The following is a 144,179-nucleotide window of genomic DNA, read 5'->3' as shown; positions in this document are numbered from 1 at the left end:
TGCAGGATACAAAATCCTTGTACAAAAATCAGTTATACATATCACTCATATTATGCTTTCTAATGTAATTCTCCAATAAAAGGACCCAGGGATTCCTGGAGAAATGGTTGATTCTAAGATTAGACAAGAAAGAGACTAGAGAATCATTGAGCACACTATAGTGCCAGAACGTAAGAAAGTGCTAACAAGAACAAACCCACATTGATGAGAGGATGTCAATGAGACGTGGGAGCCAACTGAAAGTATACCTAATGGCCAAAGTTAAGCATAAAATATATATCCATGAATGCACACAATATAAATAAATGGTTGCATAAACAAATACACTGGTAAGATGAGACAATCCCCATGCAGAAGAATTCCAAAAAATTTATGTAGACACTCTGCCCTCAAGCAAGGATAGCATAACTCCCCAGTCCTTAAGTGTGGTCTGCACATAGTGACTTCCTTCTAAAAAGTTCATTATGGGAAGGGGAGGAATAAAGAGTAACTTTACAATGAAGAAACCTGACAAACTCTGTCCTAGTCAGGTGATCAAGGTGAATAATAACAGTGTCATATCATGTTGATAGGATGGATCTTTGATATGGTGTGATGAGGATGGCACTTTCCTTCTGTGATCATCTATCCTCCATCCCCCCCGCAAAAAAAACAAAAAAACAAAACTATAAACCCAGTCTAATCAGGAGAAAAACATCAGAGACATTTCACTTGAAAGACATTCTACAAAGCAACCAGTACTACTCAGAGCCAGGAAGAGACCAAGAAGACATGCTGCTAAAATGTGATGTGGTTTTCTGGATGGGATCCTGGAAGAGGAATAAGATAAGGGGGGGGGGACTAAGGGCATGTGAATAAACTATGGACTATAGTCATTAATAATGGATCTTTGTAGGTCCGTTAATTGTGACAAATGTACCATACTGATATAAGATATTTACAGTGAGGGAAATTGGGTGCTGATATATGGGAACTCTCTGTACTCTCTTCTCAACCTTTTTTGTAAATCTAAAACTGTTCTAAAAAATAAAATCCACTTAAAAATATATATCCTTGACAACAGATGAATTATATTTTGTAATACTAATAAAGGATATTTTGGAGCTTAAGAATTTAAAAATACTATTTAGTAGAATAAGACAAAAATATGAAATATTTAACAATAAATCAGGCATCTTTTGTAAACTACAAGGCTTTGACAAGAGAAAAAGTCCTATATGAGGGGGGAAATATACCTGTATAGGGGTCATGACTTAATATTATTACCAATTCTCCTCAAATTTATCTACAGATTAAGTGCAATTCCAAAGTCCCAGGAGTATTGTTTTAGAAATTGACAAAATAATTTAAAAAATTTGTAAGGACATGCAAAGACCAAACTTGAAGGCCTAATACTACCTGATTCAAGACTGAATATTCTCTGTGAAAATGTCATCCACAATCAGAGGAGGTGGTTCATGTACTTGCACATGAACAGTTGCCAAGGGATTTAACTCAGGGTGAATCCATCATTAGCAGGGAGCAGGGTGCACAGCTGCAGAATCTTTGATGTGTTTATGCTTCAGCCTTTTCCTTCCTAAGCAATAATGATTTTTAATTTCTCATTTAAACAAGTCCAATGTCAGTTCCTCTGGTGCCTGCTAAGCCTCAAAGTATAAAATGTAGCTTCTCCCATCTCTCAGAGTCCTGCAGATCTTCAGGAAGATGGCAAGGAGACCTAGATCCATATAAACACTCATGTCCTTTCCATTGTTCCTTCTCATTAATGTCAGCTCATGATGCATACACCCTGTTGTGTGTGTATATGTGCATGTGAGCATGTGCACATGCTGGTGGAAGAGAAAAAAGGGATACAACAACACTCCTCTCCTTTGAATATTCCAGTCCAAATAGCTACAGGAAAACAAATACCTGGCAGCTCCAGAAGAGATCAGGTGATAATTTGCTTGTGCTCTGTGGAGCAGACACGCCTCTCCTTTCTCTATACCTACTTGCCCTCTGAGCTTTTTCTTCTGCATGTTTTGCATCTTCTTGGTTCTCAGAGATGACTTTCTGATTCATCTACCAGCCTACAAACTGTGACCATCTCCAAATGTGAACCTAGCATATATTTCCCTGAATAATTTTATTTATCTAAATTATGCTTTAAACTTGAAACTTTAGCTTCTATCAAAACAGTTTATAATCTCAATGTTGTAAATGGTATGTTTTAACCATAATATGTTAAAATTTGAAGAGACTTCATAATCATGGTACAGCTACTATCCCAAACGCTTCATGCCAAACAAAAGAAAACTGAGGCTTGAGTCAATGAGTTTTTTCAAGACCACACAGATGATTGAGCAAAAGTATAATGAGAATTCAGGTCTCCTGGGTTCTAATTAAAGGTATTACCACTATATCCATCCTACAGTCTCAGGTTCTGTGACAGATCAAGCACCACCTCTGTTAAGTTGCCAAAACTTGGAAGCAGTAAGAAGGGTAAGAAACATATTGTACCCTTCCTTTCACACAGGTGCATATACATTGGTGCATACAGGTGCATACACACACACACACACACACACACACATTCATAGAGCCAGGTGATAAAATAAAAGCCATCTGTATGAATGAATACATCTATGTTTTATATTGAAAATACGCTTTTAAAGAGTATTTTAGCTTCAGAGAATTGGTGGTTCATAAGGTCGCTTATACCAAGAGTAATGCTATGGGATACTGTGATTCTCATCTTAGATATGTCCTTTAATACATCTTACTCTCAGCTGCCCTCTCTGAGTCAGTCAGTCAGTCAGCCAAGGGTCCAAGCACTTAGAACACACGTTTGCTGGACTCTGAAACTCACACTCACCCTCTGCTTAAATCTCAAATCCATTGTTTTACAGCATAGGTCTTATTTTCCCCAAGTGCAGAGACTTTCCCTCCATTTCCTTTTCTTTAGCGCACTCCACACTGCACCTAGCCAAGTCATACACAACGAATGCCAGCCAGCTGGCTGGATATCAGGTTTGCCCATGGACTCTCTCTCCAGTCCCTTCCTGATCTTCATCTTCCCCACACACTTTCATTTGCGTCAGCCCATCGGCACATATCTTGTCTCTTCAGGGTTAACTGTTCATGGTGATACTGGCCAGTGGCTCTCATAGGAGTTCTGCCTCTGTGTCCACATAAACTGCCAGTATTGGCCTTTGGAGCTTTGGAGACATAATCCTGTGGTATTCATCCTTCAGGATGAGGCAGAAGGTAAAGGTCAATCCAGAAATAATGGGGTCAGATTCCTTCTGATGCAGATCAATCCCATCCCTCAGAGCTTTCTCTCTGTCTCTCAGCCTTCCCAGAATCTGAAAACCTGGCATCAGAGGGACAAGGCTGCTCTCCTCCATCCTCAATTATTCCCTAGGGTTCATTTCCCAAAGTCAGCTCTGAGCCATGAGTTTCAAATCCAGTCTTTACACAGAAGCACCAAACTATATCACATACATCAACATTCCTCATTACATTTCCATCCATAAATATTGGAACAAATCATGCAACACATTTATTACATACATATAACACATTCTCCTCCCTCAGACTGTAATTAAATAATGATACTACAGAAGCTAGAGAAGTTAGCATTTCCCATCTGCTCTGGCACCAGCTCTGGGTCTCAGCAAATCTAACCTGGAAGAGAATTCCAGGGCCCTCATCAATGACTGGTCTGAGCACAACACCCCTTCCAAAGCAGCACGGTCATAGGGACACCTGGAAGGCTGTAGTAGAGAGGCAGTGTCCAGATTCATTTTCCAGGAATTTCCATGAATAAAGTATAATTGTGGGATTATTTTAGGAAATCTCTCTGAGTTTCTAGGTCTATTCAGTACAGAGCTGCCTGGAGCTCACAGAGTGAGTGCAAAGCAAGAGTGGGAAGCTGGGTGCTTGAATCCATGGTCTGCAAGGAGCATCAAAGAAATTCATCCTCAGTTCAGGTGCCAGGAATGACAATGGCCCCAGTAATAATTGAGATTCATACAAATGCACCAAGAGCTTTCAGGCTTGTTCACACTGATTTTTCACCAGCATGCTCTGTAACATAAGAATGACTAATAAAGATAGAATAACCTAATATAGACCTTAACACACGCTAGGTAGCTCAAGATACCCCATCTCGTTTAATCTTCACAACAGTCCTAAGCCTATAGAAACTATTATTTTATATAAAAATGGAGGGTCAAAGGGGGTTCAGTAATAGGCCCATGGGCATACCATGTCAGCATATAAATTCAGATTTCTCTAAATTGGACAATCAGGCATTTCCCTTTCACAATTCTGCTTTGCATAATTAGTAGTTAAAGAAAAATTATAATTTATATAAATATCAATTACTTTGTGTTTGCTCTCTTGATATTTTCTCTTACTCAATCTTCATTTCAGGCAAGTAATTAAATCATTTTATGCTTTCAATTCCTCAGTTCAGGGGCAACATCCAAAACTCAAAAAAAAAAAAGGCTTTCCTGCCTGTCATAAAATTTTGGATTCATAAATTAATGATAACAGGTACCTGTCCAGATTGGCAAATGATTAAAAGTTTTAGAGTAAAAAGGAGGATAGAGGGAACCCCACAGGGGGGTAACCCTCCCAAGAGAGAAAGCTGGAGGTGAGTATCCAGTCATCAGAACTAAATGATATGTTCCTGTCAAATCAAATGTTTGCCTTTCTAGAAAGATTTAAAAAAATATACAAAGGAAAATTAGGATACATATATGCAGGGAAAGTAACATTATTTTCTGTGTGCTTGGGTGAGAATAAGAGAAAGGGTTAACAGTAACTGTTATACTCATGTCAGCCCTAGGGATCTCTAGGGATGACAATCCCGCACTTCCCTCAATGGTCCTTTCTGATGTGTACAAACCTGGCATTTTGATTCTTTTTTTTTTTTTTAAGTCTGTTTATTTATTAGGGCACGTAGGTGGCTCAGTCAGCTAAGCATCCGACTTCGACTCAGGTCATGATCTCGCAGTTTGTGGGTTCCAGCCCTGCGTCGGGCTCTTTGCTGACAGTTCAGAGCCTGGAGCCTGCTTTGCATTCTGTCTCCTTCTCTCTCTCTGCCCCTTCCCCATTCACACTCTGTTTCTCTCTGTCTCTGTCTTTGTCTCAAAAGTAAATAAATGTTTTTAAAAAGTTTATTTATTTTGAGAGAGAGAGAGAGAAAGAGAGAGCATGTACACAAGTGGGGGAGGGGCAGAGAGAGAAAGAGAGAGAATCAAGCAAGCTCCACACTGTTAGTGCAGTGTTGTACTCGGGGCTCAAACTCATGAACTGTGAAATCACGACCTGAATCCAAACCAAAAGTTGAGTGTTTAATCGACTGAGCCACCCAGGCATCCCTGGATTCAATAACTCCAAAATTCAATATATTTTTTTCGAATGTCTGAAAGGACATGTGTGGGGATGCAAGAGAAATGTTGATCCTGATGGTGGTAGGAGCCAGCAGCAATCTTGGAGCCCACCAGTGGAACAATGAATACAAAAGATACAGTTGAAGTACATTAAGGAATGTTATATAGAAAGAAAACTAATGTGCACACATAGCAACATAGATGGTCTTGAATAAAGGAAACAAGTGAGAGAGAAAACATAATCCAAAGCAGAATGACATTTTATTTAGTTCCATCCATATCCAAAGAATTGTTATATTCAAACCCATATATCGAACCCATTGGGTATATGTTCCTATGAGAAGATGGTTGGAATGGGAGGGAACAATAAAGCATAATGTGACATGAGGTGGATTGCACACACCATGGATGTGCTGAGTATGATTAACCTGAGTCTGATCCCGAGTGCCGTGCAGTGGGTGAAACGCAAACTCCTATCCCCCAAAATAGTAGAATCAATGGTATTGGACCTGCCCCCTCATGATAGATGAATATAAAACTGGATATAATGTATGAAGCAAGTGCTTCAGGCATTGGGAAACAGGCTGGGCAGAACTCCATACCCTGGGAAAAAGAAAACATATGAAAGCATAGCAGGTGGCCTCATGTTCACCTGGATCCTTGATTGATGGCACTTTCTCAGTGTGATACAGGGAGGGCCTGTCTCAGCCAGAGCCATTCCTCTTTTCTGAGTTGAGGAGGCAGAAATCAGACACCAGGGCTGCTGAACTGATGAGAATATACCAGGCAAGTTACAAAAGAGAACAGAGACCCAAGACCTCTGTATAAGGACTGGGCTGAGGGCTGCAGATGTGAGGTCAAGATACCTATGAGGTCAAGCAGTGTAGACCCCTCCCCACATTATGGCCCTGACACCAGGGTGGCACCAGGTTGACTCTGGTCAGTCACCAGGGTGACTTGCATTCTGAGCCCTTGAAAATTGGAGGAGGTGAAAACAAAGCTATGGACATCAAATTTCTGGGGGCCAAGAGCCTATCAGCCAAGCTGTGGGTTATTCTCTTTCCTTCTCTGCTACTGTCTATGTCCAGAACAGCCATCCCAGCAGCCAAGGTATCCCACCTCTATGTAGACGTGATTGTTATTGCAGTTTGTGAATAACATCAATGTAACAAAGAACATGGAATTATTTTGTGATGATAATTACCATTGGAAACAGAAAGGGCTCAGTTCAGGGGTACTTTTACAGAACTGAAAGGGGCAGCGTTCTCATTCGACCTCAGCCTAACCTCATCCACTTCTCTCTGTTCCTCACAGAGAAAACTGCTCTCTGCCCACAGTAGTATACATAGCCATAGTCTCTGCCCCACCACCTGCCTGCCAGGCCTTCACTTTATAGCTGAGTGCCCCAATGGATTCTGGTAAATAAGGGAAACCCCACACTGACTATCCCAAGGAGGGGTTGGGGAAATAGTGGGCATTTCTGTCTCTGGGGAAACGTCTTGCAGGGGGTAGCCTGTTTGGGTCACTTCCATGATGACAGAGTGATATGAAATTCCAGGGATAAGAGTACTACCTTGAGTTTGGTTACAAGACCCTGTGAGTTTTGTGGCCTGAGTCTCTAGGGTCTGCCAAGGATGATGTCTGAGACTTATGATGTCAATCACATCGCGGGTAGAGCAGTGAGTGTCACTAGGCAGGGGCTTTGCCTGTCAAATGTCTTGTGTCCTGGGCTCTTACCTGTGAAACATGGCTAGTGGTCAGATGACTGATCTTGAGGGATGTATTCTCCACACTCAGCTTTTTTTTCCCACTTCTGTGGTCCCTGCCCAAACTGGGTGGAGGATTGCATGTTTCATCCTATGGCTCTATAGCTCCCACCCATTTCCCTAGGTCCCAAACTCTTTCTTCCTCACTCCCAGGTCAAAAGTTGAGTGTCAGACTTGCCTTGGGAGCCTGCACTGACACTCAAGGCCAGGCCCCTGTGGGCCTTTTGTGAGAGCAGCAGCTCTAACTTGTCCCAGTTTGAATTATCTACTTTTTCACCCAGGATCTTCGAAGTTGGTCAAGACAGGGAGAATATTAGTCTGGGCTCAGAGTGGTAAAATCTCCAGAAGTTTGCACACCAGACCTACTGTGCATGGCTTTGGTTCCATTCCTGCTGAGGAGGTTGCTTCTCTTGGCTGAGAGGCCTCCATCAACCTGTGGTGTCTCTCCTTAACAACTCTGTCATTTGGTTTTCCCAGCTTCTTGAGTGACAGGATAATTCCTGTCTGCCCACAAGGACATTCTGAAGATTTCCAGGACTCACAGACAGAAAGGGCAGTCAGGTAACACCCTCCACATTGATGACTTAAACCCTCATGTGTCAGGAAGAGATGGAGCATGGAGATCACTGGGTCATCCCTGGGCAGGCTGAGACTTTGGAGACATGGTAGGGGGATCATTCTTGCTGACCAATGTGTGTAGACTATGAGTAGACAGCCAGTAGTCCCGCTGCCCACTTCAACCTGGGTTCCATGGACTCCCTTGGATAAGTCAAGGCCCAGCTCACCTCAACCAGCCCTTCTTTGATTAAGGTGAGAGAGAGATTCCTTTCTCTTGGGTTGGCTCTGTCTGAACCTGCCACAAAGCATCTATACAGACCAAATGATCTCTTAAAGGTAAACCTTTCTTCTGCACCCTTTTATCCTACCTTCTAGTGACCCTGGCTCATTGTTCAGGGTCACTGATTCTAGGCATATGTCACTTTCTCTTGCAAACTCCCCACCAAAACCTGAGGGACCTAATCTTGTGGGCAGAGCAGAAGTAGAAATTTTTCCAGGTGCAGCAGGAGCTGGGAAGCATATGCCATTCAAGGACAGCAAATTCTAGACTGAAGTGAAGGGCAACCTGAAAGTTTCACCTCCCTGGGTATGGTGGTGGTGATGGCAAGGCTAGTGCTCCCTGAGTCTTGCCATGTGCTTGGTGCTGCACAAAGCCTTGTCACCCTGGGAACTATAGTATTTAGTCCTCACAGTGTGTCTGTGGGAGGTATTGTTATGATATCTGATTTACAGAAAGGAAAATGGGGAGTGAGAAGTTGGGAGCCTCCCTCTCATACCCACCCCTGGGCTATGCTCCCAGAAGACTGCATCACTGAGGAGAGCAAGGAGGTGAGCAGCAAACATGGCCTAGGAGGTAGTGCCCTGCTCAGGAATCAGTACAGTTGCTAACTCACCATGTGGTAGTGGACAGTTCCCACTCTGTGTCTCAACACCACTTGCCAGCAAGTGGGATGGTTGCCTCCATCCTCTGCACTCCCAGGCCCCTGTGAAGTTCTAGTGATCCAGGGCCTGGGAGACTTCACTGCTTTTCTTTTGAAGCCATCAGCCCAAGCCCTTTCAGAGGGAGAAGGGGAGAGACACAGGCTACTCTCTCCACAATTCTCAGCTTATGCCCGGGCTGAACTTACTTCAAGTGCATGCCTGGGTAAGTGCCTCTGATTTCTCAATGAGAGTAGTAATCGATGGGGGCCCAGACTGTTCCCCCTACACCTGTCAGAGTCAGGTCTTAGGGTTAAGGCAAGGCTTCACCAAGCATCCCCCCACTCTGTGTCCTGGGAGCACCTCTGCCTCCAGGTCAGGGCTTAGTGTCACAGCAGCCTGGGGCAACAGGACCTCCCCACAGGAACACTGAACACGACTACTCAGGAGGCAGTTGAGGATAGATTATCACCTGACTTTTCCATGCATAAAAGGGAGCTAAGAGGGGTCAGGTTACTCTGCCAAAGCCACACAGCAAGCTGGTGGGCACAATGGGATTTTTCCATGACTTTCCAGGATGTTGTGTTCTACCTAGTGGGTGCCAGGCTCTGACTCCTTGATTGCTAGGTACAAATGCTCAGAGGGCTCAGAGGGACCTTCAGTTCCCATACTCTTGCCTACCCATGGTCTTCAGCAAGTGCAATGACATATCTGACCCATTGCAGGATGAAATCTTCCCATGGGACTGGCTTCTTCTGGGGGTGAGTTAGTAGAGGGAAAAGCAGCCTCACCATCTGCCAGCTCCAGGTGAATATTAAACTCCACCAAAGTGCAGGACCTATATCATCAAGTGAATAGCCCTGGCCTAACACCCCAATTCACCATCTGCCCCTGCCCAGAACCTTTGGTGCCCCAGCCCCTAAAGTTTCTGTGAGGCCACATAGAGATCGTATCTGCTGTGATGCCAAGCCCTGGGACTTTGGTGGGCTTTTCTGCCTTAGAATCAATTCATGTCTACTTTTAGGATCTGAAGGACTGGACTCCCTTCCCATCCAGGTGTCACTATTGGCCACTCAACTCAGTTCCAGGTTTCCTGGCCACCTGGAATAACTGAGCAGATCTGATCTCTGCAAAGTTTCTGTTCTTGCCTCCAGTACTGTTCTATCTCAGAGGTGTCCCTGCACCCTGAGAGAGGTACAAGGTTAGATAACATTTTTCTCAGGATGAGTGAGTGGGTGAGGGTCTGCCAGCACACCAGTAGAAGCATGCTCCAGGATAAAAAAAAATCTGTAACTAGGAAGTCCTTCCTAAAAGGGAGGGTTGGGAAAGCTAGGAACCTCGAGGACTACACTGCAGCACCTCAGTCTCCTGGATTAAAAATACCTTTGTGTTTGGAGGTTTAGTCAGGATGGGTTGCATCCAGAGGGGTGCTTGGATTGGTCAGACACTGAGAATTCTGAGCAGAGATTCACCAGAGCATCCAGGTCCTACAGTGAGTGACACCTCTTGATGCTTAACTGGCCTCCTGAAGGACAAGGAGAATGACAGGGTGTCTGTGATCAGACTTTCTTCTTCACTCTGGAACAGATACAAATCAGTCCACCAAACTCCCCTGCCCAGCAGTATCTATAGAATCCAAGGTAACACTGACCCTCACAGAGGCTGTCTGCACTGTATCTGGGACCTCCTGGCCCAGCAGGACTCATTCTTGAACATTTGCTATACCCCAGAAAAAAGAGGCCTGGGGTTAAGATATCCATCAGGTTAGACCAACAAGCATGTATTAGCCAGCTGTGGTCCAGGCACTGGGGAACAAAGCAATCAGGATCCAGATTTTGCCCTCTTAAGCTGACAGTCTTGCTGTGGGGGAAGGGGATAGACATGATAAGCGGAGGGCAATAATATGGGATGTTGGAGGGTGATATGCTGATTTGTATACTCCCAGTACCCCAGATATTGGAAGGAGAATTCACCCTGGGCAGGAGTGAATAAGGACAGCATGAGGGCAGAGGGCAGTTGATTGGCCACTGACCATGGATAGGATTGCCTTTCAGCAAATAGAAACATGAGGCATTTCAACATAGGTGAAACATAGTTCCTTAATTGTGGGCTGGGCATACTGACTTTCTTTAAAAAGTATGCAATATGGAAAAGGAAGTAAAAGAATAACTTTAAAGTGGATACACCATTCAGCCAGATAAGCAAGGCCAGCATCAGAAGAGGTAAGTCATGTTGATAATATGTATACTTGAGATGGTGTGATAAGCATGGCACTTCATCTCTGTGATCTTGTTCCAAAAAATCCCATAACTTCTGTCTAAATATGAGGAACATATCAGACAAATCCTGACTGAGGGACAGTTTACTAAACACCTGACTTCAAAACAACAACAACAACAACAACAACAAACTATTTAGGTTATCAAAAAGAAGAAAAGCCTGAGAATGTATCATGTCCAAGAGGAGCCTGAGTAGACATGATGACCAAATGTCATGTGGGATTCTGGAAAAGGAACAGGACAGGGAAAAACTAAGGAAATCTGAATAAAGTAAGCATTTAGTTAATAATACTGTCATTGTTGGGGCACAGATGTATTTATGCATCTGACACTTGGTTTTAGGCTAGGGTCATGATATCGCAGTTCCTGAGCTTGAGCTCCAAATCAGGCTCCACACCAACAATGAGGAGCTTGCTTGGAATATTCATTCTCTCTCTCTCTCTCCCTCTCTCTTTCTCTGCCCCTCACCCCCTTGTTCTCTCTCTCTCTCTCTCTCTCTAAGGTAAATAAACTTAAAAATAACACTGCTACTGTTAATCACAATATGTTAAAGTGTTCATTAACTGTGACAAATGTACTATACTAATTTAAGAATCTAATAGTATAGGAAACCAGGTGTGGAGAATATGGGAACTCTCTGTACTATATTTGCAATTTGTCTTTAAATGTAGAACACTTATAAAGTAAAAATATTATTAAAAAATACAAGGCTCCTGGTTAAATTTGAATTCCAAATAAACAACAGATCATCTTTTAGCATAAGTATATCTCATGAAATATTTGAGACTGACTAAAAAATGTTTGTGTACTTAAGATTCATATTTAACTAGACATCTTGCCTTTTACCTGACATAAAATACCCACAGAGTGGGTAGACTTCAGAGAAGCGGGGGGAAAGACACCCCATCAGCAGATGGCAACCTCCCCTCTCTACTCCTGCATTAAAAGTCGTTTTACCAAAATCCACCCTGAAGGCTCAGCTCCTTAGAAGTTACTTTCAACTAGGTCTTAAAAGAAATCATGTACCCTGAGCCTGAGGTTTTTAGTTTGTTTGCCAGATTTAAAAAAATGTTCCTTTCATTACTTTGAGTAAAAATAACACAATTTTCTTATTATAAATGTTATATATATATATATCATATAAAAATTAGAAGTACTATTTACTAAAGTCAATGTTAGATTTAATAAACATTTTGAAAATATTAGTGAATAATTAAAATGTTTACAAATGGAAGGAAAGATTTTATTTATGTGTGACATTAGAATAATTAGAAAAAAAGGAAAACAACTGATTAAGGGACTATTTGAAACCTATATGAGGTGTTAAGCACTGATATCACTCCTAGCCTACTGTGTAAAGAGAACTTACAAATCATAGAGGGATGGGGACCCAAGAAGAAGGATGGGGAGGGGTAAGGAGAAAGAAACACAATCTTCTGCCAAGCTGCACCTGGATTTAAAATTTCTCACCCTGTATTACCCCCACCTAGGCCACATTTGGGGCCAAACCAGCCACATCCTCAGCCTCACCCCAAAAGCCTACTGCCTGGGACTGAGGCAGGCCAGGACTTTGCTCTTGAACCCTGCAGGTGAGGCTGAAGGCAGTGCAGGGCTCCCCAGCTTTAGAGCAATGATGACCCCATGCATAATGGGCTTCTATCCTTAAAGGCTGGGGATTCCCACATACTTACCAACTGATCCTTTTCTAGGGTGACCTTCTGTCAGGGTGTGGGTGCCAGGCTGTACCCCCTCCCCACAGGTCACTGCTGCCATGAGCTGGGAACTGATTCTATACAATCTTCTTCCCAGAGGGTGGAGGATATGGGGATAGAGGACAGAATGCAGAAACCCAGAGCAAAGCCTGTGTCTCAGATATATCCACTGTCAACCAGTCCACTAAGGAGGCCCCCAGCCACTTCCTCAAGAGCTCCCTGCAAAAGATGAGAATACATAGGAAGACAGATGAATAAAGATTCTATGCTCTGGAAAAGCCTGAAGTTCCATCTCCCAGCTGTGTGCCCCTGCACAGATGTGGGTGAATGAAATACTTCTCAGGGCATAAGGAGACATAGGAGGATCTCAAGGGTGCATCAGTATATAAAAGAGAAATCCCTTGTCTTTTGTTCTCTGGGATCTAGGGCAGGGCAGGGTTCAGGGGAACCGTCATAGTAAGGCAAGGAGGCAACACTGTCACTGGGCCCTTGGAACTGCAGGACTCACTGACACTAATCTTAATGCCTGTAGATAGAACTCCCACCCTCATTTCTGCAGATGTGGCTCTAGAGGCACAGCAGGAGGTGCTGTGCCTGGGTGGGTCCCCAAAACTTTCTGAGGAGATTTGAATAGCTGCCTGTGCTGACTTCAGCCTCCCAAGCAGTTATTGTCATGAGTTCATTTGGGGCCAGGCATAGCCATTTAATTCCCTCTGCAAGGAGCTGCAGGTGGTAAGGCCATCAAACCTTCACTTGACCTCCACAGGTAAGCAATGAGCAGGAGACTTAGGGGACTAACACTGCTTGCATTATTGCCTCTCCTGACCCAGACAAGCAATCAATGCCCTCCTCCCCCACACTTACCCCACTCATCTGCACTCAAGTGTCATGCATAATTTGAATGATAGCTACTGCATTTCCGTTTTGAAGGGAAAGCAGCGTTGCATAAATTCCCAACTGCTCTCCCATTGCCATCTCTTCCAAGCTATTTTCAGTGGGAGAGTTTGATGATTATTCAAGATGATTAAGATGATGAAAGCTGTATGTGGCACTAAGGACTTATGGAGAACATGCCAAATCCTCATAGTTACATTTCCCTTACTCCCATCACTTAGGGCTTGTGGGGTCTGAGAAGAATATGTATTTTATTTGGTATCATAGAGAGTTTCCACACAGGTAAGTTGAGCTAAGTTGGCTGCTGCCCAGGGAGCTCAAATTATATTTGCAGAGACACAATCTTACCAAGATCCCTTATGGCCCTTTACAATTATCTAGAGCTTTATGATTTATAGAATGCCCTCACATGTTATCTCATGGACCCCTCCCCTGAGCCCAGCTTTACTTCTCACACATAAGGAGGGTCTCAGAGGACCAGGTGGCCTGCCCAAGGTCACATAGCCAGCAGATGGCAGAGATGGAAGGCAAACTCAGCAGGGCTTCCAGAGCCCAATGGTCACCTCACACACAGGCCCCAGACTTTCCCAGGGGCCCAGAGTCTCTGACTACAACCTTGTGAGTCCTGGGCAGGCCCAGAAGGGGTTGTGAAATTGGGTATGCTCTGCAGGCATCACCAGGCTGAGGAGGCATGGGAGAAGCATCACAGTCAGCTCTGCTTGGTAAGCTGCAATTTCATGGAGATAACAGGCCCAGGGAAGACAATTTTTCCTAATCTGGACCCACAGAAATAACTTTCTAATTCAATCAAAAGTGCTACAGTGTAGAGATACGGGTCCTCTAGGAATTTACACAGGTCAAAGCCAAATTGTAGCAGGATTCTCACACAGAGAGTTGTGACACTGAAGGTTTTCTTTCCAGGAAGCAACTTTATTCATGCCAGCAAGTCTCAGTTGTGTTCGTACCCCAAGAACTGAGACCCGAATGCCACATGGCATAGTTTTTTTTTTTAATACATTTTCTATTTCTTTGTCTCCCATATATGGTAACATGCAAACACGCAGTCTGATTAAGTGGTCTCATGTTACAAGGTCGTGAGGGGCTTCATGTGTGCTTATAGCCAGGTTTCCTTGAACATTTATTTTTCTCACATTCCTTAGGAAGGGGACCCTACCACAAAATAGTCAGAGAGCCCGTCATTTCTCTGTATTTGTTCAGACTCTGCAATACAACTGAATTCAGTGTTAGTGAGGTGGAGCAGGCAATGTGGTATAGACATACAATCATTAAATTGTGGTTATAGGCATACAATGGAAAACTATTTAGCAATAGATTCAAAAACTAATACATAAAATTATATGGATGATGCACAGAGATGGCATGCTGAGTGAAAAGACTCAATTAAAAAATGCACACTGTGTGCTCCTGTGTATATGAAGATGCAGATCACTCAGAGTTAATACATGGAATTAAATAGTTAGAAAAGTGGCTCTCTGGGAAGGGGCACTAGGTAACTTTCTGTGAAGAAGCAGGTGTTTTATGTCTTAATACAAATGTGGGTTTCATGGTGTATGCATTTGTCTACAATCATTCATACAGTTAATATTTGTGTATTTCACTGCATGTACATTTTTCCCTGAAAAAAGTACACAATGTATGGTTTCACATATATTAAGTCTGAAAACCACCAGTGTCTATCCATGCTGTTAGAAATCAGAAGTGAATTATCTTTGGTGGGTCTTAGGATTAGAGCATGAGGAGACCCTCTAGGGCAGTGGTGATACTCTTCTTTTTGAATTGAGCTCTGAAAATTCTGTGCACTTATGATTTGTGTGGTGCTCTCTATGTTTGTGACACTTCAATAAAAAGTTTATATCAAAATATTGAAGTCATCTACATTATCTTATTTTATTCCTCCCCAGTCTTATATAACTCTGGAGAGTAGTCCCTATTCCAAATGTATTTGTGAGCCATTCTGAAATGCTGAGGCCATTTTGGGTTCTCTCCACAAGGAACAGGAGTTTGAGTGGTTAGCATGGCAAAAGCTAGGGATCCTTGTCTCTCATTGGAGATGACTTTGTGTCTGAGAAGGGCCTGGGCCTGCTCTGTTCTCAGCCTGGCCAAGAGTTCTCAGGGGATTGTGGCCCAGCATGGGCATGCTGCTATGCTATGAGCTTCAACTCAAACCTCTACTGAGCACAGAGCCAAGAGTAACACACACAAATTTTCTTACATTGGATAATGTGAAATCATAGCCTGCCACAGAGCTCCTAAATCCATTGGAGTTTACTGGCTGACGGCAGTAGCTTTTGTGCTAGTGAGGCGACTCTGAATATGTTCCTGGATGGGGGCTGGATGGGATCTGGTCACTAGAAAGACAAAGCTTAGAAGCTTGGAATTTTCATGACTAGAAGTTTGGAGTTTTCAGCCCTGCTCCCTACCCTCCAAAGAGGAGAGAGGGTCTGGAAATTGAGTTGATAATTGATCATGCCTATGTGATGAAGCCCCCACAAAATCCCAATAGTACAAAGTTTGGGGAGCTTCCAGGTTGGTGAGCACATCTGCACACCAGAAGGGACATGCATCACAGCTCCATGGGGATAAAGGTTCCTATGCTTGGGACCCTCCCAGACCTTGCCCTCTGTATCTTTTCATATGGCTCTCATCAATATCCTTTACCATATTCTTTTACAAGAAACTGGTAAACAGTAAGTAAACATTTTCCTAAGTTCTGTGAGCCATTCCAGCAAATAATACAACCCAAAGAGGAGTTGTGGGAACCTCCAATTTATACCTAATTGGTCAGAGGCACAGGTGACAATCTGCATTTGCAATTGGCATCTGCAGTGGAGACAAGTGGTGGGCAGCCTTGCGGGACTGAGCCCTTAACCTGTGGGATCTGATGCTCTCTCTGGGAACATAGTGTTAGAATGAAGTTAAATTGGAAGACACCCAGCTGTTGTCACAAAATTGCTTGGTGTTGGACCACCAAACACACACATCTGGTGTCAGAGTGTTGTGAATGTGGCAGTCATGTGAGTACAGGAGCCACACAGGAGGAAGAGAGAGGCTGCCCACTCAGGTAACATGTGGGCTCAGGATTGAAATACATCCTCATTGTTATTCTCTTCAACCTGGGGCTTCCATGACAGAGCAGAGAGCTTTTGTGGGTGAGAGATACCTAATCCCCAGGATCCTGAATCCCCCTTTCCTGGTGAGTAACCATGTGAGAAGACAGGGTCCTCCCATCACTGAGAACTGGAGAATGCCTGGACCCAGAATCCTCTGCACTAAACAGTGACAGGTCTCCTTTTCAAAGAGAATGTCCCCCACCCCCATTAGGCAACACTGACATCATAAGTTTATACTCCACAGACATGAGCTATTTGACCTTCACAGCAACTTAGGCAGTCTTAGATTACCTTGCAGACCAGGAAGCCAGAGCCAGGAAGGTCACCTGACTGGGGCCACAGTCTCTGACCTAAACTTGAGATTGGGCTTTTTCTACTACCTCTGACCCCTCTGCAGACCCTAGACCCTTGTTGTGTGCCTGAAGAGATGGGGAACATTGGACACTCCCATCCCACCTCCCTCTGCTACTCTCCTGGGCCCAAGCTATTCTTCTGCATGGGCTGCTGCACAGAGAACCCATCCCTTATTCTGTCATTATCTTCCCACCAGCCACTGATCCAAACCCATCCTCCTAACTAGACAGACAGCTGGTCGAGATGCAATTCCTCCTGCTTTCAGGGTGACGGGAGAAATTTTTCACATTGGCTGGTAAATGAGGAATGCAGCAGTATGCTACGCTGGTATTAGAAACTTCTGGAAGCCCTGAGCTCTGTCCCACTTTCCCACACCCCATGACCTCCCATCTTACTGGAAGTACCAGATTTTCCTTTTTATTCCCCAAAGGCAATGAGGAAAACAAGAGTAAACAATAACACCAAACCAAATAAAACTAAATAACTCCTACCCAACTTTATTTTCTTTGGTCTAAAGGGCAATATACCAATAAAAATAAATAAAAGACTAACCTTTTGGCCAATCACAATTTAGTTTCTCTGCAACAAACAAACCCACAATCCTGCAATGCATATTTACATCTCATTAACCAAAGTCAAAAGCATCAAAAGTTATTAGGTCCAATTATCCTGTCAACTGCAGTTGGAAGAAATTGTCAAGGGTTTATTTATTCATTACCTTAGAGAGAATTTGAGTGGAGCCCTCATTATTCACTGCCATATATATATATATATATGTACATTTTTTTTTAACTTCCTCTCCTCTTGTTTATTAAAAAAAATTGTTTTGGGTTTTCATTTCTCTGCAGTGCAGCAGCCTGTGAGTGTTGACAGGGCCAAGCCCAGGGCAGGCCTGGGAAGGGCTCATGTCCTCTGTGTCATCAGGGCCCAGTCGTGGTCCAGCTATAAGTGACTAACAGCTTAGAAAGGCTAATGTACATGCTCAGCTGCTGCATCCCCACAGATGCCCTTCTCTATCTCTTGGGAGGTTTTAGACTGGCTAGCACACTTCTTCCAGGATCACTGTCTTCACTGCCAGCCTTGTGGGGCTAGGGTCCACTGGGCCCATTGTGTCCAGAATCACAACATTCTCCTTCCCTTGGGTTGGCATCTGTCACTGGCCTCAACCCCCAGGGCAGTCTTTGCTTGGCCAGAGGGGGCACCTCATGAATTCTTGTTGGGTGAATGGATGGAAATCTTGACAAAGCTCTTTACTGCTAGTGAGATTAGTGGGTCCAAGGCTGTGCCCAGATGTGTGGTCTTGGGCTTTTCTCTTCAGAGAGAGGCTTCACCTGGAGCACCCTCCTTCCTGAAAGCTTCTGCCCTGCTTTCTCACTAGACCCTGTTGTCCAGCTTCCTTGGGACTCTGTTTTCTTCCTTCTTCCCCTCTGAGTCTCTGTGCTGTCCCAGGTCACCTTTCCCTTCTCCCCTCTAACAGGGCAACCATATTAACCTATAATCCTTTAATCCAAATACAACCTTTGGCTCAAGGTCAGGCTTGATCCAGGCTCAGATTATTTACCACCCTCCAAATACACAACAATTCTGCTGGTCTCCCATAGTTCTTAGGGTATCAGGGGTGATAGTAGGGGTCCAGGACTCCTAAAACTACCCTCATACTTATTCATCAGATTTCTCCTCTGTAAAATGGAGCTAATAACACATGCACCCTATTCTGTGCTCCCTAGTGAGCAATCTTTTCTCACATTTTTATGGGTATGTTTTGGAGAGATCACTACATCAGGAGACTCCCCCTTCTTGTTCTTCTCAGTCCTGTATTCCTTCATCCGTATCCATTATTATGAAGCCAAGAAAAAATATTCACAATTTAAGATAAATAAACTGAGGTTCAGATTAATTAAATTGGTCAGAATGTATGGGACTCTATAGCCTATGTTACTAGCCACTATGAAACCACCTTCTGATTCTCTATTGATATGATTTTACATGACTGCTTCTATCACTCCCCCATGAGTTTCTTAAAGTTGGAATGATATAAAAGACCTACATAAAAGAGAAAAAGCTATAAAACTCTTAGAAAACAAAGCACAACAAAAGAAAAAAAGAAAACAAACTGCACTTCATCAAGACTTAGAACTTTTATATATCACAAGACATTATCAAAAGAGGGAAGAGGCAAAATGGGAGAAAATATTCGCACAGCATATATATGATAAGAGATATGACCCAAAATATGTAAAGAACTCTTACACATCAACAACAAAAGTCAGTAACCCAATTCAAGAAATGGACACAGGACTTGAATAGACATATCTCCAAAGAAAGTATACATATATATGGTCAGGAAGCATGTGAAAGTTATTCAATATCACAAATCATTAGGGAAATGCAAATCAAAACTTCTATGAGATACTATTTCAGGCTCACTAGAATGGCTATTATTAAAAAAAATTGGGTCACCTGGGTGGCTCATCAGTTGAGCATCTGATTCTTGACTTTGGCTGAGGTCATGGTCTCATGGTTTGTGGGCTCAAGCTCTGCATTGGGCTCTGCGCTAATGGTGCAGAGCATGCGTAGGATTCTTTTTCACCTTCTCTCTCTGCCCCTCCCCTTTGCTCTCTCTCTCTCTCTCTCTCTCTCTCTCTCTGCTATAGCACTGACCCCACAGCATTGCAGAAGTTGTCAATCTCTGCACAATTGGAAATATCAGGCAATTGTCTCTGGTGGGGGCTATCCAGTGCATTGCAGGATGCTTAGCAGCATCTGCCCACTAGATGCCAGCAGCACCCCCCTGAATTACAAAAACCAAAAAAGTTTATATATACTGCCTATGTCCCTGAGATGAAAAATAAACCCCAGTTGGATACCATTGCTGTATCATAATTGTTTTAGCTGCCAAGTGTCTGTGGTAGTTTTGAGTTGACAGATTATTTTCTCCCTAGCAGTGCCAGGGACATTGAGGTGATTGATTACCACTAGAAGAACTGGTTAAAGAATGAATGTTCAGAGTGAGTTTGAAAAGATGGTGATTGGAACCACAACAGAGACAAAATGCTAGTGGGTATATGTCCTTATCTTCAACTCCAAGTGGGCATGAGTTTTCTAAATGAAGGTCATGTCTGCTTCCAGAAGGGAGAAACCCACCTTCCAGTTTCTGTAAGAGTCATTGAGTTAATGCCTAATTTGTTGTTCTTGTTAAGTAACCTTACAAATATATTTCAGTTCCATTTGTGTTCAAAAGACACATGTATGGGTAAGTAAGGTAGTTTAGCACAAATAATACAAATACGGAACATTTATAACAATGTTAATATGAAAGCTTTGGGCTGGCAATGAGAAGATATGCTACAAAAACTGATAGTTCAATAGTTTTGCAGGCTTTGAATTTTCTCTCAATTCCGAAGGGAAGGAAAACTTATAGGACACTGGTATTTTCCAATCATGACTGGTCTCCATGTCTTGAAGAAAGAAAGATTCTTTTCACTAGGTGTGCATGAACAATAATTCCAGAAGCCCATAAGTATCTGGAGAATTTCATAGTTAATATAGTACTTTCATGGCATGGGCTCAAGAAGCTCTGTGAACACTCTGGGTGGTATATAGCTGAGTGGGGGTGAATACTCTGGGATGGGGAGGAGAGTACTACAGCTGAGCACGTGTCAGTCCAAGAAATACAGTCCTCCCAGGTGCTTCAGCTCTGATTCTTATGCTCACTTTTTAAACAAATTTAAAAAAATATTTTATTTATTTTTGAGAAAGAGAGAGAGAGAGAGAGAGAGAGAGAGAATGAACAGGGTAGGGGCGGAGAACTTGAAGTAGGCTCTAGCCTCCACACTGTCAGCACAGACTCTGACATGGGGCTCAAACCCATGAACCGTGAGATCATGACCTGAGCCGAAGTCTGATGCTTAACCAACTGAGCACCAGGCACCCCCTTACACTCACTTTTTAGCCTCCAGAAACCTCTGTTTTCTGGGCCTTTTTACAGCCCTGAAAAGGAAAGATTAATTACTGGTTAGGGTGCCAGAATCTGGTAGACATGGAATTTTAAGTGAAAAATCTTAGACTTGAGTCTGAATTCTTCTATTTTCTACCTTATAACAAGTTGTTAGCCTCCATGAGCCTTAGTTTCTTCAACTGAGAAATTAAGAAAATAGGATTGTGTACTTCTCAGAGTGGTTATCAGGAATAAATAAACTAGTGTTGAGTAATGTGATTTGAAAACATGAGAGCACATGTAAAGTTGGAAGTTGCATTCATCTTTAGAGCATAACAGTTGTTAGCATTGCTTAGCAATTACATAGCCACAGCAACCAAACAAAACTGTTTCCTCCTTGCATTTAGATTAAAACCAGAAATAAAGCAAGAATGCTTTTGGATCAAGATAGCATTACTAAGCCACATCTTCAGGTTTGGACACTTCAACAAAGCACAAAGGAGAACTCCTTGTGGCCTATAAGAAAACAAGGTTTCTGAAATCTGGACCCCTCCTCTGAGCAGTGAGGTTGTTCTTGATTGACTAGCCCCCAGTCTGTCCCCTGTGGTCATGAACAACACAGGAGGTGCTGGGATCCAGCCCCAGGTCATGCTTTTAGGAGATGATTTTCAGAGAGTCTTGTGTTAAGCCTATTTGAAGATATGGAGCAGCTGGGGCTCTTTACCCTTTGGCCAATGCTCATCCATCCTGTCTCACACTGAGGTGTGCCCAGGTAAGCCAGGAGAGAGTGATGCGATGGAAGGATGAACACATCTTAACCAGCCAGAAAATGGACTTTCCAGAATTCTTTGCCCCTAAGTTCAGAATCCAGATCTGAGAGGGTGAGGCTGAAGTCAGGATGCAGACACAGCCAGTCATGTCTGTTCTAGAGCTATAGAGCCCCTCCCCTTGCAAGCACTCAGCCCCAGAAACTGCTGACAGGATTGGGACAAAATCATCACCATTTCCCACTCTAGTTATTTGAGGGGGACACAGGAAGAGCCTTGGAGCAGCATCCGGATCATTCCCTCCTCTGCCCCCTTCAGGTGCAAGGTGGTTACTCAGAAAACACACACCTAGAGTGGCTATATTGTTCATTAAAATATTGTGCTACAATAAGTGCTACATTTGTAAAATAGCTGCTATACTGAGCATGTGCATGCACACACACACACACCTGTGTTACCAATCAACCCAACCCTCTGGACTCCACAGAACTCACCATTCCTGGGAAGTAGCTGCAGGCAGAGGAAGGGCTAAAGGACCCTTCTATGGCTACTTCCTGCTTTTGCTTTGATGGGTCAGTGCGCTGCTTTGCCTGTTGTCAGATACAGTGCATAGCACTCTAATGGCTAGCCATGTCCTTGCTCCAAGGTTCATACCAGAAAGAGAAAGGCAAAGGTGGGCCAGAAACAACTTGCAACAGAAGATTGGAGCTCCCTTAGCCTATCCCTCAGCCCTCATTAGTGCCCTCTAGATGCACTATCTCTGAGATATAGAAGTCCACTCTACAATTAGAAAAACTGAGTCTCAAGCCTTGTCCCAGCTGGTCAAGGTATCATGGACCAAGCAGTTTGAACCCCAAGGCAGAACACCCCCAGTGGATGAGGAACCTGAACTCCTGTATTTCATTTTGTTACCTGACCCCAGTGATGTAGCCCTTTGCTTTAATAGAAGATTCTGGGGGTTTCCAATGCCCACTATCTCAGGACTAATTAGCCCACAAGACAGAGGAGCCCTTGACATGGAGAGAACCTCAGCCTCTCCTTTTCCCTGTTATTCATCTCCTCTCCCAAGGACATAGTTAGTTTGGCTTCTATAAAGTGTGTCTGTTTGTTTTCTTGAAGGGAGGTTAATGCAATATAATACCCATTAGTGATTCAGGCATGGTCAAGGGCCTAACTGGGAAGGCCAAACAGACTTCAAGCTCAAGAAGCTGATAGTTTAGTAACAGAGCCATTAATGTGGACAAGTGATGGAAATGCTCTGAGTTCATAAATTATAGTAATCATGAAGGCTGAGAGTGCAGAGGTGGTTTGGTGAATTCTTCCAGTGGGAATTTTCAGAGGCAGTGAGCCTCCCTCTGAATGACCTGCACAGACAGAAGGGAACTGAGCAGAATGACCCAGGGTAGGGTCTGAGCCCCTCTCCCACTGAGCCTTGAGCCACCCTGACTTCTGCTCCATAAGAGCAGAATGAGGCACCTGAAGTTGGATCAATGGTCAGTGAGGGCTCCCATAAAGACACACACCTGTGTTGTCCCCACTGCAACAGGGAGCCTCATCAGATGGGGCATTTCCACTTTTGACTGCTTCCACACACATTGTTCTCTGGAGCATGTTCCTGGCCTGGCTACATCACTTACCAGAAGTGTGATTTCAGACAAACTACTCAAGTTTTCTGAACCTTCATTTCTTCATCTGTAATAACACCTCTTGGTAGGATTGTTGAGAGATAAAAAAGATGATTCATGTAGAGCCCTGGGCACAGTGCCTGCCATGTGGAATTTCTCTATAAGAAGCCGCTGTGGTTATTTTATCAGGTCTGACAACTGTTCTATGAGGTAGGCAGAGAGGGATAACCATCTTCATTTCACAGATGAAGAAACTGAAACTCATGATTAAAATGTCTTACCCAAGCAAACTAAAACTAATCTTATGATTAAAACATTGACTAAAGCAATGTGATTTATAATTATTTAAAGTTGCCCTTTCTGTAAATGGAAGCTGCCTAGACAAATGGGGTTGTAATAGGAGAAAAAGCAGGCAGACAAGCCCAGCTGGGAGACTGCCCATGGCTCCAGCCTTTGTGCATGATGACTGCCTTACACAGATTTTAAAAAAATCACTTGAGGGAGTGGGTCAGAATTCTGTGATCTCATCTCCATAACCCCATGCTGTGAATGGTGAGCTCCTCCTTCTATGCTCAGTCTTTCCTCTCTTGAAGTAAAAAAGACCCTCTGCATTTGCCCAGCATTTTAACATCCACTAAACTCTTTTTTAAATACATTTTTTGATCCACAAATAATGTAGCAGCTAAAAAATCTGTACTATCAGGTATTTCCAACAGATTAGTATCTGTACATATTTTAGACTTAAAATAAAATTGTAGATGGGGTGGCTTTTCAGTCCTCTGAATTTGGTGAAAAAAATAAACTTGGTAAAAAAATAAAAAGACTTTTTGTACTATAAAATATAATTTGTATATTTTACAATTTATATATTAAACACTTTTTTAATTTTTTTTTCAACGTTTATTTATTTTTGGGACAGAGAGAGACAGGGCATGAACGGGGGAGGGGCAGAGAGAGAGGGAGACACAGGATCGGAAACAGGCTCCAGGCTCTGAGCCATCAGCCCAGAGCCTGACGAGGGGCTCGAACTCCCGGACCGGGAGATCGTGACCTGGCTGAAGTCGGACGCTTAACCGACTGCGCCACCCAGGCGCCCCTTAAACACTTTTTTAAATGTTTATTTTTGAGAAATAAAGACAGAGCATGAGCGGGGGAGGGGCAGAGAGAGAGGCGCCAGGCTCTGAGCCATCAGCACAGAGCCCAACGAGGGCCTCAAATACACAAATCACAAATTGTGACATGAGCCAAAGTCGGATGCTTAACAGGCTGAGCCACCCAAGTGCCCTGTATATATTTTATTCTTTCAAAAATACCATCATATTCTATCCTCACAATATCTTCATGAAGTCAGCAAGGAAAGTATTCCTATTCTTGTTGGATAGTTGAGAGCAGAAGGACAGATGGTTTTAAGTGCCTTCCCCATGTCACAGAACTAGTTTGCCTTGTGGAGTTGAGACTAATCAGGTTTTTGCACACCTGGGCAGTGCATCCTGACCTGCCTCACTCAGATCTAGGTAGTAAGATGCCCTCATTCCTATCCTATTTCTCTCCTTCAGTGTGTGTGTGTGTGTGTGTGTGTGTGTGTGTGTGTATTTTAGGACAAGCTCTTTCTTTTCCAAATTAATGTACTATAATAGAAAATCATAAGATTGGTAACAGTAGACCTGCTGTTCATTTCCTTAGTTTTAAAACTTGAGTGTTGAAATTGTTCACATTTTATATCTACCAAATTGGGAGTTAAACATACGTGATCACAACATGAGGAATTAGGCACTATTATGTCCCTTCTTTGAGGACACTGAAATTTTCTCAAAGCCACAAGCTGGCAGTGTCAGAGCTGGTGGAAATGATGTTTCTCTTGGGTCCTGGTTTCCTTATCTCTAACTTGTCAGGATAGGCTTACAACTGGGTAAAGTTGTCTTGGGCTCTATAATTCTGGGATTCTGGATCTCTTCTGCTCTACCTGTTGTTCCCTGAGATGACACTGAGGGACATAACCACAAAGACCCAGCAAACGACCACTTCAGTGGTGATGAAGGGATATCAGTGGGGAAAGAAGGCATGAGGTTAGACATGCTTGGAGATGGGCTGGCTCTTTAGTCCTCTGAATTTGGTGAGCCAGGGCCATTGAGAAAGGAAGTATGGAAATCTCCCTTTCCCCCTCACTGCTGGATTTAAAAGGCTCTATCCATGCAGCAGGCAGTGACATCCTAAGCTCCTTAAATTCTATGGAGCCATTCGCACTTGGTGCTTCAAATTGGAACCCCAGGCTTTAGAATCATTTGTGACCTTCAGGTCGTGTTTTCCAGTGTAATCACTTACATATGAGCAAACTGAGACTCAGAAGGGTAATTAACTTGCCCAAAGTCTTTCAGTGAGTTACTAGCAGCCTGGAAGAACCAGATATAGACCCCATGTATACTGACATTGGCACATAGATGTATAGTATCCACTCTGCAGACACACCCTGGCCTTCCTTTCCTTTGGTTGTTGAACTTCTATTGTTAGAATAATAAAATGATAAAATTTAAATGACAAAAGTCTTATGAAAATGCCAATATGACAGAAGTGTTTAGTATGGCCCGTATGATGGAGACTGTGGATAATGCTCTCATCACCTTCTCTAAGGTAAACTTCAGGAAAATAACAGGAGATTTGGCTGGTCTCTTCTAGGTTCCAAAGCATCCAAAAATTCCCTTTACAGAAGCAAGAAGGGTTTACAAACTTAGAACTATGGAATGAAGAGGAGCTGCTTCCATTCTGGGACAAAGTGTAGTCCACTGCAGAGGATACTTCAAGCTCTGAGCAGGAAGAGAAGAGAATAGATTAATCAGGGATGGAGAAGCATTATATTTTCCATACAGTAAAGGAAGGAGGAAAGGCCCATGATGAGTTTTGGGAATCTATTAACTTAATTGTTTTCCTTTGTCTTCATGATTATTATTCACCTTCATATATGATGGTGATTAATCTGTATGTAATGACACCCCTCTGACGTTCACTACAGTGGTCATGCCTTTTACTCACCACTCTCCCAGATACAGAGATCAGTTTTGTGCTGAGATATTTCAAAGGACATTTCATGATAAGCTTCACATTTGCCAGCTCTGCTTTCTTCTTCCAGCTTCTTGCAAGCTAGGCTTTAGAAGTCTATAAGACCAAAAGTAAAGGAAATCTCTCCCAGGAGGCCTCTTGACATCTTTCTAGGGATGGAGAGCCAATCCAGAAGTCAGAATGAATCTTAGAGTTCATCTTTATACTCTTGTGGTCTGGGGGCTGGAGAACCTGTGCAGTGGATAATGGGGTATTGAAGAGTAGGAAACAAAAAGCTTGGCAAGTGTGCAGTGGAAATAATCAGAAAATGCAGTGGTTAGGCCTTATCTCATTGACAAGGGCTTAGAAAAGTGGATTCTATGTTCTTCTAATCCAAAATTGATGCCCATGATCTGATAAATTCTGGAATACTAAAGACACTGGCATTTCCGGAAAATCTAGGACTTGTGGTTGATATTTTAAGATCCTAGAGATCAAAGAGGGGAAACTAGAGGAAAGAAAGTGGGGAAACTGGAGGAAAGACAACAGCAAAGGACTGAAAATTACACACCTTAGTTCTATGTTTGGTCTGCCTTCTTTTATAGCCTCATTGAGGGGCGACTGACACACAATAAACAGCACAATATGTATGTAATTTGATGGATTTTGACATACCTATACACTCATGAAATTGTCTCCACAATCAAGATAGTGAACCCAAAAATTTCCTCAAACACCTTTGTAATCCATCCTTCCATCTCCTAGTCCTCTGCAACCACTGATCTACTTTCCATCACCATAGATTAATTTGCATTTTCTAGAATTTCCTCTTAGCAAAATTATGCATGCCATCACACAGAATGCATTTTTTGATGTAACTTTTTACTTAGTACAACTATTTTGAGATTCATCCATGTTTTCCCATTGATTAGTAATTTATTCCTTTTTATTGTCAAATGGGATGCATTCTGCTGCATGAATATATCAAAATTTATTTTTTTCATTCTACCTGTTTATACACATTTAGGTTACTTCCAGCTTTAATTTTATACAAATAAAACTGTGAAAAACATATGCCTATAGTTTGTGTGTGTGTGTGTGTGTGTGTGTGACTGTGTGTGTGTGTGTGTGTACATACCCTTTCATTTCTCTTGTGTAAATACCTAAAATTAGAATGGTTGGGTTGAGTGGTAGGTATATGTTCAACTTTTTAAGAAACTGCCAAATTGTTTTCCAAGGTGGTTATGCATACCACTTTAAATTCTCACAAACAGCATAGGAATAGGCCAGTCGCACCTCACCAACACTTTTAATTTCAGCCATTCTAGAGCATACATAGTGATATTTTATTTTGGTTCTATTCGCACTTACATAATCATGAGTGATGTGGAACATCTTTTCAGAAGATCATTTGTCAACCATATGGTACCTTTTTTTTTCTGAAGTGCCTATTCAAATCTTTTACCCATGTTTCATTGAGCACTAGCTCAATTGTATTATTACAGAATTGTAAGGGTTGTTTTTTTAATATTGTTTCATACACAAACTCTTTATCAAATATAGATTTGGCAAGTATTTTCTCTTTGCATCCTGTCAATTTCTTAAGTGTCTTTTTGAAGAATGAAAGTTTAATTTTGATGAAACCTGATTTATTGTTTTTTTTCCTCTTATAGTTCTTAATTTTTGATTTCTATATATCCAAGAAAACTTTGCCAAACCCAAGGTCACTAAGATTTTCTTTTTCTCCTTCCTCCTCTCCCTCTTTCTTCTTTTTCATCATAGAAATGTTACAGCTTTAGTTCCTATATTTATATCCATGATTCATTTTTAGTTAATTTTTGTGTATGGTGTCAGTAAGGGTCACTTACTATTATCTAGTTCTTACATTTCTATTGGTTGTTTCCCTGACACCTCCTTCTCTTCTCCCTCTCTTTCTTTTTTCCTCTCTCTCCCTTCCTCCCTCTTTCTCTAGCCCTCTGAAGCTCTCTCTTCTTACTCCTTGTGGATTTCACTTGGCCTCCATGAATTCCCAGTTCTATCTCCTTAGTACAGAAAGATCTCCAGGCTGTTTTTGGATTTTGCTCCCTGTGCTGACCCTGGAAATTTCTCCAAACTACCATACTCATAAGACTCCCTCATTTGTTTCCTCCTTTTCAGGGACCACTGTCCTGTGTTATCTATTACCCAATGTCTGAAAATCATCTTTTTTCCCAATTGTTTACGTGATACTGCATGTACTTTTCATACCTTGGATATTTTGCTCAGTATCTTGTTTTTTAGATTTATTCATGTTTTCACACTTACCTATGATTCTATTCCTTTTATTTCTGAGTAGGAATTCTTTCATAAATATATATTTTTTAATTCTTCACATGTTTATGGAAACTTAGGTAATTTTCTGAGGGATATTATTAAATAAAGCTGCCATGACAATACTTGAGTAAGTGTTTTTGTGGAAATAGGATTTTGTTTCTTTTTTTTTTTTAATTTTTTTTTCAACGTTTATTTATTTTTGGGACAGAGAGAGACAGAGCATGAACGGGGGAGGGGCAGAGAGAGAGGGAGACACAGGATCGGAAACAGGCTCCAGGCTCTGAGCCATCAGCCCAGAGCCTGACGCAGGGCTCGAACTCACGGACCGCGAGATCGTGACCTGGCTGAAGTCGGACGCTTAACCGACTGCGCCACACAGGCGCCCCAGGATTTTGTTTCTTTTGGGTAAGTATGTGGGAGAGAAATTAGCGGACCATAGGATAATGTGTAACTGTTTAAGAAAATGCCAGTTAAGAACAAAAGGGATTGTGACAATTGTAACTAACAAAGTATGAGAGTTCCAGTTACCCTGTATTCTCATCACACTGGTTATTTTCATTCCTCATTTATTTAAAAGTTTGCCATTATAGTATGTTTGAAGTGGTATCTCATTTTGGCTTCAATTTGAATTTCCCTAAACCACTGATAGTAAGTACACTTTTATGTGCTTACTGGACATTAATATCTTGTATTTTAAAGGTTGTAAGTGATATATAAATCTTTGGACAATTTAACTTAAAATGTTGTGTGTGTTTATTATTGAGTTGGTAGAAGGATTTTATATTCAAGCTCTTTGTTAGATATTAGAAATAGTTCTCTAATGTGTGGCTTTCCCTTTTACCTTCTTAACACTGTCTTTTGAAGACAGAAGTGTTAATTTTTGGTGAAATCCAGATTATCATTTATTTTTCTTTTATTATTAATTCATTATTGTTGTTATTGTTATTCTTGGATAAAAAATATTTGCCTATCCAAAGGCCTCAGAAATATTTCGCTAGAGTTTATTCTACAAGTTTTATGGAATTTTTCTTCATATTTAGGTATATGACCCATCTTAAATTACTTGTCTGTGCTGCTGTGAGATAAGGAGAGACATTCACGTTTTCCTATGTGGATCTTCATTTAATCCAGTACCATTTCTTGAAAGAATGTTTGTTTCCTATTAAATTACCTTGGCACCCACATGTAGGTCTGTTTCTGGGTGCATTATTCTATTCCAGTGGCCCATTTATCTATTCTAATTCCATGTACTAATTATTGTAGTCTCTTAAAATCAAGTAAATTTTTAAAATCAAGTAGCATAATTCAGCCAACTGAATTTTTGCTTTGGCTCTCCTAGATCTAAATATGCTACATCTGCACTCCTCTATAAATTTAAAAATAAGCTTCTATATTTCTCTAACAAAAAATGCCATTTCCATTTTGATTGAGATGGCATCCAAATTCACGTTGATTTGAGGAGACTTAACATCTTAATAATATTGTTTCTTCCAACTCATAGGCATGTTATTATCTCTACATCTTATCTGTATTTAATTTAAGTAAAATTTTGCAGATTTTAGTGTAAAGATCTTTCGTATTTGAATGAAATTTATAAGTATTTTATATTTTTATGATACTAAACAACATTTAAAATATCATTTTCAACTTTTACAGTACAATACAATAGATTTTTGTGTTCTGAAACTTTGCTCAACTCACTTATTAGTTCTAGCAGTTTTTATGAATATAAGAATTTCCTGCATTAACAAATATGATGCCTATGAATAAAGGTTGTTTTACTCCTCATTTTCAATCTTTAAATGTGTATTCTTTTTCTTGTTTATTGTATTCCATAAAACTGGCAGAAAGAGAAAAAGAGCATGGAGGTTCATTCATGGGGGGGGGGTGTTGTATGGCTCAGGCCAGGCAATGGTGCATATCACTCACACTCACATTTGAGCTGTCCTATGAACACACCTGAACTGTGCAGGAGGCTAGGGCATGTCATCCAAGTCTGGGTCCAGAATGAAGAAACCACTGACTTGGTGAGTAGCTAGCCAGTCTATGGAGTAGGGAGACCAAGACTATTTTAAAAAACAATCAATTTACAAAATAATTTGAGTTTAATGATGAGTTCTGTAAAGAAAATTAACAGTGTCTGTCTGTGCCTATTTGATTGTGTGTCTATATATGTGGTTTTGGGTGCTTGTATAGTTTTTAGTCCATAATCACGTCTTTGGGTTTTCCACGTGACTGTTGGTTAGAATTTTTCATACTCCTGGTCAGAGATATTTCCAGAGTTCTATGTCTGCAGGGATCCATAAAATCCTGGAAGTAATGCTGTGCCCATAGACATGCATTCAGCCTTAGTGGATTCGGAATGAGAAGTTTCTATGAGAACTGATTTCTACTGAGAGTGGTGAAATACAACCAGAAATTCATTCTTTATTATTCTTTTCTCAAACACATTCTAGGATGCAAATTGCCTAATTTCTTATTTCCTCTCATTCTTTCTCCTAGACTATTCCCATTAGAGTCCATGAATCCACCAACCTAGAGTGAGGAGCAAGTTCTAGGGTGACGAGGTTTTTGAGGTGAGGAAGAGGTCCAGAGCCAATGGCCAAGAAAGAATTCTTGAGACACCTTTGGTGCAAAAATGGTGATTTTATTAAAGAATGGGGACAGGATCCATGGGCAGGAAAAACTGTTCCAAGTCTTATAGAGAGACTGGTAATATATTTGGGAGTTGGGGAGGTAAAGTCTAGGGGAAGTTTTCAATGAGAATTTCATATGCTAAAGAAGATTTACAGGATACTGGAGGCCTAGGTATTGTCAAGCTAAGGTTGTTTTTTCCTCTGGCAAACAATAACATTAAAACAGTAGGGAGTTCTTGGAGAAACATTTTACTCTGCCAGACTCAAATATTTTTGCCAATGGACTGCAGGTTATAAGGAAACTTTATTCTATCTGCCATTTCCTTCTTGCCTGTGTTCCTCATATCAGTATGGAGGGGTGATGTTGGGGCTCCAGAAAACTGAGTCTGTAGGTTTTTGGAGATTAGGTTATTTATAAGAGTGCCTTTTTCTGGTAATTTACTAAGATATTTGTAAACTGATGAAGACCCATGTCCTGCAGGACTGTGATCTCTATTAGCTAACCATTTGCTTTTCTTTTCTTTCCTTTGTCTTTGGGCAGCAAGGAGTGCCTGAGGAATATCACACATATCACACCTGGGGGTGGGTTTGTGACCTGTCAACTTGTCTTAGGCTCCCTCATCATAGGGGACACAAATATTCAGTCCATAGCACTAGGTCTGAGGGCTTAAATGTTCTTTGTTTCCTTTTTTTTCTTGTCAGTTTATTGCTCTTTAAGTTTTCAAAAAGAATTTGTATTTTTTCCTCAATTGTCTTCTTTCTTAAATATATTTAATGTATACAATTTGATGGTTTGATCTATGTACATATTATGAAATCATCACTCTCAGTTGTAATCATGTAGTCATCAGTTGATATATGTGCATATTATAAAAGCATAAGCATCAGTTGATTAAAATCATCACTAACAGTTAACATATTTATTATGGACCTAAAATTCATATGTTAAAAACCCTAATCCCCAGGGATGGTATTTGGAGGTGGGGCCTTTAGGAGGTAATTAGGCTATGAGAGTGCAGTCTTCATGATGGAAATAGTGTCTTTATGAGAAGAGACCGAAGAGAGTTCCCTCCTTTCTCTCTGCCTGTTTGTTATTTTTTAAATTTTTTTAAATGTTTTATTCATTTTTTGAGAGATAGAGACAGACTGTGAGTGGGGGAGGGGCAGAGAGAGAGAGGGAAACACGGAATCTGAAGCAGGCTCCAAACTCTGAGTGGTCAGCACGGACTCTGACATAGAGCTCAAACTCAGAAACCATTAGATTATGACCTGAGCAAAAGTCACACTCTTAACTGACTGAGACGCAGGTAACCCTCTCTTTGCCTCTTTGTGTGAGGACACAGCAAGGAGGCATCCATCTGCAAACCAGGAAGTGTCCCCATCAGAAACCTAATCAGCCAGCACCTGGATCTTGAATTTCCCAGCCTCCAGAACTGTGAGAAATAAATGTTTATAATTTACATAAAAAAGCAAATTCTAAAAGGAAGAAGTGATAATAAGGTTGGCTGTTTCCTTTTCAGCAACCCACATACAACTTCCAGACTACCACTTTGATCCCTTCACACATCCCAACACAACACTGTAGTCCAAAACAAATCACCACTAAAACTAAGAGAAGTAAATAATCCTGACAGGTTAGTAGTGACTATGTCTTTCAAAGAAATCCAGTCTCTTTTAATATTCAGAGTTGGGAGAAATTTCTGGCAAAATGCAAACATAAGGAGAAAAAAAAACCACAATACCAATTTCCTCATATTAATTCATACAACACTGCATTAAGACCATTAATAATGATAAACCAATAAATAGATAAATAGAAAACCTAACACATTCCCCAATAACAAGATTATTGCACACATTCTCCGAAGATATAAGAATTTAAGCATTTACATTTTTAATTCCTTTTGCACTCAATTTCATTAATTATTAATAATTAGCTTAAAACATAGCACATAGCAGCAGTGTCTGCCACAGAAATGCAACACAAAAGCCTCCTTCTCCCTGGAGATATGGTTCCTCTGAGCACAGACCAACAGGATTGGGAGTGCAATGAAGCTGAATGCTGAAATTAAATTAATACCTTTGTGCAGAGACTCACAGGGTAGCAAATGCTGACAGGGTCTCCCCAGCCACTTCTCTAGCCTGCAGAAACTCCTTTCAGCGCTTTGGTGTGGTGTGGTCTAAAATCATCTACGCTGCCAGGACAGGCTGTGGAACAAAGTAGTTTCTGCCCTTCATACTAGTGGCAGCCTTCAGGTGAGTCTTTTTCATCCTGTGCATCTCTGTTTCCTTTTCAGTCTCTGGGGAGAACAATGTCCACACCTCCTTTAAGCTTCAATAATGGAACCTGTTGGCAGGAAGAACTTCCCTGCAGCACATGACTTTGTATCCAAGGCTGTGGTGTACTAGACTCCTCTGTCACTTGGTCAAGTATGTGATATGGGGTGAGTTTCTTAAACTAAGCATCAAATTTCAGTGTCTAATATAGAGGCCAAATGATTTTCTATCTCTTTGCCTCAAATGAGAAAGTGGAAGTGAAAATACATTCAGTATAAAGTTTGAGAATATCATGTGATATATTAACAAACAGACAGGACCTCTTACATCTCACTACATTAAATATGGCCCAGATGCTGGAAAGCAGTAGCCAATCTACACCACTTTCTTCTTCTGAACAGATGAAGTGGACATGACAATAAAAAGCCATAGTGGTGTTGATTTAGAGAAGGCCATCCTTATGTGCTGCTTTATCATACATTTCAAAAAGTCCCAAAGAAAGTAAGCACTACTTATCCAACTATTTGAATATTTCAACATATTCAACACATTCAACTGTTTCCTTGCTAATTCATTCATTCATTATTTAGTTGTCAAAATGTAAGAAGCATTGACAATAAGCCAAGTACTGTCTAGTAGTACTGTGCTAGGTGCTATGGAAGGAGAAAAGATGGGGAAATAAAGTGATAAAGACATAAATCAAGAAGTTCATGATATTGTAAACTATATGTACACTAATGAAATACATTGTGATAAGCTTTACCTAAGACAACAACTTACTATAACTGAGGGATGGAGGAAGTCAACAGGGGGGTGAATGAACTTTCTAGACTGAGGAGAAGGAGTTTGCCAAGGAAAGAAATGAGTGGGATTGGGGAAGTGAACAGAACATAGGAACAAAGGCACAGAGGTGACTGAAAATCTGCCATGATTGGAGACATTGAACCCCTCAGTAGGAGGGCTGTGGCATATAGTGCTGGTGGCTTTCCATAAACCACCATCTCCCCACAAAACCTCATCCTTCTTCCTTGGTGGGTAAACCTATCTCTTATTATAGAGGTAGCAAATGCCAAAAATTCCACTCCAAGACTCTCTTACAAATAAGTCTCTGGGACAGCACTTCATGCTGGCCAATAGAAACTGAGGAAAAAGTTTAACGGGGAATTCCGAGTTGTGTACTCCTCCATGAAAAGTTGCCGGAACAGAAATGACTCTCTTCCTGGATGTTGGCATGGAACTACAAACATGAATGGAGAAATCTGTAGCCTCTGTGGATAGCAGCACAGAAAGGTTGACTGTTGGCACTCCCAGACATCATCATTTAGTTGCCTGACCACCCCAGAATTACCCTGCATCCAGGGTTAATTTAGTATAAGCGAGAAGTTTAGGGTTTTGTTTGTTTGTTTGGGAATGTTTAATTGTTCCAGCATCATTTGTTGAAAGGTTCTTTCTATCTTTGAATTGCCTTTGTACCTTTGTCAAAATCAGTTGGGCTAATATGTGGGCCTAATTCTAGATTCTTTGTCCTATTCATTTACTCATGTCTCTATTCCTCCACAAATACTATTAGTCTTTATTGCTGTAGCTACATGATAAGTCTTCTGAGTACACTGACTTCATTCTTCGATTTCAAAATTGTTTTAGCTATTACAGTGCCTGTGCCTTTCCATATAAATTTTAGAACAATCTCATCTATATCTCAAAAAAAACCTTGATAGGATTTTTTTTCAACGTTTTTTATTTATTTTTGGGACAGAGAGAGACAGAGGATGAATGGGGGAGGGGCAGAGAGAGAGGGAGACACAGAATCGGAAACAGGCTCCAGGCTCTGAGCCATCAGCCCAGAGCCCGACGCGGGGCTCGAACCCACGGACCGCGAGATTGTGACCTGGCTGAAGTCGGACGCTTAACCGACTGCGCCACCCAGGAGCCCCAATAGGATTTTGATAATAATTGTATTAAACCTATATGTCAATTCAAGGAAAATCAACATCTTTGCTATTTTGTCTTCCAATCCATGAACACTATTATTTCCCCATTTGTTTAGATGTTCTTTGATTTTGTATATCAGTTGGTTAGCAGTTTTCAACATACAAGTCCTGGATGTGCTTTGCTAGATTTAGACCTAAGTATATTATTTTAGAAATTGTAAATGATGCTATATTCACTTTCAGTGTCCACAAATTCATTGGTAGTATATAGAAATACAGTAGATTTTTGCATGATTATCTTGTATCCTGCAACTTCACTGAATTTAAATCTGGGAGATTTTCATACCTTTTTCAGGATTTTTCACATAGACAATCATGCCATTTAAAAATAAGAACAAATTATTTCTCTTTTATTTGTATACTTTTTATTTCCTTTACTTGCTTTAGCTGTGGTAAGTAGAAGAGCTAGCACTATGTTGAATAAAAGGGTAAAAGTGAACATCCTTGCTTTTTTCCTGATTTTAGTGGGAAAACATTTTTCACCATTAATAATAATGTTAGTTGTAAGTTTTTAGATGCTCTTTATCAAGTTGGGAAGTACCCTTAAATTTCTATTTTTCTGAGACCTTTTTCTAACATAAATAAGTATTATGATTTGCTAAATGCTGATTTTGCAACATAAATAATGGTATACTTTTTAACCTTTAGTATGTTAATATAATGAGTTATAATCATTAATTTTTAAATATTGAACCAACTTTGCATCCTGGCATAGAGCTCATTTGGTCATGGTATATAATTATTCTTACATATTACTAAATAATGTCAGTAATATTTTGCTATATTATATTCATGAAATTATATTCATGAGAGATATTGGTATGTGATTTTTTTTGGTATTGTATTATCTATTTTTGGTATCAGGGTAATAGAAGTGTTCCTTCCTTTTCTATTTTCTGGAAGAGCTTGTATAGAATACGTGTTATTTTTTTTAAAAGCATTTTGTAGAATTCTCCAGTGAAATTACCTGGTCATAGAGTTTTGTTTTTTTTTTTTTCTTAGGGGGGGTTGGGGAGATTTTGAAATTACTATTTCAATTGTCTTTTTTTAATGTTTATTTATTTATTTTTAAAGAGAAGGGGGAGAAAGGGAGGGGCAGAGAGAGAGGGAGAGAGAGAATCCAAAGCAAGCGCCATGCTTTCAGTGCAGGGCCCAACATCAGGCTCCATCTCAAGAGCCATGAGATCATGACCTGAGCTGATCAAGAGTTGGATGCTGAATCGACTGAGCCACCCAGACATCACCTATTTCAATTGTCTTAATCATTATAGGGCTATTCAAATTATGTATACTGCATTGAGTGAGTTGTGGTAGTCTGTAATTTTGAAGGATTTGGTCCAATTCATCTAAACTACCAAATTTACATGTAAAGAGTTGTTCATAGAATTCTTTCATTATAGAATTTCCTTATCATTTTGATATCTGCACAGCCTGTAGTGATATTATAGTAATATTGAGTGATATTGTTAAATGTCTCTTTTTTTCTGTTTTTGTCATTCTAGATAGAAGTTTGTCAATTGTGTTATTTTAAAAGAACCTGTTCTGGGGCGCCTGGGTGGCGCAGTCAGTTAAGCGTCCGACTTCAGCCAGGTCATGATCTCGTGGTCCGTGAGTTCGAGCCCCGCGTCGGGCTCTGGGCTGATGGCTCGGAGCCTGGAGCCTGTTTCCGATTCTGTGTCTCCCTCTCTCTCTCTGCCCCTCCCCCGTTCATGCTATGTCTCTCTCTGTCCCAAAAATAAATAAACGTTGAAAAAAAAAATTAAAAAAAAATAAATAAAAGAACCTGTTCTTATTTTCATTATTTTTTCTATTATTTTTAATATTTTAAAATCTGCTCTTTATTATTTCATTTCTTCTGCTTCCTTAGAGTTCATTTTCTTCTTTTTCCAACTTACTGAGGTGTGAACATGGATATTGGCTGAAGACTTCATCTTGTCTAATATATGCATTTAATGCTATAAATTTCCCTTTCAAAACTGATTTAGCTGCATACCACAAATTTTAATATGTTCTCTTTTTATTTTCATTTATATATTTTATTTTCCTTGAGAGTTCCTTTTTTTATATGCATTATTTTGAACTGTGTTTAGTTTCTAAGTATTTGGAGATTTTTCTGTTATTGATTTCTAATTTGATTCCATTGTGGTAGGGAAGAATAGTCTGTATGATTTTAATCATCTTGAATTTATTGAGATATCTTTAGTGCCCAAGATACAGTCTATTTTGGTACAAGTTTTTTGAGAACTTAAAAAGAATGTGTTGGGAAAAGTAGTCTGTAGATGGTATTACACTCTGTTGGTTGATGGTTTTGTTGAGTTCTTCTATATTCTTCATTTTTTGTTTAGTTTTATCAATTACTAAAAGAGGAATATTGAAGCCTCCAACTATAATGGTAGATTTGTTTAATTCTTTCAGTTCTGTCCATTTTTGCCTCACATATTCTGCAACTGTTGGTTGGTTCATACACATTTTGGATTGTTAATTTGTCTTAGATTGACCCTTTTATCATTATGTCATGTCTCTTTTTGTGTCTAATAATTTTCTCTGAAGCCTATTTTATCTGATATTAACATAAACTTTCCTAGTTTCTTGTGATTAATGTTTGTATAATGTATCTTACTCCATCTTTCATTTTCAATCTGCCTACATCTCTGTATTTTGAAGTAAATTTCTTATAGGCAGTGTATAGTCTGGCAGTGCCATTATTCACTGTGTTAATTTCTGTGTTTTAACTGCATATCAACTATTCATATTTAATGTAATTAGTGATATGTTAGGACTTAAATTTGGCATTATACATTTTTTTCTGTTTTTCATTTTTCTGTTTTTTTATGACTTTCTGAGGATTATTTAAAATTTTTTAGAATTGAATTTTTATTTATCTATATTGTTTTTAGTATATGTTTGTATAGACTTCTTAATAGTCACTTTATGTATCATATCTGCATGACTTTTCACAACGTGATGTCATCATTTTAACCAATTAAAATTAAGAAATTAAGTTCAAATTAAGAAAACTTACCTCCATTTATATATCTTCTCCCTGCCCCATTTATATGTAATTGGTTTAAACATTTCCTTTACATACATTTAGAACCACATTGGGCAGTGTTATAATTTTTTATTTTTCTCCCAAATATAATTTACAAGATGCAAAAGAAAAGGAAAGTCCAGTATATTTATGCATATTTTTGCCATATTTTTTTTCCCTTCCTAATGTTCAAAAGTTCCTTCTTTTATAATTTTCTCTCTGTTTAGGGAATTTATTTAGTAGAGTTCCGTTTTCTTTCAATTTAAAATGTCTTGATTTCCCTTTCATTCTTGAAGGTTATTTTTTGCTGGATATAGAAATCTGGGTTGAGAGTTCTTATTTCTGGCCTCCTTAATTTTTTTTTTAATGAGAAATCTGCTGCCATTCAAATTGTTTTCTCCTTACAGATAATATGTCATTTATTTTTGGTTGTTTTCAAGGTTTTTTTTTTCTTTCATCTTCAATTTTCAGACCTTTGACTATGATGTATCTTGACATTGACCTTTATTAGATGTGTCTTATTTGAAATTTGCTGAGCTTCTTCAATCTGCAAAATTATGTGATTTTGCACATTTGGAGTTTTCATCCATTATTTTTCTGAGTACGTTCCAGTCTCAGCTTACTTTCTTTTTCTGGGATTACAATGACACAAATATTAGATTTTTTAATTGTAAGATTCACAAGTCACCGAGGCTTTTAGTTTTCAGTATATTTTAGGGTTTTTGTTGTGGTTCAGGTCAGGTAATTTGTATTGTTCTGTCTAAAGCTCCGTGATTATTTCCTCTGTCACCTCCATTCTTATGTTTAGCCCATCCTTTGAGATTTTTTGTTTTTTGTTTTTGTTATTGTATTTTTCAGTTCTATATTACCTTTGGATTCTTCTTTATAGTCTTTATATCTTCTATTTATTTATTTGTTCTATTTATTTATTATTTATTTATTATTTATTTATTTATTATTTATTTATTTATCTATTATTTATTATTTATTCTATTTATCTATCTGATATTTTCTATTTATTTGTTTGTTGAGAAAGTATAAGTCTATTGTTTTTACTTGTTTCAATCATGTACATAATCAGGCATTACAATAATTTTAAAAGGATTGTTTTTCAACATTTGCCAGATTATTGTAATGTCTCTGTTATTTCTGTGTTATCAATATATATATATATATACACACACACACTCACATAGATTTCCCTGGTTCTTGGTATGTAAAGTTATGCTTGATTGAAAGCTAGACCTTTTGGTTATTATTCTATGAGACTCTGGATCTCTTTTTATTTAAAGTAGCTTCCTTGCAGTTACTCTAGCATAAGAAGAAAGTAGCACTGGCTCATTATTTCCAGGTTGGGATAAGAGTCTACATTGTATAGTTGGCTTCTATTAACACCTAAGGTAGTGTGGGCTCTTGGTTATTGCTTGTTAATGGTGGTTGTTCTGGCTCTCCTCTAGGCCTCCACTAATACCTCCCTGGCTGGGAGGTGCAGGAGTATGTTACTGTTTCCCATGTGACCTTTGCTGAACATCACTTTGGGGATGGCCTCATTACTGCTGAGTGGTGGTGAAGGTCCTGATCCTCTACTAGACCTTCTCTTACATCACCTCAGTGGAGAGAGGGAGGTATGCCTCTTGAGCCAAGTGAAGGTGGAAATTCAACTCCCTAAATGGTCTCTACTACATGGTCATTATTACATGACAAGGAGAGAAGTCCAGAATCCCTATGTAGGTGTCTCTGATACCACCCCAGCATGGTGAATGGGTGGGAGTGCTAGAATGCCATAGTAAAGCCTGGCAAGAGCAGAATTCTAGGGTACCCATCTGGCTTTCTAGGCACAGGAGTGTGAGGGGAACCAGTTTTTTTGTGTGTCATTTGGCTACAAGAGAATGGTCATTATCTAAAAGTTTTCTGTATGCCAAGGTTTTCCCTTTTTTGGTTCTTTGGATGAGGTAGCAGGCTTTAGGTTATTATTATTATTTTTGGTCTATGCTTTTTGACATTTTCACATTGTTTCTTCAATTCCAACTCTAAGATATATATAAAAAGGAAACTGAAACTCACCAATATATTTTTCCTTGATCTTGAGATTCCCCAACCAGTGTGGGAAATCTTCTCTCCACCTTATAGTGATTTTATGTATATTGCCCAGGTTTACAATTGTACTTATTGGGAAGAATAGTAGGAGGTATATCTGTTTTATCTTTTTGGAAGTGGAATTCTTCTTCTGAGTATTCCTTTACTCTTCCTCCTTTGCTGAGCATATTCTCCTCTTTGTACCCTGTATCTCATGCCTGGTAAGTTTTTTATTGTTTGTTTGTTTGTTTTGTTTTTTTTTTTTCTGGGCCAGTCCCCTTCTGGAAAGACCAAGACTCAATATTGTCTCTATTGGTGGTTAATAATCCAGGAACATCACCACAGGAATACCAGTAAAAACTCATACTGTCATTCAGAGGTTAGGGAACCCAGGTGTTCTGTCAATTTTCTGCATTCTTTGGGTCCATGCTTGTCTTTATGTTTCCATCAACAATGCATCTAGCATCCCTAAGCCCAGTTCTAACATCTGTACAATGGGGATAATCATACTTTGCAGGCTTTTTCTCTGCACTAAATGAGATATTATAAGGGAATTCTTTGTGAATTGTGCATTGTGATAGAAATGTTTTATATTATTGTTGCTGTGGAAAAAGAAAAGAAAGAAAAGCATGCTCAAGTGTCTTAATAAGTGAAGGAAAACCAAATATTTCAAATGTGCCCTTAGTAATTCCCATCCATAAAAGGGAGTGTTAACAATATTATGTGTTAAGAATACAGTGGAAAACACAGCCAGGTTCCTTGACCTCATGAAGATTACATGCTACTGGAGGACATACACAATTAGTAAATAACTAAACAAATAACTATATATATTATTGATTGTGCTAAGTGCTGTGAGGTTGAAAATAAAAAGGTTAATGAAATAGACTGGAAGTAAGAGAAGAAGAGGTATTTTACGTAAAATATTCAAAATGAAGTTATGCCTGCCTGTGCTGAGAATAAAGAATGAGAAGACCCAGCTGTACAAGAGTTCAGGAGGATGTTACATCGAAGAGCAACTGCAAAGGTCCGGAGAGAGAAATACTTTGTAATTTTGAGTCAAGACACATTTGGATACCTAAAATTATTTAACTTGATCTTCTAGGAAAAAAAACTGGATTGGAAATTCAATTTTGGATCTGTTAATTGAGAACTAGAAGGTGAAAACTTTGAAATATATCCCTAGGTGATAATGTTATTTCTTCTTCCCTTATTCCTTCTAATCCTTACCTTTTATTTTTGTCTTCATACTTATTTTAGCTGTAAACAGCAATAATGGTCATTTAATATGAGAGGTAAGAAAAAGATTCATCAGCTGAAATAAGTCAGAAAGTGGTATAATGAGTGAAAAATAAAATTCACTGTCTGTGAAAAGTGAAGATAGATGGAGTGTTCCATATTTTCAGAAGAAACAACACTCAGATGACTGCACACTATCCATGACATGCTAGTGCAGAGCTAGTTTTATAATCCATATTGAAGACTTAGCACAGTGAATGCTGGGAAGGTGGAATGGAGAACAGTAGAGCTGAGACTTTGAAGACAGAGTGTAGGTTACAAGCTTTACTTGTCTGTTTTTTTTTTCTGCAGATGTCTTAGAAGATGTTTCAGTTTACTATCTCCCACCACCAGATAGTTTCTATATTAATTTACCCTAGGATCAAAAATTAAATCATGAATTTTAAATAGAATATTACATTTAAAAGACATGGCCAAGTCATTAGTTCCACACCAAGGATAGCTAATACCTCACACACCTAGTCCCATGCTCTTTCACTGCAAACATGACAGATGGCAACACTAAATGATTCCCGTCATCTTTTCTTCCTGGTTGTTGAGTCAGATACCTTTTAAATGCAACACTCCAGGAAAACCATTACCACCAATTGGTGCTAACATCTTTAGTACAACTTATTTGCTCCAAGTGCTTTATTCTAAACTCTACTTATGTTTTCCCAAGCACCCCACTTAAATTTCTTACATATTGAATATGTTGAAGTCACACAATGGAAGGCACTTGGATCTCTGAATGACTAGTTTGAGAAAGTCCAGTTGACCAGGAATTCACATTAGATTGATGTGTGGAAACCAAATTGATTGTGTGAAGAAAAAAGAAAAAAAGAAAAAAAGAAACTAAAAACTTCAGGTAGGAGAATATTTGCTTAGCCCACTGAGATGTTTTAGAGTCCCGAGAGGAGGCAGAAAGGTGAAATCTTTTCAGGATAAGCTCATGAGTTCTATGGCTGAGACTATGGTCCTGAGGACCTTGAGTGATTTCTTTGAATTAGGACCTGGGGCATGAACCATGAGAAGGCAGTCTCAGATGCTGAAATGGAAATTACTGTGAACTTCCAAGAGAGGGAACCTGTACATTCCGGGTCTGGTAGAGATTTTCTTGTTGTTGTTGTTATTGTTGTTTTGTTTTTTGTTGTAGTTTTATTTATTTATTTATTTATTTATTTATATGAGAATGGAAGTGAATGTGACACAAAGAAAAGCAAGCCCAGCACTGATGTTATCTCTGGGTACCACTTGGAGAAGTGATGTGGCTGATTTGTGGGGCTAAAGGGATGACTGCTTGAGAGACAGCAACAAGGGTATGGCTTGCCTGTGGTGTCACAGCATTTCGAAGATGAGCCTCCTTGCTCCCTTATGGGTGGTCTGAGTCAAGTTTCAGAGAGAAACCAAAACAGAGAGGGAAATGGGTAATATCTCAATGAATGGCATATGCTTCAATCAGATTAAATGAGATAATACAGACAAACAAGTGAGCATAAATGAATAAATGGAGTATATGATTAAATCTTCAAATAAAAAGATTAGCTTACTATGGAGAGTGACAGATGTTACTACAGCAGGTAGTAAAGTAGTCCAAGGCTGGAACTTCACCTTAAAAAATTCTCTAAATATTTAAAATATGGAACAACCTTAAAGTTGGTCTTACATTTTATATAGATATAAAGTTGGCTTTCTGAAAGCCACTCCACTAGCTAATGAAAGAACCAAGACCAAATCTGATGTCTCTTGACTCCAACTCTAGGATTTTTCCAATATAGCAGGTTTTTAAATTTTTTTAATGTTTATTTATTTTTGACAGAGAGAGAGGGACAGAGAATAAATGGGGGAGGGGCAGAGAGAGAGAGAGAGGGACACAGAATCCGAAGCAGGCTCCAGGATCTGAGCTGTCAGTACAGAGCCTGACGCGGGGCTCTAACTCACAGACCACGTGGCTCGAACTCACAGACCGCAAGATCATGACCTGAGCTAAAGTCAGATGCTCAACTGACTAAGCCACAAAGGTGCCCCTCCAATACAGCAGTTTTTAAGGATCCCTTAGGACAAAGCCAAAACCTGTAGTCTCAAGGAAGAACAAAGGACTGTAGTTTTGGTCATGGACTAACAATTTATCCTGTTCAAGGGACTGTCACTGTCCCATCATAATAAAACCTTTTCTCACCTCATTCCTAACTCTATAAAAGTCTTTTCATTAAAGACAGCTCAGTGAGAGTCCTTTCTCCTTTCTTCATGAGCCTCCTCCCAGCCCCTGTCTTCATCTCCACTACTGTATTATAGATTCACAATGTCCTGTTTCTTTTCTTTGAACAAGTAAAATGAAAGCCATTGCTGTCAAATCCCATCTCCAGGGAAACTTCGGTTCCCATACCCAGGGCCAGCAACATCCCAATCTGTGGTCCAATGTCTCCCACAATTTGAAAACATTGCACTGTGAATGGTTCACTACAGGAAGCAGAATTGTTCTCAGGAGATTGGACAGCCATTATCTAATGTGTATGTCAACTCTTAGAGGTATCATGGCTACCATTTTGATTTCTCATCACTAAATATGGAGTATTAAACCAGTAATGCAACACTGGTCTGGAATGCAACATTCAGATTTTATTCAAGATTCTAATGGGAGATTTCTTACTGCCCTGTGGATTCTTAGGGTGAACAGGTCTCATTTGGTCATAAGCACAGGACCTTAGATTACTCAAATTCTTTATTAATATCCTAGTTTAGAATTAGAAACCACTGGTAAATGCTATGCCAAGTGTTTGCTTCTTCACTCCTTAAGGGTCAGGGGTGGAAATCAAGGTAGGCATGTGGGAATACAAACACCAGGAAGGGGGGCAGGAAATTTCTCTACTGAGTTTCCTATAAAGTAAATACCCTAATAATTGTCAAGGGATCAATATTTATTATCAACTAACATCTCAGCTATCAGCAAGAAACTCAGGATTAGAGGAAATAGCACAGAGAAATGTAGATGAAGGTTGTAGAATGAAGCCAGTGAGAATGCTGTGGGTAGGCTTGTGGGGGGAAAGGATATATTTACAGTTGTCAGAACATGAAAAGAAATACTCATGAGGCTTTCCTTCTCAGAATGCGTATGTTCGTTTAGAGCCTATTTTGGGCCCATGGCTGTTTCTCTTTTTTTTCTTTAATTTAATTTTTTTAAATTTACATCCAAATTAGTTAGCATATAGTGCAACAATGATTTCAGGAGTAGATTCCTTAATGCCCCTTACCCATTTAGCCCATCCCCCCTCCCACAACCCCTCCAGTAACCCTCTGCTTGTTCTCCATATTTAAGAGTCTCTTATGCTTTGTCCCCCTCCTTGTTTTTACATTATTTTTGTTTCCCTTCACTTATGTTCATCTGTTCTGTCTCTTAAAGTCCTTCTGCACAGCAAAGGAAACAATCAGCAAAACTAAAAGGCAACCAACAGAATGGGAGAAGATATTTGCAAACAACATATCAGATAAAAGGTTAGTATCCAAAATCTATAAAGAACTTATCAAACTCAACACCCAAAAAACAAACAATTCATTGAGAAATGGGGAAAAGACATTAATAGACACTTCTCCAAAGAAGACATCCAGATGCCCAACCGATACATGAAAAAATGTTCCACATTACTCATCATCAGGGAAATACAAATCAAAACCACAATGAAATACCACCTTACATCTGTCAGAATAGCTAAAATTAACAACTCAGGTAAAAACAGATGTTGGCAAGGATGCGGAGGAAGAGGATCTCTTTTGCATTGTTGGTGGGAATGCAAGCTGGTGCGCCACTCTGGAAAACAGTATGGAGGTTCCTCAAAAAATTAAAAATAGAATTACCCTATGACTCATGGCTATCTCTTTAGTTGACTGTGCCACTTGACATCATTGGGTTTTTCATCTATAAATGGCAGATATTTGTTCTAGGCAGTGATCTCTTGTCCCTGTTTTAAAACTTCAGTAGAAGAATTTAGATTCTCCCAGGGGATCCCATTCTACAATCTAGTATCCTCTTTCTAACATAGACATTTTTTTTTTTAATTTGACCTGAATTCTTGAATGCTGACTTGATTCATTTCCTCTGGATATGTATATAGACACAGTACTGGAAATAATGCTTCATTTTTCTGTGTTATGTTTTAGGTATTAGAGTCAGAAGGCTATCATTCAAGACCTGTTTTTACTATTTATATCCATCAACTGTAAATAAAAATAATACCTATTTTGTATGGCTGTTGGCTGTTGTTACCAAATAACACTTATGGAAGCAGTCTGTCACTTGGAAATCATAGATCAACTGGGGAGTATTTTCATTATATTGTGATTTTGACCTTTTCTAAGGCTTGTCTGACTATTGGGTCTCTCAAGGATGTAGGATGTATCTCCACAGCTGAAATTTTTTTTGGTCAACATTCCTGGGGAGTTCCCTGCCATGTTGTCATTTGTTGACTCCCTTCTGAATTGGTACACTTGTGCTGCAGTTATTTTGAAGCCTAGTGGATTCAAAGGGAAGTCAAAAAATTTATTTACTTTATGTTGGTTACACTGCAACCCACAGGATACAACAAAATATAGAGGAGATATACTGGACACCATATCAAGGTATACTGAAAAAAAAAAGACATAGGACAGCAGAACATTATAGGATATAGAAAAATGTAACTAATTTTCTCTTAATACTATGTGACTTTAGAGGGTCATAAGTCCCAAGCCAAAGGAAAATGGTTTGACTGTGAAATGACTGGCTCTCTCATACTTAGGTTTTATTATGCAGTCCATTTTCCTTTCTGCTAGGAATTGCTTGGATGTGGAGGATGTCCTTTCATCCACCACTCTCCCCCGCCCCCACCCAGATCCAACCTTCAGCTTTCTTCACTTTGCTCTGTACCCTGGAGGTTTACCTGTGTAAATGGCATTAGTAGGATACTTCTCCCTCTGGCTTCCAACTGAATTCCACAAATGTGGATCGCTGGCTAAAGGAGAGAGCAGGAAAATGAGGCCAGAACACTTGTTCTCCAGGCCCCTTCCAGAAATGTTTCTTTCCATGAGTTAGCTGTTTCTTAAAAAATTGTATATCATATTGGGCAGCCCTCTCTTCATGTGTCTTTATCCCAAAGTAGGCTACATCTCTTTGGCCCTTCAGGCCAAGATACAGAAATTATGTGCTAAATTTCAGCTATTACTAATCCTCAGGATACTACACTCTCTCTGTGGGTAGTAGAGTTCACTGCCAAAACCTTATATATAGTCCCTTTTTTATACTCTTCTCAAACTCCTAGATTGTGACAGATCTTTCTTGCCTAAACCCTAGTTAGTCTCTAACGATGGCCTCTTTTTGAGGTGGCACAGTGGAAGGTATTGTGGTTCTGTGGCCTGAAGGTAGGGTGATCACTGGGAGGGGAAAAAGCAAAATCACATGATGTATGGCCCTTGCCATTTCCCTTCTTCCTAAATTCCTCTGACATTTGATCCAAGCAAAATGTCAAGTGCATAATAAAGACCAGTTTGGAAGATATACAAAGACCTCTAGGAGGTGAATGAAGGATTTGTGGAGATTAGGAAGCAGGGATAGTGATTTCATCATTTCCTTTGCAGCAGAAGTTCTTGCAGTCTCTGCGCAGTTCTTTCTTTTAAGCCTCCACTTACTTGCTGTGTGAATGTAGAAGAAGTTATTTAACCCATTCATGCCTCCATTTCATCAAGAGTAAAAAGACAGAACATTCTTAAGATTTGGAATTGAGTGGGTTAATACTTCGTAAAATGCATATAAGAATGCTTCAAAACTCAATAAATCTTAGTTGTTATTTTGGCTTCTCCTTCTGCACCTTTTCTCCTGCTCTTCCTTCATCTTATTAGTATTCTCATAATTATTTTTTCCACCAACGTGGTATTTTCGGTCAACACTGGTCTTTCCAGGAAACTACGAATTCCAGCCATAGGATTCAATTAGTTCAATTCCTCAGGATTCTGAATTCCAGTCCTGATTTATTCTTCATCTCATAGTAACCTGCAGGAGAGGATTTTCATCTTTTTATTTCCCCCTAGGCTTCCGATTTTATTAATTTCCCCCAAATCATGAGGCAAAACTAATTTTAACCATCATAAAATTAGCTGGAAGTTGAAAGATAAGCATGACTGATCTTAACTATCTCAGGCATTTTATTAAGAAAAGGAATTCTTATTGTAAACTGAATTCTTCCTGCTTCCGTTTATCTGTTTTTCTGATGATTTATTCTCACTTGAGATATTTAATGTATTTCCTCTTATTTATTTGTGGGTGTTGATAATTACTGGAAAACCTTGAGGTTTGCTCTGTGGCAAACTAGAGATACATACAGTTTCCCTTCTGGGCCTTGAGCTCATCAAATGATTTCTATTCCAGTTTGCTTTCTGCCCAGGTATTGTCATTGCTTACATCCTTAATTCATTCAGATGCTCCTATTGGAGAGAACTTTTAGAGACCTCCTTGCCACTCTCTATCCCCTTCCTTTACTTGGTTTTAGTTTAGTTTAATAACATATACCTATATACTTTTATATATTATGTTCATTTGTTCAGTGGCTGTCTTCTCCACTGGCAAATAAGTCATTTGAGAGGCAGGATTTTGATAATTTTGTGTATTTCTATATCCCAGGCACCTATGTGTGCTGGAAAACTTCAATTTTTCCCATCATATCTACTCTCCTATTTGATATTCATACCATAATTTGACCCATAAGATGGAACAGTGGATCCCTTTTAGGATATATTTGACCTGAGTATCTCTGAAGGATGTTGGCAGTTGGAAAGTGTAGTCACCTATGTGTATCTGTGTTCTGATCATACTCCCTCTATCCCTTCTCCTGTAGGACAGACTTTAGCTTTCCTATGGTATCTATTAAGTTATATCCATAACTTTGTAAAAGAATCTTTTTGCGAATATTGCCTCAACTAACCCACTTTTTTTCTGCATGTGCCTTGACTGATATATCCTGTATTTGCCACATAATAAATGTGTTTTTAATGCTTTTCAATAGCTAGAAGTTGGTTTTAAAGAAAGAAGACTTATGTTATTACTTCCATGAGGTTAATAGGAAGGGGTTCTTAAAAGGTGAAAGATGATCTTCCATAATACAAACTGTTGCCCTGAAATAAACCCCAAAATTTAAAAAATCTAGAAAGAAATAAGTTTTAAACCCACAAAAATATTTGTAGTTTCATCAGGATAGAAAATAAATGATAGATAAAGTTTATTAAGAATCTCTGAGATTTAATCCTCTTCCTGGTGGTTTATCTGTTATCATTATGACGGGTTTTGTTCTTACTCCATAACTTATACCTTCTGCAACACAGCTGTGTCATCCAGGGTCTTGGGAGCTAAAATTATACTTTGTTTCCAACATGAATTTAAGTTTTATATTTTCTGATAATCCACAAGAAAAATAAAGTCTATTATATACTCTGGGATTTTCTTTTCTTTTTTTTTTTTATGAAATTTATTGACAAATTGGTTTCCATACAACACCCAGTGCTCATCCCAAAAGGTGCCCTCCTCAATACCCATCACCCTCCCTCTCCTCCCTCCCACCCCCCATCAACCCTCAGTTTGTTCTCAGTTTTTAAGTCTCTTATGCTTTGGCTCTCTCCCATTCTAACCTCTTTTTTTTTTTTTCCTTCCCCTCCCCCATGGGTTCCTGTTAAGTTTCTCAGGATCCACATAAGAGTGAAACCATATGGTATCTGTCTTTCTCTGTATGGCTTATTTCACTTAGCATCACACTCTCCAGTTCCATCCACGTTGCTACAAAAGGCCATATTTCATTTTTTCTCATTGCCACGTAATATTCCATTGTGTATATAAACCACAATTTCTTTATCCATTCATCAATTGATGGACATTTAGGCTCTTTCCATAATTTGGCTATTGTTGAGAGTGCTGCTATGAACATTGGTGTACAAGTGGCCCTATGCATCAGTGCTCCTGTATCCCTTGGATAAATTCCTAGCAGTGCTATTGCTGGGTCATAGGGTAGGTCTATTTTTAATTTTCTGAGGAACCTCCACACTGCTTTCCAGAGCGGCTGCACCAATTTGCATTCCCACCAACAGTGCAAGAGGGTTCCCGTTTCTCCACATCCTCTCCAGCATCTATAGTCTCCTGATTTGTTCATTTTGGCCACTCTGACTGGTGTGAGGTGATACCTGAATGTGGTTTTGATTTGTATTTCCCTGATAAGGAGCGACGCTGAACATCTTTTCATGTGCCTGTTGGCCATCCGGATGTCTTCTTTAGAGAAGTGTCTATTCATGTTTTCTGCCCATTTCTTCACTGGGTTATTTGTTTTTTGGGTGTGGAGTTTGGTGAGCTCTTTATAGATTTTGGATACTAGCCCTTTGTCCGATATGTCATTTGCGAATATCTTTTCCCATTCCGTTGGTTGCCTTTTAGTTTTGTTGGTTGTTTCCTTTGCTGTGCAGAAGCTTTTTATCTTCATAAGGTCCCAGTAATTCACTTTTGCTTTTAATTCCCTTGCCTTTGGGGATGTGTCGAGGAAGAGATTGCTACGGCTGAGGTCACAGAGGTCTTTTCCTGCTTTCTCCTCTAAGGTTTTGATGGTTTCCTGTCTCACATTTAGGTCCTTTATCCATTTTGAGTTTATTTTGGTGAATGGTGTGAGAAAGTCGTCTAGTTTCAACCTTCTGCATGTTGCTGTCCAGTTCTCCCAGCACCATTTGTTAAAGAGGCTGTCTTTTTTCCATTGGATGTTGTTTCCTGCTTTGTCAAAGATGAGTTGGCCATACGTTTGTGGGTCTAGTTCTGGGGTTTCTATTCTATTCCATTGGTCTATGTGTCTGTTTTGGTGCCAATACCATGCTGTCTTGATGATGACAGCTTTGTAGTAGAGGCTAAAGTCTGGGATTGTGATGCCTCCTGCTCTGGTCTTCTTCTTCAAAATTCCTTTGGCTATTCGGGGCCTTTTGTGGTTCCATATGAATTTTAGGATTGCTTGTTCTAGTTTCGAGAAGAATGCTGGTGCAATTTTGATTGGGATTGCATTGAATGTGTAGATAGCTTTGGGTAGTATTGACATTTTGACAATATTTATTCTTCCAATCCATGAACAGGGAATGTCTTTCCATTTCTTTAAATCTTCTTCAATTTCCTTCCTAAGCTTTCTATAGTTTTCAGCATACAGATCCTTTACATCTTTGGTTAGATTTATTCCTAGGTATTTTATGCTTCTTGGTGCCATTGGGAATGGGATAAGTTTCTTTGTCTTTCTGTTGCTTCATTGTTAGTGTATAAGAATGCAACTGATTTCTGTACATTGATTTTGTATCCTGCAACTTTGCTGAATTCATGTATCAGTTCTAGCAGACTTTTGGTGGAGTCTATCGGATTTTCCATGTATAATATCATGTCATCTGCAAAAAGCGAAAGCTTGACTTCATCTTTGCCAATTTTGATGCCTTTGATTTCCTTTTGTTGTCTGATTGCTGATGCTAGAACTTCCAGCACTATGTTAAACAGCAGCGGTGAGAGTGGGCATCCTTGTCGTGTTCCTGATCTCAGGGAAAAAGCTCTCAGTTTTTCCCCGTTGAGGATGATGTTAGCTGTGGGCTTTTCATAAATGGCTTTTATGATCTTTAAGTATGTTCCTTCTATCCCGACTTTCTCAAGGGTTTTTATTAAGAAAGGGTGCTGGATTTTGTCGAAGGCCTTTTCTGCATCGATTGACAGGATCATATGGTTCTTCTCTCTTTTTTTGTTAATGTGATGTATCACGTTGATTGATTTGCGAATGTTGAACCAGCCCTGCATCCCAGGAATGAATCCCACTTGATCATGGTGAATAATTCTTTTTATATGCCGTTGAATTCGATTTGCTAGTACCTTATTGAGAATTTTTGCATCCATATTCATCAGGGATATTGGCCTGTAGTTCTCTTTTTTTACTGGGTCTCTGTCTGGTTTAGGAATCAAAGTAATACTGGCTTCATAGAATGAGTCTGGAAGTTTTCCTTCCCTTTCTATTTCTTGGAATAGCTTGAGAAGGATAGGTATTATCTCTGCTTTAAACGTCTGGTAGAACTCCCCTGGGAAGCCATCTGGTCCTGGACTCTTATTTGTTGGGAGATTTTTGATAACCGATTCAATTTCTTCACTGGTTATGGGTCTGTTCAAGCTTTCTATTTCCTCCTGATTGAGTTTTGGAAGAGTGTGGGTGTTCAGGAATTTGTCCATTTCTTCCAGGTTGTCCAATTTGTTGGCATATAATTTTTCATAGTATTCCCTGATAATTGTTTGTATCTCTGAGGGATTGGTTGCAATGATTCCATTTTCATTCATGATTTTATCTATTTGGGTCATCTCCCTTTTCTTTTTGAGAAGCCTGGCTAGAGGTTTGTCAATTTTGTTTATTTTTTCAAAAAACCAACTCTTGGTTTCGTTGATCTGCTCTACAGTTTTTTTAGTTTCTATATTGTTTATTTCTGCTCTGATCTTTATTATTTCTCTTCTTCTGCTGGGCTTAGGCTGCCTTTGCTGTTCTGCTTCTAGTTCCTTTAGGTGTGCTGTTAGATTTTGTATTTGGGATTTTTCTTGTTTCTTGAGATAGGCCTGGATGGCAATGTATTTTCCTCTCAGGACTGCCTTTGCTGCGTCCCAAAGCGTTTGGATTGTTGTATTTTCATTTTCGTTTGTTTCCATATATTTTTTAATTTCTTCTCTAATTGTCTGGTTGACCCACTCATTCGTTAGTAGGGTGTTCTTTAACCTCCATGCTTTTGGAGGTTTTCCCGACTTTTTTCTGTGGTTGATTTCAAGCTTCATAGCATTGTGGTCTGAAAGTAAGCATGGTATAATTTCAATTCTTGTAAACTTATGAAGGGCTGTTTTGTGACCCAGTATATGATCTATCTTGGAGAATGTTCCATGTGCACTCGAGAAGAAAGTATATTCTGTTGCTTTGGGATGCAGAGTTCTAAATATATCTGTCAAGTCCATCTCATCCAATGTCTCATTCAGGGCCCTTGTTTCTTTATTGACCGTGTGTCTAGATGATCTATCCATTTCTGTAAGTGGTGTATTAAAGTCCCCTGCAATTACCACATTCTTATCAATAAGGTTGCTTATGTGTATGAGTAATTGTTTTATATATTTGGGGGCTCCGGTATTCGGTGCATAGACATTTATAATTGTTAGCTCTTCCTGATGGATAGACCCTGTAACTATTATATAATGTCCTTCTTCATCTCTTGTTACAGCCTTTAATTTAAAGTCTAGTTTGTCTGATATAAGTATGGCTACTCCAGCTTTCTTTTGGCTTCCAGTCGCATGATAAATAGTTCTCCATCCCCTCACTCTCAATCTAAAGGTGTCCTCAGGTCTAAAATGAGTCTCTTGTAGACAGCAAATCGATGGGTCTTGTTTTTTTATCCATTCTGATACCCTATGTCTTTTGGTTGGCGCATTTAATCCATTTACATTCAGTGTTATTATAGAAAGATACGGGTTTAGAGTCATTGTGATGTCTGTATGTTTTATGCTTATAGTGATGTCTCTGGGACTTTGTCTCACAGGGTCCCCCTTAGGATCTCTTGTAGGGCTGGTTTAGTGGTGACAAATTCCTTCAGTTTTTGTTTGTTTGGGAAGACCTTTATCTCTCCTTCTATTCTAAATGACAGACTTGCTGGATAAAGGATTCTTGGCTGCATATTTTTTCTGTCTAGCACCCTGAAAATCTCGTGCCAATTCTTTCTGGCCTGCCAAGTTTCAAAAGAGAGATCAGTCACGAGTCTTATAGGTCTCCCTTTATATGTGAGGGCACGTTTACCCCTTGCTGCTTTCAGAATTTTCTCTTTATCCTTGTATTTTGCCAGTTTCACTATGATATATCGTGTAGAAGATCGATTCAAGTTACGTCTGAAGGGAGTTCTCTGTGCCTCTTGGATTTCAATGCCTTTTTCCTTCCCCAGTTCAGGGAAGTTCTCAGCTATTATTTCTTCAAGTACCCCTTCAGCACCTTTCCCTCTCTCTTCCTCCTCTGGGATACCAATTATGCGTATATTATTTCTTTTTAGTGTATCACTTAATTCTCTAATTTTCCCCTCATACTCCTGGATTTTTTTATCTCTCTTTTTCTCAGCTTCCTCTTTTTCCATAACTTTATCTTCTAGTTCACCTATTCTCTCCTCTGCCTCTTCAAGCCAAGCTGTGGTGGTTTCCATTTTGTTATGCATTTCGTTTAAAGCGTTTTTCAGCTCCTCGTGACTGTTCCTTAGTCCCTTGATCTCTGTAGCAAGAGATTCTCTGCTGTCCTGTATACTGTTTTCAAGCCCAGCGATTAATTTTATGACTATTATTCTAAATTCACTTTCTGTTATGTTATTTAAGTCCTTTTTGATCAGCTCATTAGCTGTTGTTATTTCCTGGAGATTCTTCTGAGGGGAATTCTTCTGCTTGGTCATTTTGGACAGTCCCTGGCGTGGTGAGGACCTGCAGGGCACTTCCCCTGTGCTGTGGTGTATAACTGGAGTTGGTGGGCGGGGCCGCAGTCAGACCTGATGTCTGCCCCCAGCCCACCGCTGGGGCCACAGTCAGACTGGTGTGTGCCTTCTCTTCCCCTCTCTTAGGGGCGGGATTCACTGTGGGGTGGTGTGGCTCGTCTGGGCTACTTGCTCCCTGCCAGGCTTGTGATGCTGGGGATCTGGCGTATTAGCTGGGGTGGGTAGGCAAGGTGCTCAGGGGCAGGAGGGGCAGGCTTAGCTCGCTTCTCCTTAGGTGATCCACTTCAGGAGGGGCTCTGTGGCAGCGGGAGGGAGTCAGATCCGCTGCCGGAGGTTTGGCTCTGCAGAAGCGCAGAGTTGGGTGTTTGCGGGGAGTGAGCAAGTTCCCTGGCAGGAACCGGTTCCCTTTGGGATTTCGGCTGGGGGATGGGCGGGGGAGATGGCGCTGGCGAGTGCCTTTGTTCCCCGCCAAACTGAGCTCTGTCGTCCGGGGGCCCAGCAGCTCTCCCTCCCTTTGTCCTCCAGCCTTCCCGCTTTCTGAGCAGAGCTGCTAACTTATGTCCTCCCAGACGCTAAGTCGCGCTTGCTGTCGGAACACAGTCCGTTAGGCCCCTCCGCTTTTGCCAGCCAGACTCGGGGGCTCTGCTTGGCCCGCGAGCCGCCCCTCAGCCCTGGCTCCCTCCCGCCAGTCCGTGGAGCGCGCACCGCCTCGCCGCCCTTCCTACCCTCTTCCGTGGGCCTCTCGTCTGCGTTTGTCTCCGGCGACTCCGTTCTGCTAATCCTCTGGCGGTTTTCTGGGTTATTTAGGCAGGTGTAGATGGAATCTAAGTGATCAGCAGGACGTGCGGTGAGCTCAGGGTTCTCCTAAGCCGCCATCTTGCCGCAACTCCTACTCTGGGATTTTCTAAAGCGAACTTCATTTTGGTTGACAACTAGCCACATTCTACAGGCTAATGTACTTGCTCTTTCAGTAAACTATTTTCTTATTTACAAGGCACTGCCTATTCAACTAAGATGTCAGTAGATAATCAGGTAAATTGCCACTTTCACATCACTTGTGGAGATGAAGATGGTTTGGGATATTCACTGGGTAAAAAGAGTACAACAGACTGAATGCATCTTTTTTCCCATTCATCTTGAAGATCTCACAGTGACTGTCAGTCAAATTATAAGCCTTTAAGAAGTGCATATTAGATTTTACTAGGAGAATTCTGGGAAGATGATAATCTCAACAGTGAATTTTTTTTTATTGAGGTAAAACTGGTTTATAACATTGTATTAGTTTCAGGTGTGCAACATAATAATTTGATATTTTTATACACTACAAAGTTATCACCACAGTAAATCTATTTATAATCTGTCATCTTACAATTGACCTCCTTCATCCCTTTTTCTCATCTCCTGACCAACTTCCCCTGTGATAACCACCAATATGTTCTCTGAATCTATGGCTTTTGCTTTGTTTATTTGATTTGTTTTTCAAATTCCACTTGTAAACAAAACCATACAGTATTTATCTTTCTTGGTCTGCCTCATTTTAGTTGGCACAATACCCTCCAAGTCCATTCATGTCATCATGAATGGTAAGATTTCCTTTTATATGTCTGAGTATTATTCCATTGTGTATATGCATTGTGTACACACACACACACACACACACACATACACACCATAACTTCTTTACCCATTCATCCATCAATTTACACTCCCACCAACAGTGTATGAGGGTACTCTTTTTTTCCACATCTTCTCTAACACTTCTTATTTCTTCTTTTTTTGATAATTGCCATTCTAACAGGTGTGATATGATATCTCATTGTGGTTTTAATTTGATTTTGTTTGATAATTAGTGATAATGAAATTCTCTTTGTGTTCCTGTTGGCCATCTGCATGTCTTTTTTGGGAAAATGTCTATTTAGATTTTCTACCTATTTTTGTTTTATGCTATTGAGCAATTTTTTATATATTGTGGTTACTAATGACTTATTTGATACATGATTTGCAAATATTTTCTCTGATTCAATAAATTCCCCTTTCATTTTGTTGATGGATTCCTTTGCTGTGCGGTTTTTATTTGTTTGTTTGTTTGTTTGATGTAGTTCCACTTTTTTATTTTTGCTTTTGTTGCTTTTGCTTTTGAAGTTGGATTAAAAAAACCAGTGCCAAGACCAATGTCAGGGAGCTTAGCACCTATGTTTTCTTCTACGAGTTTTATGGCTTCATTACATCCAAGTATTTAATCCACTTTGAGTTAATTTTGTGCATGGTGTAAGATAGTGCTCTAGATTGATTCTCCTTCATGTGGCTGTCCAGTTTTACCAAAAGCATATATTGAAAATACTATTCTTTTATACTCCTTGTATATTTTTGCTACTTTGTCATAAGTAGTAGGCTATATATGTGTGGGATTATTTCTGGGCTCTCTATTCAGTTGCATTGATCTATGTGTCTGTATTTATGCCAATACCACACTGTTTTGATTGTTATAGATTTGTAATATAGTTTGAAACTAGTGAGCATGATACCTCTTCTTTCTCAAGATTGTTTTGATTATTACTTACAACAAGGTGGATAGAACTAGAGTGTATTATGCTAAGAGAAATAAGTCACAGAAAGACATATATGATATGATTTCACTCGTGGAATTTAAGAAACAAAACAAATGAACGTAGAGGGAGTGAAGGAAAAATAAGATAAAAACAGAGAGGGAAGCAAATCATAAGAGACTCTTCTAAAAATTTTTTAAATGTTTATATATTTTTGATAGATAGAGCATGTACAAGAGTGGGGGGGAGGGTGTGCAGAGAGAAAGCCAGAGACACAGAATCCAAAGCAGGCTCTAGGCTCTGAGCTGCCAGCACAAAGCCCAATGACACAGGGCTCCACTTCACGACCTGTGAGATCATGACCTGAGCTGAAGTTGGAAGTTTAACTGACTGAGCCACCCAGGGGCCCCCTTAAGAGACTTTTAAGTACAGAGAACAAACTGAAGCTTGCTAGAGGGGAGATGGGTGGAGGGGGATCGGCTAAATGGGTGATGGCATTAAGGAGGGCACTTGTTGGAATGAACACTGGGTGTTACATGTAAGTGATAAATCACTAAATTCTACTCCTGAACACTGGGTGTTACATGTAAGTGATAAATCACTAAATTCTACTCCTGAAACCAATACTACATGATATTACTACACTATATTACACTATATTACAATATACTACACTATATTACAATACTATACTCTATGTTAACTAACTTGAATTAAAAAGAAAAGAAAAGAAAAGAAAAAGTAAAAAACAAAAATTGCTTTGGATATTTTGTGTGTGTGTGCTCTACACACATTTTGGAATTATTTGTTCTATTTCTGTGAAAAATGTCATTAGAATTTTAATATGGATTACATTGAATCTGTACATTGCTTTGATATTTTAACAATATTAATTCTTCTAATCCATGAACATGAAATATCCACTTTTTTGATTGTGTATATTCTTCAATTTCTTTCATCCGTAACTGATAGCTTTCAATGTACAATTCTTTCACTTCTTGGTTAAAATTATTTCTAGATATTTTATTCTTTTTGATGTAACCATAAATGAGGTTGCTTTCTTAATTTGTCATCGTGATACTTTGTTTTTGTTGTACAGAAATGCAACAGATTTTTGTGTACTGACTTTGTATCCTGCAACTTTACTGAATTTTTTATTAAATCTAATAGCTTTCTGGTGGAGGCTTTAGGATTTTCTATGAAGTATCATTTTATCCTCAAATAGTGACAGTTTTATATTTTACTAACCAATCTGGGTGCCTTTATGTCTTTTTCTTGCTTAATTGGTGCAGCACAGCTTTTCAATACAATGTTGAAGAAAAATGACAAGAGTGGGTAACCTTGTCTGTTCCTGATCTTAGACTCTAGGAAAATCTTTCAGCTTTTCCTCATTTAGTATGATGTTAGCTGTGGGTTTGTCATATATGACATGCATTACATTGAAGTATATTTCCTCTATACTCATTTTGTTGAGTTTTTTTTTAATCATAATTGGATGTTTGGTTTTGTCAAATGCTTTTTCTGCATCTATTGAGATGACATTTTTATCCTTCATTGTGTTAATGTGTTGTATCATGTTATTGATTTCTGGATGTTGAATCATTCTTTCATCCTTATAATATATCCCACCTTATCATGGTGCATGACTCTTTTAATGCATTGTTGAATTCAACTTGCTAATATTTCATTGAGGATTTTTTCATCTTGCTCATCAGGGATATTAGCCTGTAATTTTCTTTTTTTTCCTTCTCTTTTCCTTTCCCTTTCCCTTTCCCTTTCCCTTTTCCTTCCCTTCTCTTTCCTTTCCCTTTCCCTTTCCCTTTCCCTTTCCCTTTCCCTTTCCCTTTCCTTTCTTCTCCTCCTCTCCTCTCCTCTCCTCTCTTCTCTTCTTTTCTTTTTTTTTTCTTTTCTTTTTCTTTGTGTATGTCTGCATATGTCCTTGTTTAGTTTTCCTATCAGGGCAATTATGGCCTCATAAAATTTGTTAGAAAGTATTACCTCCTCTTCAATTTTTGGAAGTCTTTGAGAAGGATAGATATATAATATTTAAATGTTTAATAAAAATTGATCACTGAAGCTGTGTGATAAAGAATTTTTGTTTTTTGGAAGGGTTTTGAGTACTGATTCAATCTCCATACTAGTAATCAGTCTATTTAGATTTTCTATTTCATCATGATTCAGTCTTAGAAGATTGTATGTTTGGGAATTTATCTTTTTCTTTTAGGCAGTCCAATTTGTTGGTGTATAGTTCCTTTTAGTTCTCTTACAATACTTTGTGTCTGTGTATCAGTTATAAAGTCTCCTCTTTCATTTCCAATTTTATTTATTTGAACACTTGGTCTTTTTTCTTGGTAGTTGTAGCTAAAGATTTGCCTATTTTATTTATTTGTTCAAAGAATCAGTTCTTAGTTTCATTGATCTTTTCTATTGCCTTTTTAGCTTCATTTAATTCTGCTCTGATCTTTATTATTTTTTCCATTAATTGGGGGCTTTGTTTGTTCTTTTTCTAGTTTCTTTAATGTAAAGTTTAAATTTTACTTGAGATTTTTCTTGTTTCTTGGGGTATGCCTATATCACTATGAGATTTCCTCAAAATTATTTTCACTGCATCTCATGGATTTGGGGTTGTTTTATTTCCATTTTCATTTGCTGCAAGATATTTTCTGATATCCATTTTGGTTATTTCATTGACCACTGGTTGTTCAGTAGCGTGTTGGTTGACTTCCACCTATTTATGATTTTTCAAGTTTTCATCTTGAATTGGTTTCTAGTTTTATACCATTGTGGTCAGAAAATGTTCTTTATATAATTTTAATCTTCTTAAATTTATTGTGACTTGTTTTGTGGCTTAATATGTGATCTATTACGGACAATGTTTTATGGGAATATGAACATATAAGAATGGTCTGCTGCTTTTGGGTAAAATGTTCTGTATATATATGTTAAGTCCATCTGATCTAATGTGTTATTTGAGGCTGATAGTTCCTTATTGACTTTCTCTCTGGGTGATCTATCCATTGATATAAATAGTGTATTAAGATCCCTTACTATTACTATTACTGTCAATTTTGCCTTTTAGGTCTATTAATAATTGCTTTATATATTTAGGTGCTCCTATGTGGAGTGCATAGATATTTAATATATCCTCTTACTGGAACGACCCATTTATCATTGTGTGAGGCCTTTCTCTTTTAGGTCTTTTATTTATTTATTGTTTGTTTGTTTGTTTGTTTGAAATTGTCCATTAAAGGAAATCTTATATTTTATATATTTTGTTTTTCCTTTTTTTTCATTTTTTTATTTAAAGTATATTTAATTAACACGGAGTTTAATAGTAGTGTCAGGAGTACAATTTAATGATTTATCACTTACATACAATACCCAGTGTTCATCACAAGTGCCCTCCTTAATGCCCATCACCCATATAGGTCATCTCTCACCCACGTTTCTTCATCAACCCTCAGTATGTTCTCTATAGTTAAGAGTCTCTTATGGTTTGCCTCCCAGCCATCCCATGTATCTTCAATCCTTCTCTGCCATGTCTTTTAGTATAGTTTTTGTTTAATTTTTTTTTTCAACATTTATTTATTTTGGGGACAGAGAGAGACAGACCATGAACGGGGGAGGGACAGAGAGAGAGGGAGACACAGAATCGGAAACAGGCTCCAGGCTCTGAGCCATCAGCCCAGAGCCTGACGCGGGGCTCGAACTCACGGACCGCGAGATCTTGACCTGGCTGAAGTCGGACGCTTAACCGACTGCGCCACCCAGGCGCCCCAGTATAGTTTTTGTTTAAAAGTCTATTTTGTCTGATATAAATATAGCTACAATAACTTTCTTTTTGTTTCCATTTGCATGGAGTACCTTTTTTCATCCCTTCTCTTTCAGTCTATATGTTCTTAAATCTGAAGTGAGTCTCTTTTAGGCAATATATAGATTAGTTTTGTATTTTTAATTTATTCAGCCACTCCATATCTTTTGATTGGATATTTTAGTCCATTTATACTTAAAGTAATTTTTATAGGCATGTACTTATTGCCATTTTGTTCGTTGCTTTCTGGCTGTTTTTCTAGTTCCTCTGTGTGTTTCTATATTTTTCTCTTGCTCTCTTCCCTTGTAGTTTGATGATTTTCTTTAGTGTTATATTTAGAATACTCTCTCATTATCTTCTGTATATCTTCTATAGGTTTTTGCTTGGCACTTTCCATTTTGTCACATATAACAGTCAGTATATATATCAGTGTATTTTAAAAATTAAGCATTATATGAGGCGCCTGGTGTCTCAGTCTGTTGAGCATTCAACTTTGCCTCAGGTCATGATCTCGCAGTTTGTGGGTTTGAGCCCCACATCGGGCTCTGTGCTGACAGCTTGGAGCCTGAAGCCTGCTTCAGATTCTGTGTCTCCTTCTCCCTCTGCCACTCACCCACTTGTGGTCTGTCTCTGTCTCTCAAAAATGAATAAACATTAACATTTTTTTAAATAAAAATAAAAATTTAGCATTATAGAAACCTCTACTTCACTTTTTATTTTATTTTATTTTTGCTTCTTTGTTTGAGCAAGTTCCTCTGCCAAATCTACAGGTCATAATCCTTTCTTTTGCCTTATCTCATTTGTTGTTGAACTGCTCTAGTGTATTTCTCAGTCGAGCTACTATATTCTTCAGCTCTATCATTTCTTTCTGATACTTTCTTATATTTTCTATCTCTTTGTTCAAGTTCTCACTGTGCTCATCCACTCTTTTTACAGAGCATCTTTATGACCATTACTTTGACCTCTTTACCAAGTTGATTCCTTATCTCCATTTCATTAAGGTCATTTTCTGAGATTTTGTTTTGTTCTTTCATTTGGAATATATCCTTCTGTTTTCTCATTTTCTTTGATTCTCTGTATTTGTTTCTATGTATTATGTGAAACAGATACCTCTTCCAGTCTGAAGGAGTGGTCTTATGTAGGAGATGAGTCTTGTCATCAACCTTGCCCTAGTTTTTGGTTGACTCTCATACCTTTGTATACTCATACCTGAGTAGCCTGATTTATTCTTGGTAAGTCCCAATTGTTGGGTAAGTAGTAAGACCTGTTTGTGCTCCAAAGGGAGTGATAAGTCAGTACTTAGTTTCAGACCAATTGGAAACCAGATCCTCAGGCAGCAGGAAAGTATGCAAATATATATAGGTACCAAAATTGTAGACCCTGCTGACATCTATTCCAGGAGATCTGGAAGTGTCCCCTGAGGGATAGCTGAAAAAATCGTGTCTTCAATACAAAAGTATAAGCTCCTTTCTGGGAAGTACTGTAAACTGTGGTAAAGCCAAGGGAGAACACAAACATAATGTCTCTCTGCTTACGGTTCCTGAAAACACCCCTGTATCCTCTAGATATGTGGCAAACCTGAAGCCTGTCTCTCAGGGTGATGCTCCAGGTAAAGTAAATAGGCCTTTTTCACAGAGAGATCAGCTGTGTTTCAGTCTGCTCTTGGTGTACTACCTTGTGTTTGGCAGCATGCCTTAAACGATCGTTCTGATTTTTACAGTCTGTGGGGCCCAGGAATTCAAGGGCTTCTGGACACCAGAGCCTGGTGACCTACAGGCATCCCTTATGAAGACTGCATTTGCCCACTGGCTTTAGAAAAACTGTGGGAGAGTTCTGAGTGAAAAGCATGTCTTCAGCTTTAGAGATGTAGCAGAAGAGTGCTGGGGCTGTTCATGCCTGCAGCTTTAGCAAGGTTGGGAAAGATCACTGGGGGTGGTGTACATTGTGGCTTTAGCGATATAAGAGAAGATCATTGGGGGTGTGGCAAACTCACAACTTTAGTGAGGCTGTGTCTGTGCATGCCCACATTCACTAGCAAGGGAGAGGGAGAGTGCAAAAATGATGCTCACCAGCCCCAATGTCCCCAAAGAATGTTTCCACTGGCCCATGCCTCTTTGGTAGACACTTTAACATTACCAAATATATTTATTTTATATATAATCCAGTCATCTCTTTTTTTCTAGTGAAATAATTACATTTATTATAAATGGAGTTCTGTTTTAGAAACTATAACCATTTAGAAACGGTTTTCATTCATATCAGATCGAGGTTAACTTATTGGTACTGTCTGCCTTATAGACAGAGAGATATTTTTATCAGCAGAGAAACTTAATACATTGATAAGACCATGTCTTCTGACCAAATATCCACCAAATTTCCTTAAAACTGAAGAATGTGATTCCAGTGTATGGAGTCCACTGTAATTAATTTTGCCAGATTTAGCAAATAGAAATACAGGACACCTGTTGAAATTTGAAATTTCAAAAAACAACAAAAATATTTTTAGTATGTATTATGCAATATTTGGGACATACTTATGCTAAAGAAACATTTGCTTATCTGAAATCCAAATTTAGGTAGATGTCCTGATTTCATTTGGCAAGTTTAACATTAGCAAAAATACAAATTTTGGGAATAAATTTTTATAATTTTAAACTAAATATTTGAAGGACAGTAAATTTAAGTGATCAGAGCAGAGTGTAAGGTATTTTTAAAGATATCTTTTATATATGTTTTTTTTTTCAATTTACTTCCAAGCTGGTTAGCATATACTGCAATAATGATTTCAGGAGTAGAATCCAATGATTAGTCCACTATATTTAACATCTAGACACAACAAATGTCTAGACTTGTAACACTTGTACCAACAAGTGTCTTCCTTAATGCCCTTTACTCATGTAGCCCATCCTAACCAACAATCCCTCCAGCACCCTCAGTTTGTTCTTTATATTTAAGAGTCACTTATGTTTTCCCCCACCCTGCTTTTATATTATTTTTGCTTCCCTTCCCACATATTCATCTGTTTTATATCACAAATTCCACATATGAGTGAATTCATATGATATTTGTATTTCTCTGACTAATTTTGCTTAGCATAATACACTCTAGTTCCATGTTTTTGTTGCAAATGGCAAGATTTCATTCTTTTTGATTGTCAAGCAATACTCCATTAAATATATATACCACATCTTCTTTATCCATTCATCTGTTGATGGATATTTTGGCTCTTTCCATACCTTGGCTATTGTTGATAGTGCTGCTATAAACATTGGAGTGCACGTGTCCCTTTGAAACAGCACACCTACATCCATGGATAAATACATAGTAGTGCAGTTTCAGGGTTTTAATTTTTTGAGGAACCTCCATACTGTTTTCCAGAGTGGCTGTACCAGTTTGCATTCCTACAAGCAGTGCAAAAGGGTTTTCTTTCTCCACATCCTTGCCAACATCTGTCATTGCCTGAGTTGTTTATTTTAGCCATTCTGACTGGTGTGAGGTGGTTTCTCATTGTGGTTTTGATTTGTATTTCCCTGATGATGAGTGATGTTGAGCATTTCTTTGTGTGTTTCTGTAAGCCATCTGGATGTCTTCATTGGAAATGTGTCTATTCATGTTTTTCACCCATTTATTCACTGGGTTATTTGTTTTTGGGTGTTGAGTTTGATAAATTTTTTTATAGATATTGGATACTAACCCTCTATCTGATACATCATTTGCAAATATCTTCTGCCATTCCAACAATTGCCTTTTAGTTTTGCTGATTGTTCCTTCCCTATGCAGAAGATTTTTATCTTGATGAAGTCCCAATAGTTTATTTTTGCTTTTAGTTCCCTTGCCTCTAGAGACATGTTGAGTAAGAAGTTGCTGTGACCAAGGTGAAAGAGATTTTTGCCTGCTTTCTCTTCTAGGATTTAAATAGTTTCCTATCTCATCTTTAGGTCTTTCATACATTTTGAGTTTATTTTTGTGTATGGTATAAGAAAGTGGTCCAGGTTCAATCTCTGCATACCGGTGTCCAACTTTCCCAACACCATTTGCTGAAGAGACTGTATTTATTCCATTGGATATTATTTCCTGCTTTGTAAAAGATTAGTTGGCCATACATCCATTGGTCCCTTTCTGGGTTCTCTATTCTGGTCCATTGATCTGTGTGTCTGTTTTTGTTCCAGCACCATACTGTCTTGATGATTACAGATTTGTAATACATCTTGAAGTCTAGAATTGTCATGCTTCCAGCTTTGGTTTTTCTTTTTCAGCATTGTTTTGGCTATTCAGGGTCTTTCATGGTTCAATACAAATTTTAGGATTGTTTGTTCTAGCTCTGTGAAGAATGTTGGTGTTATTTTGATAGGGATTGCATTGAATATGTAGATTGCTTTGGGTAGTATTAACATTTTAACAATTTTTATTGCTCCAATCCATGAACATGAAATACTTTTTCCATTTTTGTGTCTTCTTCAGTTTCTTTATAAGCTTTCTATAGTTTTCAGAGTATAGATTTTTCACTTCTTTAGTTGGCTTTATTCCTAGTTATTTTATGGATTTTGGTGCAATTGTAAATGGGATCCATTTCTTGATTTCTCTTTCTTCTGCTTCATTATAGGTATATAGAAATGCAACCAAATTCTGTACATTGATGTTATATCCTGTGACTTTGCTAAATTCATTGATCAGTTCTAGCAGGTTTTTTTGGTGGAACCCTTTGGGTTTTCCATGTAGAGTATTATGTCGTCTTCAAAGAGGGAAAGGTTTTTTCTTCCTTGCCAATTTGGATGACTTTTATTTCTTTGTGTTGTTTGATCACTGAGGCTAGGACTTCCAATACTATGTTGAATAACAGTGGCAATAGTGGACATTCCTGTCGTGTTCCTGACCCTAGAGGGAAAGCTCTCAGTTTTTCCCCATTGAGGATTTATTAGTGTGTGTGTGTGTGGGGGGGGTCTTTCGTATATGGCTTTTATGAAGTTGAGGTATGATCCTTCTATCCCTAGTTTCTTGAGAGTTTTTTTCAAGAAAGAATGTTGTATTTTGTCAAATCCTTTCTCTGCATCTATCAAGAGGATCATGTGGTTCTTGTCCTTTCTTTTATTAATGTGGTGTATCACATTGGTTGATTTCTGGATATTGAACCAGCCCTGCATCCCAGGTATAAATGCCACTTAGTTATGGTGAATAATTGTTTTAATATATTGTTGGATCCAGTTGGCTAGTATCTTGTTGAGAATTTTTGTATTCATGTTCATCAGGGAAATTTTTCTGTCATTCTTTTTAGTAGGGTCTTTGTCTGGTTTTGGAATCAAGGTAATTATGGCCTCATAGAATGAGTTTGGAAGTTTTCTTTCCATTTCTATTTTTTGGAAAAGTTTCAAAAAATAGGTGTTAACCTTTTTTAATTTTTTAAAAATGTTTATTCATTTTTGACCGACATGGAGACAGAATGAGAGTGGGTCAGGGGCAGTGAGAGAGAGGAAGACACAGAATCTGAAGCAGGCTCCAGGATCTGAGCTGTCAGCACAGAGCCTGTCATGGGGCTCAAACTCATGAGCTATGAGATCATGACCTGAGCCAAAGTTGGACACTCCACTGACTGAGCCACCCAGGTGGCCCTAGGTGTTAACTTTTACTTAAATATATGGTAGAAATCTCCTGGAAAGCCATCCAGACCTTGACTCTTGTATTTTGGGAGATTTTTTTAATTACTAATTCAATTTCTTTACTGGTTATGGTCCTGGTCAAATTTTGTAACTGTTTCAGTTTTGGTAGTTTATATGTTTCTAGCAACTTGTCTATTTTTTCCAGAAGGCCAGGCCCAATTTACTGGCATATAATTGTTCATAATATTCTTTAATTATTGTTTGTATTTCTGCAGTGTTGATTGTGATCTCTCCTCCTTCATTCTTGATTTTATTTATTTGAGTCCTTTCATTTTTCTTTGTGATTATACTGGCTAGGGGTTTATCAATTTTGTTCATTCTTTCAAAGATCCAGCTCCTGGTTTCATTGAGCTGTTCTACTGCTTTCTTTCTCTTTCTTTCTTTCTTTCTTTTTTTTTCTGATACCATTGATTTCTGCTCTAATATTTATTATTTCCTGTCTTCTGCTGGTTTGGGGTTTTATTTGTTGTTGTTTTTCCAGCTCTTTAAGGCATAAGGTTAGGTTGTGTATCTGAGACCTTTATTCCTTCTTTAGGAAGGCCTGGATTGCTATATACTTCCCTCTTATGACCACCTTTGGTGCATCCCAGAGATTTTTGGCTGTAGTGTTGCCATTTTTGGCTTCCGTGTACTTTTTAAATTTCCTCTTTAACTTCTTCGTGAACCTGTTCATTCTTTAAACTCCAAGTATTTATGGTCTTTCCAATATTTTTCTTTTTTTTTTTTTAAATTTTTTTTTTCAACGTTTATTTATTTTTGGGACAGAGAGAGACAGAGCATGAACGGGGGAGGGGCAGAGAGAGAGGGAGACACAGAATCGGAAGCAGGCTCCAGGCTCTGAGCCATCAGCCCAGAGCCTGACGCGGGGCTCGAACTCACGGACCGCGAGATCGTGACCTGGCTGAAGTCGGACGCTTAACCGGCTGCGCCACCCAGGCGCCCCTCCAATATTTTTCTTGTGGTTGATGTCAAGTTTCATAACATTGTGATCTGAAAATATGCACAGTATGATCTCAATCTTTTTGTATTTGTTGAGGGCTGATTTTTGTTCCAGTATGTGATCTATTCTGGAGAATATTTCATGTGCACAAGAAGAATGTGTAATCTGCTGCTTTAAGATGAAATTTTCTGAATATATCTGTTAGGTCCACCCAGTCCAGTGTGTCATTCAAAGTCATTATTTTCTTGTTGATTTTCTGCTTAGATGATCTGTCCATTGTTGTAAGTGGGGTGTTGAAGTTCCCTATTATTGTGGTATTAATATCAATGAGTTTATTTATATTTGTGATTAATTAGTTTATATATTTGGGTGTTTCATGTTGGGGGCATAAATATTTACAATTGTTAGATCTTCTTGGTGGATAGATCGTTAATTATTATATAATGCCCTTCTTCATCTCTTGTTATAGTCTTTATTTTAAAATCTAGATTGTCTGAGATAAGTATGGCTACTCTGGTTTTCTTTTGGCGACCATTAGCATGATGGGTAGTTCTCCATCCCTTACTTTCAATATGAAGGTGGCTTTAGGTCTAAAATGGCTCTCTTGTAAACTACATATAGATGGATCTTGTTTTCTTATCCATTCTGTTACCCTATGTCTTTTGATTGGAGCGTTTAGTCCATTGACATTTAGAGTATGTATGAAAAGGTATGAATTTATTGTCATTGGATTGTCTGTAGAGTTGGAGTTTCTGGTCGTGTTCTCTGGTCCTTTCTAGTCTTTGTTGCTTTTAGTCTTTTTTTGTCTTTTTTTGTTGTTTCTCCTCATCAGAGAGTCCCTCTTAAAATTTCTTGCAGAGCTGGCTTAGTGGTCACGACCTCCTTTAGTTTTTGTTTGTCTGGGAAATTCTTTACCTATCCTTCTATTTTGAATGACAGCCTTGTTGGATAAATAATTCTTGACTGCATGTGTTTTCTTCTCTGATTCAGCAAATTGAATATATCCTGACATTCCTTTCTCACCTCCCAAGTTTCTGTGGATAGGTCTGCTATGAACCTGATCTGTTTTCCCTTGCTGCTTTCATAATTCTTTCCTTATCCATGTATTTTGTGTATTTGATTAAGATATGCCTTGTTGATGGTCGCTTTTTGTTGAATCTATAGTAGTTCACTTCTTAGATTTTGATGTTGTGTCTTTACCCAAGTTAGGAAAGTTTTCTCCTATGATTTGTTCACATAAACCTTCTACCATTGTTTTGTCTCTCTTCTTCTTCTGGGACTCCTATGATTCAGATGTTATTCCTTTTTAATGAGTCACTGATTTCTCTATTTCTTATAGTATCTCTTCTGCTTTAGTTTTCCTCTTTATTTATGCTGCATTATTTTCCATAATTTTGTTTTCTATATCACTGATTTGCTGCTGTTTCATCCATCCTTGCCCCCGTGGCATCCATTCAAGACTGCATCTCAGATACATTTTTAATTTTGTCTTGACTAGATTTTACTTCTTTTATCTCCACAGAAATCGATTCTATGTTTTTTTTTTTAAATTCCATCTAGTATTCTTATTATCATGATTCTAAATTCTAGTTCAGGAGCACCTGGTTGGCCCTATCAGTTAAGCATCTAACTTCAGCTCAGGTCATGATCTCACTGTTTGCAGGTTAGAGCTCTGTGCTGACAGCTCAGATCGTGGAGCTTCCTTTGGATTTATCTCCCTCTCTCTACCCCTCCCCTGCTCATGCTCTGTCACTGACTCTGAAAAATAAATAAATTAAAAAAAATAAATAGATAAATTTTAGTTCAGACATCTTGCTTATATCTGTGTTTATTAAGGACTTGGATGTCATTTGTTATTTTCTTTCTTTGGGGATGAATCCCTTTGTTTTGTCATTTTTGAGGAAGAAAATAGAATCACTAAAATAAAAAAATTAAATTAAAAAATTAAAAACAACCCCCAAAAATCAAATAAAGAAAGTTATGTCCTAGTTGTGTTTTGGTCTGGTTGTTGAAAGAAGCTTAATGGAATAGAGATAAAGATGAAAAGAATGAAAAGGTAAGAAAACATTTAAAAATTAAAACAAATGTAGAAAATAAATTAGAATAAAATGAAATTAAAAATGTAAAATAATAAAAATATTACAAAAAATATAGTAAAAAGTTATTTTTTTATAAAAATGGAAAATAAAAATAAAGTTCCTTTTTTCTGTATTCAAGATTAAGAAAAGGGAAAGGAAAAAAAACCTAAATAGTTGGACCTGCAAACAGAATAAAATCCGAATAAAATTACATCCAGTTTCCCATAGAAGTCAAACTATGAAGAATTTCATAGTGTGTACACTAAGCAGGTGGAGAGATGTGGTGGTCCTCTAGGGCTTGGTTGGTGCAGTTGGATGTGGTTTGGTGTAATGGCTCCATTTTCCACTAGGTGACACTGCTTAGCTTATAGGTGAGGCATATGTGTGGATGTGTGTGGATGTGCACGTGGATGAGAGATGAAAATGGCTTCACCCAGCTTCCCAGTCTCTGGCACAGTAACACTGCACTCTCAGCAACAGGCAATCAAGCACTCCTCTTTTGTCTCCAGTATCCGTCCACTCCCTGCTTCTATATTGTCCACGTCCAAGCTGTCAGCCAGCCAGGTGACACCTCCCTCTGGAATTTTATCTCAGATGGAACTGTGTTTCCAAACCCCTCAGATCTGAGGGCGCTGAGGCTTGGACCTGCTCTAACCCTGTGGGGGAGGGTTTCACTAAGTGATGGCTGGGTGCTGGCTTGCCTCAGAAAAAAAAAATTTGTGCAATCATGTGGCAGCAGAGGTTCAGGGATTATGGTAACTCACAACATACAACTGGCACCAGGTTTGACCACACCCTGGCATCTTTGTTTCATAGCCAGCATTGTTATTTTCCGGGGTCCACTGGGAACTTAGCCTATGGGGAGGCCATATGGGCCTCTATCAAATGTCCTCCTAGCAGGCAAAACACTTTTCCCGGTGTGGCCCATGGGCCCCTCGGACCTTGCTGGCTGCTCCTGGGGATTTGCCCTACCACCAGAGCACCAACAGATATTGAGCTGTGGAATTTCCAAATGTTCTCCCCTGTTTACAGTGTCAAAATGGTATTGAAACTCTCTCCTTTCTCCTCTCTCCCTTTCTTGTTCAGTCACTTGTGGGTGTTCCCACTAGTTCTCTCCAGCTACTTTCCGGGGGAGTGCTTTTCTTATACTCTCCCCCTTTTCTCTGTCCTCTCTCTGCAAAAGCAGCTCCCTGCCCTTCGTAGCTTCTCTCTCCCCCAGTTCACCTCTCTCTGTTGCATACCTGCCAAGTTCTGTGGCTCAAGTTTAGCAGATTGTTGTCTTAATCATCAGATCAGTTTTTTGGTGTGCAAAATGGTTTGGTGCTGATCTAGTTGCATTTCAGGGACAAAAGAAGCAGAGAATTTCCTTGGTGCTCCACCATCTGACCCTTCCTGACATCTTATATCAAGCTCCAGTCACCTCTTAAATTGCTGCCTTTGTGCTGGGTCCTGAGTTAAGCGAGTCTATGTGCAAGCCTTTTAAAAGAAGTAACTCTAATCCCTAACAGCTCCCATGTCCTCTGGACATAAGCCCCATTTTTTTAAACCAAATATTTTTGAGGCCTCATATTTCTAGTGCATGTCTCAAGGGTTGAAGTACCCTATATGGTGCACACACACCTCAGTCTTTGGGGAATCTTCTGACCTGTGAGATTTCTACATTGTGTGTCAGCACACCAGTGGTGGTGTTTTTGATGAGATCTTTGTTCTGCTCTCCTACATGTCTCCATGTAGTCTTTTTATCCTTTTTTGTTGAGGGAGTTGTTCAGCCAGATTTCAGATCTCTTTCAGCGAGAATTATCCCTTATGTAGCTATAGATTTGATATGTTGTGGGAAGAGGTGAGTTCAGAGTATTCCTATGCTGCCATAATAAACTGCTCCCTATCTATTACTATAGATACTTATACTTAATTATACTTAATTTTGTATATCATTAAATCTACTAATTTTTTAAAAAAAATAGGAAAACCAAAAAAATATGCACATCTACAAGAAGTCAAGTGGCAATGTCTTTCCAAGACTCCCAAAATATTAACAGGTGGAGACCAGATTCTGACTGCTAAAAGTTGTATATCATACCAGCATCTCTATGAAAGGAAGCATAAGGGATCAGGGGTATTTTATAGAACTGAGAAAAGTACAGTCCTCAAAGAGCCAACAGGGACTTACTGGAAATCATTTTTGGCCATTTAAGAACAGTAATTGAAACAGGGAAGTGCTGGTTCTATGCCTGCACCAATATATATATTATTGTGAGGAGTCTATGGAAAGGTCTAAAGGGTGTGAACCAGTTTAAGTCATATGAACTTTTACAACAAAACAACTGACTAATCTAGGGGAAAAAAAACAACAAATTGAGCCGGAGCCATACATCTAATTGAACAGAACATAAGAAAGTATAGAAAAGAAAATGGAAGATTTTCACAAAAGTAAGGAAAGGGATAGGGACATATCACAGCACATAGATTTCTATTTTTCAAAATATATAATTTTTATATTAAATATACTTTATTGTCAAATTGGTTTCCATACAACATCCAGTTCTCATCCCAACAGGTGCCCTCCTCAATGTCCATAATCCACTTTCCCCACTCCCCCACCCCTCATCAACCCTCAGTTTGTTCTCAGTATTTAAGAGTCCCTTATGGTTTGCTTCCCTCTATCTCTCTCTGTATATAAAACGTCAACAAAAAGTGAAGGCTGATTTGTGTCATGATGAAATAAATAGTATGGTACTTACCATCTCTTTGTAAGCTGGACATGATAGAGGAGAAATATGGAACAACAGGCAGCTGGGACTGTTATCCCTGAGAGAAGAGAGACACATGAAAGAAGACTTACGAATAATCCTGACCTTCTCCCTGGTGGCATTCTCCTGCTTTGGCACATGAAATAAATCTCAAGAGGAAGACAGTGGAAGTATGAAATAAGAATTCTAGGCAACTGAAGTGACTAGAAATTGTGAGGCAGGGAGCTCAAAAACCAAGAGCTGTACATGGTTTGGGGTTCAGACATCTGCACAGGGATTCATAATTTAGTGATCCCGAAAGTTCATTTAACCACAAGTAAGATATATACAAAGAACACAACTTGGCATATCAAAGTCAAACTATTAAAAACTAAAAGAGAATATATTAAAAGAAGCCTAGATCACCTGAGTGGCTCAGTTGGTTAAGTGTCTGACTTTGTCTCAGGTCATGATCTCATGGTCCGTGAGTTTGAACCCCACATAGGGCGCTGTGCTGACAGCTCAGAGCCTGGAGCCTGCTTCAGATTCTGTGTCTCCCTCTCTTTCTCTGCCCCTTCCTCACTCATTCTCTCTCTCTCTCTCTCTCTCTCTCAAAAATAAATAAGCATTAAAAATTTATATATACATCTTTATTTTATTTTTTAATATTTTATATTTATATGTAAATATAAATATTTATATTTTAATATTATATATATATTTTTAAATAAAATAAGCTTAAAGGAAGGGTGCTTTGGGTGGTTCAGTTGGTTAAGCTTCCAACTTTAGCTCAGGTCACAATCTCACAGTTTATGAAATCGAGCCCTACATTGGGTTCTCTGCTGTAAGCACAGAGTTTGCTTTGATTCTCTGCACTGCCAGTCCCCCCGCCTCTCCTCTGCTTGTGCCATCTCTCTCTTTTTCAAAAATGAATAAATATTTTTAAAAATATTTCAAAAATAAAGTAGAAGAAGCTTAAGGTAAAAAATGCATATCATATTCACAGAAACTTCTCATCAGAAATGATGGACGCCAGTTGAAAACAGAATAGTTTTTTAAAGTGATCATTCTGCTGCATTAGATAAAGGGGAAAGAATAAGTGTGAGTTGTGGGGGGTGGGTTGGGATGTAAAGGCAAAGTAAATGACTACCCTCCAGTTTCACAAAGTGAGGAATAAGGTATATAACACAAGTTGAGTTAGTTGGTACTGTGTTTTCTATATCATAATTAGAACATTAGCTCCATCTCCCATCCCTGAGGAGCCAAGAACAATGCCTAGAACCAAGAAAACAATAGCATAACTTCTAGGTCAAATCAGATAATGTTACTTTAAAGATGGTTGTTGGTGAGGCTGGATGATTATTACTTCAGATCTGTCTGTGCAAACATAACTAAATTGTTTTGTTTTGTTTAAAATATTAAAAAGTGCATAAATCTTAAGTATACATCTAGATTATTTTTGACAACATTAACACATCCTTATAAACACTATCCAGATCAAGAAGCAATCAACGTTATTAGCAATACAAAAGTCACCCTTGTACTCTTTTCAGCCATTAAGGCTCCACCCAGGATAACAACCATCCTGAATGTAAAAATCATAGATTATTCAGCCATCTGGGTGGCTCAGTTGGTTGACCATCCAGTTCATGATTTCAGCTCATGTCATTGTCTCACAGTTTGTGGATTTAGCCCTGTGTCTCACTCTGTACTGGCAGCATGGAGCCTGCTTGGGATTCTCTCTCTCCCTCTCTCTCTCTCTCTCTTTGCCCCCACCCCACTTGTACTCTCTCTCACTCTCGTTCTCAAAATAATTAAAGAAACATAAAAAGAAACACAGATTGTATATCTGTTTCTATTTGCTTGTTTCTGAATTTTATGTAATGTAGTGTGTGTCATTTTGTGTCTAACTTTTTTCACCCCTCATATTAATTTTTGACAGATAATTTCATGCTGATGTATTTGTAATCCATTCATTCTTACTGATATATTATATTCTGTTGTATGAATATGTCACATGTTACTTACCAGTTCTTTTGCTGACAGAAATGTATTTATTTATTTTTCCTTTTTAGCTGTTTTTTTTTCCAATTCTATTACTAAAAATGCTGCTGAGAATTTTCTTGCACATGTTTTTCAGTACATACATATAAGTATGACTGTTTATATAAGCATATGTGGAATTTTAGGTCATGATAGTATCTTTAGCATTAATAGATAATGTTACCTGTTGCAGAATATGGTTTTATAAATTAATCCTTCCATGAAGGATATATGAAGGTTTAAATTATGCTGTTTCAGTATAAAAAAATAGTAGTAGTAACTGTGTTGTTAATTTAGCTATTGTTTTATTGTGGCCATTTTGATGTGTAGTAGTACCTTATTGTGGCTTTAAATTAATAATTATCCTATGGCTAAGAAAGTGGAGCATCTTTTCATGGGCATATTTGTCATTTGCATAGATTCTTTTCTGAAGTTTTATTCTAGCCTTTAGCTATTGCATTGCCTGCCTTTTTATTTCTAATTCATAAAATTTCTTTATATATTTTCAATGAGTCCTCTGTTGTATATATGTATGCAAATACTTTCTTCTTCTCTTGGATTTTAACTCAAAGTTATCTTTGCGCAGCAAGAATTTTTAATCTCAGTGTGATCCAGCTTATCATGTGTAGTTTTTCCTTACATATAAGTAGTAGTGCTTTTTGGGATAATAAGAAAGATTTTACACCAAGGTCATAAGTTTAGTTTTCATTGTCTTTTATGAGATTTATAATTTTTCATTTTACATGTGGTTTTATTACCTAGGAAGAACTTATTTTCCATATGATATGAGGTAGAAATAAGGATTTATCATCTTTCATATAGATATTTAAATGTTCCAGAATGTGTATTGAAATGACACTGCAGTGATAACTTAGTTGACCACATAAGTCTATGTATGGGTCTTTTTCTGGACTATATCATGCTTCATTGATATATTTACCTATTCTTGATGTTTCAATATATATTTATGTATTCTTAATAATATACTTTTATAATAGATCTTAATATGTGGCAGTAGACATCCACTAACATTGTTCTCCATCAATATTGTATTGCTATATTGGCCCTTGCTTTTTCATCTCAGTTACAGAATCAAAATGTCAATACAACACACACACACACACACACACACACACACACACAGATACACACACACACACACAAAACACAGAACTGGGGTTCTGACTGGATTGTGTTAAATCTACATATCATTTCAGTATGGAAATTGATATCTTAGCAATATCAAGACTTTCAATATATAGAGACTATATCACCATTTATTTGTCTTCTTAATTTTTATCAGTAATATTTATATTTCTCTGAGAAGAGATTTTGCACGTTTATCAGCTTTGTTCATAAAAATTTGAATTTTTGTGCTGTTGTTAAATAATTAAAATTTCATTTTCTACTTGATTTTTGATGACATATAAAAATATACTATATATTGTATATATCTGTATACTGACCTTATATCCAAAATATTTTCCTCTATTCACTTATTTATCCTCAAGGTTTTCCATATATTCTTCTTAATTTTTTTGTATTAATCATTTTTTCTATAAATATAAACACTATTTCTTCCTTTTCAATCCCCATTCATCTTATTTTTTACTTATCTCTTTTGCAGTGGTTAGGATGACCAGTACAATGTTAAATTAAAGTGGTGGTAGCAGATCCTCTTTCTAGTTTCTTTTTTTTTTATATATGAAATTTATTGACAAATTGGTTTCCATACAACACCCAGTGCTCATCCCAAAAGGTGCCCTCCTCAATACCCATCACCCACCTTCCCCTCCCTCCCACCCCCCATCAACCCTCAGTTTGTTCTCAGTTTTTAACAGTCTCTTATGCTTTAGCTCTCTCCCACTCTAACCTCTTTTTTTTTTTCCTTCCCCTCCCGCATGGGTTCCTGTTAAGTTTCTCAGGATCCACATAAGAGTGAAAACATATGGTATCTGTCTTTCTCTGTATGGCTTATTTCACTTAGCATGACACTCTCCAGTTCCATCCACGTTGCTACAAAAGGCCATATTTCATTTTTTCTCATTGCCACGTAGAATTCCATTTTGTATATAAACCACAATTTCTTTAACCATTCATCAGTTGATGGACATTTAGGTTCTTTCCATAATTTGGCTATTGTTGAGAGTGCTGCTATTAACATTGGGGTACAAGTGCCCCTATGCATCAGTACTCCTGTATCCCTTGGGTAAATTCCTAGCAGTGCTATTGCTGGGTCATAGGGTAGGTCTATTTTTAATTTTCTGAGGAAGCTCCACACTGCTTTCCAGAGCGGAGGCACCAATTTGCATTCCCACCAACAGTGCAAGAGGGTTCCCGTTTCTCCACATCCTCTTCAGTATCTATAGTCTCCTGATTTGTTCATTTTGGCCACTCTGACTGGCGTGAGGTGATACCTGAGTGTGGTTTTGATTTGTATTTCCCTGATAAGGAGCGACGCTGAACACCTTTTCATGTGCCTGTTGGCCATCCGGATGTCTTCTTTAGAGAAGTGTCTATTCATGTTTTCTGCCCATTTCTTCACTGGGTTATTTGTTTTTTGGGTGTGGAGTTTGGTGAGCTCTTTATAGATTTTGGATACTAGCCCTTTGTCCGATATGTCATTTGCGAATATCTTTTCCCATTCCGTTGGTTGCCTTTTAGTTTTGTTGGTTGTTTCCTTTGCTTTGCAGAAGCTTTTTATCTTCATAAGGTCCCAGTAATTCACTTTTGCTTTTAATTCCCTTGCCTTTGGGGATGTGTCGAGGAAGAGATTGCTACGGCTGAGGTCAGAGAGGTCTTTTCCTGCTTTCTCCTCTAAGGTTTTGATGGTTTCCTGTCTCACATTTAGGTCCTTTATCCATTTTGAGTTTATTTTGGTGAATGGTGTGAGAAAGTCGTCTAGTTTCAACCTTCTGCATGTTGCTGTCCAGTTCTCCCAGCACCATTTGTTAAAGAGGCTGTCTTTTTTCCATTGGATGTTGTTTCCTGCTTTGTCAAAGATGAGTTGGCCATACGTTTGTGGGTCTAGTTCTGGGGTTTCTATTCTTTTCCATTGGTCTGTGTGTCTGTTTTTGTGCCAATACCATGCTGTCTTGACGATGACAACTTTGTAGTAGAGGCTAAAGTCTGGGATTGTGATGCCTCCTGCTTTGGTCTTCTTCTTCAAAATTCCTTTGGCTATTCGGGGCCTTTTGTGGTTCCATATGAATTTTAGGATTGCTTGTTCTAGTTTCGAGAATAATGCTGGTGCAATTTTGATTGGGATTGCATTGAATGTGTAGATAGCTTTGGGTAGTATTGACATTTTGACAATATTTATTTTTCCAATCCATGAGCAGGGAATGTCTTTCCATTTCTTTAAATCTTCTTCAATTACCTTCATAAGCTTTCTATAGTTTTCAGCATACGGATCCTTTACATCTTTGGTTAGATTTATTCCTAGGTATTTTATGCTCCTTGGTGCAATTGTGAATGGGATAAGTTTCTTTATTTGTCTTTCTGTTGCTTCATTGTTAGTGTATAAGAATGCAACTGATTTCTGTACATTGATTTTGTATCCTGCAACTTTGCTGAATTCATGTATCAGTTCTAGCAGACTTTTGGTGGAGTCTATCGGGTTTTCCATGTATAATATCATGTCATCTGCAAAAAGCGAAAGCTTGACTTCATCTTTGCCAATTTTGATGCCTTTGATTTCCTTTTGTTGTCTGATTGCTGATGCTAGAACTTCCAGCACTATGTTAAACAGCAGCGGTGAGAGTGGGCATCCCTGTCGTGTTCCTGATCTCAGGGAAAAAGCTCTCAGTTTTTCCCCGTTGAGGATGATGTTAGCTGTGGGCTTTTCATAAATGGCTTTTATGATCTATAAGTATGTTCCTTCTATCCCGACTTTCTCAAGGGTTTTTATTAAGAAAGGGTGCTGGATTTTGTCGAAGGCCTTTTCTGCATCGATTGACAGGATCATATAATTCTCTTTTTTTTTTTTTTTTGCTAATGTGATGTACCACGTTGATTGATTTGCGAATGTTGAACCAGCCCTGCATCCCAGGAATGAATCCCACTTGATCATGGTGAATAATTCTTTTTATATGCCGTTGAATTCGATTTGCTAGTACTTTATTGAGAATTTTTGCATCCATATTCATCAGGGATATTGGCCTGTAGTTCTCTTTTTTTACTGGGTCTCTGTCTGGTTTAGGAATCAAAGTAATACTGGCTTCATAGAATGAGTCTGGAAGTTTTCCTTCCCTTTCTATTTCTTGGAATAGCTTGAGAAGGATAGGTATTATCTCTGCTTTAAACGTCTGGTAGAACTCCCCTGGGAAGCCATCTGGTCCTGGACTCTTATTTGTTGGGAGATTTTTGATAACCGATTCAATTTCTTCACTGGTTATGGGTCTGTTCAAGCTTTCTATTTCCTCCTGATTGAGTTTTGGAAGAGTGTGGGTGTTCAGGAATTTGTCCATTTCTTCCAGGTTGTCCAATTTGTTGGCATATAATTTTTCATAGTATTCCCTGATAATTGTTTGTATCTCTGAGGGATTGGTTGTCATAATTCCATTTCCATTCATGATTTTATCTATTTGGGTCATCTCCCTTTTCTTTTTGAGAAGCCTGGCTAGAGGTTTGTCAATTTTGTTTATTTTTTCAAAAAACCAACTCTTGGTTTCGTTGATCTGCTCTACAGTTTTTTTTAGATTCTATATTGTTTATTTCTGCTCTGATCTTTATTATTTCTCTTCTTCTGCTGGGTTTAGGCTGCCTTTGCTGTTCTGCTTCTATTTCCTTTAGGTGTGCTGTTAGATTTTGTATCTGGGATTTTTCTTGTTTCTTGAGATAGGCCTGGATTGCAATGTATTTTCTTCTCAGGACTGCCTTCGCTGCATCCCAAAGCATTTGGATTGTTGTATTTTCATTTTCATTTGTTTCCATATATTTTTTGATTTCTTCTCTAATTGCCTGGTTGACCCACTCATTGTTTAGTAGGGTGTTCTTTAACCTCCATGCTTTTGGAGGTTTTCCAGACTTTTTTCTGTGGTTGATTTCAAGCTTCATAGCATTGTGGTCTGAAAGTATGCATGGTATAATTTCAATTCTTGTAAACTTATGAAGGGCTGTTTTGTGACCCAGTATATGATCTATCTTGGAGAATGTTCCATGTGCACTCGAGAAGAAAGTAGATTCTGTTGCTTTGGAATGCAGAGTTCTAAATATATCTGTCAAGTCCATCTGATCCAATGTCTCATTCAGGGCCCTTGTTTCTTTATTGACCGTGTGTCTAGATGATCTATCCATTTCTGTAAGTGTAGTATTAAAGTCCCCTGCAATTACCACATTCTTATCAATAAGGTTGCTTATGTGTATGAGTAATTGTTTTATATATTTGGGGGCTACGGTATTCGGCGCATAGACATTTATAATTGTTAGCTCTTCCTGATGGATAAACCCTGTAACTATTATATAATGTCCTTCTTCATCTCTTGTTACAGCCTTTAATTTAAAGTCTAGTTTGTCTGATATAAGTATGGCTACTCCAGCTTTCTTTTGGCTTCCAGTCGCATGATAAATGTTCTCCATCCCCTCACTCTCAATCTAAAGGTGTCCTCAGGTCTAAAATGAGTCTCTTGTAGACAGCAAATCGATGGGTCTTGTTTTTTTATCCATTCTGATACCCTATGTCTTTTGGTTGGTGCATTTAACTATTTACATTCAGTGTTATTATAGAAAGATACGGGTTTAGAGTCATTGTGATGTCTGTATGTTTTATGCTTGTAGTGATGTCTCTGGGACTTTGTCTCACAGGGTCCCCCTTAGGATCTCTTGTAGGGCTGGTTTAGTGGTGACAAATTCCTTCAGTTTTTGTTTGTTTGGGAAGACCTTTATCTCTCCTTCTATTCTAAATGACAGACTTGCTGGATAAAGGATTCTCGGCTGCATATTTTTTCTGCCTAGCACCCTGAAAATCTCGTGCCAATTCTTTCTGGCCTGCCAAGTTTCAAAAGAGAGATCAGTCACGAGTCTTATAGGTCTCCCTTTATATGTGAGGGCACGTTTATCCCTTGCTGCTTTCAGAATTTTCTCTTTATCCTTGTATTTTGCCAGTTTCACTATGATATATTGTGCAGAAGATCGATGCAAGTTATGTCTGAAGGGAGTTCTCTGTGCCTCTTGGATTTCAATGCTTTTTTCCTTCCCCAGTTCAGGGAAGTTCTCAGCTATTATTTCTTCAAGTACCCCTTCAGCACCTTTCCCTCTCTCTTCCTCCTCTGGGATACCAATTATGCGTATATTATTTCTTTTTAGTGTATCACTTAATTCTCTAATTTTCCCCTCATACTCCTGGATTTTTTTATCTCTCTTTTTCTCAGCTTCCTCTTTTTCCATAACTTTATCTTCTAGTTCACCTATTCTCTCCTCTGCCTCTTCCATACGAGACGTGGTCATTTCCATTTTGTTTTGCATTTCATTTAAAGCGTTTTTCAGCTCTTCGTGACTGTTCCTTAGTCCCTTGATCTCTGTAGCAAGAGATTCTCTGCTGTCCTGTATACTGTTTTCAAGCCCAGCGATTAATTTTATGACTATTATTCTAAATTCACTTTCTGTTATATTATTTAAATCCTTCTTGATCAGCTCATTAGCTGTTGTTATTTCCTGGAGATTCTTCTGAGGGGAATTCTTCCGCTTGGTCATTTTTGATAGTCCCTTGTGTGGTGAGGACCTGCAGGGCACTTCCCCTGTGCTGTGGTGTATAACTGGAGTTGGTGGGCGGGGCCGCAGTCAGCCCTGATGTCTGCCCCCAGCCCACCGCTGGGGCCACAGTCAGACTGGTGTGTGCCTTCTCTTCCCCTCTCCTAGGGGCAGGATTCACTGTGGGTTGGCGTGGCCTGTCTGGGCTACTTGCACACTGCCAGGCTTGTGATGCTGGGGATCTGGTGTATTAGCTGGGGTGGGTAGGCAAGGTGCATGGTGGCAGGGGGGGCAGGCTTAGCTCGCTTCTCCTTAGGTGATCCACTTCAGGAGGGGCCCTGTGGCAGTGGGAAGGAATCAGATCCGCTGCTGGAGGTTTGGCTCCGCAGAAGCAGAGTTGGGTGTTTGCAGGGAGCGAGGAATTTCCCTGGCAGGAACCGGTTCCCTTTGGGATTTTGGCTGGGGGATGGGTGGGGGAGATGGTGCTGTGCGAGCGCCTTTGTTCCTTACCAAGCTGAACTCTGTCTTCCGGGGGCTCAGCAGCTCTCCCTCCCTTTGTCCTCCAGCCTTCCCACTTTCCGAGCAGAGCTGTTAGCTTATGACCTCCCACACGCTAAGTCGTGCTTGCTGTCGGAACACAGTCCGTCAGGCCCCTCCGCTTTTGCAAGCCAAACTCAGGGACTCTGCTTGGCCGGCGAGCCGCCCCTCCGCCCCGGCTGCCTCCCGCCAGTCCGTGCAGCCGCACTGCCTCGCCGCCCTTCCTACCCTCTTCTGTGGGCCTCTCGTCTGCGCTTGGGTCTGGCGACTCTGTTCTGCTAATCCTCTGGCGGTTTTCTGGGTTATATAGGCAGGTGTAGGTGGAATATAAGTCATCAGCAGGACGCGCAGTGAGCCCAGCATCCTCCTACACCGCCATCTTCCCTCGAGCTCCTCTTTCTAGTTTCTTATCTTGGTTGATAATTTTTAGTTTTTCACCACTAAGTATAATGTTTATGTTTTTGTTTTAATTTGATTTATACATAACTACATAAGTGATATTCGATTGTATGAATATTATCACAAATTTTATATCCATTAGCTAGTGGATAAGCAAATGGCTTATGATCAGTTTTTTTACTATATGAATACCCTAAGGTCATGAATATATTATCTTATATTTAGTTCTCAAACACTTTTATACTTTTTCTTTTCCATTTACATGTACATATTTTTTTGTGGACATATGTTTCAATTTTAGTGAGTAAATAAATATGAGAGGATTGCTGTATCATAAGTGTATATTCAACTCTATCTAAAAATTTCAAATTCAGTGGATTTTAATTCCCCATTTACATCAATGAATAGATCATCCAGAAAGAAAATCAATAGGAAACAGTGGTCTCGAGCAACACATTAGACCAGAATATAAAGAATATTCCATCCAAAATAGCAGAATACACATTCTTTTCAAGTGCACATAGAACATTCTCTAGAACAGATCATGTTAAGCCACAAAACAAGTCTCAATAAATTTAAAAAGAATGAAATCATATCAGTCATCTTTTCTGACCACACATAAAGAAACTAGAAATCAATTAAAATAAGAAAATTGGGGGAAAAATACATGGATACTAAACAACATTCTATTGAATAACCAATTGGTCAATAAATAAATCAGGAGAAAATAATTATCTTGATACAAATGAAAAAGGAAACACAACATTCCAAAATCTATGGGATGCAGCAAAAGCAGTTCTAAGAGGGATGTCTATAGCAATACAGACCTACTTCAAGAAACAAGAAAAATCTTAAATATAAACAATCTAACTTTATATTTAAAGAAACTAAAAAGAAAGAAAGAAAGAAAGAAAGAAAGAATAAGTGCCAAAATCAGAAGGAAAGAAATCATAAATATCAGAAAGGAAATAAATTAAATAGAAACTAAAAAAGAAATTTAAAAAGACCATAAAACTGAGAGGTGTTTCTCAGAAAAGATAAATAAAATCAATGAACCAGACTCATCAGGAAAAAAAAAAGAGAGAGAACCCACATAACAAATAAAATTGGAAATAGAAGATGAGGAATTATACTCAATACTACAAAAAATACAAAATATTTGGCTTATTTTTATAAGCCAAATGACCAAGTGGGATTCATGCCACTGATGCAAGGATGTTTTAATATCTGCAAATTAATCATCATGATGAATCACATTAACAAAACAAAGGATAAAAATCATATGCATCTCAATAGAAGCAGAAAAAGCATTTGACAAAATTTAACAGCCACTTATGATAAAATGTCTCAACAAAATGATTACAGGGAGAACATACCTCAAGAAAATAAAAAGATGACAAATGATAAACCCATAGCTAACTTCATACTAAATGGTGAAAAGCTTTCAGTTCTATGATCAGGATAAGGATGCACAACTCACCTCTTTCATTGAAAATAGTATTGGAAGCTGTAGCCATTGCAATACAAACGAAATAGAAGGCCTCCAAACTGGAAATGAAGGAGAGAGGTTACTATTTATAGATAGTATGATTCTACCTATAGCAAATTATATATAGAAAACAAAAACTACTAGAACTAACAAATAAACTCAGAAAAATTTCAGGAAAAAAATTAATTACAGAAATGTGTTGCATTTCTATGGTCTAATAACAAATTATCAGAAAGAGAAATTAAGGAAACACTCTCATCTAAATTGCATAAAAATAATGAGATACTTAGGAATACATTTTTCGATATTTTTGTTTATTTTTGAGAGAGATAGAGCAGAGGAGGGGCAGAGTGAAAGAGAGAGAGAGATAGAGAATCTAAAGCAGGCTTCAGGATCTGAGCCGTCAGCACTGAGCCCTACACGGGGCTCAAAATCAAGAACTGTGAGATCATGACCTGAGTCGAAGTCAAACAATTAACTGACTCAACCACCCAGCTGCCCCCCTAAGAATACATTTTCAACAAGGAAGTGAAAGACCTGTACTGTAAAAACTACAAGACATTGACATGTGGTACTTGGCTGGAACATGCTTTTTTTGACATCAGGGTGGTGAGTTCCATCCCCAAGTTGGATGTGGATCCTACTTTATATAAAAAAAAGACAACTATGTGACATTGATGAAAAAAATTAGAATATGACACCAATAAACAGAACAGTGTACCATGCTCACAGATGTTAGAATTAATATTGTTTAAATGTCCATACTACCCAAAGCAATCTACAGATCAAATGCAAACCCTATCAAAATATCATTATGTTGTACAGCTGAAACTAACATATTGTATGTCAATTATAATTCAAATTCAAATTTTAAAATGAATGATACTCTTTTTCAAACCAACTATACCTATGTTTGTTTCCATAGCAATACATGTGATTTCCTCTTCTTTTACATCTTCACTGCACTTAGTGTCTTCATATATATGTACAGATGATAGATAGATGATATATAGGTAGGTAGGTAGGCAGATGATAGAAAGATAGGTCAGTGGATAGATAGTTAATAAATAGATAGGTAGATAGATAGATGATAGACACAATTTTCCCTTTTCCAGAGGGCCTGTAGGTGAGAGGAAAAGCTAGATTCATGATTGGGCATTTTTTAGATTCATGTTTTTTGAATTTCTAGAAAAAGAAAAACTATATAGAGGAAAGCAGATCAATGTTTGCCAGGAGCTGAGGCAGTGGGGAAGGGAAAGAAGATAAAGAGTTACTGAAGAAATTTTTATAGTGAAAAAAATATGAATGTGCATGGTGATTACATGAGTATATTTGTTAAAACTCATCAAATTGTACACTCAGAATTGTTGAACTTCATTGTGTTTTAATTATACTTGAATAAAGATAATTTACATATGAAAAAGGTCACAAAAACTAGTTTACTACTAGTATACAAAAATACAATTTTTAAAAATTGGTATGGCATACTGTGATACCTTTAAATTTATTTGAAAATTCTATATATTGTTTTGATATTTCTTAGCCTTTATTTTTGCTTAGACAATCATGCCTTGTAAAAATAAGATACATAAGATTACTTTTACTTTTCAATACATATGAAGGTTTTAAAGATCTAATACTCATTTTAGTTACATAATATCCTAAGCATTTAACATTGATTAACTGTAGTCTTTAAAAACATTTTTTTATGTTTATTATTGAGAGACAGAGCACGAGCAGAGGAGGGACAGAGAGAGAGGGAGACACAGAATCTGAAGCAGGCTCCAGGCTCTGAGCTGTTAGCACAGAGCCTGACGTGGGGCTCGAATGCACAAACTGAGAGATCATGACCGGAGCCAAAGTCAGACACATAACTGACTGAGCCACCCAGGCTCCCCTGTAGTCTTTTTTTTTTTTAAGTTTATTTATGTATTTTAAGAGAGAGAGAGAGCAGGAGAGGAGCAGAAAGAGAGGGAGACAGAGAATCTCCATGCTGTCAGCACAGAGCCCAATGTGGGTCTTGATCCCATGAACAGTGAGAACATGACCTGAGCTGAAATCAGGAGTCAGACACTTAACCGACTAAGCCATCCAGGTGCCCCAACTCACTTTATTCTTATCAATCCCTGTGATTGATCCCCAAGCGGGGGAAAAAAACTGGTGAAGCAGTGTAATCCCAATGTTCTATATCCTCCCCACTTTCAGCCCCAGCAACCATGGTCTACTTTCTGTTCCTGTTTCTTAGAGTTTTGCAGAATATCATATGAATGGAATATATTATGTCACCTTTTGAGTCTGGATTCTTTAACGTTCCAAGGCTTACATTCCCCATGGCTTGCCCTGCCCTTCCAGGACTATAGTTCCAAGGAATTAGAGTTGGTAGGGGAGGTGGAAGCAGCCTCAGGCTAAAATGCTATAAAATCCCGTTGTTCTTACCAAGGTTCACTGTTTTCTCTTGAATAATTGCTTCTCAATTTGTTGCATGCTTGTAGTCAATTTCCAGAGTGTTATGGTTTCTGATAGTTCTGACAAGTTTTACTATTGCTGGTTCTTTTTGTTCTAATTAATAAACTTTATATTTTATGGCATTTTTGTATTTACATAAAAACTGAATGGAAAGTACAGAACACACAATGTGTGTTCCTATACCCATCCTTTCCCTCCTTACCCACCTACACACAGTTTTCTTGCATTAATGTGGTACATTTGTTATAACTGATTAGCCAATATTGACATATCATTAACTAAAGTCCACAGTTTACATTAGGGTTCACTTATGTTGGGTTTGACAAATGTATAATGACACAGATCCACTGTTACGGTATCATATAGGATAGTTTCACTGCCCTAAAAATCCTCTATACTCAGCCTATTCATCCCTCCTCAACCTCTACCAACTCTTGGAAACTACTGATCTTTGTACTGACTCATAGTGTTGCCTTTTCCATAATGTCATATAATTGGAATAATGCATTATGTAGTTTTTAGAATGACTTATTTTGCTTATAATAACTTATTTAGGGCTCTTCTATGTCTTTATATGGCTTGATAGTTGATTTCTTTTGGCAGTGAATACTATTCCATCGTCTGGATGTACTATTGTTTATTCACCTATTGAAGGGCATTTTGGTTGTGTTCAAGTTTTGGATATAATTAATAAAGCTGCTATAAACATTCATGTGAGAATTTTTGTGTGGACATAAGTTTTCAGCTCATTTGGGTAATTACAAAACAGCATGATTGCTGGACCATTGGTTAGAGAATGTTTACTTTTATAGGAAACAGCCAAACTGTTTTCCAAAGTGGCTATACTATTGTGTATTTCCACCAGCAAAGAATTAGAATTCCTGTTGCTTCATATCCTCACAAGCATTTAGTATTGTCAATGCTCTGGATTTGGGTCATTTTGGTAGGTATGTAGCTATATCTCTTTATTGTTTTAATTTGTATTTTCCTGTTGACACATGATGGTGAACAACATTTTACATGCTTATTTGCCATCCATATTTCTTGTTTGGCAAGATGTCTGCTCAGATATTTTGCACATTTTAAAAATTGGGTTGTTTTATTTTATTATTGATTTTTAAATGTTCTTTGTATATTTTGGATACTAGTTCTTTGACAAATACATGTTCTACGAATATTTTCTTCCAGTCTGTGGCTTGTCTTTTTTTTTGCTCTTAACAATGTCTTTCCAAGTTTTGACTTTTAATGATGTCCAACTTATCAATCATTTCTTTCACAGACTGTGGTTTTAGTTTATTATTGTTTTTATAGAGAGAATTTTCTAAGCTCCTCAATCAGCCATTCCAGAAGTTGACTGCCTTCATGTGTTCTTAAACCTCAATGTGTTCCAGACACCATATTAAACAGCTTACATTCCTCATCATGTTAAATCCTCCCAACACACTTGTGTAGTAGATATAACTTCTAACCTCCATTTTATTACACAGTGGAACTAAAGTTGAGCAAATTACCCAATGTTGCAATGTTAGCAAGTGATAAAAACAAAGAGTCTGACCCAGGAGGCTGCTTACCTAAAAAATATTCTGTGCTTCCAATTGGACTCATTGGAAGGTATACAACCCAGAATCTTGCCTGATGTAGGGTCCACTTTTACCATAAGTCCCTGAATGGTTGTAAGATGATAGTTCATTCAGTGGTTCCAATTTCAGTATCTCCTTCCTCACCTCTAGCTCAAATCTCTCTTTTCATCCTCCTCATTGATTCTAACCATGTCTGGCTAAAAACCCTCCACTTGTTTCCTGTGCACTCAAATAAAATCCAAACTCTTCAGCTTTACACATAGGGCTGAAATGGCAGAACACTTGCCTTCCTTTTGCATCTGTTCTATTATTCACCTCCATGTTCACCAAGTCCCAGCTGCACTGATTTCTCTGTCTGGAAAATATAGCCAGCTCTTTCTCACTACAGGGCTTTGTTACTTACTAATCCCTATTCTTCCTAAATAACTTTGCATTTTTGGTTCCTTTTCATAATTCAAATGTCCACATAGAGTCCATTCACTGTTTTTAGCTCTTTATGGTTGTCACTTGAAATTATTTTATTCATTTACTTGTTTATTTCTTGTTTTCACATATTAGAATTGCCTTGTACTTGTCTCTATCCTTTTACTGAATGGAAATATGTGTTTGTTTTATCTGTCATTATACCCCGAGTGCTCAGCAAAGTGACTTAGAACAAGTGTCACATGTTTCTTTTAGGGTGAATTCTCTCAATGCTCTTATAGCATAGGTAGTATTTATTTACCTGAAAGTCCAGGGTTGAATCTCAGATGTGACTAAAATGAACAAATCAGGAGACTATAGATGCTGGAGAGGATTGGGGAAACTGGAAACCTCTTGCACTACTGGTGGGAATGCCAACTGGTGCAGCTGCTTTGGAAAACAGTGTGAAGGGTCTTCAAAAAATTAAAAATAGAACTACCCTATGACCCAGCAATAGCACTACTAGGAACTTTCCCAAGGGATACAGGAGTGCTGATGCATAGGGGCACTTGTACCCCCATGTTTATAGCAGCACATACAATAGCCAAATTATGGAAAGAGCCTAACTGTCCATCAACTGATGAATGGATAAAGAAGTGGTGGTTTATATACATAATGGAATACTACTTGGCAATGAAAAGAATGAATTATGGGCTTTTGTAGCAACATGGATGGAACTGGAGCGTGTGATGCTAAGTGAAATAAGACATACAGAGAAAGATACCATAGTTTTTCACTCTTATATGGATGCTGAAAAAGTTGGGGGAGGGGGAAGGAAGACCATAGGGGAGGGGAAGGAAAAAAATGTTAGAAAGGGAGGGAGCCAAAGCATAAGAGACTGTTAAAAACAGAACAAACTGAGGGTTGATGGGGGGTGGGAGGGAGGAGAGGATGGGTGATGGGCATTAAGGAGGGCACATGTTGGCATGAGCACTGGGTGTTGTATGGAAACCAATTTGACAATAAATTTCGTATAAAAAAAAAGAAATACTATGCAGCCATTCAAAGGGATGAGATCTGGACGGGGAAGATAGTGGCATAGGAGGACGCTAGGCTCAACGCGCATCCTGCTGATCACTTAGATTCCACGTACACCTGCCTAAATAACCCAGAAAACCACCAGAAGACTAGCAGAACGGAGTCTCCAGCGCCAAGCGCAGATGAGAGGCCCACGGAAGAGGGTAGGAAGGGCAGAGAGGTGGTGCGTCCTGCACGGACTGGCGGGAGGGAGCCGGGGTGGAGGGGCAGCCTGCTGGCCAAGCAGAGCCCCCCGAGTTTGGCTTGCAAAAGCGGAGGGGCTGGACAGAGTGTGTTCCGACAGCAAGAAGGACTTAGCATCTGAGAGGTCATAAGTTAACAGCTCTGCTCAGAAAGCAGGAAGGCTGGAGGACAAAGGGAGGGAGAGTTGCTGAGCCCCTGGGCAACAGAGCTCAGTTTGGTGGGGAACAAAGTAGCTAGCCAGTGCCATCTCCCTCACCCATCCCCCAGCCAAAATCCCAAAGGGGACCAGTTCCTGCCAGGGAACTTGCTCGCTCCGCGCAAACACCCAACACTGTGCTTCTGCAGAGCCACCCCTCTGGCAGCGGGTCTGACTCCCTCCTGCTGCAACAGGGCCCCTCCTGAAGTGGATCACCTAAGGAGAAGCAAGCTAACCTGCCACTCCTGCCCCCATGCACCTTGCATACCCACCCCAGTTAATACACCAGATCCCCAGAACCATGAGCCTGGCAGTGTGCAAGTACCCCAGACAGGCCACGCCACCCCACAGTGAATCCCGCCCCTAGGAGAGGGGAAGAGAAGGCACACACCAGTCTGACTGTGGCCCCAGCGGTAGGCTGGGGGCAGACATCAGGTCGGACTGCGGCTCCGCCCACCAACTCCGATTATACACCACAGCACAGGGGAAGTGCCCTGCAGGTCCACACCACTCCAGGGACTATACAAAATGACCAAACAGAATTCCCCTCAGAAGAATCTCCAGGAAATAACAACAGCTAATGAGCTGATCAAAAAGGATTTAAATAATATAACAGAAAGTGAATTTAGAATAATAGTCATAAAACTAATCGCTGGGCTTGAAAACAGTATACAGGACAGCAGAGAATCTCTTGCTACAGAGATCAAGGGACTAAGGAACAGTCAGAAGGAGCTGAAAAACGCTTTAAACGAAATGCAAAACAAAATGGAAATGACCACGGCTCGTATGGAAGAGGCAGAGGAGAGAATAGGTGAACTAGAAGATAAAGTTATGGAAAAAGAGGAAGCTGAGAAAAAGAGAGATAAAAAAATCCAGGAGTATGAGGGGAAAATTAGAGAACTAAGTGATACACTAAAAAGAAATAATATACGCATAATTGGTATCCCAGAGGAGGAAGAGAGAGGGAAAGGTGCTGAAGGGGTACTTGAAGAAATAATAGCTGAGAACTTCCCTGAACTGGGGAAGGAAAAAAGCATTGAAATCCAAGAGGCACAGAGAACTCCCTTCAGACATAACTTAAATCGATCTTCTGCACGACATATCATAGTGAAACTGGTAAAATGCAAGGATAAAGAGAAAATTCTGAAAGCAGCAAGGGGTAAATGTGCCCTCACATATAAAGGGAGACCTATAAGACTCGTGACTGATCTCCCTTTTGAAACTTGGCAGGCCAGAAAGGATTGGCACGAGACCTTCAATGTGCTGAACAGAAATAACATGCAGCTGAGAATCCTTTATCCAGCAAGTCTGTCATTTAGAATAGAAGGAGAGATAAAGGTCTTCCCAAACAAAAACTGAAGGAATTTGTCACCACTAAACCAGCCCTACAAGAGATCCTAAGGGGGATCCTGTGAGACAAAGTACCAGAGACATCTCTACAAGTATAAATCATACAGACATCACAATGACTCTAAACCCATATCTTTCTATAATAACACTGAATGTAAATGGATTAAATGCGCCAAAAGACATAGGGTATCAGAATGGATAAAAAAACAAGACCCATGTACTTGCTGTCTACAAGAGACTCATTTTAGATCTGAGGACACCTTTAGATTGAGAGTGAGGAGATGGAGAACTATTTATCATGCTACTGGAAGCCAAAAGAAAGCTGGAGTAGCCATACTTATATCAGACAACCTAGACTTTAAATTAAAGGCTGTAAAAAGAGATGAAGAAGGACATTATATAATAATTACAGGGTCTATCCATCAGGAAGAGCTAACAATTATAAATGTCTATGTGCCAAATACCAGAGCCCCCAAATATATAAAACAATTACTCATAAACATAAGCAACCTTATTGATAACAATGTGGTAATTGTAGGGGACTTTAATACTACACTTACAGAAATGGATAGATCATCTAGACACATGGTCTATAAAAGAAACAAGGGCCCTGAATGAGACATTGGATCAAATGGACTTGACAGATGTATTTAGAACTCTGCATCCCAAAGCAACAGAATATACTTTCTTCTCGAGTGCACATGGAACATTCTCCAAGATAGATCATATACTGGGTCACAAAACAGGCCTTCATAAGTATTCAAAAATTGAAATTATACCATGCATACTTTCAGACCACAATGCTATGAAGCTTGAAATCAACCACAGGAAAAAGTCTGGAAAACCTCCAAAAGCATGGAGGTTAAAGAACACCCTACTAAACAATGAGTGGGTCAACCAGGCAATAAGAGAAGAAATTAAAAAGTATATGGAAACAAACGAAAATGAAAATACAACAATCCAAATGCTTTGGGATGCAGCGAAGGCAGTCTTGAAAGGAAAATACATCCAATGGAAACAAGAAACATCCCACATACAAAATCTAACAGCACACCTAAAGGAACTAGAAGCAGAACAGCAAAGGCAGCCTAAGCCCAGCAGAAGAAGAGAAATAATAAAGATCAGAGCAGAAATAAACAATATAGAATCTAAAAAAACTGTAGAGCAGATCAACAAAACCAAGAGTTGGTTTTTTGAAAAAATAAACAAAATTGACAAACCTCTAGCCAGGCTTCTCAAAATGAAAAGGGAGATGACCCAAATAGATAAAATCATGAATGAAAATGGAATTATGACAACCAATCCCTCAGAGATACAAACAATTATCAGGGAATACTATGAAAAATTATATGCCAACAAATTGGACAACCTGGAAGAAATGGACAAATTCCTGAACACCCACACTCTTCCAAAACTCAATCAGGAGGAAATAGAAAGCTTGTACAGACCCATAACCAGAGAAGAAATTGAATCGGTTATCAAAAATCTCCCAACAAATAAGAGTCCAGGACCAGATGGCTTCCCAGGGGAGTTCTACCAGACGTTTAAAGCAGAGATAATACCTATCCTTCTCAAGCTATTCCAAGAAATAGAAAGGGAAGGAAAACTTCCAGACTCATTCTATGAAGCCAGTATTACTTTGATTCCTAAACCAGACAGAGACCCAGTAAAAAAAGAGAACTACAGGCCAATATTCCTGATGAATATGGATGCAAAAATTCTCAATAAGATACTAGCAAACCGAATTCAACAGCATATAAAAAGACTTATTCACCATGATCAAATGGGATTCATTCCTGGGATGCAGGGCTGGTTCAACATTCGGAAATCAATCAACGTGATACATCATTTTAATAAAAGAAAAGATAAGAACCATATGATCCTGTCAATCGATGCAGAAAAGGCCTTCGACAAAATCCAGCACCCTTTCTTAATAAAAACCCTTGAGAAAGTCGGGATAGAAGGAACATACTTAAAGATCATAAAAGCCATTTATGAAAAGCCCACAGCTAACATCATCCTCAACGGGGAAAAACTGAGAGCTTTTTCCCTGAGATCAGGAACATGACAGGGATGCCCACTCTCACCGCTGTTGTTTAACATAGTGTTGGAAGTTCTAGCATCAGCAATCAGACAACAAAAGGAAATCAAAGACATCAAAATTGGCAAAGATGAAGTGAAGCTTTCACTTTTTGCAGATGACATGATATTATACATGGAAAATCCGATAGACTCCACCAAAGTCTGCTAGAACTGATACATGAATTCAGCAAAGTTGTAGGATACAAAATCAATGTACAGAAATCAGTTGCATTCTTATACACTAACAATGAAGCAACAGAAAGACAAATAAAGAAACTGATCCCATTCACAATTGCACCAAGAAGCATAAGATACCTAGGAATAAATCTAACCAAAGATGTAAAAGATCTGTATGCTGAAAACTATAGAAAGCTTATGAAGGTAATTGAAGAAGATTTAAAGAAATGGAAAGACATTCCCTGCTCATGGATTGGAAGAATAAATATTGTCAAAATGTCAATACTACCCAAAGCTATCTACACATTCAAAGCAATCCTAATCAAAATTGCACCAGCATTCTTCTCGAAACTAGAACAAGCAATCCTAAAATTCATATCGAACCACAAAAGGCCCCGAATAGCCAAAGGAATTTTGAAGAAGAAGACCAAAGCAGGAGGCGTCACAATCCCAGACTTTAGCCTCTACTACAAAGCTGTCATCATCAAGACAGCATGGTATTGGCACCAAAACAGACACATAGACCAATGGAATAGAATAGAAAGCCCAGAACTAGACCCACAAATGTATGGCCAACTCATCTTTGACAAAGCAGGAAACAACATCCAATGGAAAAAAGACAGCCTCTTTAACAAATGGTGCTGGGAGAACTGGACAGCAACATGCAGAAGGTTGAAACTAGACGACTTTCTCACACCATTCACCAAAATAAACTCAAAATGGATAAAGGTCCTGAATGTGAGACAGGAAACCATCAAAACTCTAGAGGAGAGAGCAGGAAAAGACCTCTCTGATTTCAGCCGTAGCAATCTCTTACTCGACACATCCCCAAAGGCAAGGGAATAAAAAGCAAAAGTGAATTACTGGGACCTTATGAAGATAAAAAGCTTCTGCACAGCAAAGGAAACAACCAACAAAACTAAAAGGCAACCAACGGAATGGGAAAAGATATTCGCAAATGACATATCGGACAAAGGGCTAGTATCCAAAATCTATAAAGAGCTCACCAAACTCCACACCCGAAAAACAAATAACCCAGTGAAGAAGTGGGCAGAAAACATGAATAGACACTTCTCTAAAGAAGACATCCGGATGGCCAACAGGCACATGAAAAGATGCTCAACGTTGCTCCTTATCAGGGAAATACAATTCAAACCACACTCAGATATCACCTCACACCAGTCAGAGTGGCGAAAATGAACAAATCAGGAGACTATAGATGGTGGAGAGGATGTGGAGAAACAGGGACCCTCTTGCACTGTTGGTGGGTATGTAAATTGGTGCAGCCACTCTGTAAAACAGTGTGGAGGTTCCTCAGAAAATTAAAAATAGACCTACCCAATGACCCAGCAATAGCACTGCTAGGAATTTACCCAAGGGATACAGGAGTACTGATGCATAGGGGCACTTGTACCCCAATGTTTATAGCAACACTCTCAACAATAGCCAAATTATGGAAAGAGCCTAAATGTCCATCAACTGATGAATGGATAAAGAAATTGTGGTTTATATACACAGTGGAGTACTATATGGCAACGAAAAAGAACGAAATATGACCCTTTGTAGCAACGTGGATGGAACTGGAGAGTGTGATGCTAAGTGAAATAAGTCATACAGAGAAAGACACATACCATATGTTTTCACTCTTATGTGGATCCTGAGAAACTTAACAGAAACCCATGGAGGAGTGGAAAGAAAAAAAAAAGAGGTTAGAGTGGGAGAGAGCCAAAGCATAAGAGACTCTTAAAAACTGAGAACAAACTGAGGGTTGATTGGGGGTGGGAGGGAGTGGAGGGTGGATGATGGGTATTGAGGAGGGCACCTTTTGGGATGAGAACTGGGTGGTGTATGGAAACCAATTTGACAATAAATTTCATATATTAAAAAAAAAAACAAAGGGATGAGATCTTGCAGTTTGTTTAGCCTGGATGCACCTAAAGTGTATTATACTAAGTGAAATAATACAGACTGAGAAAGACAAACACCATATGATTTCACTCCTATGTGGCATCTAAAACAACAAAACAAATGAATAGGCAAACAAAAGGCAGAATTAGTCCCCTCAAATATCTTTATACAATGGCTTTCATCCATTTTGCGGTTACTAATCTAAAATTAGTACAAATAGATCCTTCTGGGGCACCTGGGTGGCTCAGTCAGTTGAGCGTGACTTTGGCTCAGGTCATAATCTTGCAGTTTGTGAGTTGGAGCCCTGCATCCGGCTCTGTGCTGACAGCTCAGAGCCTGGAGCCTGCTTCAGATTCTGTGTCTCCTTCTTTCTCCGCCTGTCTCTCTCTCTCTCTCTCTCTCCTTCAAAAATAAATAAAATTAAAAGAAAAAAGAAGAGGTAGATCCTTTGTCCAGAAAAGCAAAACTAAACCCAAAACAGATTCATGAGAATTATAATTTGGATGCAACATAAAGGCCTCTTTAACCATGTTCCCTGAGACAGGGTACAGAGTAGAAACTACCTCCATGGGACAAGTCATATTCACCCCCCTTACCCATCATCACCACCAACACCCAGCCACCATCTGAAATCTGTTCACTGCACTTGCCAAACCATACAAGCTTTGCATAGAAATTTTAAGGGGATGGTTATACCTCAAAAGGCTGAAACTAAAGTGTCAGAGGAGGTTGGGAACTTAGATTATAGCTGTTTGAAAACAGTATAGAGAAAACCGACACAGTGGGGCAGACCTCAGCTCTTACTAGGGCATCATTTTGGATGTCCCAACTGAGCCACATACCCCAAGACTCTCCCTTTCCTGGCACCATCAAATGAAAATCAGGAAGGCAAGACCATTGGCAAAGGCTTTAGTGAGGAGGCTTCTGCAGACCACCTCATCTAAGATCTAGCTCCAATCTCTCCCACCCCATGAAGCAGTTCTATGGCATTCGAGCAGAGTGATACCTGCTCAGAAAATGATCTAAAAGATTGCTATGTCTTTCCTCCAGGGAATTTATTTTATTTTACTTCTCAGTAGGGGGCATCTTGCTGTTCTGCCATGGAGAGAAAGAAGACCTGGTAATGTTTCCTATATGTGTAAGGGCTTCGTTTCCATACCGTCACAGGCTGGCTCAATTCACTTTGGTCCCCCAGCATTCACCATATACCTCCACTGAAATACTTCCTCAGCTTGTGCAGTTTTGTACCTGAGACTGTGGTCCATTTCCACATAGGAAAAAAAATTAGAAGAAATTGGCTGGAGACCAAAGGAACTTAAAAGGAAACGAGAAAGAAAGTGGAGACTCAGTCTTGACTCTGAAAGACTCAAGTATAATGGGGAAGAAGGTATGTATACCTCAAATAGCCATGGATGGCTGATAATAATTATGGTTTAATCAGGAGCACCTTGAGCAAGTCTCTTAACCTCTCTGAAACTAAGTTCCTTTTACAATAACATCTCCACTCTAGTGTTGTTAGAAAGTCCCATAAATTAGAGGAAGGAATATCTGTGCCTTACATGGCATCTGTTCACTCACTCAATACCATCAATGGTGGTGCCATCAATGGTAGTAGGTGGTAACTCGGGCTTATAGTACTTGGCACACACAGTGCACATAGGCAACCATTTATGAATAAATTAATTAATGCATAAACCAGAGCTGGCAGGTGAAAGAGTGAGTAGAAATGGCCCCACTATTGGGGAAGATGCCATCAGGAGGGAGGAAGATGGATGGCCAAAGCAGGATGGGCCCTGCCCTGCTGAGAACCTAGAAAGCCTTCTCTGGAACCCCAAGGTCCATGCTACCAGTGCCCATACCTCAGTGTTCACTGTGAAGGAAAATGTACTAATTGGGCACAAAGGTCATTTTGAGGAGGAAAATGAAGTCCTTATACTTGGACTTTAAGTTCGGAAGCAAAATTCATAGCCTCACTTAGCCCTTCTTCATTCTTCGTGCCCCTGAAAGAGACCTATAGGCTCCCCTTTCCTTACACCGTTTTTATTCTAACATTTCAGTAAATGCAGTATTGCTTACCTCCATTTTTGTTTCAGAGATCAGGAAATACTTTGGTGCTTTCCATCGGGCACCTGAAGTTAGAGTTTCTGTGTTTGTGGAATTTGGTGCATCTGTTTCTTACACAGCATTTCCATGGAAGGGAAGCTGCAGTCTGATGGTTCTGCTGAGCCATCTGAGACAGGGCCCCAGACTCATCCTTGGCCAAGACAGGTCCCTGAAGCAGAATAACAACCTGAGCCCCGGTGTAGATAGCCCAACTTCAGGTAAATATACTGTTTAATGTGCAGAAAGTGAGTTGAAGGCTTGTAGCTTTCCCCCTTGGTTCCCATAACCCAAAATGACCTTGTTCTGAAATCAATATTCTGTCACTTATTATGTCTTTGAGTAGATCACTTAATCAGCATGTCTGAATCTCAGCTTTCTCCTGTCTAAAAAAGATGTATGTGGTCATTGTTGGGCTCAGTTGAGATGATAAAAATGAAAGCAGTTTGAGACTTTGTACAAGACTATATGTTAGTATTATAGTAATAATAATGTTAATACCCTCGTTATGATAATACCCAAATGCCTCTCACAGAAATTATCATGATCATTTCTCATGATTACCACTAGGCAGCTCTGCAGCTCCCTCAGTGAGTCAAATACAGCAGAGAAGATGCTCACTTTTGGATAGGAGTAGATGAAATTTTTCTGAAATATTCCCAGTAATGCCCTGAACTGAGAGTCCACAGATATTCTCATGGGCAAGCAGATTGCAGGAGTCAACAACCAAGGTACTAGATGAAGGGTCTTCTTCCCTAGGATGGCTCCTTGCTGCTGTGGCCCCTGATCTCCCGAGAGTCCAAGCAGCCCTTGTCTTTACACGACCAGGGATTCTAGGGCAGTGTTGACGATTTCAGAAAACAATTCACATCCAGACATGTAATTACATGTACAGTTTAAGCACCATTTGACTTGGCTCATGTTAGCACACCTTCGGATTTTTCACAGATGATTTTCCATGATTTCACTGCGAGGCAAGCTGGCCCATTTATGTGGTCTCATCCTGTCCATAACAGAAGGTTCACTTCACCACAGATCCCCTTTCCCGGTTAAAATTCTCCTAAACCTTCAAGGGTCGATTCAAATGCCATCTCCTCTGGTCAATTCAAATGCTATCTCCTCAGTGAAGCTTCCTTGGCACATATTTCCTCATTTTGAAGAGTATTCCTTCCTTTTGGCTCCACTGTACTTTGATTATACTCTTCTTTGGAACTTTTATTCCTAGCAGTGTATCATTATTGCCTATATACATGTACAATCTCCCCATAAGATTATAAAACACAAAATTGTAGGGGTTATTCACTTTCCATAGTATCTAATGAAAACATTATTTATTTCCAGTGCCCAGCACAGTGTCTGGCACATAATAGATGTCCAGTAAGAGTTTACTGAATGACTTATACGTGGAAGAGAGGAAACTGAGGTACAAAGAGTTTAAAAGTAGTAAATGCCATAGGACATACACAAATTTAGGCTTTTTGACTTTAATTAGAGAGTTTTTTGTTTTGTTTTGTTTTTTAATCGGAAGATAATCCACTTAAAATTATTATCATTGGGGCGCTTGACTGGTTCTTGACCTTGGGATTGAGTTCGAGCCCCACATTGCATATAGACATTACTTTAAAATAACATCTTTAAAAATAATCATTTTATGTATGCTCTGTATCATCATTTTAATGTTTTTTTTAAATTTAGTTTTTGAAAGAGAGAGAGAGAGCAAGTGATAGCGGGGGAGGGGCAGAGAGAGAGGATCCTAAGTGGGCTCTGTGCTAAGAGCAGAGAGCTCTGTGTGGGGCTCAAACTAATGAACCATAAATTATGACCTGAGCCAAAGTCAGACACTTAACCAAGTCAGCCACCCAGGCGCCCCCCACAAAATTATAATCTTTTAAAGCCAGAACTATTTTCTGAGATACCCTTGGTCATTAATAAACACGTTTTATTTTCTGTTGCTGTCATAGTTTCTGGTCTGATGCTGCATCCCAGGGTACAGCTGCCCATCTTTGGAGATTATACCAAAGCCTAACTTGGGGCTTCCTACCTGGTGTGGGAAGTGTCTTATTTTCTGAGGATGGGTCACAGGTGACCCAGTTATTGATTCCTCCAGGACTCCAAAGGATTGAGCAAAAAGGTAGGGCACCTGAGACCCTGAGGACAATCACTTCTGAGTGTCTGGGCTCAATCGTAATGTTGTGTATTTGTGCGTAACATGGTTAGGTACATGGAAGATGATCCAGAGGAATAGCAACAAATTTTCAAAATGGTCAATGAATAAATGATACAAGACTGGTCACTGATTAGTATGTGTGGGTATTAGATGGACCATTACTTTTTCTTTAGTGTGTGCTAAAATTTTCCATCAAGAATATTTTAAATATAACAATTAATAAAACTCTTCATTAGCATAACTTTATCAAAGATCCCCCCCAAGTTGCAACACAATTATATATATATCTCAAAGAAGACACTTTGATCACTTGGAGGCAGACCCATGAGGGGCGTGGGAGTGAGTTCATCTCTTTCATTACCAACTGGTCCCATATCAGATTTTGAAACTCTGTGACTCAGATCTGTCTAGTTATCACTCCCAGCCCTAGCTCATCTTCATTCCATACTAATTACACAATCCTGAGATGGTTGCCTATCTTTCCAATTTTCAATTTAATCACCTTCAAAATGATAAACATCTACTAGCCTCCAGTTATGCCAGCACAAACCATACACAACACAGCCAAGATAAGTCACAGCCCCGGCACACCTGAAGTATTCATTTTTAGATAATCCCAGGAGCACAGGAAGGTGGGGCAGCCAAGGCACTTGTGACTCTGTCATTTGACAGCTAAGGATGAGGATGCAGCCAACCTGGTGGTCTTTGATATTTTAATCACAGGGTACAGCTTGGGGTCAAGGCACTTCATCTTCCTCTCCTTCAAGGTATTAGAAATTTATCTTTCATAGTAAAGAAGCAATTCCAGATAAATTCAAGAGTTTTTGCTTCTGAAAGTTTATCTTGGCCTACAGATGAGAAATCTGAGCCAACTCAATATCTTCTTTTAAATATATGGCAATTTTGGTTCCAACTCTTTTTGGATCTTTGGAGAAATAAACCAAAGGAATTGCATTTGAACTGCTGCATGCTCAAGTTGAACCAATAGGTATTGACCCGGAGTCAGGCACTGTGTGGGGCACTTTGATAGTTCATTGTCCTGGAGACTGAATTTAGAATTTATAATCAAGTGGTGAAACAGGTTACTGTCTTCTGTCAAATTTCTCTGTTCATCTTTAAAAGGCTATCCCTTTCTCTATTTTCACTGCCTCTGTAAATTTTAAGCCTTTATCATTTCTCACCTGGACAGTTGCAGTCAGTTGCAGGGGAATATCCCTGCCTCTGGCCTCATCCCATTCACACTTTCCTTTACACAACTAGCAACCTGACCTCTACAAAATACAAATCATCCTCTTATAAGAGCCTTCGATGATTGTCTTGCCTACAGAATCCAGTGTAACTTGTAAGCAGAAAACATGAAGCTTTGTTAATTTAGTTCAACCCAGGCTTCTTCCTTCTTCTCTGGACTCTTCCTCTAATACTCTTTTCACCTTTATTAATCTGGTCCTTGCTCTTCAGATAAATCAGCTTGAATTGCCTGCCTTCATCATCCACTCAGTGCATCTCAATTCATTTTTTAAGAACAACATGACTGTCACCTTGGCTTGAAGCTTTTCCCAAAACCCCTCCCACACACTTCCAGGATACAGAAATCGCATCCCACTCTCACTGTTTTTATCCATCCCTCCACCACAGTCCATATCACATGGCATGCAGACCCTAGAAGGGAAACACTTCTATATTTGTGCTTCTATTCCATACAAATCCTTTCGTGAATCTTTTTTTACTGTTAATTAAGACATTATATTGTTGTATTTACTCTGAACCACAAGAGAACTTGGACGTAAATTATAGCAAGTCCTTTATTTCCCCAATTAGGAAACTGTGACACATTTATTTATTCATTAATTGAGCTACCGTATGCTAAATAATTTATTGAGACCTTACTATGTGGTTGCTTCCTAGTGATGGGAATGCAGATATACATAAGACAGGAAAGGATCAGGGGCACTTGGGTGGCTCAGTTGGTTAAGTGGCTGACTCTTGATTTTGGCCCAGGACATGATCTCATGGTTTGTAAGTTTCAGCCCTGATTAAGATTCTCGTTCCTAAGAATCGTAAGGTCCTTAGGATTCTCAGTATCCCCTGCTCACATGCTCTCTCTCTCTCTCTCTCTCTCTCTCAAATATAAATAAACATTAAAAATGGCAGGAAAATCTCCCACTTTCATATGGGTAACAATCTGTAAGCAATGGTGAGAATTGGGAAATAAGTGATATAAAGCTAAATGTGATAAATTAAGATAGGCATAAGTTCTATGAACAAATAATACAGTGATAGATTACTTAATTACAAATAAATGAAAATATAAAAGGTCCAATTTATAAAATTTCCTAACATGTAGAAAGACATTTACATTTGCAGGTACCACTAAGAAGTAAGTAAGCTAGAAAAATAACTCATGGCTCTCTTAACATAATGGTCAGAAGGGCTTGTGTTCTCTAAGATACAGCAGCTGATAGATAAGGACATTTGTAGATACTATAAGCAGTAAGACATTGAAAAAAAAATTGTCTCACTTTGCCTCATACACAGACAACTATCCAAAAAATGTGTCCAGGGAAACATTTGCTTCCAATTTCTTACATATGTTCTAAACCGCTGAAAGAATTGTGTATAATTATAAGTAGACACTAATACAGTTTTTCTGTTTCTGTGGCGCCCATACATCTATTTTTTTTCACTTTTTTGCCATTTGTGTTTATTTTTCTACTATCTGTTAATATTTCTTATCATATATGAGAACATTTTTTTAAATATGAAATTTATTGTCAAATTTGTTTCCATACAACACCCAGTGCTCATGCCAACAGGTACCCTCCTCAATGCCCATCACCCATCCTCCACTCCCTCCCCCCCCCCCAATCAACCCTCAGTTTGTTCTTAGTTTTTAAGAGTCTCTTTAGCTTTGGCTCCCTCCCTCTTTAACTTTTTTTTTCCTTCCCCTCCCCCATGGTCTTCTGTTATGTTTCTCAGGGTCCACCTAAGGGTCAAAACATGTGGCATCTGTCTTTCTCTGTATAACTTATTTCATTTAGCATAACACTCTCCAGTTCTTTCCACGTTGGTACAGAAGTCCATATTTCATTCTTCCTCATTGCCAAATAGTATTCCATTATGTATATAAACCACCACTTCTTTATCCATTCATCAGTTGATGGACAGTTAGGCTTTTTCCATAATTTGGCTATTGTATGTGCTGCTATAAACATTGGGGTACAAGTGCCCCATCAGCACTCCTGTATCCCTTGGGAAAGTTCCTAGTAGTGCTACTGCTGGGTCATAGGGTATTTCTATTTTTAATTTTTTGAGGAACCTCCACACTGTTTTCCAAAGCAGCTGCACCAGTTGGCATTCCCACCAACAGTGCAAGAGGGTTCCAGTTTCCCCAATCCTCTCCAGCATCTATAGTCTCCTGATTTGTTCATTTTAGCCACTCTGAGTGGCATGAGGTGGTATCTGAGTGCGGTTTTGATTTGTACTTCCCAGATGAGGAGTGACGTTGAACATCTTTTCATGTGCCTGTCGGCCATCTGGATGTCTTCTTTAGAGAAGTGTCCATTCATGTTTTCTGTCCATTTTTTCACTAGGTTATTTGTTTTTCAGGTGTGGACTTTGGTGAGTTCTTTGTAGATTTTGGATACTAGTCCTTTGTCTGATATGTCATTTGCAAATATCTTTTCCCATTCCGTTGGTTGCCTTTTAGTGTTGTTGATTGTTTCCTTTGCTGTGAAGAAGCTTTTTATTTCATGAGGTCCCAATAGTTCATTTTTGCTTTTACTTCCCTTGACTTTGGAGATGTGTCAAGTAAGAAACTGCTGCAGCTGAGGTCAGAGACGTTTTTTCCTGCTTTCTCCTCAAAGGTTTTCATGGTTTCCTGTCTCACATTGAGATCCTTTATCCATTTTCAGTTTATTTTTTGAATGGTGTAAGAAAGTGGTCTAGTTTCATCCTTCTGCATGTTGCTGTCCAGTTCTCCCAGCACCATTTGTTAAAGAGATTGTCTTTTTTCCATTGGATATTCTTTCCTGCTTTGTCAAAGATTAGTTGGCCACACTTTCGTGGGTCCAATTCTGGAGTCTCTATTCTATTTCATTGGTCTATGTGTCTGTTTTTGTGTCAATACCATACTGTCTTGATGATTTCAGCTTTGTAATAGAGGCTAAAGTCTGGGATTGTGATGCCTTCCGCTTTGGTCTTCTTCTTCAATATTACTTTGGCTATTTGGGGTCTTTTGTGGCTCCATATGAATTTTAGGATTGCTTGTTCTACCTTTGAGAAGAATGCTGGTGCAATTTTGATTGAGATTGCATTGAATGTGTAGATAGCTTTGAGTAGTATTGACATTTTAACCATATTTATTCTTCCAATCCATGAGCACGGAATGTTTTTCCATTTCTTTATATCTTCTTCAATTTCCTTCATAAGCTTTCTATAGTTTTCAGCATACAGATCTTTTACATCATTGGTTAGGTTTATTCGTAGGTATTTTATGCTTCTTGGTGCAATTGTGAATGGGATAAGTGTCTTTATTTTTCTTTCTGTTGCTTCATAATTAGTGTGTAAGAATGCAATGCTTTTCTGTACATTAATTTCGTATCCTGCAACTTTGCTGAATTCATGTATCAGTTCTAGTAGACTTTTGGTGGAGTGTATCGGGTTTCCCTTGTGTAATATCATGTCATCTGCAAAAAGTGAAAGCTTGACTTCATCTTTGCCAATTTTGATGCCTTTGATTTCCTTTCCTGTCTGATTACTGATGCTAGAACTTCCAACACCATGTTAAACAACAGTGGTGGGAGTGGACATCCCTGTCGTGTTTCTGATCTCAGGGGGAAAGCTCTCAGTGTATCCCCGTTGAGTATGATATTAGCTGTAGGCTTTTCATAAATCGCTTTTATGATGTTTATGTATGTTCCTTCTATCCCAACTTTCTCGTGGGTTTTCATTGAAAAAGGATGCTGAATATAAACAAATTCTTTCTCTGCATCGACTGATAGGATCATATGGTTCTTATCTTTTCTTTTATTAATGTGATGTATCACACTGATGGATTTGCGGATGCTGAACCAGACCTGCAGCCCAGGAATGAATCCTACTTGATCATGGTGAATGATTATTTTTATATGTTGTTGAATTTGATTTTCTAGTATTTTATTGAGAATTTTTGCATCCATATTCATCAGGGATATTGGCCTGTAGTTCTCTTTTTTTTACTGGGTCTCTGTCTGGTTTAGGAATCAAAGTAATGCTGGATTCAGAGAATGAGTCTGGAAATTTTCCTTCCCTTTCTATTTTTTTTGGAACAGCTTGAGAAGGGTAGGTATTATTTCTGCTTTAAACGTCTGGTAGAACTCCCCTGGGAAGCCATCTGGTATTGGACTCTTATCTGTTGGGAGATTTGGGATAACTGATTCAATTTCTTTGCTGGTTATGGGTCTCTTCAAGTTTTCTATTTCTTCCTGTTTGAATTTTGGAAGTGTGTGGGTGTTTAGGAATTTATCCATTTCTTCCATCTTGTCCAGTTTGTTGGTGTATAATTTTTCATAGTATTCCCTGATAATTGCTTGTATTTCTGAGGCATTGGTTGTAATGATTCCATGTTCATTGCATGATTTTATCTATTAGGTCCATCTCCCTCTTCTTTTTGAGAATCCTGGCTAGAGGTTTATCAATTTTGTTTATTTTTTCAAAAAAACCAACTCTTGGTTTCATTGATCTGCTCTACAGTTGTTTTTTTTTTTTTAGATTCTATATTGTTTATTTCTGCTCTGATCTTTATTATTTCTCTTTTTCTGCTGGGTTTTGGGTCTCTTTGCTCTTCTGCTTCTATTTCTTTTAAGTGTGCTATTAGGTTTTGTATTCGGGATTTTTCTTGTTTCTTGAGATAGGCCTGGATTGCAATGTATTTTCCTCTCAGGACTGCCTTTCTGCATACCAAAGCATTTGAGTTGTTGTATTTTCATCTTCATTTGTTTCCATATATTTTTAAATTTCTTCTCTAATTGCCTGGTTGACCCATTCATTCTTTAGTAAGGTGTTCTTTAACCCCCATGCTTTTGGAGGTTTTCCAGACTTTTTCCTGTGGTTGATTTCAAGTTTCATAACATTGTGGTTTGAAAGTGTGCATGGTATGCTCTCAATTCTTTTACACTTATGAAGGGCTGTTTTGTGACCCAGTATGTGTTGTATCTTGGAGAATGTTCCATGTGTACTCTAGAAGAAAGTATATTCTGTTGCTTTGGGATGCAGAATTCTAAGTATATCTGCCAAGTCTATCTGATCCAATGTATCATTCAGGGCCCTTGATTCTTTCACCTATTCTTTCTTTCACCTATTCTATCCTATGCCTCTTTAATGTGTGCTGTGGTTGCCTCCATTCAATTTTGCACCTCATTTATAGCGTTTTATAGCTCTTCATGACTATTTCTTAGTCCCCGATCTCTGTAGCAATAGATTCTTTGCTCTCATCTATACTTTTTTCAAGCGCAGAGATTAATTTTATGACTATTATTCTAAATTCTTGTTCCGTTATATTGCTTAAATCGTTTTGGATCAATTCATTTGCTGTTGCTACTTCGTGGAGTTTCTTTTGAGGAGAATTCTTCCGTTTCTTCATTTGGGTAGTCCCTAGGGTGGCTCCAAACTTCAGGGCACTTCCCCTATACTGTCCAGATTAACTTGTGTTGGTTGGCAGGGCTGCAGTCAGACCAGATATCTGCCCCCATCCCACCACTGGGGCCACAGTCAGACTGTGTGTACCTTGTCTTCCCCTCTCCCAGGGGCAGGACTCACTGTGGAGTGGTGTAGCCCCTGTCTGTGCTATTTTCACACTGCCAGGCTTGTGGTGCTTCATCAGTGGGATCTGGGGTATTAGCGCTAGTGGATCCGCAATGTGCACAGAGTTGGGAGGGACAGTCTCAGCTAGCTGTCAGTGGTCCCCCGTGGGAGGGGCCCTGCAGCAGGGGGATGGAGGCAGACCCATTGGAGGTATGGATCTACAGAAGCACAGTGTTGTGTGTTTGCGTGGTGCTAGCAAGTTTGGTGATGGGAATTGGTTCCCTTTGAAATTTCGGCTGGGGGATGGGAGAGGGAGAGGGTGCTTGCCAGCACCTTTGTTCCCCACTGAGCTGAGCTCTGTCTTCTGGGGCTCAGCAGCTCTCCCTGCAGGTATCCTCTTGCCCTCCCCAATCTCTGAGAGCAGAGCTGTTCACATTTTCCATTCCAGATGTTAAGTCCCACTGGCTGTCAGAACTTACACAGTCTTGCCCCTCAGCTTTTGCAAGCCAGACTTGGGGGCTTTGCCTTGCCAGGTGGGCTGCCCCTCCACCCCCCTGGCTCCCTCCCGCCAGTCCGTGTAACACACACCACCTCTCTGCACTTCCTACCCTCTTCCATGGGCCTGTTGTCTATCCTTGGCTCCAGAGAGGCCGTTCTGCTAGTCTTCTGGCGGTTTTCTCAGTTATTTGGGCAGATGTGGGTGGAATCTAAGCGATCAGCAGGATGGGTGATCCCAGTGTCCTCCTACGCTGCCATCTTCTGTCATCACTTGTCTATAGGTTTGAATCCTATGTGCAAAGAAAGATCTTTGGGGGCTAGTGCCTCAGTTTACATCCCATACCTTCCTTGCTCCACACACACACACACACACACACATGCACACACACTCACAAGTATATGTTCACATATGCAGTATACACCTGCACACACACACACACACACACACACCCCTTGGTCCTTATAAAGGCTGCTGTGATCACCTGGGCTTTATCCTTGGTGGTCCCTCACTAACATCCTCAGCCCTTTTCAGAGACTTCTCTGGCTGCCTGGACCATGGTCTGATCTCCATACCCTAATGGGACTCCTTCCGGTTTCATTCAATTCCCTGTAGCCCCTGTCAGAGGCTTCTTGTTTCAGCCTCATGGGAGACGTTTAATGCCTAGTCTACCTTTCCCCCCAATTCAAGGAACCTATCACTGTTTTCACCACTTAGGGGTTACTTCTGCATTGTGAATCCATCCTCCTATGCCTGCTCCTCAAGCCCCCAACCCCCAAAGACTGTTTTCCATTTGACCTATCTGAAGGCCTGGGAGAGGTATGGACTTCTGCTGTCTCCTATTTTAACTGTACCATTCAAGTATCTCTCTGGAAGCCTCAGAAGACAGATTACTTTATAAATCTTAAAAGCATATGTGGTAATATCAGAGTGATCATTACAACATTATTCAGTCAGTTAAGAGTGCTTGGGGAAAAATAACATGAAATAAATCTTCATTGTAAAGGCATCTTTCATTTCCAGCAAGTGATTAGCTGTTGCTGAATCATCAATTTTATTTTGTTATGTGGCTAAGACTAATTTATAATTAAAGACCATGCACAAAGCTAAGTAAATTTGCTTCATTCTGTAGAAATTAGGCTTTCAGTCCTGCTCTAACAATCCTAAATATGCTAAATGAGCAACCCCCCAGGAATGATGACTCAGGATTGTGGAACAGGAAGGTGAGGGTCCTGTGATCTCAATCCCAACATTACAGAACATTGCAGCCCACAAATACCACCAAGGCATCACATGTGTGGGGCCAGCCTGTGTCTTCCCCTTGTGCCCAGTTCTGTGCTGATTCACTATAGGGGACTGTCTGCAGAGGGGGAGACCTGGCAATTCACTGTCCCACTGCTCCTAGCTCAGTGGAGAAGCAGGGCCATTGTGACAGGTTCTTCACTGGTCCAGGTGGGAAGCTGGGCTATATGAAACAAAGGCTGGGAAAGAGATATTCCTGAAACTGGGACTCTTCCCTGAGGCCTTTTTCCCTGCGAGATTCATCCTCAACTTGTGGGCTCATTTCCCAGGTTCCAGGGCACAGAGGGGAGGGCTAGTACTGAGAGAGACAGTGGGGGTGAGGGGTGGGTAGAAAGGAAAAGAATTAGGAATCAGCATGTATTAAGATCTGGGAAAGATACTAAGGGAGAATAAGATGAGGCAAACTAAAAGAGAAAGTAATAATGAGCTAAGACAAGAGAGCCTCATGGCTTTACCCTATGGCCACATCATATAAAGTACAAAATATGGAAGTAAAAGCAGAGATGGATTTTCTCTTTGGCTAGATTGATCTGTATGTAGCTAAGTCTTCACAGAAGTTATTGGTCTCAGTTTTGTGTCCCTTCTCCTCTCAGACAAATGTAGCTACAATAAAGTCAGCTTGGGGAGCCATGGAAGGGATGCAGCAGAAGCCTTGAGTGCCAGGCAGGCACTTTCTTAGGAACATACTTGTGCATAGTGGGGAGCCATTGGCAGTGGGGGATTCTGTGAGTGCCCAGTCTGATACATGCAGACCACCAGCCAGCAGTCAGTACAGACTGGTAGCCTACATAGACCCCTTAAAAGACCAATTACCATCCAGGGTTCTACCCAGAACTCTGGGCTTTTCTGGGACTGGGATTTCACTCTGATGGAAGCTTACATATGTGTGTGTGTGTATATATATATATACACACACACATATATATATGTATATATATACATACATATATATATACACACACACATATATATAATTTATATTAATTTTTATCATATATCTTTAATTTTAATATCACATTATATTTTAATTTTATATTCTATTTATATATTATATATAATATATTATTATTATGTTCAACATAAAAATGTTTTTCATGGTTTGTATTAAATGCATCTAGGTAAATGCCAGGACTTAAAATTTTTCCCTCTCATTGGAAATGAAGTGAAAATCCAGTCTTCTGGTGGCCATTTTAGTTGCTGCTGTACTTTCAGGTCCCCTGGACCATACAAGTGGCTACAGTCTGGGTGGAACTGTCCCCTCCTCACTGGCTACCAGGAAGTCTCTGTGCCTGGACTCCATTCCAATGACAGCTGGGCTGGAATTGCAGGAGACAGAGGCCTGTTCCTGGTGCTGTGATAAGAGCGAAGCACAGCCCTCCCAACCTCCCTTCCAGGCATGTCCCATGTAGACACACACACACACACACACACACACTGGTCCTTTAGACTCCTGTTTCCTTCCTCCCAACCCCAATACTCTACTTCTAGGCTGGGAGTACTGAGACATAAAACACAAGGAACTTAAAAATATAGGTTTTATTCACCAATAATGTACATCTTGACTTCCTGTGACCATCCTGGGTGTGTGTGGGGTCTACATGTGTACCACACATTTAGTGGGCTCTTTCTCCTAGCTTCCTTTTAAAGTTCAATGTCACTTCGTTCTGCCCATCACTACCTTTCCACTTTCTCTTCTCACCAAAGCATGACTGGATCAAACCCTAAAGTCTATATGCACATTTTGCATTCCCATCAAGAGTGCAAGAGGGTTCCCATTTCTCCACATCCTCTCCAGCATCTATAATTTCCTAATTTGTTCATTTTAGCCACTCTGACTGGTGTGAGGTGATATCTGAGTGTGGTTTTGATTTGTATTTTCCTGGTGTGGAGTGATGTTGAGCATCTTTTCATGTGCCTGTTGGCCATCTGTCTGTCTTCTTTAGAGAAATGTCAATTCATGTTTTCTGCCCATTTCTTCACTGGATTATTTGTTTTTTGGGTGTGGAGTTTGGTGAGTTCTTTATAGATTTTGGATACTAGCCTTGTGTCCAATATGTCATGAGTACTGGGTGTTGTATAGAAACCAATTGAACAATAAATTTCATATTAAAAAAATAAATAAATGCACATTTTGATATAAGCTGGTTATCTTCCTAAAGGAATGTCCAGTCAGTGCCTATATTGACACAGGATCCTGTGGACCTCATAAACAACCCCTACCCTTTCTGGTAGCTGAAGGACCAGCTCATAGAATCTCCTGTGTGCTCTGAATGCAGCCTCTCTGAACAGAGTGGCCGTACCTCGGCTGGGAAGGAGGATGTGGGTCTATCTCCACAAGGCTCCTCTGGAATTAAAGAATTGTCCTAATTTTAGAGGAAGCACTGATGACCCTGCAGATCTTTTTGTTCAGGGACTGGAAAGCATTTGGGAACATAGCAGTTCATCTCATGGAGGAAACTTTCTGCTACCTATGAGGAGAAATGGGGGAAAGGAGAGCGGGAAGTGGGAAGGAAGGAAGAGAAAGTGAGGAAGAGAGTCTTACAGGTATAACACTCTGGGTGGCAGAAGATCCTCACTGGAAAGTGTCAAGGGAGTTACATGTGAGTATTTGTACCTGATGACAAAGCCTCTCTGATAACAGAGAGAAGGTGCTAGCTTCCTGCCCAGGTTATGCTCAGAATCAGTTAGTGCTCCAGCCAGGATATCTCAGCTCTTTAACAGACACTCTGGACTGAAGATGGAGAGAAACACATGTTACAAGGGCTGCATGTCAGAAGCAGAGAACACAATCTCTCATGTGCTTCCCTTAGGACTGCCTGTTTTAAAATTACACCCAGGATTTCATTATGACCAAGTGATATCACAGAGAGGTAATGCCATTGAAAAATAAATTTACCACTTATGTTTCTGGAGAGAAGGGGGCACACCATGTCATGCAGGGCCACATGGGAAGCCTCAAGTTTTAGTCAGGAGACAGAGGTAGAAAGGAGGGGAAAGTGTAGGCCAGAGTGGCTATTTTGAAGGTGTGGCTATTTTGAATAATTACAGTGCACTCTGGGATCTGGGAGTAGTTTTTAGTTATCTAGTACTTGTCCTGGGGTGACTTAGGGGAAGGGGAATATTGGCTCTTGTGTGTGAGTTAGACAAAGAAAACAGTTGGGGGTATAGACTGTGGATTGCTGTTGTCTGTTTGTTTGTTTGTTTGTTTATAAAAGATCTGATTTCAGCCAAGTCCTTTGCTCTAAGAATTGGCTAGTCCTTAGAGGACAGTCATTCTCCAGGTCTGCAAAGCTCCAAAAGGCCAAAGCATCAAGAATATAGAAAATATGAAAATATAGTTAATGTAACTGGCCCTGTGATGAATCAAAAGGGTGCCAAATAGACAAATACAGAATCTAAGAAAGCACTGCTTGGCTGGGGTGGGAACAAGCAAGAGCTGAGCAGGGACAGGCTAAGGGTTACATTGAGCAGAACTATTTTGTCAAGTAGCCCTGTGGGAAAGTGAAGAGGTAAACAAAGGCAAGAGAAATGTATCTTAAATCTCTTTATAGATTGCAGCCCACTGATAGACACCTAAAAAAATCAGAGCGTGGCCTTCCTCAAGGAACTCATGGCTACCTTAGTTCCTTAAAGTTTTGTTTTATTAAAGGATAAAAGTAACCTTATCTTAATAGCAGCTAGCCCCTCAAGGTCCTGAAAGCTTCCAAATTCCTTAGAGATTTATGCTATTCCTAAACCCCACTAACTTAAAACTGTATAATCAGTCACTCCTCACAATACTGGTGCAGCTCTTTCTACCCACAGGTCCTGTACCTGTGCTATAATAAAATCACCTTTTTGCACCAAGAAGTCTCAAGAATTATTTCTTAGCCATTTGTTCACAAAACCCCATTTCATAATTTTATCATTTTGTGGCCCTTATGTGGGGCTTAGAGTCTTTTCATCTGGATTCTGAGCCTTAGTACAAATTTGGTGAGTAATTCCTCTTCTCTTACTTTACTTTCATTCCAGGCACTTTTCATGGAGTATGGTCTTATAGGAACATTTTCATGTCAATGGAGAAAGAAAAGCTTACCTTTTGGCTGGAAGTTACTACTCTGGCTGGAATAATAAGACCCAGAAACTTGATGCCCTCTCTCTATTCCTATTCTTATACAAAATTGCCTGTCTTGGGTACTGGACAGCTACTTGAATCACTAGGATGGCTGCCAATCTTAAAGACTCCTACATGAGGTTTTCTCCTCATTGGTCTAATGTGATCCCTTCCACATATCTGGTCTAGCCATTTCTGGCCAGGAGAACTCCACTTGGAGCCAGCCAAAACGAGTACACAACTGAATTAAAAACTACATGTGTTGGAATGTCGTTTAGACCATGATAGATTTCTATCTTTACTGGTTTTCATCACTGTCCCCTACTGCCTGCTGAAGTTACAAAATTGGACAATTTCCCCTTATAAATCTTTTCTAGTATTTTCTGCGGGTTAAGAATAGCATGGCCTTTAATTAAGGCAAGGCATGTTTTTTTCGGTCCATATGCCAGCACCATTTTGCAGTCTAGAATGCAATGGGGAAGTGGTGGGGTGGGGGGTATGCTAGCATCCCTCCTATGGGACCCTTACAGCTGGTCAGAGATCATACAGATTTCATTCAAGGGATACCTCTGGTTGCTTTGACATCAGGAACTTCTGACATATCCTGCATGGGCCACCACCTGAGAGTTGGGGGATTTTTGGTAATGGACATTCTCTAGGCTTCTTCCTCACTTCCCAATGGCTCCCTTGGCATGCCTTTTAACTCACTCAAAACAATTCAGATTGCAAGTTTTAATAAAGGACTGGTCTTCCTTAACATTGCACAGCCTCAGTACTCCTTAGGAGATGAGGAAAAATGGCCCATTAATGAAACTTTAAGCTTCAGTATAACCTATCAGTTAGATTTCTTCTGTAGGAAACAGAAGATAGACTGAGGCACCCTATGTCCATCCCTGAATGGCCCTAAATCAGAACCTTGGTCTAAGAGCCTCTTGTAGAATGTGTTTGGCCACTAACCACGCTGATAAACTTCCTCCTGATATATTGGATGATTGTCTAAACAGGCTTCTTCCTTAAGGAGCCCCTCTCAGGTATTGAAAATCCTTTTGTTTCATTCTCACCCTAATAAACTTGGTGCCTGTGCTGCTCTTAACCTTGTTCATTGGTTCCATTCTTTGGTTCCATTAGAACACAATCTCCAGTTTTTAGAAAAGCAGTTACCAAAGGATTAGAATTGCCAGATTTAATTAGGACACCTAATTAAATTTGAATGGCAAAAGGATTTTTACTATAAGTATGTCCCAGGCAGTATTTAGTACCTACTTATAAAAAAATATCCGTTGTTTAATCAGGTATTGAAGTTTAACTGGGCATGCTGTATTTCATCTGGCAACCCTAGAAAAGGCATATAATTATCCTTAATATCAAGCAATCATTCACTTGGTGTCAACCAGCATTTATTGAACATATGGTAGGTGCTGAGCTTGGCACAGTAGAAAACACAAAGAAGAAAATGGGACTCAGGATCCCCTCTGTGTCTAAGTCTAGCTCACAATCACACATTACTTACTTGGATTTGACTCCAGGGGTGTTAAGCATTAAGGCAGAAGAAGACCCAACGAGGTGGAAGCTTGAGGACAAGGGAGAGTTTATTCTAGTGAAAAGGATTGGGAAGGCTGTTTAGGGGAGATGGGACTTGATATGGGATGTGGACAGGTGGGAAAGGGGATGAGGCTTTGGGGAGGAGAAGACTGAGGGAGAACTACGGGTGAGGGCCATGGCAGAGGAATAGAAAGCAAACAAGGTATTCTGTTTGCTACAATGTGACTTCATCATCACCAATGAGCCTACTTCCCTGTATATGAACAGGGAAAGGTGTCACAGAAAGCTTTGGAAAGTCAATGTGTTCATTACAGTGAAGGTGCCAGAGCAGCTGTTGTTCTTGGACCTTGAACTCCTCCATGACCCAAGCATAGAGCTTTTATTTTGATTGTCCTCTACTCATATTCTTTGCATAACTGGGCTGACCTGAGGCAGAGAGAGGCACTTTGCATTCTTTGGAAGCCAATAAAGTGGCTGTGTGCTTATCCTTTTCCAGTGAGAACAAAAGACACCAATGATTAGACAAACAGCTAAAAAATAAGATGGATACTCTCATGTCAAGGGAGAGAAACTAACATTTTAATTAGGTCTAATGACTAAGGAATAAAACCAATCAGCACAGCCTGAAGAGAAAAGCTTGCATAAAATTCATCACAATTCACAGAAAAAACCCTGCAACACATCTTAGCATGCTTTTCAGTGACAGCCACACCCTGAAGCTGCTACCAGAAAGAACGAGCTGTACCCTGTTTGTCACTTTGCTCTTGAAGTTTGCAGTTCGGGACCTGTGTCTAACCAATCTGAATAAAGGGAATATAACTTGTAGATTTTGCCTACTTAATCTCAAGCCTAAACTTCTTCCTTCTGAATGTACTTCTGGTTTGCAGACAAAGGCTGCATTTCCAGGGTTTGTAAACTGTATGGCAATAAAGTGTAACCAAATCTTTGTGTGTGACCAAATCTTTACATTCCAGGAATTTTTGTTGACACCAGAAAAGAGGGTTCCTGAGTGCCAGTAATCATGAAATTTTGTGAGACTTTTTGTTGTTATTGTTCAAAACCAGCACACTGAAACCTCAGTAGCACCTCCTAACATTCAGTGGAGGGTCAGCCTTCCTGTGACCCATGGGATCCTGCAGGACTGTGCCCATATCAGAGCACCAGCCCACAGACCCCCTATGGGGTCTGACAGGTGCAGTGACTGTTCTCAGTTCTAGTCACAGTCTCCTCTTCTTGCAGTGGTGTGTGTGTGCACACAGTATGTGAACACACTATGAAGGCATTTGGCACAGTCAACCTAGTTTTCTGTATTTCAGTTGCACACAGGAACTGTCCCAAGTATGTTATCTTGTGTGACATCAACAGACTAGTCCTGAGAAATTAAGTGTGAAAGTTTTATCCACACCCAACCCTGCAAACACACACATCCACTGTCTGTTGTCTAGAAATTTGTATTTGAGGGATGAGCCTTTTAAATAAATCCAGACTTGGCAAAAGGAGAGAGTGTTTGTCCTTTGTCCTGGCTGTGACAGCTAGAATTGGAAAGAGATGGGCACAAAGACCCTGAAGGGAAGGGACATGTGATGGACCTGTTCTGAAATCAGAGTGTGGAGAGGCAGGAGACATTAAGAGGTAATGTTCTCACAGCAAAGCAGTGACGAAAAAGTCCCAGGTGTTACCTTTAAAGTGTTTCCTCTGTGCAAGTCATATCACCAAACTAAAGCCCTGAGAGCTAAGAATTCCCTCAGGCTCTTGACTAGTCAACTATGTGTGTGTGTGTGTGTGTGTGTGTGTGTAGACAAACCACATACAGGTGCTAACTTTCCAGGAAAAAAAAAGTATAGCTATCTGGAATGTGATAAGGTACATAATATCAACTACATATTTCATTTCTCTTCTCGTTCTTTCATCTATCTCTTATTTATTGGATATTTATAATCAACCAGACACTGAACTGGGTAGTGATGATATAGTAGAGAATAAGACACATTTGCTGACCTCAAAGAGCTCACCATCTAGTGTGGATATACTAGACATGAAAAAGACATGAAACAAATAAAAACACACATATATAATTCAGAATTTGTGGCATCTGTTGTGATGAAAAAGAGCAGCCATTGAGAGAGAATCATAGGAAAGACCTAGTTTGTTTGCTTGCTTATTTATCTATTTTGGTTGGAGGGAGGTGGCAGCTGTTAGGGGTGACCTCTCCATGGAGGGGCCACTCATTCACCCTTAAATCAATATTTAACAGATGTTTTTGAGCATCCATTTGTTTTATGCTAGGATATAGCTGTGAACTTCATCTATGAAAATCCTTGTCCCCCAAGTGCTAACATTTATTTGAGGAGAGACAAAAAATGAAATAAGTAAATATTATGCTATACTAGAAGATGACAACTGGTCCGCAGGAGTCAAGGGAAAAGGGATAAGAATTGATGGAGGGAAGAGACACCTCCCAGGACTCCATTGCTCAATTTTGATGGGAAGGGGAAAATGTAGTAACTCCAGTCTGAGAAGTGCACTGAGATCTGGTGCTCAAACCCTTCATGGATGAGGGCCTATGCCATGCCACTAGGTAGGCTACTGAGAGCCACAAAGTGCAGGCTAAGAATGAGGACAATCAGAGTGGAGTGTAGACATGGAAATGACAAGTTTATGCTGTAACCCCAAGACCAACTGTGGCAATGGGGACCATACTTCTTATTCATCTTCCTGTTTTAAGTTTTTTTCTAGTAAGATAGGCTCACTGGAATCCTGTAGGAGCTTCTCCCAGAACTTATATGAGGGAGCAGATCTTGGGAAGATAACTGGTGTGACTTATGTTTTAATAGAATTTATCTGTGTAAAGAGTACACTGAAGGGAGGCAAAAGTGGGGGCAGAGAGTCCTGAAATTAGCTGAAGTTAAGGAAGGACAAGGAGAGAATTGTAAGGAGGAGGGACACAGAATTTTTCCCATTCTTCCCTGACTTCCTGCATATCCTCTCCAAGCCCTAGGAGTCTGGGAGAGGAGAAAGAAAATGCCCTCTTTATCCATATTGTAAGCATGAGGGACAAATAGCTAAAAACTGCATATATGTATAGTAACTGCTAATGACAAATGTAATGTCTTAAATTCACAGAAAGGGGGTAGCCTTTATGTGGCAGAGGAGAGACTCACTTTAGAACCAGAACACATAGATTCAAAAACCCAAATCTATTGATCACCATCTGTGGGACTTTTGTAGTTTTGTGGTTTTGTTTGTGTGTTTGATTTTTAATTCCATATAACTAGAGAAAGCAAGTTTAAATTTCAACAAGAAAAACATAGTTTAAACAGAAAAAAAGTCACCTTATATAAGAAGAGAGTGAGGCCCTAGAGAAGATTATTGAAATGCCTATAAAGTTTCCTACTAAATAAACATTAATGAAAATAGAAAAGAGTAATTTTACTAAAGGTAGGGGGGAGAAATAAGTGGGCATGTGTTGTCTACACCTAGACTAAGGATTTCAGAAGCAAAGGAAGAAAACAAACGGAAGAGGCAGAATACTTTCACTATTTACATAGTTTATTTTAATTTGTTTGTGTAAGTTTTCAACTTTACCTCTGCTCAAGTACTTGAAATAACTTATAAGTTAACGACAAATTCTAAGCTGGACTTATATTGGAGGGAAAGATACAAGTTGGATCATGACTCTGACCAAATAGATCTAGGACTTGATCTCATTCTTGGGATGGAGATCACCTATAAGCCTCGTCCTAACAGGCTCCAGGACAATAGAGGGAGTGAGTCCAGCACTCCCATTAATTATCTCCCTGTTGCTGATTTTCTCTTTCTTATGATAATAAAGGATGGGAACTCTTGCTAAACTTTTCCATAAAGTTTCTATGGAAACCAAAGGCTCTTTGTAAGATTCCCCAATGACTCAGAAACCAAGGAAACACCTCATAATTTCTTCTACACACCTTAGAACACTGTCCCTGGGAGAAAAGAAATTTCTATAAGAGTTTCCTGGGTGATTGTAGCTTCTGCTCTATAAACCAGAGAAAGTGATGCGTCTCTAGCTTGGCTTAATCACTCTGCTATACCAGTTACAAGAGAGGACTTGCATGACACGCTTAACCAAATTGAGCAAACATAGGCCAATTTTAGGTTGCCCCCTAAAGGTTACAGGGACAATCTCCAGAAAGATGTAAAGGATGGAGGCTGGAAGAACGTACTAAAAATGGAAGATTCTGATTCTCATGTTCAAAGATGGGAACTTTAATTCTCCCGAAGAGTCTGTGTTTGGATCACAAAAAAGCCAGAAGTTACTGGTAACAAATAGGAGAGATTAAAAATATCAAGCAGAAAACAAGTCAAGTAAGATATTATAGATAGCATAATGATAATAAATGGAAGGAAACTGCCAAAAATGATTTTAGATTTCCTACACACTTCAGATTCTATGATGGCATGATTTTTTAATGTTTATTTATTTTTGAGAGACAGAGAGAGAGAGAGCGTGAGAGAGCACGAGTGGGGGAGGGGCAGAGAGAGAGGGAAACACAGAATCCAAAGCAAGTTCCAGGCTCCAAGCTGTCAGCACAGAGCCTGACACGGGGGCTCAAAGTCACAAACTGTGAGATCATGACCTGAGTCGCTTAACCTACTGAGCCACCTAGGCACCCCTATGATGCCATGATTTTTTAGCTGAAAGAACACATATTGAAGCAAGTGAGTCACCCTGTTGCATGCCTCGTCCCTGTCCTCATACAAATAATAATATAGAATAGAATAGAACAGAATAGAATAGAATAGATACATACATTATAATATATACTACAAGTAATATTATGTCAATAATACAAGTGAAATTCTGAGCTATAAAAACCCTCCAGTATCAGTCAGGCTATTCCTCTCTTCTACAAAAAGCTAAAAATGTAGCTGAATATCCTGTTTTTAAAATGGCTCAAAAAAAAAATGAAATGGGTCAATGAGGTAACTCCAAATCCTGGGCCACCCTCAGTACACACATGCATTTTAGTTTTAATAAAATTTGTTTTTCACACTTAGTTGCAGAAATATCAACATAGATTTTTTTAAACAAACATCTGAATTATACCTCAGACCTTCTGAATCAGAATTTTCCAGGATGAACCCTAATGATATAAATGTATAAATCTCCAGATGACTCTAAAAGCATAGCTGGGATGGAGAATTACTGATCTCACCTAACCCCATCCTGAGGTAATGCTGCACTGTGACGTGTGCCTGTCCTTGGTGAGAATAGAGCTCAACTCAACATCCCTGACATAATGTCTCTGATAATGTGCCATGAGTTCACTACTGCCCTCCCCACCCACAGTTTCTCCAGCTCTGGGGCTGTGAAGCTTTCATTGGAACGGTCTCTTTAATAATGCAGGGACTGGGAACAGCGGATAGAGCACAGTAAGGCAGGATTGTCTCTAAGGTGGCTCAGAGGACCAATAATGGAGGGTGCTGAGGAGCAGTAAGATGGAGTATAAACTGAGAAATGTATAAGATGTTGCTCTCTTTGTGGACTGTATGTTGTAGTAACTTGTTTCTAATTTATCTTTTGAAATTTATCCTTTTAAATTGGGTTTGGATTGGATTAATTTGACAAATTTAGACAAAAAGCCATATGAATTAATACTACTGTTTTACATTTAATAGGCAAGGGAAGACCCGGTATCTGCAGAGAGGATACCATCTCCCACCTGCAGAGCACCTGCTATAGGTGAGTCATTGCATCTACCTGAATTCAAATCCAGGGTATGGTAGGGGGAAAGGGGAAGAAACAATCTTTTTGTCTCCCATTCTTGAAAGCTCGCAAAGCAGGAAGCCAGTATTCACTAATGCCCAAGTAAGGAAAGCAGGCGGAAGGAGAACAGGGCACTGCAAGAGCTAATTAGAGGAGCTAAAAAAGAAGCTCCATGTGTCTTCTTTGATAGAGTGAAAGCTGGTAGTGGAAAGTCACTTCTGAATGGGAGCCTGGAGCTGTGGGTGAATACCTTCCATCTTTTCCATAAAATGTTTGTCGCTGGGAGTTGAAGGGCCCCTGCCCTGCTCAGCCCAGCTTTCTCCCATGGTTTTGACTTCCAAGTCCATTCCCACAGTGCTCCCTAGGAAATCTCTCTTTCAATGCCAGTGGAAGGAAAGTGTGTTCCTTGAGGGTGGAGGAAACTGTGAACAAATGTGGGATGGGGTTGAGGAACTCAAGGCAAGTTCCTGGGTGATGGTGATGTGGTGCAGGGATGAGATTTGACAGAGGAAGGACAGAGTAATTGTAGTGAGCTGCCTCTAAGCCCTTAGGCCAGGAACCATGTGCAAGTGGGGCAGCCCAGGACTCTTGCTGTGGGTGTTTCGGGAATGCAGTCATCCATGCTGCAGGGGTCAAGGAGTATGGGTGAGAGAGTTTCTCCTATTCATTCCACCAACTGGGGGGTTATGCCTCTGGCACAAAGCTCCCACACATTTTCAAGCTATAGAAAATCTAGACTACCTTCCACCACTTCCTAGACCCCACCACCTCAGGTTTCTTCTCTATAGCTAGTGAAGAACAATGCTCTAAGAGTGCTACAAGTGGAGGTAGTGTATGAGAGAGAAAGATGATATGAGAAGCTGAATTATTGAACACCTGTGAATCAGCAGGTACTTGAAACCTTCCCTGATCTGTACCCTGACTGTAGAGCCCACTTTACATAGGATGAAACCAAGGCTTGGCGAAGTCAATTACCCATGATTGCACAGGTAGTGTATAACAGCACTACAGTCCAAAGTCACACTTTTCATCTCTAAGATGCATAACCTTTCTATTTCCCACTGTGGCAGAGAATCTTGGGCAGGAAGGATATGGATGTCTTCTGTGTGAAGCTATGTCCTCCCCATGTATCTGTGCTGAACCAAACCTCCAGGGCCCAAAGCTGTCACTTCAGAGCCCTGCATGATACCAGGGACTTTTATAATGGGAAACACTTTGCAGTGAAAAATTGCCATTTCCACAAAAGGTCTGAAAAGGTCTGGGCAGAGTTGTTTTAGTAAACAATAGCTTTATATCAAATTTTGAAGGCAGTGAAAAGGCAAGGGAAAGAAGCATAGGGAAGAGAATGAAATGGATAAAGGGATTTGCTGAAAATCTGAGGCTATTCCTGAAAATACCAAGTCTATTGATAATTTCCCTTGAGTTGCCCTTTACCACTGGGGTTAATTTTTGTGTTATTTGGCTCTTGGGCTCCAGCTGCCATTAGAAACATACTGTGTATGACTTTTGTTAACCTGATTGTTGAGAACAGAGACTTCACACCAGGCCTCTGAATCTGCCTCAGCCATATCCAAACCTTTGAGAAATTTGATGTTACCCCTTCAGTCTGTCTTGGGAATGCTGTCAGTTGCACTAAGCATCTTCTAATGCAGAGAAAGAGGCTGTCTTGGGACCATCGTGCAGAGGAAGGTCACCCGCTGAGACACAGTTTCCTTGTGTGATGATAACAACACAGCGACTACACAGCATGTGAGGTAGCTCAGTTTTATGCCCATCTTCTCATTTAATCACGACTCCAATACTCTTGCTAAGAGGGAGCAGGCTTAGAGCATTCCCAGAATTCATCCAAGGTAACCCAGCTGGGGGAAGGGAAAACCCAAGCCTGCCCAGCTGTATACCCATCCCACTGCCCAGGCCACTGAAGGGAACCCCCATCCCAAAAGGTTATTGTGAGAGCTGAGAAAACAGGAGGTGGCATGTGCTGGCTAGACCAAGACCACTATGGTGGTCACTTCTCAAGAAGGAGGACAGGAGTTCTGGGCTAACTTGCTTTCCTTTCTCCAAACACAAACCTCTCCCTCTTTAATTGGTTTTTCAGCCAGAAAAGCTGGCTGATAGAGAAACTGATAGAGAAACCAGCTTCTGTGATGGGCTGGTCACTTGATCAGAAAGACCACAAGGGTTCTGTTTCTCCCCTCCCCCACCTCGGAACGTCTCAGCTCTCCAAGCCCCATTAAATTTTAATTTAATTGTCACCACTTTGTGCTGGAATTGTGTTTTATGAGCACATTACCAGAAATTGAAGGCTCATATAACAGAGGCTTTTGAAATAAAAATAAAAGGATACTCAGATCCAATAGTATTGCCAAAATGGGAATAGAGGTCACTTGATAGCACTATGCATGCTAATGAGATTCTGATGACTACTGGTGTTTATCCAGGTCTTAATTTGCATCTTAAGGCTAAGATGGGGCCTGTGGGAAGGGCCCCAGCCATGTAGGAATGTTAGGGTGATTTTGGAAACCTAATTTGACAGACACAGCTGAGTATGTTTGACCTTCTTGAAGTTACCTGAGTGATTTCTAAATAGTCAAATAGAATTCTAGCATCTAAAGCTCTGGTCTGCCAATTTTGTACATCTGATTCCTACAAAAGGGGGAAAAATCATTGTTGGCTACTTGTATGAGCCAGTGGGGACTTTTTCCATCTGAGCATTCTTATGAGAAGTGGCTACCTTACATATTGGCATAATTTTATAGACTCTTTCATAAATACCTACTGAGAGCAAAGCTAAGATACAAAGATGCTGAAAGATTATTGAGATGCCTCAAGAGATATAAACTCCAAAAATGGTGAAAGACCAGAGTCCAAACAATGCACAGGAAGAAAGGAGGGAGAGATATGCAGAAAGAGGACTGCGCATGGATGGGGTATGAAAGAAATGGGACCAGATCTGGGACAAAGGCAATTAGGAGATAGTGTGGACAGAAGGGCCCAATATTTACTACAGTTGGTCTACAAATCAAAGCTCCCCCACTAATTAGCTAAGTGGCCTCAGCTGGTAATGATAGAGGGTTCTGTCATCTCGTGTCAGCAGCTTAGCTTGGTGCTTGTTTCGCTCTGTGTACATATAACTGGTGTTCCTAAGACTGTTTCTCCACATTTTGTTATGCTTCTCTGTCCCTATGTGACCAGGTTGTCACTCATTTCTGTGCACGGACCTGTTCTCTAAGAGCTGCCTTGACTGGTGGCCATAGTGGAGATGTGGTAGTGCCTCCATACTTGTTCTGCTCTGTGTGAATCACTGTGATACTCTGTGCAGTTGTGCTTGTAGATATTACTGGGTATGGCACTGATGAGTCAGTGGTACTTGATGTTGATATGTCTTGATTTGGAAGGGGTAGAGAGGAAAAAACACTTTGGCAAGGGAAGCATATAGCTCTGTGATGTCAGGGTTTTGGGCCTAGAATTGATAACAGGTCTTAACCAGATTTCTGACATGTTGTATCCTTTGGACTCTGCAGGCATGGGGACACTGGTGACAGTAGGGCTGAGCTCTGTAAGACTCTGCCCAGCAATGGCATCTCTGCCCAGCAATGACAGTCTCCCTGATGCAGGCCCAAGGAATTTCTTTTCATCACTCATACTCCTGTGCCCAGAAATAAGAGTCCAACCAAGGTCCTGGGGAGGAAGGGATCTGAGGGTAGAGGGTCCTTCTCATAGTCATTCCAGGACTATTTCTGCTTCTGTTATGGTGGAGGAGGAAAGAGATACATTGGGAAGTATGCTGAGGATGAGATGCCAGAGCAAAGAATGAGCCAAGTTTGCACGATTGCCAAGAGGACTGCCTGCAGCTGGGGAGAAACACATCTATTTGTTCCAAATCCCTTGCACATGGAGAAGAATTAAAAGTCTCAGGGGCAAACCATGGGAGAGTCCTCCTCTTTCTTATAATTCAGTATTAATAACTGAATGTGGGGGACACTCAGTATGATGAGCTCTCATTACTCTGCATGAGTTTCCCCATGGAGAACCTATAGCTAATTGGATAAAGTCCTTGGAACACTCTTGGGTGCGAGTGAAAGATAGGTGTTGGCAGAAGTGAGGGGCAGAGATGCCTAAGCCACCAGGCTCATCCTCTCTGAGCATATGTATAGGTATAGACAGAGCAGGAGATGCTCCCCTGCCTCTTCTGTCATTCTCATCATCTTCACATGCTGAGTCAAGCCTTGGAGATTCTGCAAGAGTCCATAATGCTGCATGCTTCCAGAAGCTGGGATCCTGCAAGGTTTCACCCCCACCTGGGGCCCACAGTGTCAAGGTTGCTGTCCACTGCTGCCAGGGCCAGCAACAGGGCTGACAGTTGGCAGAGTGAAGCAGAGTGCAGCTGCCTTAGTAGGGGACTGGAAAAGGAGGAGGAAGAGGAGTAAGGGGAGGGCCAGGAGAGGGAGAGGAGAAGGAGCTGCTGACTGCTGCAAGATCCTGGCCACCCACCAGCTGGGAGGAAAACAGGCTGGCTGATTGAGACTGAGCTTCCCAAACCACCTGCTGAGGTGGCTGGGGACCTCATTAGCTGGTGTGGAAGTAAGGAACACTGACTTCTTCGAACCAAAGTTTCCCAGGCTGCCTGCAGGGAGGGAACACAAGCTGCCTCAGCTTGTGGGAGAGTATTGAGAATTCATTTTGCCCAGATGGTCCTATAGGTCCTCCAAAAGCTTGCTGAAGTAGTCTGCGTAGGGGATGGGGAGGGGGCAGGATTGATTACCAGCAGCTGGTGCTCAGGACTTGCTAACAGCTAATCCACAACTACACAAACTGAGGGTGAGGCCATGTAGAATTGGAGAATGGATAGGATAGACCTGGTTTACCTAAATCCCAGCAAGGCCTGGTGCCTCAAAAGTGGGAGGCAATTCAATCCAGGGGAAAGGTGAAGTGTTGCCACTAGATAAACAGATGGAGACTCTCAGAAAAGGATACTGTTACTTAATTCACAGGATTTGGGTTTTCACCAGATTGTGAATTTCTTAAACTCAAGAGCCCTTTGGGAAGCCTCCATCAAGAAGATGTTGAGGGTGTAAAAGAACCAAAAGCGTTTATTTGGCATTTAGGAATTGCAATTCAGGAGGCACAGAGTTAACCAAAATTGAAACTGTGCTCCAAATTACAAACCCAGAGTACAGGCTTATAAAGGCAAAAAACATAGGTTACCTAATTTGTTTTGCAAGAATTATGGTTGGCACTGACAGAGTTAAACTATCTAATACATGATTAGCTATTTAGATAACAGACGTTACATTATCTCTATTTCATTTCAAAGTAGAAGGATGTGTTCTAGGAGGTAGTCCAGTTGCTATTAACAAGTCATACATAATTGACAACAGTCTAAAGTTCATTGTACTCCAAGAATTGAAAAGGGAATCAGTGCATAGACACTGCCTTCTCAGTATCCTCCTGACCCTATTTTGAATGACCATCTTAGCAATACTTCCTTCACTTTAGAATCTCCTGTCACAGAAGGTTAGAGATTGTACAGACTATCCCCTTTATAGTATAGGTGAAGGTTTGAAAACTCAGAAGTTAATGTAGTTTAACGAGCAAATTAATATTCTTAAAAGCTTTGGAAGTAAAATCCAGGGTTCTATAGCTTTGTATCCAGTTTCTGATGTTCTTGATCTTTTGAGATTCCATTGTGCCTCTTTACAAAATGCTGGGATTTTGCAGGTGTTTATAATGTATGTTCACTAGTTAATGGATAAATAAGATTTTTAAATCAAATACTGATGTCCCAGTGACTCTCTCTTTAAGAGACACTTACCATTTGCATATAGTTTCCATGTATAGTCAGAGGGTACCTGGTCTGAGAGAAATAGAGTCAAGTCCCAGTCTCTATTATAGGATTGCCTGAAAGTCACTGACTTGGAAATATTCAGTTGCATCTGTCATCACCTACAGCAGCCTGGGTGTTCGCCAAAAACTACACTTTCTCTTCTAGGAAACTTCCAATCCCTTTCTAAGGATGCCCTCTTTCTTTCTTTCTTTCTTTCTTTCTTTCTTTCTTTCTTCTCTCCTTCATCCCTACTGGCAGACTTTGCCTTGCCTGGAAACACAGCTCCACCAAGGGTGAATTTCTGTCCTTGTCTAAGTGCTTCAGGGTCTGTGGTATTAAGAGAGTGAGCAGGTTATATAACTTCAGTAAGGTTGCCCAGCTAGCAACAGGCAGAGTAGGATTCCATCTAAGCAGTCTGATTCCAGGGTCTCTGTTCCTAGTTAGATTAAGTATAGCAAACAAGATGAAGGGCAGGGATGATAATTCTCCAGTGATAAGAGAAACACAAACTGTCAACAAGAATTTATTTTTTCTGTTTATGGATATTTTATTTATAATATGAAATTTATTGTCAAATTGGTTTCCATACAACACTCAGTGTTCATGCCAACAGGTGCTCTCCTCAATACCCATCACCCACGTTCTCCTCCATCCAACCCCCATCAACCCTAAGTTTGTTCTCAGTTTTAGAGTCTCTTATGTATTGGATCCCACCGTCTCTAACTTTTTTTTTCCTTCCACTCCCCCATGGTCTTCTCTTAAGTATCTCAGGATACACATAAGAGTGAAAACATATGGTATCTGTCTTTCTCTGTATGACTTATTTCACTTAGTGTAACAGTCTCCAATGCCATCCATGTTGCTACAAAAGGCCATATTTCATTCTTTCTCATTGCCAAGTAGTATTCCATTGTATATATGAACCACAGCTTCTTCATCCATTCATTAGTTGATGGACATTTAGGCTCTCTCCAAACTTTGGCTATTGTTGAAAGTGCTGCTATAAGCAGTGGGGTACAAGTGCCCCTATGCATCAACACTCCTGAATCCTTTGGGTAATTCCTAGCAGTGATATTGCTGGGTCATTGGGTAGATCTATTTTTAATTTTTTGAGGAACCTCCACACTGTTTGCCAGAATGGGAGCACCAGTTGGCATTCCCACCAACAGTGCAAGAGGGTTCCCGTTTCTACACATCCTCTCCAGCATCTATAGTCTCCTGATTTGTTCATTTTAGCCACTCTGACTGGCGTGAGGTAATATCTGAATGCAGTTTTGATTTGTATTTCCCCGATGAGGAGTGACGTTGAGCATTTTTCATGTGCCTGTTGGCCACCTGGATGTCTTCTTTAGAGAAGTGTCTATGCATGTTTTCTGCCCATTTCTTCACTGGATTATTTGTTTTTTTGGGTGTGGAGTTTGGTGAGCTCTTAATAGATTTTGGATACTAGCCCTTTGTCTGATATTTCAGTTGCAAATATCTTTTCACATTCTGTTGGTTGCCTTTTAGTATTGTTGATTGTTTCCTTTGCTGTGCAGAAGCTTTTTATTTCATGAGGTCCCAATAGTTCATTTTTGCTTTTACTTCCCTTGACTTTGGAGATGTGTCAAGTAAGAAATTGCTGCGGCTGAGGTCAGAGACGTTTTTTCCTGCTTTCTCCTCAAAGGTTTTCATGGTTTCCTGTCTCACATTGAGGTCCTTTATCCATTTTCAGTTTATTTTTTGAATGGTGTAAGAAAGTGGTCTAGTTTCATCCTTCTGCATGTTGCTGTCCAGTTCTCCCAGCACCATTTGTTAAAGAGATTGTCTTTTTTCCATTGGATATTCTTTCCTGCTTTGTCAAAGATTAGTTGGCCACACTTTTGTGGGTCCAATTCTGGAGTCTCTATTCTATTTCATTGGTCTATGTGTCTGTTTTTGTGCCAATACCATGCTGTCTTGATGATTACAGCTTTGTAGTAGAGGCTAAAGTCTGGGATTGTGATGCCTCCCGCTTTGGTCTTCTTCTTCAATATTACTTTGGCTATTCGGGGTCTTTTGTGGTTCCATACAAATTTTAGGATTGCTTGCTCTAGCTTGAGAAGAATGCTGGTGCAATTTTGATTGGGATTGCATTGAATGTGTAGATAGCTTTGGGTAGTATTGAAATTTTAACAATATTTATTCTTCCAATCCATGAGCATGGAATATGTTTCCATTTCCTTATATCTTCTTCAATTTCCTTCATAAGCTTTCTATAGTTTTCAGCATACAGATCTTTTACAACTTTGGTTAGGTTTATTCCTAGGTATTTTATGATTGTTGGTGCAATTGTGAATGGGATAAGTTTCTTTATTTGTCTTTCTGTTGTTTCATTATTAGTGTATAAGAATGCAACTGATTTCTGTACATTAATTTTGTATCCTGCGACTTTGCTGAATTCATGTATCAGTTGTAGTAGACTTTTGGTGGAGTCTATCAGGTTTTCCATGTGTAATATCATGCTGTCTGAAAAAAAAGTGAAAGCTTGACTTCATCTTTGCCAATTTTGATGCCTTTGATTTCCTTTTGTTGTCTGATTGCTGATGCTAGAACTTCCAACACCGTGTTAAACAACAGTAGTGAGAGTGGATATCCTTTTGTATTCCTGATCTCAGGGGGAAAGCTCTCAGTGTATCCCCATTGAGGTTATTAGCTGTGGGCTTTTCATAAATGGCTTTTATGATGTTTAATTGTGTTCCTTCTGTCCAGACTTTCTCGAGGGTTTCTATTAGGAAAGGACGCTGAATTTTGACAAGTGCTTTCTCTGCATCATTGAGAAGATCATATGGTTCTTATCTTTTCTTTTATTAATGTCATGTATCACGTTGATGGATTTGTGAATGTTGAACCAGATCTGTAGCCCAGGAATGGATCCCCCTTGATCATGGTGAACAATTCTTTTTATATGGTGTTGAATTAGATTTGCTAGTATCTTGTTGAGAATTTTTGCATCCATATTCATTACAGATATTGACCTGTAGTTCTCTTTTTTTTTTTTTTTACTGGGTCTCTGTCTGGTTTAGGAATCAAAGTAATCCTGGCTTCAGAGAATGAGTCTGGAAGTTTTCCTTCCCTTTCTATTTTTTGGAACAGCTTGAGAAGGATAGGTATTATCTCTGCTTTTAATGTCTGCTAGAATTCCCCTGGGAAGCCATCTGGTCCTGGACTCTTATTTGTTGGGAGATTTTTGATAACTGATTCAATTTTTTGCTGGTTATGGGTCTCTTCAAGTTTTCTATTTCTTCCTGTTTGAATTTTGGAAGTGTGTGGGTGCTTAGGAATTTGTGCATTTCTTCCAGGTTGTCCAGTTTGTTGGCATATAATTTTTCATAGTATTCCCTGATAATTGCTTGTAACTCTGAGGGATTGGTTGTAATAATTCCATTTTCATTCATGATTGTATCTATTTGGGTCATCTCCATTTTCTCTGTGAGACAAGAACCTCTGGCCAGGGCTAGAGGTTTATCAATTTTGTTTATTTTTTCAAAAAAACAACTCTTGGTTTCACTGATATGCTCTACAGATTTTTTAGATTCTATATATTTTTTTTCTGCTCTGATCTTTATGATTTCTTTTCTTATGCTGGGTTTGGGGTGTCTTTGCTGTTCTGCATCCATTTCCTTCAGGTGTTCTGTTAGGTTTTGTATTCGGGATTTTTCTTGTTTCTTGAGACAGGCCTGGATTGCAATGTATTTTCCTCTCAGGACTGCCTTTGCTACATCCCAAGGCTTTTGGATTGTTGTATTTTCATCTTCATTTGTTTCCATTTTTGTTTAATTTTGTCTCTAATTGCCTGGTTGATCCATTCATTCTTTAGTAGGGTGTTCTTTAACCTCCATGCTTTTGGAGGTTTTCCAGACTTTTTCCTGTGGTTGATTTCAAATTTCAAGCATTGTGTTCTGAAAGTGTGTATGGTATGATCTTATACTTCTAAAGGGCTATTTTGTCACCCACTATGTGATCTATCTTGGAGAATGTTCCATGTGTACTCTAGAATAAAGTATATTCTGTTGCTTTGGGATGCAGAGTTGCGAATATATCTGTCAAGTGCATCTGATCCAATGTATCATTCAGGGCCCTTGTTTCTTTATTAATCCTGTGTCTCAATGATATATCCTTTGTTGTAAGTGGAGTATTAAAGTCCCCTGCAATTACCACATTCTTATCAATAAGGTTGGTTATGCTTGTGATTAATATTTTTATATATTTGGGAGCCTTCTTGTTCAGCGCATAGACATTTATAATTGTTAGCTCTTCCTGTTGGATAGACCCTGTAATTATTATATAATGTCCTTCTTCATCTCTCATAACAGCATTTAATATAAAGTCTAGTTTGTCTGATATAATATAGCTACTCCAGCTTTCTTTCGTCTTCCAGTGGCATTATAGGTAGTTCTCCATCCCCTCACTTTCAATCTGAAGGTGTCCACATTTCTAAAATGAGTCTCTTGTAGAAAGCAATTAGATGGGTCTTTTTTTTTATCCATTATGATACCCTATATCTTTTGGTTGGAGCATTTATTCCATTTACATTCAGTGTTATTATAGAAAGATATGGGTTTAGAGTCATTGTGATGTTTGTAGGTTACATTCTTGTGATGTCTCTGGTACTTTGTGGTCCTTGCAACATTTCACTCACAGAATCCTCCTTAGGATATCTTGTAGGGCTGATTTAGTGGTGATGAATGCTTTCAGTTTTTGTTTGTTTGGGAAGACCTTTGTCTTTCCTTCTATTCTGAATGACAGACTCACTGGATAAAGGATTATTGGCTGCATATTTTTTCTGTTCATCACATTGAAGGTTTCCTGCCATTCCTTTCTGGCCTGCCGAGTTTCAATAGATAGGTCTGCCGCTAGTCTTATGGGTCTCCCTTTTTATGTTAGAGTGTGTTTATACCTAGCTGCTTTCAGAATATTCTCTTTATCCTTGTATTTTCCGTTTTCACTATGATATGTTGTGCAGAAGATCGATTCAAGTTATGTCTGAAGGGAGTTCTCTGTTCCTTTTGGATTTCAATGTCTTTTTCCTCCCCCAGATCAGGGAAGTTCTCAGCTATGATTGTTCACATACACCTTCAGCCCCTTTCTCTCTCTCCTCTTCTTCTCTGGAATTCCTATTCTATGGATATTGTTGCAGTTGATTGCATCACTTATTTCTCTAATTCTCCCCTCATACTCCTTGATTTTTTTTCTTTTTCTCTGCTTTCTCTTTTTCCATAATTTTATCTTCTAATTCACCTATTCTCTCCTCTGCCTCTTCAATCTGAGCTGTTGTCACCTCCATTTTATTTTGCACCTCATTTATAGCATTTTTTAACTCCTCTTGACTATTTCTTAATCTCTTGACCTCTGTAGCAATAGATTTTCTGATGTCCTCTATACTTTTTTTCACCCCAGCGATTAATTTTGTGACTATAATTTTAAATTCTTGTTCCATTATATTGCTTAAATAGTTTTTGATCAATCTGTTAGCTGTCGCTACTTCCTGGAGTTTCGTTTGAGAAGAATTCTTCCGTTTTGTCATTTTGGATAGTCCCTGGGTGGCACCCAACTGCAGGGCACTCCCCTCTGCTGTCTGGATTAACTTGTGTTGGTGGGTGTGCCGCAGTCAGACCTGATGTCTGTCCCCAGCCCACTGCTGGGGCCATTAGTCAGACTGGTGTGTACCTTATCTTCCCCTCTCCCCGGGGCAGTACTCACTGTGGAGTGGTGTGGCCCCTGTCTGGGCTACTTGCACACTGCCAGGCTTGTGGTGCTTCATTAATGGGTTCTGGCATATTAGCTGGGGTGGATCCACAAGGTGCACAGTGTAGGGAGGGGCAGGCTTAGCTCTCTTTGCTGTAGGTGGTCCCCTGCGGGAGGGGTCCTGCAGCACAGGAACGGAAGCAGACCTATTGGAGGGATAGATCCACAGAAGCACAGCATTGGGTGTTTGCGTGGTGCTAGCAAGTTCAGTGATGGGAATTGGTTCCCTTTGGGATTTCGGCTGGGTGATGGGAGAGGGAGATGGCACTGGCCCGTGCCTTTGTTCCCTGAAGAGCTGAGCTCTGTCATCCAGGGCTCAACACCTCTCCCTGCCAGTGTCCTCTTGCCCTCCCACTCTCTGAGCAGAGATGTTGACTTATTACATTCCAGATGGTAAGTCCCGCTGGCTGTCAGAACTCAAGCAGTCCAGCCCCTCCACTTTTGCAAGGCAGACTCAGGGATTCCGCCTTTCTGGGAGGGCTGCTCCTCCATCAACCCAGCTCTCTCCCACCAGTCTGTGTAGCGCACACTGCCTCTCTGCCCTTCCTACCCTCTTTCATGGGCCTCTTGTCTACACTTGGCTCCAGATAATCTGTTCTGCCAGTCTTCTGGTGGTTTTCTGGGTTATTTAGGCAGATATTTGTGGAATCTAAGTGATCAACACGATGAGGTGAAGCCAGTGTCCTCCTCTGCTGCCATCTTCTGCTCCACTCTGTTTATGGATATTTAGAGGCCACTCATATGTATCTGCATTACAGTACCAGAAAACATTGCTTACAATAGGTAACAATCAACTGTGAAAATAATGATCTCACTTCTTTAAACAGCTTCATTGAAATATAATTCACATACCATAAAATTCATGTATTTAAAATATACAATTCATTTTTTGGTATATTCACAGATATATATAACCATTACCACAGTCCATTTTGGAACATTTTCATCACCTCAAAAATATGCTATACCTTTAGCAATCATCCCTTACTCCCCTCTGCCCCTTATCCCCAACAGTCTTAAACAGCCATTAATCTCCTCTGTTTCTATAGATGTCCCCAAACCAGACATTTCATAGGAATGGAATCATAATATGTGGTCTTTGGTGACTGCTTTATTTGTACTCAGTATAATACTTTCCATGTTCAACGACATTGTAGTCTGTAACAGCATTTCATTTCTTGTGCCAAAATAACATTTCATGGAAGTAATATATCATAGTTCATTGATGAAACATCTGAGTTGTACCCACCCTTTAGCTATTGTGAGAATGCTGCTATAAACATATGTGTATGAGTTTTTGTGTAGATGCATATTTTCATTTCTCGTGGGTATATACCTAGGAGTGGAATCTCTGGGTTATAATTTATGTTTAATCAATTGAGGAACCACAAGACTGTTTTCCAAAACAGATGTTCTATGTTACATTCCCACTAGCAGTGTATGAAAGATCTGTTAACTTTAAAAATAAAATTGCCAGTTATTTTACCAGCCAAAAATGGGTGTACTTGGGAACAACAGAAAATTGCAATTCAAGACATGCATGCTATCACACAACCATAGGCAAGCCCACAGAACAAAAGAGAGGGATGTTTTTTCATAGAAGAAAAAGGGAAGTTAGGATGGGCTGTTATGAACAAAGTAAACATTGAAGTAAAAGCAGTTCAAAGTATAGAAGCTTCTCATTGGCTGAGTTGTGACAGTCTCTGGCAGGGCTGTTGCTGAGGGCATAGTAAATTATTAAATTCTTCTTGCTGCTGGCATAGTAAATTAGTATCCACATCTATCTCTTCCTGTTAGGTCTTCAACTGACCTGGAGTAGCAGGGCTTAAGAATTCCTTCTGTGTGTCTCCAGACTAATTGTAAATGAAAATTCCCTTTATTAATTTTCATGGATCCAATTTCTCCATATCCTCCCCAGAATTTATTATTATCTCAGCTTTTTATTCTAGCCATACTCTGGGTATAAATTTATATCAAATTATGGTTTTAATTAGTATTTTCCTGATGACTACTGATATTGAGCACTTTGTCAGATGCCTATTGTGCATTTGTACATATTCTTTGGAGAAATGTTTATTCAGATACTTTGCTCATTTTAAATTAAGTTATGTCTTATTATTAGGATGTAAGTGTTCATAAATTTTAGATGCAAGTCTCATGTTTCATATATGATTTGCAAATATTTTCTTCCATTTTCTGGGTTGTCTTGTCAGTTTCTTGATGGTACCCTTTAAAAATCACAGATTTTAATCTTGATGAAGTTTAATTTGTCTATTTTGTTGTTGCTGCTGACAGTTTTGATGTCATATATAAGAATACTTCGAGAAATCCAAGGTTGTGAATCTCTACTGTCATGTTTTCTTCTAAAGTTTTGGTCATTTTAGTTCTTGTACTTACGTCTTTGGTCCATTTTGAGTTAATTTTTGTATGTAGAGTGTGGTAAGGATCCAACTTCATTTTTCTGCATGTGACTTTCCACTTTTTCCAGTACTATTTGTTTAAAAAACCATTCGTTCCCTGTTAGAGAGCCTTAGAGCCCTTGTCAAAAATCACTTGAGCATAGAGTTTGTAGATTTATTTCTAGACTCTCATTTATATTATGCTGGTCTATATGTCTATTATTGTGTCAGTACCCCACTCTCTTGATTACTGTTGTTTTGTAGTAAGCTTTGAAATTAGACTCCTTATATTTTGTTTTTCTTTTTCAAGATTGTTTTGTCAATTCTAGCATCTTTACAATTCAATATGAATTATAGAATCAGATTGTCAATTTGTATAAAGAAGTTAGCTGAGTTTTTGATGGAAGTTGTATTCATTATGTAGCTATATTTGGGAAGTATTGCCATCTTTACAATATTAAGTCTTGTGATCTATGAATATGGAATGATTTTACAATTTTTTAGACTTTTTACACTTCTTTCAACAATGTTTTGTAATTTTCAGAAAATAAGTTTACCCTTCATTTGTTACATTTATTATAATAATTTATTCTATATGATGACATTATAACTGGATATTTTCCAAATTTATTTTTGGATTTGAACAATTGCAATTTGAAATTGTGTAGAAATACAATTGATTTAATAGCTGTTTTAATGGATTCCTGAGGATTCTCAATACATATATTATAGAGTATTATACCCCTTGTTGTTCTTTTCCTTGCCTAATAGTTCTAGCTAGGACATCCAGTACAATGTTGGATAGAGCTGGCAAAAGTGAGCATACTTACATTGTTCCTGATTTCAAGAGGAAAGTAGCCAACACCTCAGTGTTAAATATTGTGAATATTATGTTGAGTATGTTTTCCATAAAGATTTTTTTTTCAGATTAAAGAACTTCCTTTTTTTGTAAGAACTTTCCTTCTATTCCTAGTTTATTGAGTATTATTATTAGAGGGTGTTAGATTTTATCAAATTATTTTTATCATATTGATATGATATATTAATTGATTTTTCAATATTGCACCAACCTTGCATCCCTATGCCAAATTCTTTTGGTCATGTATAATTGTTAATATAAGTTGTTGAATTCAGTTTTCTAGTACTTTGTTGAGGTAAATGTGTCCATATACAGAAGAAGTATTGCTCTACAGAAAAGTGTCTATTCATGTCTTCTGCCCATTTCTTCACTGGATTATTTGTTTTACGGGTGTGGAGTTTGGTGAGTTATTTATAGATTTTGGATACTAACCCTTTGTCCGATATGTCATTTGCAAGTGTCTTTTCCCATTCCATCGGTTGCCTTTTAGTTTCGTTGATTGTTTCCTTTGCTGTGCAGAAGCTTTTTATCTTCATGAGGTCCCAATAGTTCATTTTTGCTTTCAATCCCCTTGCCTTTGGAGATATGTCAAGTAAGAAATTGCTGTGCTGAGGTCAAAGAGGTTTTTTCATGCTTTCTCCTCTAGGGTTTTGATGGTTTCCTGTCTCACATTCAGGTCTTTCATCCATTTTGAGTTTATTTTTGTAAATGGTGTGAGAAAGTTGTCTAGTTTCATTCTGCATGTTGCTGTCCAGTTCTCCCAGCACCATTTGTTAAAGAGACTGTCTTTTTTCCATTGGATATTCTTTCCTGCTTTGTCAAAGATTAGTTGGCCATACTTTTGTGGGTTCAATTCTGGAGTCTCTATTCTATTCCATTAGTCTGTGTGAGAAGGAGGCAGGCAAACCATAAGAGACTCTTAAAAACTGAGAATAAACTGAGTGTTGATGGGGGGTGGGAGGGAGGAGAAAGTGGGAAATGGGCATTGAGGAGGGAACATGTTGGGATGAGCACTGGGTGTTGTATGGAAGGCAATTTGACAATAAATTTCATATTTAAAATAAAGGAAGGCAATGAGTCAGTTCAGGAAGCAACAAATGGGTTCAGTGAGCAGGTTATCACAAATTACTCTGAGAACATTTAGATGACTTTCAAAGTTTATCAATGAAAAAAAATTGTTCTTTATGTACTTTATGAAATACAAGAAAATATAGTGATGCTGCATTTCATAGAGTCATTTCTGTTCAATACTGTTTCATCTGTCCATTAAAGACTTTAGGATTGATTTAAAAAAAAAGTATTGCTTTATAGCTTTCTTTTTTTCATGATGGCTTTTGTCTGATTTTGGTATCTAATAAATACTGGCTTCATAGAACAAGTTGAGAAGTATTTTCTTCTTTTCTGTTTTTTGGGAGAATTTGTGAAGAATTGGTATTAATTCTTCTTTAAATGTTAGCAAATTCAACTGTAGAATCATCTGGTCCTGGGATTTTATTTATGAGTAGTGTTTTAATTATTATTTTAATCTTTTCAATTATTTTAGGTCTGTTCAGACTGTCTCTTTTGAGGGATAAGTTTTGGAAGTTTGTGTCACTCTAGGCTTTTTCCAATTTTGTCTAAATTACTTAATTTGTTGACATATAATTCATAGTATTCCTTTGTATTTCTTTCTATTTCTGTAATCAGTAGTAATGTTCCCTCCGTCATTTCTCATTCTAGTAATTTTAGTCTCCTCTCTTTTTGTCTTAGTTAATTTAGCTACGTTTTGACAATTTTCTTGATTTTTTCAAAGAACCAGGTTTTGTTTCCATTGATTTTCTCTATTATTACTTTAATTCTCTTTCTCAGTTGCTTATTTATTTTCAATACAATCATCAATATTTCTTTCTTTCTGCTTACTTTAGGTTTAGTTTCCTCCTTTTTTCCAGTGTCTTATGATGGAAGATGAAGATATTGTTTCACATCTTTATTGTTTCTTAATATACATAATTATATGCATATGTTTCTTTCCCAGCACTGCTTTAGCTTCATCCCAGAGGTTTTTGTATATTGTATATTCACTTTATTTTGAAATATTTTATGGTTTCCCATTTGATTTATTTTAAGCGTTTTTTTTAATTTCTACATATTTGTAAACTTCTTAAAATCTTCCTACTGTTAATTTCCAGTTGCATTCCATTGTAATCAGGTAATCGTTGTACATTTCTAATGGATTGAACCTTTTATTGTGATTAAATGTTCCTCATTAGCTCTGGCGACTTTTTTTGTTGTTATTTTAAAGTTTATTTGTCTGATATCATTTTTACCACTCCAGCTTTATTCTGGTTATGATTTGCATGTTTTTTTCCATCCTTTTACTTTCAATTTATTTGTATATTTTAATTTGTTTATGTTTATTTATTTATTTTGAGAGATAAAGAGAGAGAGAAGAATGAGCACACAAGGTGGGGAAGGGCAGAAAGAAGGAGCACAGAATCCCAAACAGGCTCCACACCATCTGTGCAGAATCCAATGTGGGACTCAGACTCATGAACCACGATATGACCTGAGCCAAGATCAAGGTTCAGACGTTTAACCAAATGAGCCACCCAGGCACCCCCATATATTTTAATTTTTAAAGTATGTCTTCTATAAACATTATGTAGTTGGATCATGGGGGTTTTGTTTTGTTTTGTTTTTAATCCATTTTGGCAATATCTTTTGATTATATTATTCAATCCATTCACTTTTTATGTTTTTGTTGATATAGTTGAATTTTTGTCTAGTGTTTTACTTTTTGTTTTCTATATATATCTTATGTCACTCTCATGTTCCATTACTTTTTTACTGCTTTCTTTTACATTAAAATATTTTTCTAATGTGTGTGTGTGTGTGTGTGAGAGAGAGAGAGAGAGAGAAGGAGAAAGATAAAGATGGAGAGAGAGACAGAGAGGCAGAGAGACAGACAGAGACAGAGAGAGTGTATGTGGGTATGTTTGCTCTGGGTTTACCACATATCTTTAAGTGAAACTGTTTCTGATTCATACTTGCATAATCTCAGTGATATATAGAAACATTACTTTTATGTAGCTCTATTCCCTTTCCCCCTTTTTGTAGTATTGTTGCTATACGTATTACAACTATTAATGTTACAATCCAACAATCCATTATTAAGGAGTGCATTTAGCATGATTAACACCAGGTGATATATGGAATCATTGAGTCATGATATTGTACACATGAAACAAATATAACATTGTATATTAACTAACTGGAATTAAAAACTTTTCAAAAATGCATTATTTTAAATATTACTATACCATATCCTTAGTCCAATACATTTCCCTTCCACCTACCTCCGTATAACACATATTTCTATATATTCTAAATACAATGGTACATTATATACATTATTGTTTTATACAATTGCTTTTTTAAATTATCTAAGAGAATTAATGAGAAAGATATGTATTTCTACCTTCGTTTAATCACAGCTGGTCAGATGTGATGTTTGAAATTGTACATGTGATTCAAGGGCAGAAGGTTGGTCACCCTCACACAAGTCTTGAACACCACACATTTTTAATCACTATCCTATTTGGCTCCAGTGCATGCATTTGTTATGGGAATTATTACATAGTATCTTTGTCAGTCAAGTCTGGTAAGAGAGATCCAAACTCAAATGTTGTAATTCAAATGGCTTTAGCAAAGGAAATACTTCTAAAATGTGGAAAATGTGTAAAGGAACAATGGGGTCGTGCAGTGCTCTGTAAGTAGTTTTACAGCCTCCAGAGATAAAAAGGTAAGTGTACAAGAGTTGTTTTAGTACCTCAAATGACTCCATTGGTTCTACTTATTTCATTGATTGCTATAAGCCATTCTCCATGACTGGAGAATAGAGAAGACAGAACCAGGAGACCACAGACTTTATCCCATCCCAACTATTGATCTTCAACATTACCTAAAAAGGACTGTTCCATCTCTGTGCCCTGACAAATTCAAGTTATCTTGAAAAGCTCTAGAGAGGGCAGGGTTGGTATGGTTTGCCCAAAGGCCGTTGTACAGGTCATGAATCAGGTATTCTGTCTTGGGAGATCACTTTCTGAGGAAAGCTACAGACCCTTGAGCCATAAACTTCACATTTGTACTTAAGAACCATTTTATACATTTTTAAAGGTGGTTTATAAAAGTCATGTCCATAGACTGTAAACTACACTCACTCCCCTTCCCCCACCCCCCACACACGTTCCTGTGGGAGTTCAGAAAAAAAAAGAAAAGAAATTGCTTTCTCTGAGAGTGGTAGCCATTTGGACTAGGCTTGGAGATGGATTTTGAATGGGGAAAGCACAGGCAAGGGGCTGAGGGATGAGAAGTAGCTTAACCATGTCACAAAAATGATAGTGGAAGGGGCCATTATTCATAATTACATTCAGATACCAGTCTGGACTGTAAAGATCAAAAACAGATCCATATTTATCTTGCACAGACACAGCTTTGAGTGTTGGAGTTTGTTTTTGGTACAATGTGAGAAAGAACAGCATACTCTTATTAAGAAATATCCTTGATGTCCACTGAAAGAGAGGTTATATTTCTCTCAGGAAAGAAAACTTTAGGTATGCCATAAAAATATTCAAATTTCCCCTTTTGCTTTAACTTCTAGAAATCTTAGAGCCAAAGGTAGGCCTAAAAATAGTAAGCATAGAGAAATACACAAATAGTAACTTCATATGGCCATAAGCTTTGCATTTTACATACTAAGTCATTCCTGGTCTTACCTTAAATTTTCTACTCTCATTTTTCCTTTGTACTTGTATATTCCTTCAAGTAATTTTAATTTTAATTTAACTTACTGAAATTAATGCATTTTTTATAATCTGCTTTAAATCCTTCCTTAAATAGGTTGGGGTATAAATAAGTATATAAATGTGATAGTCAAGGTGGTAAGTATTTTGTGGGACTAATTATAGATTTTGACATCATTTACTAGGTTGTAACAATACCAATATCTTGTGGATCTATTTCTCCAGCAGAGGACAAAGAAATAATTTCTAGTTATTAGGTGTCTATTGCACAAGAATGGTGCTTGGTGTTTTGTTATGTTATTTTTCTTATGTTTTATTTGTTATATTATTTAATCCTCACAACCCCATGAGGTGACTGTTTATTTTCCTGGGATATAAATTAAGATATTGAGTTTAAGTGATCCTACGTGAAACAGTACATCATCTGGTCCAAAGTAGCAAGATTTGAATTTGCAAGAAGATGGCAGTGAGTAGGAGGACCTAAGGCTCTCCTCACCCCACAAATGCAAGTAGATAACTATTAAATAAACTTAAATACCTCAGAAATCAACCTGAAGAATTGAAAAAACAAATTCCACAACTAAAGGGAGAGAAGAGGTCACATGGTAGAAGGTAGGAAGCTCAGAAATGTGGTTTAAAGGAGAAATTAATTCTGGCTGCTACAGAGGGGAAGGAGACACGATTGAGGAGAAGGGTGCCAAAGAAAGGAACACACAGGAAGAACGTTTCTCTATAGCCATTGGTTTAGAAAATGAGACGGGCTGGATTTTGTGCATTCTTGAATTCAGTGGTGCTTAAAGTGTGAAATTTTAAAGGTCAGTGGGTGGCTGAAATAGAGCCCAGAGGGCAGTGTGCTGCTCTTGTAGAGAAAGCAGGCAAACAACCTGGAAGCATATAGCATGGAAACAGTGACTTGAAGAACCCCTGGGGCACACAGTGGGGAGGTTTTTTGTTCTTCTCAGAGAATGTGTTGAGAGAAAGCATTCAGGGATCCACCTTAATGAGAACAAAGTAGCTGGCTGGTGCCAATTCCTCCCCCTATCCCTTAGCATAAACATAGTTGCTTACAGGACTGAGCTCAGCATAGGCAATGGCTGCCTAACTTGATTTTACTAAGTACCACCTACCTGTGCTCAAGTGGAAATACCATTCTCAGTCACACTTACCTCAGTCCCAGTGTGGTGAGTCCATTCCCCAGAAAAGCAGCACAAACCCGTGCCTACACTAGTTCTCCATATCAGAGTTTTGCAGGGCCTCAGTTCTGGTGGAGGTGGTAATGGGTTTCATTTCACAAACATTCCAAAGCACACCTAGTTAAAACTAACCACGGTCAGACCAGGGACCAAACACTGCCCAGAGCAGACAAGGACAATCTTTACAGATGACTGGCCTGAGGTATTTGAGCACCCAGAAAACAAAAGCAGAGGGCATGCAGCACAGACTGGAGGCACTCCCTGAAATACCAGACCTTGGACACTACATGACCTCTTCTTCATAAGGCCATTACTTTCAGGAGGAGGAGGAATAGCTGGATTTTCTAACACAGAGAATAAGGCAGAGACTTAGACAAAATGAGACCGAAGTATTTATACCAAATGAAGAAACAAGATAAAACCACAGCCAAATATCTAAGCGAAATACATACATGTAACATGCCTAATGGAGAATTTAAAACATCAATCATAAGGATACTCACTGAGCTTGAGAAAAGAATTGAAAATATCAGTGAGACACTTACCACAGAGATAAAATAGTTTAAGAATCAATCAGAGATGAAAAGTGCAATAAATAAGAATAGAAACACAGTTGATACAATGAATAGCAGACTGGAAGAAGCAGAGGAATGAACTAATGATCTAGAAGAGAAAATAATGGGAAGCAATGAATTTGAACAAAAGACAAAGAATTAAGCAAAATGAGAATAGACTTAGGGAACTCAGTGACTCCATCAAACATAATAACACGTGTTTTATAGGAGTCCCAGAAGAAGAAGAGAGAGAAAAGGGGACAGACAATTTATTTAAAGAAACAATACCTGAAAACTTCCCTAATCTGAGGAAGGAAAGACATGCAGATCCAGGAGGCACAAAGAACTGCCATAAAAATAAACAAAAGCAGGCCCACACCAAGACATATTGTAATTAATTTTGCAATATATACTGATAAAGAAAATATCTTAAAAGTACCAAGAAATAAGAAGTCATTAACTTACAATACAGAACCCATAAGCATAGCAGGATAATTTTCAACAGAAACTTGGCAAGCCAGAAGGTAGTGGTATGATATATTCACAATGATGAATGGAAAAATATGCAGCCAAGAAAACTCTATCCAGCAAGGCTATCGTTAAGAGTAGAAGGGGAGATGAAGAGTTTCTCAGATAAACAAAAAGTAAAGAAGTTAATAACTACTAGATGAGCCCTGCAAGAAATATTAAAAGAGACTTTTTCAGTGGAAAGGAGAGACTAAAAGTGATAGTATAGAGGCAGGAAACACAAAAGCAGTAAAGATTAATATTTCTGTAAAAAAATCAAGAACTCACAAAAGATGATATAAAATATAATACCATATACCTAAAATGTAGGAAAGAACGGAGTAAATACTGAGTTCAAGCTTAAATGACCATCAACTTAATATAGACTGCTATTTGAAGAAGAGGTTATATACAAACCTAATGGTAACCATATATCAAAACCACTAATAAACATACAAAAAATAAAGAGAAAGAAATCTAAACATATCACTTAAAAATTAAAAAAAAACAAACACATGCTCCCCCATGTTTATAGCAGCACTATCAACAATAGCCAAAGTATGGAAAGACCCCAAATGTCCATGATTGGATGAATGGATAAAGAAAATGTGGTATATATACACATACACAATGGAGTATTACTCGGCAATCAAAAAGAATGAAATATTGTTATTTGCAACTATGTGGATGGAACTGGAGGGTATTACGTTAAGTGAAACTAACCGGTCAGAGAAAGACAAAAATCATATGACTTCCCTCATATAAGGACTTTAAGAGATAAAACAGATGAACATAAGGGAAGGGAAACAAAAATAATATAAAAACAAGGAGGGGGACAAAACAGAAGAGACTCATAAATATGGAGAACAAACTGAGGGTTGCTGGAGGGGTTGTGGAAGGGGGGATGGGCTAAATGGGTAAGGGACATTAAGGAATCTACTCCTGAAATCACTGTTTCACTATATGCTAACTAATTTGGATGTAAATTTTAAAAAATAAAAAATAAAATTAAAAAAAACGAAGTGAAAATTTTTTTTAAAAAAAATTAAAAAAAACATGAAAGAGATAAAGACAATAAAGTAACAGAAGAAATAATAAGAAACAGCCACAAAACAAATAATAATATGGGAATAAATACATATCGATCAATAATTACTGTGAATATAAATGAACTAAATGGTCCAATCAAAAGACATAGGCTGTCATAATGGATTAAAAAAATAAAACAAGACCAAGAATCAACTGGGTAGCTCAGTTGGTTAAGTGTCTGACTCTTGATTTCAGCTCAGTAAGCTACTGGTCTTACTGTTCATGAATTCAAGCCCCACTGTCAGCACAGAGTCTGCTTGGGATTCTCTCCCTCTCTCTCTGCCTCTCTCTCTGCCTCTCTCTCTCTCTCTCTCTCTCCCTCTCTCTTAAGTAAATAAACTTAAAAAATGTATATGCTTCCTACAGGAGACTCATTTTAGACCAAAAAACACCTGCAGATTGAAAGTGAGGGGATGGAGAAACATTTATCATGCAAATGGATGTCAAAAGAAAGCCAGAGTAAAAATACTTATATTGGACGAACTAGACTTTAAAACAAAACTGTAACTAGAGACATAGAATGGCAGTATATAATAATAGAGGGGATAAATCCAACCAGAAGATATAATAATTGCAAATATTTATGAACCCAACTAAAAGCACTTAAGTATATAAAACAATGATAAACATAAAGGAACTAATTGATAATAATACAATGATAGTAGGGGACTTTAACACCCCAATGACATCAATGAATTGATTATCTAAACAGAAAATAAACAAGGAAATAATGGTTTTGAATGATACAACTGGACAAGATGGATGTATGATAAGTATTTAGAATATTCTTTCCTAAAACAGCAGAATACACATTCTTTTCATGTGTACATAGAACATTATCCAGAATAGATTACATATTAAGTCACAAAATAGACCTCTACAAATATAGGAATAGAAGTCATACCATGCTGCTATTCTGACCACAATGTTATGAAACTAGAAATCAACTACAAGAAAACATCTGGAAAGACAATAAATATATAAAGGCTAAATAACATCCTACTAAACAAATGAATGAGTCAACCAAAAGACAAATGGATATAAAACCACGACAGTCCAAGAACTTTAAGATGCAACAAGAACAGTCCTAAGAGGGAAATATATAGCAATACAGGCCCACCTCAAGAAGTAAGAAAAATCTCAAATAAACAACCTAATCTTCCATGTAAAGGAGCTAGAAAGAACAACAAACAAAGCCTCATTCCAGCAGAAGGAAGGAAATAATTATTAGAGCAGAAATAAATGATGTAGAAACTAAAAAGTCAATAGAAGCTATTAAAGAAATGAGGAGCTGGTTCTTTGAAAAAAATATAATAAAATTGATAACTCCCTCACGAGACTTACCAAAAAGAGAAGAGAAAGATCCAAATAAATAAAATTACAAATGAAAAAAGAGAAATAACAGCCAATACCACAAAAATTTTAAGAGAATATTATGAAAAACTGTATGCCAACAAATTGAACAACCTGGAAGTAATAGGTAAATTCCTAGAAACACATAAACTACCTAATATACTCCTGAAATCAATGCTTCACTATATGCTAATTAATTTGGATGTAAATTAAAAAAAAATAAAAATAAAAATAAACTGAAACAGGAAGAAATAGAAAATATTAGCAGATTGATAACTAGCAAAGAAATTAAATCAGTAATCAAAAAATTCCCAACAAAAGAAGTCCAGGACCAAATAGTTTCACAGAATTCTACCCAGGCTTTAAAGAATTATGCCTATTCTTCTCAAACTATTCCAAAACATAGAAAGGAAGGAACACTTCCAAATGAATTCTAAGGGGCCAGAATTACCCTGATACCAAAACCAGATAACGGCTCCACTACAAAAGGGAACTACACAGATTTAAAAAAAAATATTCAACTAAATAGTAGCAAACTGAATCCAAAAATATATTAAGTGACTTACTCACCATGCTTCAGTAGGATTTATTCTTAGGTTGCAAGGGTGGTTCAATATTTGCAAATCAATCAATGTGATACATCTAATTAATGAAAGAATGATCATGTCAATAGATGCAGAAAAAGCATTTGACAAAGTACAACATCCATTCATGATAAAAACCCTCAATAAAGTAGGGTTAGAGGGAACACATCTCAACATACTAAAGGCCATCTACGAGAAACGCATTGCTAATATCATCCTAAATGG

Source organism: Prionailurus bengalensis, chromosome D1, assembly GCF_016509475.1.
Source record: "Prionailurus bengalensis isolate Pbe53 chromosome D1, Fcat_Pben_1.1_paternal_pri, whole genome shotgun sequence".
NCBI lineage: Eukaryota > Metazoa > Chordata > Mammalia > Carnivora > Felidae > Prionailurus > Prionailurus bengalensis.
The sequence above is the reverse complement of the archived record's forward strand: the minus strand, read 5'-3'. Positions refer to the sequence as shown.